The 110,272-nt window shown below is 44.4% G+C and overlaps 1 protein-coding gene across 1 annotated transcript; it reads right to left on the reverse strand.

Annotated features, from left to right (window-relative positions):
* Window positions 1–10,382: 10,382 nt before the first annotated feature.
* On the reverse strand, window positions 10,383–86,249 carry INSRR (insulin receptor related receptor). Its single transcript, XM_069951267.1, has 22 exons — window positions 86,139–86,249; window positions 78,956–79,498; window positions 36,962–37,274; window positions 36,021–36,163; window positions 35,582–35,726; window positions 35,171–35,385; window positions 34,433–34,556; window positions 32,456–32,694; window positions 31,998–32,165; window positions 30,159–30,339; window positions 29,193–29,234; window positions 27,010–27,281; window positions 22,478–22,614; window positions 22,034–22,202; window positions 21,131–21,239; window positions 17,533–17,603; window positions 15,594–15,823; window positions 15,263–15,373; window positions 15,020–15,179; window positions 11,451–11,580; window positions 11,195–11,329; window positions 10,383–10,990 (listed from the first exon to the last, which is right to left on the reverse strand). The coding sequence occupies exons 1-22, from the start codon at window positions 86,230–86,232 to the stop codon at window positions 10,636–10,638; spliced, it is 4,086 nt and encodes a 1,361-aa protein (XP_069807368.1). The 5' UTR covers window positions 86,233–86,249; the 3' UTR covers window positions 10,383–10,635.
* Between the last annotated feature and the right edge of the window lie 24,023 nt (window positions 86,250–110,272).

Consider the following 110,272-nt stretch of genomic DNA (forward strand, 5'->3'; position numbering starts at 1 on the left):
ATGCAGCTCCTGTAATATAGCCCCCTTCAGCATAGCCATCATTCTGTAGTATACCCCCTCTCTTAAGCCTCTGTAGTATAGCTTCCTGTAGCATAGCCTCTCTCTATGCAACCTCTATAGTATAGTCCCTCTGAAGTATAGACCCCTGAAGCATATTCACCCTCTGTGAATCCTCTGTAATAAAGCCTTCCTGTAGCATAGCCCCTATCTGTTCAGCCTCTATAGTATAGCCCCCCCCCCTCTATGCAGCCTTTATAGTTTTCCTCCTTTTCAGCCTCTGTAGTATAGTCCCCCTGTAGCAAACCCCCAACATTAGAGGGGACAGTGGTACAGTACATTAGAGGGGAGAGTGGTACAGTACATTAAAGAGGACAGTGGTAAAGTACATTAGAGAGGACAGTGGTACAGTTCATTAGAGGGGACAGTGGTACAGTACATTAGAGGGGACAGTGCTACATTACATTAGAGAGGACAGTGGTACAGTACATTAGAGAGGACAGTGGTACAGTACATTAGAGGGGACAGTGCTACATTACATTAGTGAGGACAGTGGTACAGTACATTAGAGAGGACAGTGGTACAGTACATTAGAGAGGACAGTGGTACAGTACATTAGAGGGGACAGTAGTACAGTACATTAGAGGGGGCAGTGGTACAGTACATTAGAGGGGACAGTAGTACAGAACATTAGAGAGGACAGTGGTACAGAACATTAGAGGACAGTGGTACAGTACATTAGAGGACAGGGGTACAGTACATTAGAGAGGACAGTGGGACAGTACATTAGAGGGGTCAGGGGTACAGTACATTGGAGGGCATAAGTAATATAGTTTATTAAGTAGGCAGTGGCAAACTACATTGTGGACACAGTATAATACGGGGACAGTGGCACTATTTAATATAAACACAGTTAATAAGAGGCACAGTTTATCCGGGGGGGGGGGGGGGGGGGGGGGCAGTAGTATAGTTCAAAGGGGTACCATTTATTTAGCACAAAGGGGGGGCCGAACTAGTGATGAGGGCAAAAAGGGGGGGCACAACTACAGATGGGGCATAAAGAAGGGGTCTTACTACAGATAAGGACACAATGATCGATCCTAACTACAGATACAGGCATAAAGTGTAGAAGGGATCTCAGTGTAGAAAGAAGCACAGAAAAGGGAAACAACTACAGATTGATCTTCAAAGAAGTCTCTGTTACTGTTTAAAGGCACTATGATGGAGAGTTTGTATAGAGGTGGTTAAAGGTGCTGTAAAAAAGTAAGGTCCTGAAGATGTTTGTCTGGCAGATACTGCTGTGATGATTTGTGGTTTGAAGAAGTCTTTATGATGGAAAAGAAAAGGAAACCTGACCGACTCTGATCAGAGAAGACGTCACCTGTGAGTCACTGGATGTGTCTGCACTGTACTTACATCTCTATTTGTTTCAGGTAATATTGGCCCCTGTGTGGTGGAGTGTAGTACCAGTATAGTAGTAATGCTTGTGGAGTGACGGTATTATTAAGTAACCATTTATAATGTAGTTACTGTGTGATTATAGTATGTGGTCATGGTGTGGGGGTATTAATGGTCCCTTTTATAGTAGTATCATTGGTTATATTAGTATACAGGGTTTGGTCAGTAATAGTATGATGTCCATGTCCATACCAGGTACAATCCAATCCAGTGCAGATTAAACTCTGGCCTTATATAAAAATCCTGGGGCGGGGGAACATAAAAAAGAATCTATACTTACCCATCCCCATGCCCCTGCAGCACAGGGTCACCAGTTCTCTCACAGCTGCCGTTATCCTGTTCCTCACGTTCCTATGACGCAGGATCACGGTGGGAAATGTGACACTGTCTCTTTAAGCATCCCGAGAAGCTGCGGCCGCGCAGCTTCTTGGGATACACGGATCACTTTCATGTTCCGCCCGCACTATGAGCGGGCGGAACATTAAAGTAAGCAGGAAGTGTCAGCATCCTGCTCCTATATTCACTCCCATAGGCCGCCGGCACTTCATGCCAGCAGCCTATGGGAGGCCGGGACATGACCTCTCCGGCAGGCGTGATGATGTGACGTCATCAAGCCTGTCGGAAGTCCTGTCCCTGCGGCTCGCAAGATGGAGCCCGAAGAGGAGGAAGAGCTGCTGCCTGCAGCCACACAGCGCGGATTAGGTGAGTAGGATGTTTATTTTTTTTAAGGGGCAAAGCAGGGGGCATTATTAGTTCATGGGGGGCACCTCTGGGGGCATTATTAGTATATGGGGGCACCATTAGTATATGGGGGCACCTCTGGGGGCATTATTAGTTCATAGGTGCACCTCTGGGGGCATTATTAGTATATGGGGGCACCTCTGGGGGCATTATTAGTATATGGGGGCACCTCTAGGGCCATTATTAGAATATGGGGGCACCTCTGGGGGCATTATTAGTTCATGGGGGCACCTCTGGGGGCATTATTAGTATATGGGGGCACGTCTGGGGGCATTATTAGTTCATGGGTGCACCTCTGGGGGCATTATTAGTATATGGGGGCACCTCTGGGGGGCATTATTAGTATATGGGGGCACCTCTGGGGGCATTATTAGTATATGGGGGCACCTCTGGGGGCATTATTAGTTCATGGGGGCACCTCTGGGGGCATTATTAGTTCATGGGGCACCTCTGGGGGCATTATTAGCTCATGGGGGCACCTCTGGGGGCATTATTAGCTCATGGGGGCATCTCTGGGGGCATTATTAGCTCATGGGGGCACCTCTGGGGGCAGGGGCGGATTAACTTTACCATGGGTCCCGGGCTGTTAACCAAGCTTAGGCCCCTCCAACCCACAGTAAGTATAGCGGCACTAGCTTTAGTCTTTTTACTCCATAATGCAGCCTGTAAAGGACCTGTGGTGACATCATTGTCACATGATAAGGTCCTTCAGTATGTTCTCTAATGTCGCCTGGTTGCAGTTTTTCCCTGATTTGTGCAAAATTGTGGTAAAAAGCAGCGATTGCTATGCAAATCATGGCAGAACTGTAGCCTGGATATAATACAACATTGAACGTATAAGTCTGTTTGGGGGGCCATGGGCCCCCCAGGAACTCAAGGCTACGGGCTACCGCCCAAAACCAACTTATTATAATCCGCTACTGTCTGGGGGCATTATTAGCTCATGGGGGCACAGCAGGGGATCCTACATACAGGGGGCATCCCACATTCCTACTCGCTTTACTGCACATAACACCAAACAGCGCAGTTATTTTGGGAGCCTACAGGGGGGAGAAAGGAAAGGAAGTTGGTAGAAATGTGCGGAGCCTAAATTGTTTGTCTCGCAGGTTCTAAGGGGATGAAACGTATCTGGAAGGAATCATCATGGCGGATGGAGAGGAAAAGGGAAAGTGACTCCTCAGATCAAAGAAGACGTCACCTGTGAGTCACTGTATGACGGTTTTCTTATTTTGTAGAACATTATTTAGTAGGGGTGCCCCGAGGAATTTTTTTTTTCCAAGGTGTGCCCCGAGGTGGAAAAGGTTGGGAAGCACTGATCTAAACAAACACCAACCCTGCTGCTGTTCCCCTAAAATTAATAATTCGTCATTTAATTTTTGTTTGAATTGATTTTCATAATTAAAATAACCTCAAATGCATACGAATTGCTGTCATGTTAACTTTATTAAAGCTGTAATATGCAAATGAAACTTTGCATCAATTGTAGAAGGGATAAAATCCATGGTGAATCTGCAATGTGTGGTGGACATCTGCAGCAGAATGGGCATGCTATGGATTTAAAGTCTGTAGCATGGTCCTCTTCCGGTGTGGAAAATGTTCTGTAACATGTGGATGAGACTAGTATAGGTCTAAGCTATTTTGTCAATACTATTCTTTCACTTACAAACCTGGGCAGAAAATTTCCATCATTACTGACTAGCGTAGACCTGGCCTGATCAAGACTGGACTCTCATTGTTATCTAGGCAACATTATATCTGCATTATGTAACTGCAAACAGGTGTCTTGAAAGTGGCGATGAATCAAGATACAATGAGGATGATTTATGTATCTAAAAGAAAGATTGTCCTCCTTGCTCATAGCAACCAATCAAGCCACCACCTTCCTATTGTAATGAACAATTGCTACAATAAAGGGAGTTATCCAGGATTAGAAAAGGAACAGCTACTTTCCTGCAAAATCAGCACCCTGTGTGTAGTATTATATATCTGCTCCATTCGCTTCACTGGAACTGAGCTGCAAAACCAACACACAAACTGAGGACAAGAGTGGTGCTGTTTTGGGAAGAAAGCAAACATGTTTTTATAAGCCCAAAAAAACCCTTTAAAAAGGGGAATTCCATAAAAAAAAAAAAAAAAAAAAAAGATTTACCCTGTTCAATCCCTTCCCTTAGTCTAAGCTTATTAGTATTAGGTTTCTATTACATGAATCCGTTTGTCTGTATCACATCCTGACTCTAAAGCAGGGCCGGGACAAGGAGTTTTGGTGCCCTAGGCAGAGAAAGCAAATGGCGCGCCCCCCCCCCCCCCCCCCCCCCCCTACGAGAGGATTTACTGGGGAGGGGGATTACAACATTGGGATTAACTGGGGAGGGGGATAACTACCATAGGATTAACTGGGGAGGGGATTACTACAAGAGGATTAACTGGGGAGGGGGATTACTACAATAGGATTAACTGGGGAGGGGGGTTACTACATTGGGATTAATTGGGGAGGGGGATTACTACGAGAGGATTTACTGAGGAGGGGGATTACTACATTGGGATTAACTGGGGAGGAGGATTACTACAGTGGGATTAACTGGGGAGGGGGGTAACTACAGTGTGTCCTAGGGGGAGGTGGGATTACTACAATAGAATTAACTGGGGAGGGGGGTAACTACAGTGTGATTAACTGGGGAGGAGGATTACTACAATAGAATTAACTGGGGAGTGGGGTAACTACAGTGTGATTAACTGGGGGAGGGGGGATTACTACAGTGGGATTAACTGGGGAGGGGGGTAACTACAGTGCGTCCTAGGGGGAGGTGGGATTACTACAATAGAATTAACTGGGGAGGGGGGTAACTACAGTGTGATTAACTGGGGAGGAGGATTACTACAATAGAATTAACTGGGGAGTGGGGTAACTACAGTGTGATTAACTGGGGGAGGGGGGATTACTACAGTGGGATTAACTGGGGAGGGGGGTAACTACAGTGCGTCCTAGGGGGAGGTGGGATTACTACAATAGGAGTAACTGGGGAGGGGGATACTACAGTGGGATTAACTGGGGAGGGGGATTACTACAATAGAATTAACTGGGGAGGGGGTAACTACAGTGTGATTAACTGGGGGAGGGGGGATTACTACAGTGGGATTAACTGGGGAGGGGGATTACTACAGTGGGATTAATTGGGGAGGGGGATACTACAGTGGGATTAACTGGGGAGGGGGATTACTACAATAGAATTAACTGGGGAGTGGGGTAACTACAGTGTGATTAACTGGGGGAGGGGGGATTACTACAGTGGGATTAACTGGGGAGGGGGATACTACAGTGTGATTAACTGGGGAGGGGATTACTACAATAGAATTAACTGGGGAGGGGGGTTACTACAGTGGGATTAACTGAGGGAGGGGGATACTACAGTGGGATTAACTGAGGGAGGGGGGTTACTACAGTGTGTCCTAGGGGGGAGGTGGGTTACTATATTGTGTTCTATGGGGAGATGGGGGTTACTACAATGAGATATGGGGGCACAGAGGGGTCTGTACCATATGGGGCACAGAGAGTTACTGTGAAGCAGATGAGGATGATACTGGAGACAGGAGCCTAAAATGTTTGTCTCGCAGATGGCCGGAGAGGTTTTCAAGATGGCCGTGCATGATGGCGAAGAAACACAAAAGTGATCTACAAGAGAAGACGTCCCCTGTGAGTCACTGAATAACTGCACTATAATCACCTGTAAGGTCTGCAGGTGTACAGCCTCATCTACCGCTATATGGTCAGTGCTGAGGGAGAGAACTGCTCTGTGTATAGTGGATGTTATGTAGTAATGGTATAAGGGGGGGATAAGTCACTATGTGGTGAAGATCTGGTGGGAATATTTGTTTCCCATATAATGGTAATAGGTAATGCGGGCATGGCTATGGGGGCGTAGCACATTGCCGTGACTGTCCCTCTTTCCTCCGAGCAAAAGTTGGGAGGTATGCCCCTGACTGTAACAGGACCATGTATGCTGTACCCCCTGACTGTAACAGGACCGTGTATACTGTACCCCCTGAATATAACAGGCCCATGTATACTGTATTCCCAGAATGTAACAGGACATGTATACTGTACCCCCTGAATGTAACAGGACCATGTATACTATACTTTCTGACTAACAGGACCATGTATACAGTACCCCCTGACTAACAGGACCATGTATACTGTACCACCCGACTGTAACAGGACCATGTATACTGTACCCCCTGAATGTAACAGGACCATGTATACTCTACCCCCTGAATGTAACAGGACCATGTATGCTGTACCCCCTGACTGTAACAGGACCATGTATACTGTACCCCCTGAATATAACAGGACCATGTATACTGTACCCCCTGACTGTAACAGGACCATGTATACTGTACCCCCTGAATATAACAGGACCATGTATACTGTACCCCCTGACTGTAACAGGACCATGTATACTGTACCCCCTGAATGTAAATCACTGGTGTCAGGGGGATTAGCCTGTACACAATAAACAGAATATAAGTGTTCACCAACCTGTGGCTCCTGAGCTGTGGCAGGACTACAACTCCTATCATGCTGTACAGGACTGTTGTAGTTTTGGAGCAGCTGGTGACCCTCAGGTTGGGGAACAATAGCCTATGGGAAGTGCTGTGTATAGAGAAGCAGTGCAGGGATATGGGGCAGTGTTATATGGGGCAGCCCTGTGACCTAGGTGACCTCCCTCTCCCAGCTCTCCAAGACTTTCTACACCTAAAGAATGATGAGAGTCAGTCAGTGAACTCACTAGACAGCAGCCCAGCAGTCGGTACAGCAAGGGTGGAGAAACAGCCTCTCTCAAGAAGTAAAGGGGAAAAGAAAAAGTTTACTGTGTAAAGCCGAAGCAGAGCAAACCAGTGGTGGGTGGATACTTCAAGACGGGCAGGTACCTAGCAGTTGAGGTGCAATGTGTGCTGGTAGATGTAATTTCCCCCTAGGCATCATGATGTAAAACTGAGATCATTTGTAAAAGTTTGAATCTGGGGCTAGAAGAAGCGTGCACAACTGGGAAAGGTGTCAAACAACCAGTGTGGGATCAGTAAGTGCACTTATGTTTTTTGTGTATTTTATTAATTTACTTTTTATGGGTTTGCTACAAAACACAGCACTTACTTGCTGAAGTTTCCCTTTAAAGTTGTGCCATGAATGGTTGCTGCGGGCATGAGGACAACTTTGTTAGCTAGACAACCGGACAATAGTAAAGCTTTAGATCAGACATGTCAAATAGGAGGCATAAGGCAGAAATATGTTTTAAAAGAGTCATTAATTTGTTTTATTAAAACAAATATTAAAAAACAGCACTAAAGAGGAACTGGTGTGAATTCTTACACAGCACAAACATTATAGGGTTACAGAACAACTGGTGAAGTTCTGGACAATGTAGAGACAGGTGGATGAAGAATGTTCACAAATGCAATCAGTGTCAGACTCAAAAGTTCCCTCACATCATCAGTCACGCTTTCTTCTTTCTGTGCAGTAAAAAAAAATATGTAAAATTGAACCTGGTGGATTGTACAACTGGATTTCAAAGGATTATCCTATGAAATTGAAAAAAATAGACCTCTGGAATAACACACATGACTACTCTAACACTGTCCATGCAAAAAAAAAAAAAAAAAAACACTCCAGTATGATTGACATTTTTTGGCCTATTTCCTTGCCTATCCGCATCTGTGGTCTCTGTGGGCGGGCACCAGTATGATCATATGATCAGAAAGCAGCTGTATTTTCCAGGGGTGCATTGCAGTCTGTCCTTTAGTATCATTCTGCATACTTTTTGACTCTCTCAACTGACCTGCATAGAATGTAGTCCCTCACACAGAGCCAAAGAGGTGATCTCCATAATAAACAGTGCTACGGGATCTAATTTCCCTGAATTTTCTTCTCCATTGTTCCCACCAATCATTATTCATATTCATCTGTACATTCTATAAGGATGTATATGTAGAGTGAAAATAATACTACACAGAGATCCATTCTCTCTCTGAGAAAGATACATTCCTATGAACTTCCTTGTAGGACTCATTCTCTCTCTTTGCATATACAGGCCTATAGAAGTGCATAAAGAAAGTATGTGATAAACAAAAGGTGTCAATGTGCCTGGTGAGAAGGCTAGCAAATGTAACCACCAAGGGAGGCTGCAGAAGGTGGACGCAATGACATCAATGTAAAATATAGCATATCACAAACGGATTTTTAATCAATTCCTAAAGAGAAAATATTTATTGTCATCCATGCTGTTGAAATACACACTATTTTACCAGGATAACCCCTTTAAGATACCTAAAGGTTGAACTTATATTGTAGTCATCAGTTGTGCAACAGGAAAAACACAAGGGGCAAACTGGTACAGTTATTGCTAAACTGGGTTCCAAAGCAGAGTGCCGTCAGGGCATGATGGGAGTTCTGCAACAGCTTCCAAATTTTGCTTCTTTACCAGTCTGTGGTGTCATTAAAGTGCATTCAAAAAATACCCAGGGGAGTTTGACACTGTAGAGTACTTAGGGCCGTATTACACGGCCTGATATCATTAAGCAAGCAAGCTTCGACCTGTCAGCACTCGCTTGCCCATGGTTCCCCGCTTGCTGCCTGTGCCGTTACATGTACAGAGAGTGGGAGGGGATGCCCGGATGAACCTTCGATCATCTAGGTAGCCCTTAGAAGATAGTGCTGTTCTGCTGTCACCGCACCTATTACATGGAGCGGCAGCCAGACAGTCACTATCATTGCCGTTTTGATAGGTCATGTGTAAAGACGGTGATCAATCTTTTAACATGGCCTATTACACCAAAAAATTATCACCCAGAATGGCAGGTAATCAGTACAGCCAACAAGTACAGCCAATAATTGTTTGGTGTAATAGGGCCCTAAGTGAAGGGATACATGACTTCCCATCTTCTGGCATCAAAAATGCGTTAGTGCATCTCAACAAGGCAAACAGGGAATGTGTTCTTTTTAAGGAAACCTCATTGTTTTATGAGATAATGTTAAAATGTAGGGGTCATGCCTAGGATTATGGAGATCTGTTGTGATGCCAGGCATCCTTCATCGCCACTTACTAGTTATGTATGCGACAGCTTCGCCACTATTGCCAGGTAGCAGTTATTGATATGTTTTGACCTAAGCCCTAAAATGGAGCCCTATGATCTGTATCAAGTACCTTAACCTATGGTAAGTGCTGGAAAACAGAATATTTATTTAGTGACCCTAACCTTAAATTAAAATCAAAATAGTGTGGAATAATGCAGCAAACATGAAGGACCTTAAAGTGGCACTATCAGCAGGTTCGGGCCAGTGATATGGGCCAGCCGCTAATTACCGTAGGACCTCAATGTCGATAATTTCCAATATACTAATTAGTGGTTCCTGGGCATTTGGGGCGTTCCCCCGTCTGCCTGGAGCACCAGCCAACTATGCATATTCATATATGTATAGTTAGGCAGCTTGTTACTGCGCATATGCAGGGAGCAGCCTGTAACAAGTGGCCTAGCTATGCATATATGAATATGCATAGTGGGCGGGCTGGGAGGAGGCAGGCTAGGCAGGCCGAGCGGGTGCTCCGGGCAGACGGGGAACGCCCCAAATGTCCAGGAACCGCTAATTAGTATATTGGAAATTATCAAAAATCTGCCCAGTACTGGACCCCACAGGATTATGAAGACAGACACAGAGGTCCTACAGTAATTAGCGGCTGGCGCATATCAGCAGGTTCACTGACCTGAACCTGCTGAAAGTGCTGCTTTAATACATCTTGGTAGGACTCAAAGTTTCCTAAAGTGCCATCTAAGAAAAGTGGCCAGCTCCTGCTTTGTCGTCTTTTTTTTTTTCAAAGCAATTGATTCAGTCAGTATAAAATCATTTGCTAAAGTAATCATGGAATCAGCCCTCAAATACTCCATCTAAATAAAGAGTACAAAACTAGGTCATAAATAAGATGTGGGACATCCCTGAGATACAATCAGAAATTAAAAGAGTGTCAAAACACTGACAGGTCAAGACCAGGTAGGCTGATCCAATGCAGTTCTTGACTACACCATTATTCTGACGATAAGCAGCTGTCATTGAAGGACTTTAGCTTTAGTCCAGCACGGTTCAAATGTCTGACATCCATGCTTACTCATCGAGAAACACCAAAACATTACAATAGCACTCCATTTTACATAAAAAAAAAAAAAAATGTTAACCACCTCCAAATCAACCCAAGTCCACACATACATTATAACAGAGTCTGCTTCTACACATGGCAGTAAGGGTCCCATGATTAAGCATTAATCAAATGTGAGTAGTCTTATCCCGTTTTTGTGCAGATCAATTACAGAAGACTGCTGCCATGATTATGTGCCAGTCTGTGGGTAGATTCTTACATGGGGTTTTAATACAGACCCTCAAAATTTGTAGACTATTCAGTGCTTTGCATTCCCATTCATGTGATAAATGTTCTTTCTGGCACTAGGACTCTTTTTGGCATATATGGCATGTAATACATGGTCCTTCTGAACTTTGTACAAAAAAGGTGAAAAATTGGTGAACGAAGATGATGATGATGGCGGTGGCGAGATTTCAAAAAGGTCCTTCTGTGTCTGATCTGAAACAAGGTCGGACCCGTCAACTGATTGTCTTTGTTTTTGGTAGGTGGTATAAAAGAAGGAGAGCTGCTGGAAGCTGGGCTGTAACTCCTCTTTAATGTTCTCCAAGATTTGAATAAAAGATGGGCGATTTTTGGGATTTTTCTGCCAGCACCAGCGCATCAATTCATGTCTGGAAACAAAATGGAGACTGTAAGAACGGATAGCACAACACCATACTATGAAGCCAACACAAGAACACATCTGAAGCACAGGCAACAGAAAAGTAAATAAAAAAATTATACATTTTCTATGCATAACCATGATAAACGAAAGGACAAGCCCATTTAGATAAGGAGAGTCTTCCAATGCAAGAGAAGATTGAAGGAACACTTACAGTCTATCAGGACAATTCTCCGGCTTTTCCAGGATTCCATTGTCCATGACGTAATGGAGGACCTGCTCATTTGCCATGCCTTGATAAGGCTGCTCTGCTAAGGTGGCAATTTCCCACAGCACCACCCCAAAAGACCTATGGGGGAAAAAAAAAAATATCAGTGAAGTTCAACTGTACTTGTTTGTACAGATTAGCCCCTGATTATTCAAATTATAATAAATGTTTAGCAAACATAGGCCCTCAACTTAGAACATACCAGACGTCTGAGTATGGGGTAAAGATTCCATCTTTAAGAGATTCTGGAGACATCCATCGCACAGGAAGAAGGGACTTCCCTCCTTTTCGGTAGTAATCGGTTTCATAAATATCTCTTGTCATGCCAAAATCTAGAATAAAAATAACAGATTACGGATTGACAGAATAAGGCTAAGTCTTCACCAAGCTGTGAAATAGCATCTAATATGTTCTGTAGCACACCAGTAATGGCTTGGTAGTAGAATCGAATCAAATATAAACAAATCTAATTAAAATAGCTAAACCATAGTAACTACAATAGTTGGAATATTACAGAGTAGCCATTTTTTTCCGATGGATGTTGTTAGAGTCAAAAATTGGAAAATTAAAAAAAAAAAAAAAATGTCAATCAGCCGGTTAATAATTTAATTTCCACCACAGTAGTGGACCAGCAGCGTAATATCAATTTTCTCCAAGGACAGCACTGGACATTGGTAAATGAGTGGCGTAAAATGACACTTTTTCCCCAGATGGACACTCATCACTTCTCCTAGTGAATTGGTATAACACACCCTTTACAGCGCCCAGTGAGTTCTTAAGATGAATACCTTCTTCATTCCCAGTTACTTGGTATAATGCAAAACTGTCCCCCAGCTACTTGGTATACTGGTCCCACACAAAAACACCCACAATCCACCTAACCTTCCTGTTCCTATATCTTGCTATTTCTTTCACTGTTCTGCTCTAAATGTCTGCTGCAACCTAATTACCATGTTTGATGTGGTACATTGGGCATGCAGGAGCAAAAAAGTCAACATGGGTCCCAGCCTTGAATGGTCCCATCTTCTATATATATTAACCTCTTAAAGACGGAGCCAATTTTCATTTTTGAGTTTTAATTTTTGCCTCCTTGTGTTTAAAAGGCCATAACCCTTGCATTTTTTTCACCTATAAACCCACATGAGCCCTTATTTTTTGCATCACTAATTGTACTTTGCAATGGCAGACTTAATTTTTGCACAAAATATGCTGCGAAACCAGAAAAAAAATTATATGCGGGGTGAAATAAAAAAAAAAAAAAAATTTCTTTGGGCTGTTTTCATTTTTACGCCATTTGTCCTGTGTCCTTTGGCAGGTATTTGCGCTTACGCCATTTACTGTGCGAGATACTGTGCAGGAATTTGATAAATTAATAGTTTGTGCGATTACGCATGCATCGATACCAAACATGTTTGTTTATTTTTATTTTTTTATAAAATGGAAAAAGGCGAATCAGTTTTTTATTAGGGGAGGGTTTTTGTTTTATTAATGAAAACACTTTTTTTTTTTTACTTAAACATTAATTAGAAGTCCCCCTGGGGTTAGGGTTATTTCCCCCTGGGGGACTTGTAATACAACTACACTGATCTCCCATAGAGATCGGCATAGCTGTATTTTACAGCACTGATCCAGGAGATCGGTGCTCTAATGCTTTGGTCTGCTGTAGACCATTGCAATAGAATACCAAGCTGGGATCAGCCTCATTCCGACGCTGAGCCCCAGCTCATCAAGACCATGGGATCCCCCCTTCGGGATCGCATGGCCGGATGGGGGGGGGGGGGGGTATATGTCCTTAAGAGGTTAAAGGGGTTTTCCCCTTAAGAGCAAAAAAAATGAAATGCCCCCAAACCTAGCTGGTCTTACTCGCCAAGTCCCCCTGAGTATTTTGAGCTGTCTCCCGTCTTTCTAGCTGCTGCTGTTCCCGAGAAAAAGTTTTTTTCTAAAAGCCGACTATATTCAATATGGTGCCAGCCAGGAAACTACATTTCCCAGCATGCAGTGCTTGTCACTGCTTGCTGGGACCTGTAACCACATCACTATATATCATGTCACACAGTTTCTGATTTGAACCGATAGCAGCTTGCTGGGACCTGCAGTTTTACACAATATATCAGGTCACAGAGCTTCTGTAGAACTATAGGTCCCAGCAAGCTGCCATCCATCCAAATCAGAAACTGTGTGACCTGATATATTGTGATTTGGACTTATAGCAGCTTGCTGGGACCTGAAGTTCTACAGAAGTAGAAGGTCCCAGCAAGCTGCTATCCATCCACATCACAATATATCAGGTCACAGATGTTGATGGATAGCAGGATCCCCAGGGTCGGCCAGGAAAAGGCAGCGGGGTTGGGGGGGTCTCAGTTGCGATCGCTGGTAAAGTATATTTATGCCCCAGGGGTGGGGAACTGGTACGAGTCAGCGGCACAGGAGGGGCCAGGAGGCGGCTGAGCGATGGGGGAGTGCAGTATATGTATGCCCCGGGAACTGGTGCGGGTGAGCAGCGTTGTGCGGCACAGCACAGGAGCAGCTAAAACATGTCTGACAGCGGGATTAGGGGGTGCAGGAGCGATCATTGGGAGTGAATCATAAGTATACCCCGGGGCGGGGTCCTAGTGCAGGAGAGTGGCGGCGGCACACGCGGGGCGAGCGGCTTCTTGTTGCGGCACAGAGCACAGGAGCGGCCAGAACGGGGCTGACAGGAGCAAGCACCGCTGGGAGACTGGTGTGGGGGGCGGTGCCGCTGGCTATGCGCTATGTGTGGAGACATGAGTCTCCGGGACTGCTGAGAGCTGTGGTGCCCCAGCAGCAGGAGGAGGGCAGTGTCATCTGCTGGGGAAGAGGTGGCTCTGCCAGGACGGGGGACGGCGGGAGGTGAGGGAGGTGATCGTGGCCCCGCTGTGATGTGCCGGGCCCGGGGATCCCCTCTCAAGCAGATCACAGCCTGGTTCTCACGGCAAGGAAGCCGTCCAATGCCGCTTCCCCCTGCGCCTGGCAGCTAGCATCGGGTGGGTTACAGGGGGGGGGGGGCAAATAGATGGATGCCACTGGCGGCCAGCATCGGGTGAGTTGCGGGGGGTCGTGAGGGGGTCTGCCACTGGCGGCCAGCATCGGGTGAGTTGCGGGGGGTTGTGAGGGGGTCTGCTTTCAGAGGATTTAACAGCAGTCTGTGTCCTCCCTCACTTCAGATTGGCTGGGTTAGAATCGCTAACCCAGCCCATTGAAGAGAAGGAGGACACGTGATGCCGTCTCGAAAGGTTGGGGCCAGGAGCAGGGAGCGTGTCGGGTTGGACTGAGAGCTGATGATTCTATGCAATCTGTGGGGGTGAATGCACCTAGATAACAGCAAAACTGTGCAGAATCCATAATAACTTTATATTGGAAAGATGGAGGGCTACGGGTGGGCAACGTATTAGTGCAAAAATAATTTTGGGGGGGAATACCCCTTTAAAGGGGTTATCTAGAAAAAGAAAACAGCGCCACACCTGTCCCCAGGTTGTGTATGGTATTACAACTAGGTTCTATTCACTTCAGTGCTGCAAAATCACACACAAACTGACAAGAGTGGTGCTGTTTTTGGAAGAAAGCAGCAATCTTTTTCTAAGCCTTGATAACCCTTTAAGCGGAGGCAGTGCAGTGATAGCAAACAAGGAGGTGATTTCCTTGACTCTGGGACAAACATTAGATCATTCAGTCCTAGGTAGAAAAGTCTAGCATCATAAAGGTCTATCAGTCTAACCTTAGCAGACTATGTATAATTATATATTATATTACCTCCAATCTTTACAGTAAGGTCCTCTGATACCATGCAGTTACGGGCTGCCAAATCTCGATGTACAAACTTTTTGGCACCTAGATATGCCATCCCGTCAGCAATTTCACCCGCCATCTGAATCATTTGCTTTAATGATGGAGGAGTCGCTTTACCCGTATTCTGTGGAACAAGAATGAATCTTTAGTGGAGGGAGGAATTGGAGGATGAGTGAACAGGTAGATAAATGGACTAAAGGCCTTTACCTCATCATCAGGTCGGAGGGAACGTAGATAACTTTTTAAATCTCCTCTGGTCATGAGCTCCATAATAACCAAAGCTGGTTGTCCTTGGGACACTACGCCTAGTAGACGGACCTGCCAATCATAACATGCAATTTATATATATATATATATATATATATATATATATATATATATAATATATATATATAATGTGTTTTACTTGACTCCCTTTGTTTATAGTATATATTTTGTGGCTTGTTTTCATTTTTATAGTAAAAGCTTAACTTGTGTTTAGAAAATCCAATGCAAGACAATTTTATTGTAAGTACACAGAGCACAGAATGTTACTCACCACATGGTGGCAGATAAAAGCTTTCATCACAGATGCTTCATTTAAAAACTCTATCCTCTCTCTCATGGTAGCCATCTCATTGACTGTCTTCAGAGCCACTCGGGTCATATGTTCTCCTTTCACAATGTCCTTGGCTTCACCTTCATACACCATGCCAAATGAACCTTGACCAAGCTCTTTGAGGATGGTAATCTTCTCTCTTGGAAACTCCCACTCATCAGGAATGTACACTGTAATATTACAAGAGTTTAACTACCCCGTTTTTCCAAAAATAAGCCCTAGCTTGATTTTGTATGGTTTTTAAAATAATTCATTCCATACATGTCTTTACCTTTTCTGTCTTCTTTCCTATTTTGAGCATGTTGCTGTTTTGCTAAAGACATAGAAAACTGTATCTGGGCTGTTCAGTCCGTCTCTACTCACAACACCCCCCCCCCACACACCCTCTTCCGAGAAGGCTTGTGTAAACAAGTCCCTATCTGCGACTTTGTAGCAACTTCGTAATCCTGGGAGGGTTAATCACGGTGAGTTCAACAGCAACTTGACCTCAGATCAACCCTCCCAGCATAACAAAGATGATACAAAGTTAAAGGGGTTATCCAGCGCTACAAAAACATGGCCACTTTTCCCCTCTCGTCTCCAGTTCCGGTGCGGTTTTCAATTAAGCTCCATTTACTTCAATGGAACAGATTTTGAAACCCCACCCAATCTGAAGACAAGAGAGGGGGGAAAGTGGCTATGTAGCCCTGGATAACCCCTTTAAAGCCAGTCAGGGACTTGTTTACATCAGCGGTCTTTGTTTATTCAGCAGAGAGCAGTAGCTCAGAACTAAGGAAAGGAGAATGAATTGAATGGAATTGTATGGAATAAATTGTTGGTCTTCAGTAGGGAGATGATATATCATATGTTTAAAAGAAGTTATCAGGTTAGTACAAATATAAGCTCAACGGAGTACAAGAAAGATATCCAGAATAATGTATGATTGTTTATTGGAAAAAAAAATAACACCTATCCCCAAAACAAGACTTTTTCTAAGGAAAAAAAAATAAAAATAAAATAATATCTCTATCTCTATGTAAATATACACCTGGTGTAAACTGCACACAGCAACCAATCCCAGCTCAGCTTTCAGCTTTGGTAAAATATAAGAGGAGCTGTGATTGGTTGCTGAGGGCAGTTTACACCAGGTGTATATTTACACCCTTTTATAAATCTCCCCCATAGTCTTCTACAGAATGGTAAAAACGCCAGAAAAAAGTCATGTCTATACGCATATTGGTTTTTTTCCCCTAGTGCTTTAATAGAAATCCAAGAATCCCAAGATTTGTGCTGACAAAAGTACAAGGGATAAAACACCAGAGATAAAAAAGAAAAGCTTATAGTATTTACCCTAAATGAGAAACTCCTAGGGGGACCTTTACTAAGGAGTCTAAAGTGTGTGCAACCAATCACAGCTCCTCTTTCCTTTCACCAGAGCTAAAAGCTGAGCTGTGATTGGTTACTGTGGGCAGTTTGCACCAATCTAAATTTTACACCCTTTGATATATCTCCCCCCATGTCTTAGTTTGGGCAAACACGGTATCTACTTCAAATAGAATTATTTGACATTTTTACAGACATTACATGTTATTAGCACAATCTTCACAAAGACACTGGTTCCCCACACACACATTGGGCATCTCAGGTATATCAGGTTGTGGCCCAAACCCAAAAGGTTGTGAATGCATTGTTTACCATTTTCCTAAATGGCTGTACTATGGCCATTTATTCTCTGAATATGAGCTTAGTTGTGGCCCACCTAGCTTCCACAAAGACTCTTTTAAGTGAAATCCTGTACATTCAAGCAAACTCTTAGAATGAGGAATGAATGTGAACCCTTGTGAATAAGTGAATGTCAGTTTCTGTCACACACATAGATTAAATCAAGTTGTATACTCACTCTCTGAGGCACTAAAATACTCCGGATTAACGGAGGCGTACAGCGCTCCACTGGGGTAGCCATCATTTTTTCTGAAAATAAAACATGTAGATTAATGTTGTTAAACTATATGGCATAAAAACTGAAGTTGATTATAACATGTGTGATCACCACAGGCCCCAGAAAGATTTTAGTTAAGGGGAGATTGAGCATGAGCTCTGTCGTACTAACTAAAGTCCAGTCGACAGATGACACCAAGTACAATGTACATTTGTGTAATTGTGCCCTATAGACATTGAATGAAGTGGCTCACATTTCATGTAGCTTAATCCAAGCTCCTCCTAAATGGATCATGCAGTAAAAAGGAACAGGGGCCCGTGGTTCTAGTGACTGTTGGGGGGGTGGGGGGGTTCCCTTATGACTCTCATGCACTTTGCAGTAGCTGCATATGTGTTGTCCCACTATGGGTGTTAGCGTTGTATACACCCTTCGCAAAAGTCTGTACTTTTTATGTATTTATTAGGGCAAAAGTAGTACTTAAAAGTTTGCCACTAGTTGCCGCTGTATTATGTATGTACATGCAAAGCTGTACAGCTGAAGGCTCGCAGAGGGTTATTGTGTTTGTGTGTTACCAGAATCTGTAGACCAGTAGGATTTCTGCTTTCTTCCTTCCTATCATCTCCCTCCTTTTTTCTTCTATTGAACTCTTTCTAACAACTCAAAGCCCTCCATACAAGCTGTAGAGGAAGTTAGTCCTATGGGTGGGGGAGGAGCAAGAGTCTTTCCTTCTGGACATTGTGGACACAAGTCAGATAGCTCTCCTATCTGGGCCCTGGCCCTCTGCCAGGTCCCCATACCCCAAAAGGGTCAGTCTTAGTCAGTACCCCGCATGGGAAGGACACAAGAGAGCACACTGTTGCCAACTTTTTTACAAGTGACTATACAAAGCACTATGCACTGCTAAAACCCTTTTAAGGGAGGACTAGCCAGAGATCTCCTCAACCCATGCCGAGGACAAGGAGAAGTCACAGTGCTGGACAGTATCCATACCAGAGCCAGGAACTGATCCGGGCAAAGCAAAGTTGCAGTATTCCTATGAACTCTGCCTCGCAGCGTGGGTGTCAGCAGGGTACCCTGAGCATTCTGCTCATCCCAGGTAACAAGTCTGGGGCCTGTGCCACCCATTAGGAAAGTTCAGTCAGAGTCAGGTGGTGTGAAGAGTGAAGTCAAAGGTCAATACGCAGGCACCGGTGTTCTTCTTCTCCTTCTTACAAGTATTCTACCTCATCCTTTAAAATCCCAGCAGAGCACATTACTACATGGGTTGAGACTCTCACGGCATCCTCCTCTCTGCTACTCTACCTATCTTATCACTCAGCACAACTCAACCAACACGACTATATCCTATACTGCACTTATACTACAGATCTGGTCGTTCTCTTAGGGTGCCTTCACACGTACTGTATCGCTGCGTTTTTATCGCTGCGTGTTTGGAGCGATTTTTACATGAGAGTTTTGATTTTCACATGAAAATCATGTGAAAATCAAAACTCGCATGTAAAAATCGCACCAAACACGCAGCGATAAAAACGCAGCAATACGGTATGTGTGAAGGCACCCTTATAAAGTGTTTATTGGAACTTTGTCAAGTATGTTTCAGAGACTTTAACTCAAGAAACTTTATACTGTCACTTCTGTATTACCTGCTGCACACTTACAAGTAGTAAACCAACTCAACTTTATTTCAAGAGTCTGTGATTATTCGCCACCACCGACACAGTACACACCGCAACCTTGGGACATTCTCCCCTTTCTTTGGGTGGCGGGTCCTACTATCTGGGAGGGTCACTATACCACTGACCACAGGGGAAAAGGGTACAGCCAACCAGATAAGATAAAAGCAGGCGTGCCATCACACCTGTGTGCCCACCAGGCACTGTCGTCACATGACAACACCCCAGGGTCTGGCTGTATCTAGCCCATCCACCACAGTAGTGGCGTCACACTTCACCATCTAGCAAGTGACTGGCCGCTCCTCCGATATAACATCACACCGGGGGTACACCACACGTTTATTAAAGTTCCATGTAGAGGAATACAGAGTAGAATTTTAATATATGTAGAGGACACGAAGCTCTGTGAGGGGACACTCTGAGGAGGATAATATGTCCAATTCGTTTGCTAGAAACACATGACCTGACATATACATAAAGCTGAAGCCGAAGCAGTATATACTGAGTAGCCAGTGAGTTTTAAAAAGTAAATTCACTCAGCTTTACTGAAACAATAAAATAGCAGCCTGATAACAGTGATACAGTTTTAGATTTTAGCCTGAAAACTATAGTTTAAAACAAAAAATAAAACCAAAAATTCTCTCTACATCTGACCTTAAAAGTGTACCTGTTGTTATGACTTTCGAAATCTAAACCAAAAGTAGATGTCATTTAAAGCAAGTTTGCAATTTACATTCATTTTTATACGTTATCATTGAAAACACGGCACTTCCTGTTTTCTGACTCAGAAGTCAGAAAACGGGAAGTCCAGTGTTTTCCAGGTCATCTGAGCACTCACAGAAAGAAGGCAGTCATGTGATTAACGGACACATTGAGCCGTGACTCAGTTCGGGCCTTAATTCCTGTGTTTAGTCTGTCAGAAAATCTGCCTTCAGGAGATTGGACCTGGATTTCGGGTAAGTATAGCTTTGTTTTTCAGCATAACAACAAAAAAATAATAAATGTATATTGCAAACTTGCTTTATCTCACATATTCTGTTGATTTAGAAAATTATAACGACAGGTACACTTTAAGGAGGGAAAAAATGGAGATACAGTAGATTAGTAAATTGATCTTTTGTACATGATGAAATTATTTACTGTATCTAACACGAGGCAGACGTGCGATCAGCAGTTTCTGCAGACATTAAAGAAACCAGATATAACAGGCTTCCACTTGTCTCTACTGAAAGCAAATAAAAAAAAAGTAGACTTTCTATCCCCTCTCTCTCTCCATCTGGCAGACTAATCCTTGGTATTTTCAGACAACTAAACCAATCCCAAAAATAAACTTTCCCTGTTTATTATTTGTGACAACCAGTCTGTACCCTCACAGTCACGTACTCTAATTTAAATTACACTGTCTGCTACACAGCACTGATTTTATTGACCCCATGACCTGCAAATGATAGCTGGACACAGACTTAGAATGCAAAGAAATCAGGACTGCAGACACTCTGCAGGTATTGTTATATGCTTCACACATCACTACACCACAAGTGATCGCTACCCCTATAAATGGAGCACAAGGTGTAATGGTAGTATGACCATGAATAAGACCACCATGAGTAGTCACAATGCATTGACTCTTGTATAGGTCAGGTGCTTTTATTCTTAAAGAAGAAATAAAGATTAAGAATTGTTTACACACTTGGGGAACTGGAAATGTTAAAACTTTGTCTTTTCTCGGAAGGTAGTGTTTATACAGGACAATTTATGGTGGAGCTGGATTGTGTGTGCACTTATTATAAGCTGCAGGTTTTCCACATACACGCCTTCCATATGATTTTCATTAGAATTGGGGGGGGGGGGTCGGTTATGGGGCCATATGGGCACAATCAACTTACCCTTTTTTACTGTAGAAGAAGATGAAAAGGCCTAGGCAAGCGATGATCAGCAACAGTAATATTGGCATCACTTTTAGGAGAAGGTAAAAGTTCTCAGAATGGGACTCTTCTGTAAAAAAAAAATCATAATATTTGAATAAAATTTTTTTGAAAATCACTAAAAAACACTACATAACTACCCTGAGCACTGCCAAGTAGGGCAAATAGTCTAACGCTCACAAGTGCTTAAACCTAAAAAAAAAAAGTATTTGCCCCCTTAATATTGTACCTTCAGGACCACAGCAGGATACGCAAAAAATTGTTCATCCTCCTCTGTTGCGGATGAAGGACAGAATTCCTGGTAGTGTACATGGCATTGTAAGTGTATTACAATGCAAACAATGGTGCTTCCAGAAGTTCCATACCCTGCTCGCGTCATAAAAGGGTCGCCCACCTGAAGGATTTTTTTCATTGTATCTTGCCATAGCCCAGAAGGGATACATACACTTTCAGAAACATTTGTTACTTCCATCTGAATCCCATATTATACTATGTTTAGTCTGTGGTTTGCCCCATCATATTTTTCTGTATGACCATCTTAAGCGGAAAATTTGTCCAATACCTCCTTTTGTCTGCCAGATATCTAACATGGAGAGACACTGATGCACCCTGAGCAGGACAGTTGCCGAAGCAACCATCTGATAACACAAGTATTGTGTTCATGTCCTATCAATTAGAATAGGACACACGCACAATATTTACTTTGAGTCAGATGGTTCCCTCAGGAATTTTCCCACTCGGCAAACAGCAAACGCAGAGAAATGGTTTACGATTCCCTTTAACATGGTCAACTTCTCTTTTTCAAATGAACGAATTTTAGAAGTAATCTTACATAAATATATATATAAAAAAGAGTCAACTAACTTGGTCCAAGCACAAAGAAGACGATGGGCTCTGTCCATGACCCATTGCCTGCCAAGGATGTGGCTCTGATGCGAGCCGAATAGTTCCCAGGTTGAACAAGAGTGAGGTGGACGCCTTTATATCTCTGGAATTTTTGACGGGAGACGCATACCACCGTTGAAGGTCCCTCCTGAAAGAGTTAGGTTGTTATTATATGTATTTCCAGGATAAAACAACCGATAGCCTATCCACAGAATAGGTTATGGATAGTTGGCACCGGACACCCCTAATTTTTGAATAGCCTAGCCACTGTTTTCTCCTGGACAACCCCCTTAAGATATTTCAGACAAAGGTACTGTGGGTGAAACAGATATAGAAATAGATGTATTAGGCTAGGTAATAAATGTTAGTTTGGGGGGGGGAGTGATCATGAAAACAGGTGTTTTCCCAGTTGCAGGCTCTTACTTCATGTTCCCGCTTGTACTTGATCTCATATTTTAAGATTAAACCATTGGGATTCTCTGGTTCTTCCCAGTGCATGAGGATGGTATTATGTCCTGTGGGTGTCCAGGTAATGTTTCCAGCAATGTTATCAGCGTGCGCTAAAGAAAAATAATATGAACATATTTTAATGTATTTCTGTTATTAATCATGATGCAATGCCTAATTATATAAACCTCTTAACATGACTGAATCAATCCGATTATTCTTCCTACAGACAGTTTTCTCCCCCAGAGTGTTCCTTTAAGTAGGTTCTGATACAACAATGTAAGGGCCCTTTCTCATGGGGCGATTATCTGCCAAATCAGTCCGATTCGGGCACATATCGCCCCATGTAATAAAGACAAATGATCAGTCGAGGGCCCGAATATCGGCTGATCATTGTCTTTCAGCAGGTTTAAATATCACTGTCTGATGATGGTACAAGGTCAGTGGCTGATGAATGTGCAAAGTAAATAATAAAGCTATACTTTACCACTCCACATTCCCCGGTGTTCTTCCAGCTTCTCCCAGCTAAATGCAGCAACTGCTGAAGCCATCTCTGAGGTGACAGGCCGTTAAGCCAATCACTGGTCGTGGGTCTGTTGCACCCTGGCCAGTGATTGGCTAAATGGCTTTTACTTCAGAGAGGCCTCAGAAGTGCCAGTGGTGGCTGAGAGAAGCTAGAAGCTCAAAAAAAAAAAGCCAGGGAGAGTGGAGAGGTAAAAGTATTGCTTTCTTATTTTCTCCAGATGAAGCCGTATTGCATCGATGCTTGTAGTACAGTACAGTCTATAGAAGATGTACAGATGTTACAAGCTGACTTAGACACATTGGGGGACATTTATGAATGTTCCGCCCGAGGCGTACACCAAGGAGAAGGTGCAGATTTGCCCCTTCTTTCTGGCATATGCCTGCCGTACACCCCGCTCGCCCAAAGGGGAAGCTGGGGGAGCTTGGGGGAAGTGACAAGGCACGGAGGAGGCATGGCCTCCTCCCACACCTCAGTTATGGTTTACACCTAAATCATGAACCAAATCTACACCTGCTGGAAGCGCCTCTTAGTGAATCCTGCTGGGGAAACGGGGGCGGGCCTTATATAAGACCGGTGTTCTTGTACGCCGGTCTTCATAAATCCCCCACATTGAGTGTACCGCCTTATAAAGTTTTGGTGCGGCCTCATCTGGAGTAGGGATGAGCGAACTTTTGAAAAGTTCGGTTCGGTTCGATCCCCTGAACTTTCCTGAAGTTCGGGTTCTGACGAACCGAACCGAAAACGTACCTTGCAATAACGGCTGAATAATTGCAGCTACAATAGTGGGAGTCTGATAGGGTATAGTTTCGTGTAGTTGCAGTTGCTATTAAAATGAAAAAAGTGGAAAAAATCAAAGTGCAAAAATAGTGAAAAAAAAACAAATAGCCGGCAAATCGGCAATAATGCCGAGCCGACTCCCCTAATGGTTAATATATTTAATTAATAGAACATATTTTCGTTGTAATAAAGTCACTTTCGTTGTTCAATTAATTAAAACGATTCCATCTTTGTGCAATTAAATATACTGTTAAAATAAATATATATATATATTTATTTATTTATTTTTTTACAGTATATTTAATTGCACAAGTATGGATTCGTTTAAATTAAATTATTCAACGAAATAAATTTTATTACAACGAAAATGTGTTTTATTAATTAAATATTAATTACAGGAAGCTCTTTTAAAGCCGTTAATTCATATACCCGGTAAAAAGAGCTCACTGTAATAATTAATACTTTACTTTAATTAAAACATCAAATGGTTCTTCTAATTATGCTATCACAATTGCATTATTAGAAGAAACATTTTGAATCATATGTGCGCTGAGCTGATCAGCTGATCGGCCCAGCGCACATATAATTAGCGGGTCCGCAGCACAGTGACTTCATTGTGCTGCGGACCAGCGAAAAGGACACATGTGGGTGAGTATACAGCTCTCCCCATCCCCTCCCCTGCACTGCACCCCTCCCAGCAAGGAAGGGGGGTCACTTAACCCCTTCCTTGCTGGGATGGGTGCAGTCTGACATCAGTCTGCCCCCCTTGCAATGCATCCTCCCTTAACCCCTTGGGGGCCTGACTGTAAGCAGCGATCTGTAAAGATGCTGAATACTGTAAGGAGCACAACACCGCTCACAATGATTGGTGTTGTGCTCCTGTTTGTGTGTTTTTTGTGTGTTTCTCCCTTTTTGTTTTTCAGATATCGGTATCCTGTGGATTACGTCGGATTTGGTGGACTACGTCGATGACCAGCGGTTGTTTGGATTTTTTTTTTTTTATAAAATGGTCAATGAGGGGTGTGGGGGTGTTTTTATTTGAATAAAAAAAAAATTCACTTGTGTATTGTCTTTATTTCTTTACTTAATAGACTTAGTAATGGATTCCGTAATTGGATTAGTAATGGATTCCGGCAGCAGGCTGGTAAGATTTAGGCTGGGGAGGGCCTAAACCAATGGCTCTTCCCACCCTAAATCTTACCAGCCTGCTGCCGCCCCAGTCCAGGAGCGCCAATTTTGACGCTCCGGGACCACTGGCACCCGGCTCTTCCCAGTACCCCTGGTGGCATTGGGTACTGGGGTAATAATGGGGGGGTTAATGTTAGCCATTTTATACCGGCTAACACTAGGCCCCGACTTAGTAATGGATTCTGTCTATTAGACGGCTCCCACTACTAAGTCTATAAAGTAAAGAACTAAAGACAAGACACAAGTAAAAAAATTTTTATTCAAATAAAAACACCCCCACACCCCTCATTGACCATTTTATTTTCAAAAATCCAAACAACCGCTGGTCATCATCGTAGTCCACGGAATCCAACGTAATCCACAGGATACCGATATCTGAAAAACAAAAAGGGAGAAACACACAAAAAACACACAAACAGGAGCACAACACCCATCATTGTGAGCGGTGTTGTGCTCCTTACAGTATGCAGCATCTTTACAGATCGCTGCTTACAGTCTGGCCCCCAAGGGGTTAAGGGAGGATGTATTGCATCCCCCTTAACCCCTTGGGGGCCAGACTGATGTCAGACTGCACCCATCCCAGCAAGGAAGGGGTTAAGTGACCCCCCCTTCCTTGCTGGGAGGGGTGCAGTGCAGGGGAGGGGGTGGGGAGAGCTGTATACTCACCCCCATGTGTCCTCTTCGCTGGTCCGCAGCACAATGAAGTCCCTGTGCTGCGGACCCGCTAATTATATGTGCGCTGAGCCGATCAGCTGATTAGCTCAGCGCACATATGTTTCAAAATGTTTCTTCTAATAATGCAATTGTGATAACATAATTAGAAGAAACATTTGATGTTTTAATTAAAGTAAAGTATTGATTATTACAGTTTGCTCTTTTTACCGGGTATATGAATTAACGGCTTTAAAAGAGCTTCCTGTAATAAATAATATTTAATTAATAAAACATTTTCGTTGTAATAAAATTAATTTCGTTGTTCAATAATTTAATTTAAATGAATACTTTTGCAATTAAATATACTGTAAAAAAATATATATTATATATATACACATTTATATATATTTATTTTAACAGTATATTTAATTGCACAATGATGGAATTGTTTTAATTAAATTATTGAACAACGAAAGGGTCTTTATTACAACGAAAATGTGTTTTATTAATTAAATATGTTAACCATTAGAGGCATCGGCATTACTGCAGAGGATCGCTAACCCCGTAATCTCGATTCCTCTAATACTGTTTCCCTGCTTTCCCAGATGCATTCCAAAGGTGTTTGCATCACCTTTTAAAGATGTCTTTGATTCTATTTGTTATTGTTATTTTAACCAGATTCGTTACGAACTTTCTCAAAGTTCGGTTCAGTGATGAACCGAACTTTTTGCAAAGTTCGTAACGAATCTGGTTCGTTACGGTTCGGTTCGCTCATCCCTAATCTGGAGTATGCTTATCAGTTTTGGAACCCGATTAATAGAAAGGATGTCCTAGAGCTGGAAAAGGTACAAAGAAGGGCAACCAAACTAATAAAGGGGAATGGAGCATCTTGGTTATGAGGAGAGATTAAAAGAATTAAATTTGTTTAGTCCTCTCAAGAAGAGAAGTTTAAGGGGAGATATTAATTTATATATTATTTAAATATATAAAAATGGCCCCTTCAAGAAATATGGGTAAAAGATGTTCCAGGTAAAACCCCCTCAAAAAACAAGGGGCACTGCCTCCGCCTGGAGAAAAAAAAAAAAAAAGTTTCAATCTCCGGAAGCGACAAGCCTTCTTTACCATGAGAACAGTGAATCTGTGGAACAGTCTACCCCAGGATTTGGTAACGGCAAAAACAGTGGAGGGCTTCAAAACAGGCTTAGATAACATTAACTCATGTGTATAGAACCTTAACTCATGTGTATAGAACCTAACAGTAACAGTAGTTTAATAATGCTAAAATTTGTAGAAAAGTATGAGTTTTTGTTGCTAGGCAATTGCATGGCACCCCTTGTCAATTGTGTTTATTGTAGGTACTTACGGTTTGGCATAGTTCTGGCGAATACAAAGGTTGCAGCACTACACCCAACTATATCTGCAGCGTGGTTACAAGCATGAATGTCAATCCTATACTCCGTGAAGTGTCTAAGGTTGGATATAACCATTCTGTCACGGAAAATCTTGTCCTTATAGGTATAGGGCTTGGATTCCAGAGCAGTGTTGTTGATGGTGTGACTCACAGAACCCTCCACTAAAGAAATATTTCCTTGAGTGTCTCCAATTATTCCAGAAAGATCCCTTCTCTTTTGAGACCTGAGAAGATTCCAAAAGATAAAAATATGTAAGTCAAAGCAGCAAATGCAGCTCACCTTGAAAACATGAATTGCCACTCACAGGACCCTCCTGGTAAAGTTGAGCATGTCAAAGAAAGCTTTTGGTCACAAAGTTGGGGACAATTTGTGGAAGTGTTTTAATATTTATGCCAATAGAGTATTAAGGTTTACAGCATATAGTGGGCCAAATGCTTTTTCTGAATGCTCATTTAGCCATAATTTCAAATAGTAGGCTGACATATTAAGAAAAAAAAATTAGAAGTAGATGTTTAAAGCAAACACAGTTCTAAGCAAGCAAAGCAAAAAAAGCTTAGCAAAGTTGTCGAGAGTTTGAAATAATTATGCCACAGCTTGGCAGGTATAATCACCCCAGAAGCAAGAGACTTGAGATGCCAATTATGAAGTTACATTGCTTTGATTAGAGTAGCTAAAATGAATCCCCCCCCTCGTCTCCTCAAGACTCAAAAAAACTCAGTTTATTTAAAGATAATTTTTAACATTGCACTGGGTCAATTGTCAGACATTCTGGCAATAGCAGTTTATGAAATTGTGGATGGAATTTCTTCAGCCTTAGGAATTCCTGAGGCTATGACAAGACGTGCTCCAACCATGTAAAGAAAGTTAATTTCTTAACTGTTCACAGAATACGTCTATGCTGAAAAAGTGGGAAATTACCAAACCCAAATGAATGTGACCAAGTCCACGAGGTGTTTAGAAAACGTAAACATTATATTCTCATTACATAATTTGTTTTTCAGATATCACTATGATGGCAGATAATATCAATAAAGATTCTAGCTATATCTGTTTAAACAAAAAGCAAATCTCAAAAGTTCTCAAAGTATTGCTGCAATACTTAGCACACACTGGAATACCCTAACCACCCTAATAAGACACATTTTTAGCTAAAAACACCCTAAAACAATAACAATCCTTAACCCAATCAATCAAGTCATTTTCCAATCCTAATTCAATAAAAAGCAAAACCTTGTGGCAGCTTATGTTGGTTATCAAACAATATCCAATCACCAAGTAAATGACGAACCCCTATGTGATCTTTACCACAATTAATTTTTTTCTCTAAAACTAGAAAAAAAAGTTGGCTATTTTTCCCCAGACAAAGTATCAAAGTATTACTATGGCAATTTCAAGTCATACATATTTAATATATGGAGCCAAAATGAAAAAAAAAAGAAAAAAAGGAAAATACTGTAAGTGGCAAATTTATTTTTACCAATCATGAAAAAAACTCTTTGAATGGAATACAAATCAAACACCTAGTCACCCATCGTACAAAAAGTCCTTTGGGGACCACTGTCAGTTATACAAAAAACTCCCATGATAAAAATCTAAACAAAGACTAATGCAGCAGTCTACCTTCATTACGGTCCTGCGGCGCTGTTCAAATCCTGCACTGCAAATCTTAACCCTTAAGAAGGGTTTTATGGGGTTGTAAGTAGCATAACCATGCAATGCCACCCACAAACACCTAAGGCCAGCAAATTAGAAAGCAGATATGTAGAGCGGAAGCCTTGCTATGGCATCTATGATAACCATTTTAGGAGTGGCCAAGTTGCAGACCAGCAAATCAGAATTTCAATTTGTGAGTCCATCAAGGGGTTGTCTCCTCCAGATAGAGCGCCTTGAATGCTCTTTGATGATACTTTTCTACACAATCCATTACATCCTAAACTTAGGGTTTATAAAAGGTTTTAATGACTATAGGCGAATTAGGGTTATAGATCTGGTTCCGCATTTCAGTGTCATCAGTTATGATCCTAAAATATAAGTAGATTCTTACAGAGCAGAGAGGCTCATCTTGTCTGCATGGACTGAACTTGCCACGACTAAAGGGGTTAAAATCATTTTAGGAGATGGCGCTCTAGCTCACCTCTGATTATTCTTGCCGATTAAAGTCACTTTCCATGGAGGCCTATAAATAAATAGAGTTATACATTACAAGCATACATTCCCATATCTTCCTCCTTTCAGAGGACTGGAGACTCAGCAACCCTGCCCGGTGCCCCCAGTGTCCCTGACCCTCTGTGACGCAGCCACACTTAATTCTTATGGAGGCACATCACAGAGGAGCAGGGATATTGGTATACCAGGGGGTGCCTCCAGTGCATAGAGCCGCCCGATTAGCATTTTAGAAGCGGTGCAGATGGCGGTTTAAAAACATTGTCCTCGCCATGAAAATCTTTTTTAGCATGAAAACTTTTTTTTTTTTTTTAAACAAACTGGCGAAAAGACAGCTAAAGTCTTCTGCTTGCTGGTGCAGCCTTTCTGAGATTCCACAACTTGGAAGTAAGCCTTCTGAGACATGGGTGGGGCCAATGGTCCATTTACACAGAAAGATTATCTGACAGATTATCTGCCAAAGATTTGAAGCCAAAACAAGGAACGGATTTGAAAAAAGGAAAAATCTCAGGCTTTCCTTTATGACCTGATCTCTGTTTATAGTCTGTTCCTGTGGCTTTGGCTTCAAATCTTTGGCAGATAATCTGTCAGATAAACTTTCTGTGTAAATGGATCATCATTTGTGGGCAAAACTACACCCGCACAATTTCAAACTGCAGAGATACCGAGCAGCTATTGGCCATTGTGGGTGAGTTGATTTACCCCCACCCCAGTCTCGGAAGGGAAGGGTAGAAAAGTTCCGATGAGCAGAAGGCTTTTGCTGGGCAACCCCTTTAAGCGGTGTTTCAGGGTATATAATAATTTTAGTAGTAACGGGAAACAGGAATGGACCCTCATAAGGGGAGAGAAACATTTTTCTCTAAAGAGACACATAATAAAGCTTCTTTTGTATTAATAATTATAAAAAGATAGAATGACAGTGCCCCCTTAAACTTACTTTGGTATGAAGATTGTATTCCGCAGAAAGTTCTCAAACTTCTTTTGAAAAGATTCTTCATGTATATCTAGAAGCTGGCCACCATTTTTCTGACATGGGCAACACTTATCTTCAGCATCTAAACTGTCTTCTTCATCATTATCAAACCTGGTATCTGCACTACTGGTAGGAAGCTTCAAACCTGCACGGGACAAGAGTTTAGGGGGGCACTTGTGACAAGAGGAATGACAGTTGTGGAAATTAGAGGATCTAACTATGGCTGAACATATCATATTATCTAGGAATCTAGGCATCCTTAATGGGATGTTGCTGCAGTTGAAACCTGTATTATGTTATTGCACCATTAAGGAGTTGGTGTCATACCTGGCACAGTGAAACATACTATTACTGTATCTGCTGGAAGAGCTGAATTATAAACATTAAATTATACACCAACTTCCTCTTGACAATGTGATACAATCTGCCAAAGAAAGTACAAGCCATGTACTGTATATATCTAGGTTTGTTGATGGTGTAAATTCTATTTTGGAAACAAACAGGGTTTACCGTTCCAATAGCTACAGGAGAAATTCGTAACAAGGATGATTTTAATAGTTGTTTTCTGTAACCAGAATCCTGGAAATCACGGAGCGCAGACAAAACAAATAGTCCTCTAAACTAAGCTGCACGCTCCCTCTAACATGAACACTCTGAAGACATATTGATAGTTTCGCAACTAAATTGACTCCATAAAACAGAAACAGAAACTCCTAAAATGTTACATTCTGAAATTATGCATTTAGTTTTAATCATCAGTTTATTATCCAAATTTTAGTTTACAGCTCAATTTGTTGTTTGTACTGGGCATGAAAGTAAGGGTGTTTGAGTCATTGCCACCCAATGGTGTTCATCTTGAAGTTTTTATGGAAACGAAGAATAAAGTCTACTAAACGTTGGTGAGTGCCATCTCATTTCTCTTACTTTTTGATGTTTACACACCTGACTTTTTAGGTGAGAAAGAGCCCCCCCCCCCTTAATAAGTCATATTTAGATAATCCTCCTTCAAAGCTATTCCCACTGAAGATAAACCCGTAGTGCCAACTGATTTGTCTTCTTTGCATATCCTAACAATATAGTTGTGATCCTACATTTCAATGCACACTGACATATTCCATTTATCATTCCACCCCTTCTTTGGTTGAACAAGTATTTTGGACAAGTATTTTTTCCAACCAACAATTTAACTACATTGATCTTTGGAATAACTATCTTTCTCAACAAGCATGAAAACAGAGTATGCATGTTTTAGGATGAGCAAGCAAGGAGTAGAAGGTAGCGATACAAGCTCAGAATGGGACTAGAAAAAGAAAGTGGAACTCAATATATCACACACACTTTTAAATCATGACTAAACAGATAAAATTTTGATGGTTAGCCGTACATTTTGCCAACCTATACAATATTGAGGTCAATACTAGAGATGAGCAAACCTCGAGCATGCTCGAGTTCATCTGAACCCGAACATTCGACATTTGATTAGCGGGGGCTGCTGAAGTTGGATAAAGCCCTAGGGCTATGTGGATATAGTCATTGGCTGTATCCATGTTTTCCAGACAACCTTAGAGCTTTATCCAACTTTAGCAGCCCCCCGCTAATCAAATGCCGATCTTTCGGGTTCGAATGGGCTTGAGCATGCTCGAGGTTCGCTCATCTCTAGTCAATACATGTGGTGGTAAATACTTTTGATCAAAGTATTTTAAGAGTGATACCTTTATTGGCCAACAAAAAATTGTTATAATTCCAAGGCAAACACATAAAACAAGGAAAAAAACTTTGTTTGCTAACAGGTCACATACAAACCTTTAGTACAGTAATCGTTGGTATACAGCTCCTGATCTTCCACCATCTGCTGCCAGAGCACCAGGTAGTAACTAAGGTTCCCATTGCGTTGCGTTGGTGGTTTCCATCGGACAATTAGATGTGATGAAGAGTTGGACATTATCATAACATCTTGAGGAACAGTTGGTGCTGCAGACATGAGGAGAAGCCCATCAAAGAAGTTAATCTGGTTATATAACCCTAATTTATTATTTTTCCCCCCTAATGTGGCTCATTATATAAAGACAGATTGTGTCCCACTGAAAACAATGGGATGCATCTATTTCAGTTATCCTGGTGCCGCAATGCACCAGATTAATAGTAAACATAAACGCAGATGTTAACCAACCCAAAGAGATTTTGGTTAAACATTCAACTTCATTAGCAAAGGTTCCTAAATGAAATTATGACCGATCAAATAAGACTTCAAAAGATCTAACCTGCTGGTTTAGTCCGTATATAAACAACATCGCTCTGAGCACCAAAGCCCTGTCCTTCTTCTGCTGTAGTCAAAGAGATGGCCCGGACATATATTGCATACTGTGTCCACGGCTTTAGGTTCAGTAATGTGATACTCGGTTCTTGCTCAGTGTTCAAAGGTAGTTCTACATCTTTAACATTCCAGCTGTTGGCACCGCAGGCATCTTGTCCAAGGTACTCTGTTATATTCTGGAAAGGCCTAAAGACCAGACAAGGGAGAACATTTCAGAAAACATTAAAACATTATGAGATTACATGGGTTCAAAAGGGTAGTCTTTACCAGTGTCTGTTGTCTGTGGTATTGTAACTCAACCGCACTTACTTCAGTGGAGCTGCACTGAAGTTCAAGCCAAAACCTGTGGATGGGTGCGGTGCTGAATTTGGTAGACATCAGCCATGTTTTTTCTGATCCTGGATAACCCCTTCCATACATTAAGTAGATGCACAATGACCACAAATGATCAATGCCTATTAAGTTCTTCATATGAAAAAGATTTAATTCTTCTTCTTCATGGAATATGATAAAATGGTACCATTCATGTTTGTGCAAGCAGGTACACAAGGTCTATCAGTATATGGATTTATTAAAACAGGTCTCTAAGAAGCTTTTGAGTGATCAGCATTCACAAAAATTAGCTACAGCCACATTGGAGCCAACATGGCCAACAAACAGTTACTCCCTATCCAATTTGGTAAAGAGGGGAGAAGGCTGGATTGTACAAGAATGGTGTTTCAAAGAAAAGTAGATGTATGCAACTTTATCAACTGTATGCAACTTTATAAGGGAAGGAAGATTAACCCCTTAATGACGGAGCCAATTTTCGCTTTAGCGTTTTTGTTTTTTCCTCCTCATGTCTAAAAGGCCATAGAACTTGTATTTTCCCCCCCATTTTTTTGCCCTTATTTTTTGCTCCACTAATTTTACTTTCCAATGGCAGACTTAATTTTTGCATAAAATACGCTTCGTTTTTAAATCGTTCGTCCTATGGTACAACTGAAATGTTATATATGTTCCTGAAGTTGGTACGATTAAACGATATGCAACTTGCATAACTTTTAGATTTGATGGCTTTTTAAAAATAAAACTTTTTAAAGAAAATAAACGTTCCTTAAAATTGCTCTTTGACCATGATTATAACGCCTTTATCCTTTGGTCTATAGGGCTGTGTGAGGTCATTTTTTGCACCATGATCTCTACTTTCTATTGGTACCTTGATTGCATATATGCAACTTTTTGATTGCTTTTATTTACATTTTTTCTGGATTTGATGCAACCAAAAATGTGCAATTGAGCACTTTGACGAGTTTTTGCAATTACACTGTTTACAGAGCGAGATCAGGAATGGGATTATGCATGCGGCGATTCCAAATATGTCTTTTTATTTATAAAATGTGAAAAGGGGGTGATTCTGACTTTTATTAAGGGAGGGGATTTTTTTTATTAATAAAAACACTTAGAAAAAAAAAAACTCACTCTGAGTCCCAGGCCGGTAAGATGAAGGGGTTCCCCCCCCCCCTCTTCGATCGCAGCGCACGCGGTGGGGGGGGGGCCCAGACACCAGGGAAAGGCACACAGAAGACTTTTAAATGCAGCTGTCATGTTTGACAGCTGCATTTAATGGTGTTAGTTTGTAAGAGCGGCGATCAGCTGCGCCCGCTAATAGCCATGGTCCGTCTGAACCCCCCATGCGACAAGATGGGGTAAATGTTACATCAATCGTTAAGAGGTTAAGGGCCCATTTACATTGAGCAAAAAAGTGTATTTCCTCTGCGCCTCCGCTGTTTTGAGGGTAAAACTGCTTAGGAGGAATAATGGTAACTACTTATCCATTGATCCCAAACTGAATAGAATTTCGAGAGACTTTTTTTTTTGCAGAGTATGGTACATTTTCTCAAACATACAAAGTAGACCATCTTACTTTTATATGTCCACTTACGATTCTTTGTAGAGGACAACGAAGCTCATAAGATCGCTGTTATCTGGCTTATATCGCTGCCATTTTAGGAAGATGCGGTCAGATTCAGTCATATTTGTTACAAATCTTAACGTTTCAGTCTTGCCTGTGTTGAAAGAACATTATGTGAGATGAGTGAAACCAAAGAAGGATATTTTACAGTAAATATCAACAGCTGAAGATGCACAAGAAGAGCCTGTAAAGAGTCTCGAAACACAGGACTAGCCAGATATCCCTCCGGGAAGGACCCAGCCAAAGGGGTGGCTCCTGTAGGCAAACCACCAAAACCACCATATGAAGTGGCCCAATAAGTTAATGTAATGACAAGGGGAAAAAAAGGCCAGGTATCCATCCACATACAGCTGTTTCGGGGTGTTGCCCCTCATCAGCGTTGAGCAGGATTCTGGCTAGGAGGGATATCTGGTTAGTCCTGGGTTTATAGACTCTTTTTAATGAGGCTCCACGGGCTGCACCTAGGAATTCACTGCATTGAGCACTTTCACTAGCAGCCGGCAGTGTTATCGTTGGGCTGATCTCCCTGAGAACAGATGAAGATAATAGATCAAATACACTAAAAAGGTGACGACACCATTAAAAAAGTCCAACATTTTTACATAAACATAATGTGTGCGCCAATGAATTAGGGCACACCCTTTAGAATCTCACTAGATGGTCAATACATTTTCTGGCAAATGGGTTTATGTAAAATAAATATCTCACATGAGGCCCGATCTCCATTAGTGCGGGGATTGATGTCAGCTTTGTTTTGCCTCCCCTTTGTTCCAGTTAAGTCTTCTGTGTGGTAGATCTCTGACAAGCAAAGCTTCGGGTTGAAGGCAAAGTACAATTTTCCAGAGGGGATAGAAAGGTTCTCGTGGTTTGGATCCCATAGTTGTTGTAGGTTTTGATTGTCCAAGACGTACAATGTGTAATTCCTTGAAGACATAAAAACAAAACCAGATGTAACCAAGTCCATTCCTAGTGTTTCCTGGGGCCATATATCAAATAGAGATTGGATAACCTGAAATTGTGAATTACAAATTTCCTACTAAAGCCCCACACCAAATATTTTTTTAGATTTTTAGATCAGATGGTTTTGGTTATTTTGTAAAATTGCATTTATTTGCTCACCCGTCCACCATGGCATCTCCTCTGATCAGTTTTAAATTTTTAAAAAATGACAATGACACCAGAGCGAAGGAATGCTTAATCTTCAGGAAGCCTGTGATGGTCTCAATGTGACCCAAACTTTTCTGGAGCTCGGAAGCCAGATTATCTGAAAGAAAAATCAGCAGGAATTCGTGCAGGGTTCTATTACAGATGTTATTCGGGCACAGGGTCCGCAAGCTGTACCTCTGGCATGGGCAACTATTCAGTGGAAAGGAACCTGCCATGACTGCTAACAATTGGTAAGAGTAGTAAGCATAGCAGCTGCCATGGAGACCAGAAGTTAGAGAAGCCCAACCATTTGCACATCCTAAAATGTTAGCACACTAACCTGTATTGTGACAGATTCAGCACTGGTCCAATTACTGCAACTGGTCTATTAATTTAAAGCAGAGATACGTACTTCCCCGACGGATGTTGAAAATCAGACTTCCTTCAATGTAGGTGCAGCCAGACAGCTCTTTTGCAGTCTGAATGGTGTCGATTGCTTTGGTCCCAACTTTGCAAACTTTTGGGCAGTGGCCTTCACACTTGTGGCAAAAAATACTGTAATAGAATAAGAGACTTGGATATAAAATACTGAATATTTTAGGATTATTGAATCCTCTGTTTTTTTTAACCATATTTTAGGCATCTGCATAGATCTGGAGATGGCTGCTCTACTAAAATTAGCAGAGCCCCATTTTGAAATTACAGGCTGCCTATTGCCAAAGTAGATAATTTGATCAGGGGCAGCCTTAGCGGCAGAAGCTAATTAAGGTCAGCCTAATTTTTCCAGAATCAGTGCCACGTTAGAATATGGTTTCTGGTATTGCATTTCAGGCCCAATAACTGAGATTTACTTCAGCTGGAATTTCAGACACAGGCCATAAACATGAGCGGTGCTGCTTCTGGAGGGGGGGGGGGGGGCAATAGAACAACCAGTGTCCAATAAAATCTAGGGCTCTCTTCTTTTTAAGTATTGTTGATCATTTAGAGCAAAGAACAATGGCGTAAAAAAATCATGTGTGTTGGCAATGTTTTTGCAATAAGCTTAATGCTCTGCACTCCTGTGGGATGGAAGTGTAGAGACATTGGCATAGTTCATACAATGGGGTTAGATGGGTAGAGCTTTACAGGAGTTACCAGTAATGCACAACCACCAGGGTCAGACTACCTAACTGGCAATACTTGAAAGATGTCAGAATGGCTAGCATTGACTGTGGGCCACTCAAGGGTCAGAAATTTTAAACTGTATGTTGTGGAATTGAAATGGTAGCCATTTTAGGTTTTACCAAGTTCTTCCAGCAAAAAATGTGGAGAAATAGGATTTCAATTGCTTTTATTTTACAGACAGACACAAACCTGCTCTCATTCCTGGTGTATCCAGATGGACACTCAGAGAGACAGCGGTTTTTATAGATGACAAACTTGGAAGACTCCCTGGAGTTCTCTGAGACTTTGACCAAGCTGGCACAGTACTCTGCTGTGATACATCTCCAGCCCTCATATTCATAGGTGTTGGCTGGGCAGGTTGGCATGCACTTGCCATTGAAGAAGAAGTTACGACATGCCACACAGGTCTGGCTGTCTCCAGGGGAACTGCAGCCTCCCAGGCACTCTGGGTGACAGCAATCTCCACTGCTTGTACAGGCTTTGTCTTTACCACATTTACACACTGGGAAAAGAAAGTAAGAAGGATCAACAAAGAAAGTTTTACACACACACAAAAAAAAAGGAAAAATAAATAAAATTATATATATAAAAAACAAACAACTCCTGAATTCCCATCTGTGCCCCCCTCCCCCCGCAGCAACCAGAATTCTGCCCCAACCCTTCCCCCACCAAATTTTTCTGAAAACCATATTCAACCTGAAGAACACACCCTTTTAGTTGTGCTATATCGGGGTCACTACTTTTCTATGATGGCTGCTGTTCATGGCTCAAGTTAATTAAGAGGCCACTAGATAGCACCACCTTAATGTATCCCTTAAAGGGGTACTACATCACCAATCTTTTTTCCAAATCTAGCATCACATGATATAGTTATAAAAAAGTTATGTTATGTGGTGCTATAACATAATCAGGCTGCCTCCATCATTTTTCAAGCAATGTTCTCTCAGTTCAGTCATCCCGCAAACATTTTCTGACAATGCGCCACATAATGTATGCAAAGCAGGAGGCTGGCCTAGCGGCCGTACCTGGTTAGGCCAGCGCCCAGCTCTACATCTCTAGTAGATGTAGTTTGCTCAGCTCCGATTGGCCAAGCAAGGGACAAACTACTTAGCACAGGAGAGTAGGGCTAGATAAAGGAGGGGCGGTTATAAGCTGAAGTGGGCGAGTAGATAGACAGTGAGGCCCGTTGTACTATGGAATTGGCATAATTTTTGAAAAAGGAGGTACAGAGTAGAGATGATCAAACACCGGAAAAAGTTAGGTTCTATCGAACTCGAACCTTGCGCATTTGAACGGAACGGGAAGGCATCGGGAATCAAATGAAGGTTCGACATGGTTCGAGTTTGATAGAACCTAACTTTTTCCGGTGTTCGATCATCTCTAGTAGAGAGGATTTGGAGACCGTGGCAAACTGAGACACTGACCGCGCAGCTACATTGGCGGGATTAGGCTTCCAGTCTTGTCGAGGAGTGATGGTAAAAAAAAATAAAAAAAAAATTTCTCCCCCCAGGCGTGGACAACTCCTTTAACCTTACAAATAAGGCAAGCCCAACAGGTGCATTAGCAAACACATCGGGGAAAATCTATCCTTGAGTCTAATAGCTGTGATTTTTTTCTATCTAGTTTTAGCCATTTGTATTTCTTCTATTTCTTGGTAAATTTAAAGGGAACCTGTCACTCCCCATGCCGGGGTGACAGGCTCCCGACCCCCCGTTAGAGCCCCCTATACTCACGTGATCCCGCCGGGTCTCGCTTCTGGAGATGTTCGGGTCACGGAGATATCAGCCGCTGCAGCCCGGCTCGCTTCTCAGATGAGTCCAACGCTCCTGTCATTCTCTATGAGCGTTGGACTCATCTGAGGAGTGCGCGCGCCAGGCTTCGGGCGCCGATATCTCCATGACCCGACCATCTCTATCTATGTCAGACAGTTGCACACAACATTTTTTGTCTAACAAGTGAAATGTATTCACACGGTCCAGACCAGACGTAGGCCTGCTCCAGTAGGTGCAAATTTTACATTTTGTGCACATGAAAAAGGATGAAAATCCTAGGTTAATCAAATATTTAGGTGAGCATACAAAACACACACACACACAAAAACCGCATCTAATAATTATTCGCATGTCAAATACTGGTTCATAAATACTACTTAGGACAAAAAATGGGCGCAACCAGCATTCATTCACAGAAAAATTGACCCAAAGCCCTTGATAAACGTCCTCCATTGTCTGTAATATTCCATATTAAAATATTTACCTCCAGAACCCAAACTATTCAGGAATAAGGGGGGCCATAAAAGGGTAAAAGAGGGAATCAAATCAAGCTCCCCAATTACTTGGGGTTTAAAGGGATCTTTAGGCATTATCAACTAGTTATGCCTGCTAAGCTTGGATTATCCTTCCCCTATATGCTAGACATAATCACTTTTTCAACCAGAGTAATGATTTATATTTTGCAGTTAAACATTGTATTGATTCCTCTGTAGAGGCACTTCTATTAAAAATATTAAATGGCTCTTACTGGCACACTCTCTGGACCAGCCACATTTCATGTGTTTCATTATGAAAGAATTAGATTTAGGTGTTTAAACATTGACACAAGGTGAACAAACGAAATGCGCAGTGCAGCAAGACTGTAGTATTAAGCACATTCCTTGGTCTCCTTGGTGGAAGTACCAGTCTAGATACCTAGAAAAAGCCTCAGAAAACTGGGCACAGTTGGCAGTGGTTCCTCACTGTGCCCCCAGGTGCTTACTGTCCTTATTAGTGTTTGTAAGCCAAACACATGCAATAAACCAGTTTCATTGTACAGGATTATGACTGCCAAAAGTAGATTGTTGCATTTGTATCCAAAGAATGAGGCCTATTGCAAAAGTCTTGTTGTAGATTTAAACTTTGCTGGGTACAGTCTTGTATACATTAGTGTGCCAGCTAAGGACCACACCAAACGTCTGGATACCTTTGCTCCGCTTTTTGCAAGGTGCTTTCAAAACTTAAAGGGAACCAGTCACCAAAACAAAGCTACCTAATTTATCATTATGTTATACAGCAGGAAGAACTGAGCAGATTGAGATGGATATCTTAAGTATTTAGATGCAGCTGTCAAAGTTGCTTCTGGATGGAGTCTGCGCCGGAATAGCACTGATCCTGGCTCGGCACTCTATTGCTTTTGGCTGCAGCAGACAAAAGCAATACAACACTGATCTCATTGATCTATGTAGCATATCTATGCTGCATAGATCTCAATGAGAGAGCAATCATACTAGAAGACTTCTAGTATGTGTGTAAAAAAAAAAAATATATATATATATATATTAAATCCCCTCCCCTAATAAAAGTCAGAATCACCCTCCTTTCCCCCCCATTTTATAAATAAAAAACAAACAAACAAACAAATATACATGTTTGGTATCGCTGTGAACTATTAAATTATCACATTCCTGATCTCGCACGGTAAACAACGTAAGCGCAAAAAAATTCAAAGTGCAAAATTGCTAATTTTTTGGTCGCATCAAATCTAGAAAAATTTTAATAAAAAGCGATCAAAAAGTCGCATATGCGCAGTCAAGGTACAGACAGAAAATACAGATCATATCGCAAAAAAATGACACCTCACACAGGTTTTAATTTTTTTTAAAGCCATCACATAAAAGTTATCAAGTTACATATTGTTGTAATCTTTCTAACTTGAGGAACATGTATAACAAGTCCGTTTTAACCTAGGGTGAACACACACAATTTTTTTCTGGTTTCGCGGCATATTTTAGGCAAAATTACATCTGCCATTGCAAGGTACAATTAGTGGCGCAAAAAATAAGGGCTCATCTGGGTCTCTAGGTGCAAAAATGCATGCGCTATGGTCTTATATACACAAGGAGTTAAAAACAAAAGCGCAAAAATGAAAAATGGCTGTGTCCCCTAGGGGTTAATTGAAATCCATAATCATTCTGTGTTAAGGAAAGGAGTCCAGTGCAGTGTGTCACTCAATGGACTGGACTCCTTAGCATGGAAACATCAGAAATTTCAATCAATAAATTACAGTACAAGTTATTGTGAATCTTTTCCCATAAAGATACATATCAATCTGCTCAGCTCTTTCTTCTCTATAACATGATGCTGATAGCTTAGGTAACATTTTCACAGTGCGGTGACAGGTTCCCTTTAAAGTGAACTTATCACCTATTTTTCTTTACAGATTAGATACTAATGTTAAAATATTTTATTATAATCTGTTTGTATTGTATGATCGAAAGCACACAGTGAGGGAAGGCTAAAGGCCCTATTCCACTGAACTTTTTCGAACGATTATCGTTCATAAAATCGTTCAAACGACCGCTCGTTAACCATATTCGTTCTGTGGAATAGCTGTAAACGAGCGAACGACAACAGCAAAATCGTCGTCTAGTCGTTCACTATTTTTTTTCAACATGTCGAAAAAAAATCGTTGGTCTTTCAACAATAATTCGCTAATCTTTTCGTTGAGTAAAAAAAATCTTTCAGTCGTTCTTGAAATGTCTACCTACACTTCCCCACGTTTTAAAACGACCATGTAACGACCGCAAAAAAACGTTACACTACAGATATCTTTCACATTCCCACACGTATTATGCGTTATCGTTCGCTTAAAAAAATCGTTAAGTGCTCGTTAACGAGCGGTCGTTGGAGCGAGTCTATGAACGATAATCGTTCCGTGAAATAGGGCTATAAGCTTTGAACATCAGCTACTGGTGGTAGATCCTGTTATTGACAGTCTAGTGTCACCTTTCAATGTTAAAGCTAGGTTCACATCTGCATTGTTTTTTTCATTGATCTGTTCCGAAGAAGGAAAAAGGGAACTTGCAAATCCACTGCACGCTAAGACACCACCAATGCTTGATGGACCCTATTGACTTTAATTAGGACCATTGACCATCTGGTAGAGAGACATTTGATCATATAAATGGGTAAACAAAAACCTGCAACAGAGGCCATGGTTAGCTTCCATAGTCATGGGACATTGAATACATGACATGTGCGGTCAGAAACATTTCACCAAATATACTGCACAGACAAATAATGCTATCATACAGAGATACAACAGTAATGCTTTTGTGTATCTACCAAAATACAATGTCAAAATGATCTTTTGCACCTGAATGTCCTTATATACAGGTGCCCAAAGCAGTCCAGAATATTCCATGTGTGGTATGACCAGTGATTTATAAATACCCCAGGTCATTTTCACTGTACTTATTTCCACAGCCCAAGTGCATAACCTTAGATTTATCCACATTGAACGTTATTTGCCATTTCTCTGCCCAAGCCTCCAGCTTCCTAAAATTCCTTTAGTATCATCAAAAATATGGAAGTTCTACTCTTTATCCCCTCTACACATATTAATAATTCTATTTAATAAACATATTAAATAGAAGTGGACCCAATATTGACCCCTGCGGTACCCCACTAATAACAAAGACCCAATCAGAGTATGTTCCATCAGTGACCACTCTGTTTTCTATCACTCAGCCAGTTACCTAGCTATTTAAATATATTTTCCCCCCATTCCCAGCACTCTGAATTTATAGACCAACCTTACATGTGGCACAGTATCACATGCCTTAAAAAGTCCAGATACACAACATCCACAGCTTCCCCCCAGGTCCAGTATATAACTGATCTCCTCATAGAAGCAAGTCAGATTAGTTTGACTGGATTGATCCCTCATAAACCCCTGCTGGTGCTGCGTTATAAGATTATTTTCCATTAAGACACGCCAGTATAGAAACCTTTAACTACTTTACCCACAATAGATGTTTGACAAAGGGTCCTATTAGACAAAGTTATTTTTCGTTTTCTCCAATAAATCAGTGCAAATGACCTGAAATTGTTCACCATAATACACGAAATGATAGTGGTGAGTTACTATTGTAATTGCAAATGAGTACACGAACAGTGTTGGACTGGGGTACCTGGGGCCCACCAGAGGAAATGATCCTCGGGGCCCACCAAAGAAGAAATCGGTAAAAAGTGACATACTGGCCCGGCCCTATCCTGGTTTCATCTGGATCTGCGACAACTCCCTTGTGAATGACATGTTTTCAGTCGAACTATACCTCTCAGAATAACCTACACTTGTGAAGCGTTAATGAAGGGTATGTTGGGAGTTCTAGTTTCAGACAGAACAAACCTTTAATAATTGATTGTTGTGCAGAAGCTTCTGGTGGCTGTAATCTGTTACAACCATCAGCCCTCAAGGTCCAGCACTATATGTCTCTACAGTGGCAGCTCATATGTACTACAACTCCCAGCATATCCTGAGGGATGTAGCATCAGTAAATGCTGGGAGTTGTAGTGCTTGCAGCTGTTGTACCTGGAGGATTCTTGGTATATTGTACACTGAATGCTTTGTGGGAGATCAGAATACATAGTTATGTGGGGGCTCAGTGTGTGGAAGTGACCCCAGAACAGCACTAATATATATATATTATCACCATACTGTACCTCTCAACATACAATCACACTGTTACTGACCATATCATCCATCATCATACTACTACTCCTTCATCCTCCCACACCTCCATCATCATACTACCTCCTTCATCCTCCTGCTCCTCCATCATCATACTACTACCCCTCTCATCCTTCTGCTCCTCCATCATACTACTGCCTCCTTCATCATCCTCCTGCACCTCCATCATACTACTACCCCATCATCATAATCATCCTACTACCCATTCATCTTTCTGCCCCTCCTTAATCATAATACTACGCCCTTTATCATCATACTACTACCCCCTCCATCCTCCTGCCCCTCCATCATATTACTACCCCTCCATCATCCTCCTACCCCATCATACTACTACCCCCTTCATCCTCCTGCCCCTCCATCATCCTCCTTCCCCCTTTATCCTCCTGTCCTTCCATTATCATAGTAGTACCCCTCTCATCCTTTTGCCCCTCATCAGCATACCAGTACCTCCCTTATTCTCCTGCCCCTCCATCTGTATTTAAAACAAAAACAGATATACTTACCTCACCTGTAAGGTTCCTCTAGTGCCCCAGGGACTCCTCTCCCTGCTTTGCTTGAGTGAGATCGCCATGCCGGAAGGGGGTGGGGCTTCCCGTACAGGGGCAGAGCTTCCCGGGACTACCCAGGACATGGTTTTGCCAGGGCGGTCTCCTTTGAGTCAGGCAGACCTGGCAAAACCATGTATTTATCCTGCTGCAGCTGGGGACAGGCAGTGGGAGTGGGGGAGGGGCCTCCGGTGGCCCAGTCCGACACTGTACACGAACACTTGTAATAACGAACAAACTGTGTGAATACACCAATAGATTTGCGAATGAATAATGATGATTTTATGGTCAGCTTAAAAAGAGGCAAACACCACATGAACAAATTTTCGTTAGTAGTTTGATGGTTGCCTGCATACACACAGAAAATGTATCACTTAAATTCAAATACAACAATTTTTCACACAATAATCTGTGTAATAGGGCCCTTACAGGCCTATAGTTTCCAGCTTTTTGATCTTTTCTTCAATATTGGTACCAAGGGCGTAACTTACACCGTAGCAGCTTCAACGGGGCCCACCACATTAGGGGGCCAATCCCTGAAATACACTGGGCAATCTGAGTTATCAGCATAACACCAAGGGGGATGCCTACCATGGGGGACACTATGTACTGTGCGGGGTAGAATACTAAGGAAGATTCCTATTTTGGGGGACACTATCTACTGGGGGGGGGGGGGGGGGGGAAATACCATGCCTAACAAATGCTATGACATAGTAGTCAGACTAGTATTATGGTGGTTATCCTTTAATATTTGGCTAAAAGCTACATGTGAAGGGATCCAGAAATGTAAATGTGGATTATCTGTCCTGACAGCAGTTTGTGACATTCAGGACTATGGTACCCAAGCCGGATCAAGTGGGAGTTCCATGCCGTTAGCATCTATGCAACTTGGTCTAGGATTAACCACAAGGTTTTTGTGGAATTCCTTAGTGCTGTCAATATGGGGCCCTTATGCAGCCGCATGGCAGGATTGGAGGAACTTCTGTATTATGGCTGGAGGAGTAAGTAGCTTTAACTTACGTTAAGTCTTTGATAGTTAAGGACTTTTCGTACATGGCCATTTAAAAAAATTTAGCGTGGTTGTCAGTGCCTTCTTGGCTTTTTTTCCTCAGTCAGTTTCTCAAAGATTATGAGAAGGACATGTTGCCAAGAGTTTTACAGAGGCCTATCACAGTTGACCTTAATTCAGGGTGCGTTTACACGTACTGATTGACAGCAGATCTGATGGCACAGACTTGCAGATTCAAAGCAAATCAAATCTGCGCCATCAAATCTGCTGCGGATCCTGTATGTGTGAACGTACCCTCAAACAACTTTTTCACTGACATTTTGTTGCTGCTCTACAGATCAGTGAATTTGTCCAAAAACAAAACTTCCCCGATCAGGTTTGTTTATGCTTAACGTTTATCTTCATTATCTGAATAATTTGTCAATTCTAAATAGTTTTTCCATAGTTTATTTAATAGTTAATAGTTTATTAATTCATATTAATAGTTTTCTGGGTTCTCTAGTTTGTTCTACGACCGATAATTGTCCCGTGGAATAGAAGGCAACGATCAGCAGACATCGTTCATGTCGGCTAATTGTTGCAGTCATTGGTCTTTCAACCATGTTGAAAAAACAAACAACTGTGATAGCAGCGATCTGCTGTCGTAGCTCCGTGGAATAGGAGTGGTGGCAGCAGACCGCCACTATCCTTTATGGGCTGCCCCCGCACTCATCCGCTTGCTGCCGCCACGTGTAGTAGCATTGGTAGCGAGCAGGGAACGAGGAGCAAACGAGTGCTAACAGCGCTCGTTTGCTCCTCACAGTCGGCCCGGGGAATAGGGCCTTTAGAGAAATCCATTCCTAGCACTGGTGGTCTGTCCTTCCACCATAGAGAGTTTGAGAGTTTTCTCCAAGGCCCCAAAAGGTCAAATGAGGTGCATCTGTCCAAAATGGGTTTGGATATCTTGAAATTGACCCCTGGGGGCCAGACTGTCACTTTCAGGTTAACCAGGGGGTGCCTGGTTAAATACTCACGTCTCCGACTATTTTTAATGGGGCTCATTACTAGAGTATTAAGAAAAAAAAATACTCAAATCTAGTAACTAGCATTTGAGCATTTTGATGCTTGCTCCTCTCTGATTGTCAGTCACTGCCAAATCATTGGAGCCCTCCTATATTTTATGATGCAGATTACCTTGTCACAGTCTGTAATAGTGGAGTTTATTCATCCAGATGATGGGGAGGACATGGGCCAACTGCACTTTGGCTGAGGTTTTTGAATGGTTCAGGAACTTTTAGGGTATATTCACACGGGCGGGCTCGCAGCGAGATTCTCGCTGCGAGCCCGGCAGGTCCTGTCAGTTCCCATAAACTACATACTTGCTGCGGTCTAAACGACCGCAGCGAGTATGTAATTATACCGCGCTTAACCCCTTCTACTCCCGCCGGCTCCCCCGCTGTAAGCAGCATACATTACCTGTCCTTGCTGCACGGGTCCGGCGTCCTGCTCTCCCGCCCGGCCAATCAGTGGCTGCGGCTGGGCAACACACTAATTGGCCGGACGGGAGAGCGGGACGCCGGACCCGTGTAGCAAGGACAGGTAATGTATGCTGCTTACAGCGGGGGAGCCGGCGGGAGTAGAAGGGGTTAAGGGCGGTATAATTACATACTCGCTGCGGTCGTTTAGACCGCAGCAAGTATGTAGTTTATGGGAACTGACAGGACCTGCCGGGCTCGCAGCGAGAATCTCGCTGCGAGCCCCCCCGTGTGAATATACCCTTAATGCGGTTTTATGTTTCTTTTATTGCCAGCTGCCTGTATAATTTCAGAATGCCATATTAAACAAACCGCAGCCGGTTTTAACCACATCTCGTCTGTTGTTATTTATTGGGGAATGGATGCTTGTTGTTATTTATTGGGGAATGGATTCTGCATTTTCTAACACAGTCTGGCACTATCACAGTGTGGCAATGCATGAGACAAGCCCTGGTAGGGAATGGCACCATTTTGCACTAATCAGTCATTTAAGTAACCAATTGATAAGCATCAATGTTTTATGTGGAAAGTCCCAGAGGACTGGAATACATTTTATGATATTAAAGGGAGAAAGATGTTGTGATACTCCGGTCACCACATAGTGCTCCTGGTCCTTCTGAAAATGGGACCGGACCCATAATATCTAGTACCATACCTGAAAAACAGAGGCAAGTCCTGAATGGACATAAAGCACAACCATGCAGGTAAAGCAAGGTGTCCTTCTATGGCTGGATTAAATTTTAATTCACCTTTTTGCTAGGCTGAGTACTGAAGGTCAGCTATAAGAGGAATGCTTCAAGCCACCAATATTACGTGCTTAACACTGAAAAAAAAAAAACACAAGCAGCACCAGGCCAGGGAACCATTCCTGGAGACATTGAAATTTACCTGCACGTCTCAGCTCCCACGGTATACAGTTAAATGTTTATATGGAAAAATAAGAAATGTGAGCTCCTAAACAGGCAGGGTGAAGCCCAGATATGTTATATGTCTACGAAATATAGAGATAAAACATATGTGTTTCCATTCTGAGATGCAATACCTGATAATGCAAGCCCAGCATCATTACAACATGATGACTTTATACCTGCATCAAATTTACAGAAATTCATCAATTCCCGACAATTTTTGACAAAAGTTTGACAGTAATGTAACGACAAATATTATACACTCATATTACCAACAAGACATCATGCATAGATGGCAATTGACATCATATTCAGACTAAACCTTTTATCTTAAAGGGGTATTTCAGAGAAACTTTTTTTTGTTCCAAATAAACTAATGTCAGAAAGTAAAATGACCTCTGTTTACCCTTTCACAATCACCCACTGCCTTAATGGGCTGTGTTGGGGGCGGGGGAAGAGGTCAGAAAGGGTCCTTGGTTTGCAGGGAACTCCAGTCTGGTGTTGCCTAGAGCATCTGTGCCCGAGGTCCACGGCGCCTCTCTCCCCACCTCTTTCCGTCCCAGGGGTGTGCTGAAAGTGAGAGGAGGTGTTCCTAAAAATAGCTTCATTCCCAGGCTCATAGCGCTTTTATCCTTTGGTCTATGGGGCTGTGTAAGGTGTCTTTTTTTTGCCATGATATGTTCTTTCTATCTGTACCTGGATTGCGCATATACGACTTTTTGATCTCTTTTTATTACAATTTTTCTGGATTTGATGCGACCAAAAATGCGCAATTTTGCACTTTGGGATTTTTTTGCGCTTACGCCATTTACCGTGTGAGATCAAGAATGTGATTAATTAATAGTTCGGGCGATTATGCACGGGGCAATAGCAAACATGTTTATTTATTTATTTATTCCGGGGCGCTGACCCCGGAAGGGGTAAGACGTGTGGATCGCTCCTCCGGGACGATCCTCCCCACTAAACACCAGGGAACGGCTGCATTCGGTAATCGGATGTAGCTTTCAACTTTGACAGCTGCATCCGATTACTGTATTAGCGGGCACGGCGATCGGACCATGCCCGCTAATACCTGTGGTCCCGGGCTACGAGCGGCACCCGGGACCGCGGTGGTTCAGAGCGGGGCGCCGCTCTGAACGTGGTGAGGCGGCCCTGGACGTACGGGTACGTCTAGGGTCGCCTAAGGGTTAAGGCCCTATTACACTAAACGATTATCTGCCGTATTCGGCCAATATACGTGCCATGTAAAAAAAGGCAACAATCAGTCAACATGAACGATGTCGGCTGATCGTTGCTGTCATTTGTCTTTCAATATGTTAAAAGACAAAACGATAGCAGCGAAAGGCTGCCATCGCTCCTTGGAATAGAAGCGGCGGCAGCGATCACCCGGGCAACCCCCCCTCTGTACTCACCCACTCGCTGCCACGCATGTATTAGTGCCGGCAGCAAGCGGGGAACGAGGAGCAAATGAGCGCCTAAAAAAGGGATTATCCAAATCAGATACACACATAAAATATATCAGCTCCATTTACTTCAATGGAACCTAGATGCAAAAACCACACCTAAACCATGGACAGTAGTGGTCCTGTTTTTGGAAGAAAGGGGACGTATTTTTCTAAGCCTGAACAACCCCTTTAAAATGTGGAACCCTCAAAAAAGATTATATTGTTTTAGTAGGGGATGCCCTTTTCCAGTCTGTCACTTAAAGGGGTAGTGCGGCGCTAACAAATTACTCACAAAACACACATTACAAAGTTATACAACTTTCTAATGTATGTTATGTATGTGAATGGCCCCCTTCCTCATGGTCCCCGCCCCCCGCCCATGGACCCGGAAGTGTAGTGCATTATAGATACCCGATTCGTGTCGACCTCCGTCCGCCGTCTTCTGACAGTGATGTAATCTTCGGGAGGCCGGCTGACCAGCTCCTGCTGTCCCTCATGCCGGCCCCCCCTCTGCCACGTCATAACTGCTCAGCCGCGATTGGCTGAGCATAACTGTGCTCAGCCAATCACGGCTGAGCATAACTGTGCTCAGCCAATCGCGGCTGAGCATAGTTATGACGCGGCAGAGGGGGGCCGCCATGAGAGGCGGCAGGAGCGGGGCGGCTGGCCTCCCGAAGATGACGTCTTTGACGAGGTCGGTCGACACGGATCAGGTATGTATAATGCACTACACTTCCGGGTCTACGGGCGGGCGTCAGGGAACACAGGGAAGGGGGCCATTCACATACATAACATACATTAGAAAGTTGTATAACTTTGTAATGTGTGTTATTTTGTGAATAATATCAACTATAAAATATAAATATAACTTTAATATCAAACACTCAATTTAATGCTCAGCCTACCGCTTCTCTATGACCATAGTAAAACTTGGCATGGTTTGGCAATATTTGGTATGTAAATAAAAAATCTAGACCAGGACGTGCAGGGGCAGGGTGCCAACCTGTTACCTCAGCAAAATAACAGATAACGTCAGAACAGTAACTTGTTTTGGTGAGGGGGGGGCATCAGTGAAAACAGTGGAGATAAACATGATGCCAACTAAAAAAAAACAAAAAACAAAACATATATTCTCACTTCTGCTAGTAAAAAAAATAATCTGATTTGTTGTCATAGAAAGCATTTATCACCAGGCAGCACATCCCTAGCAACTAGCTAGACAAGGAAATGGGGTGGAGGTGGGAGTGAGGTGAGGCCTCCTGAGCTGACATTTAGGTGGATCAGTGCTATTCTGTGTAAGGCCTTTTCCCCATTCATTCCAACTATTTTCCATTCAGACTTCATGTGATGGTTAGTGAATTGGTAATAAACAGTCTGACAAAGCGGCGTCTGCCGCAAAACTGCGGTCACCCGATTCCAGCCTCCCCCGCTCCTCACATGCCTCAATAAAGCAGATAATCCACTCTGATATCACCTGGTGAGTGCCATCCATCATTCTATTTTTTGTTCTATATGATTGACTGTTTCGTGGATTGAGCAACACAAGAGGTGTATACCGCAGGCTGTATCAGCTAAGTCTGAATAGTGCCCATAGGAGTGAGCAGTGCCGCCCTCTTTATCTAACGAGTGAATTGGTAAGTATATGCTTAAAAGGGGTACTCCAGCAAAAACATTTCTTTCAAATCAACTGGTGTCAAAAAGTTATATAGATTTGTAATTTACTTCTATTTAATAATCTCGAGTGATGAGCGAATACTGTTCGATCGAATAGATATTCGATCGAGTAGTGAGATATTCGAATATTCGATATTCGTATGTATATCCCGCGAATGTTCGATATATATTTGATAAGCGTTCAAATCCCCCAGCTTCCGGTTTCACCCTCCAAGTGGTCGAATAGATGTTTTTTCACTAATCAAATACTTGTTCCCATAGACTTAAATGGGATCAAATATTCGAATATTCGCGGGATATTCGTACGAATATCGAATATCTCACTATTCGCTCATCACTAATAATCTCTAGTATTTCCATAATTGTTAGCTGCTGTATGTCCTGCAGTAAATGTTTTATTTTCAGTCTGACACTGTTCTCCGCTGACATTTCTGGCAGAGACAGGAACTGTCCAGAGCAGGAGAGGTTTTCTATGGGGATTTGCTACTGCTCTAGACAGTTCCTGACATGGTCAGAAGTGTCAGCAGTGAGCACTGTTTCTAAATGTAAATAAAACAACATTTCCTGCAGGACATAAAGTAGCTTATAAGTATGGGAAGACTTGAGATTTTTAAATAAAAGTAAATTTAATAAATAAATTAAAGTTACTGGAACATGTTCTTTTTTTCTAATCTGCTCTGATTGTAAGTTTAATTTTATTTGTAGTACGTAACTATGGGGGGGGATGCCATCTTGTCTGAGACGTTTTTAACAGCATATAGTGACATGCTTTACAGCAAGCCTCATGGACAAAGAACATAATCGGCATCCCAAGACCCTAAATTTTGTATGGGGAACAAATTTATGAGCATGCTCTGTGGGCTCACTCCACAGGAAAGGGGTGCTGTGTTGTAATAAATAGGAATAATTTTCAAACCTACCTTATATAACTTTCTGACGCCAATGGATTTAAAAACTATGTGACTGTGGCTTACCTCTCTAAAAACAGAGTTGGGCAGTGATTTTTTTTTTAATCAAGCCTGGACCTTATGTATATACTGGTATCACCTGTCACTGAACTCCTGTCTGTGTTGATAAGGAGAATGCAGAGAGGCTGAAAACACAAAAGATAGGCGCTCCCTGGGTGAATCGATTTCGTCACATATGCATGAAAGTGATGAGGAATGTGCTCACCTGGTAGGGTTGTACTGAGAGCACAACACCTGTATACGTATGAAATGGAAAGAAGACCTCAATGCTGCCACTCCAGGAGCCCAGGACGGGGTGCCTCACGTCAGGGGTATCAGGATGCAGTAAGCCGTGCAGAGAAAGGAGTGTGACGCCGAGGGTACACACTTCCACAATGGAGTATTCGTGGCGCAGGGAGGTCTCAGGACACGTAGATATTAAAAGATATTTAATCGCATAGTAGGTAACGCGTTTCAAGGCTTCGGAGCCTCTTTTTCAAGCTTTCATGCATAATTCTCTCGGCTTGAAAAAGAGGCTCCGAAGCCTTGAAACACGTTGCCTACTATGCGATTAAATATCTTTTAATATCTACGTGTCCTGAGACCTCCCTGCGCCACGAATACTCCATTGTGGAAGTGTGTACCCTCGGCGTCACACTCCTTTCTCTGCACGGCTTACTGCGTGTTGATAAGGAGGACATTGCTGGCATATGGTCTGCATAGATTAGGGTATCTCAGTTTAGGCTGGGTTTACACACACACACACACACACACACATAATTGACCAATTTATGACAGATTTTTTTAAGCCAAAGCCAGGAATGGATTTGAAAAGGAGAAATCTCAGTCTTTTTTTTTTTTTTTTTTTTAATAATACTGATATTACAAATTATCATCTTAAACAGCCGAAGGCGGTAAAACACACAACCTTTTGGATCACATTGCAAATTGGAATCATACAAAAGATGTATAAGAATCGACAGAGTAAAGTGCTATAAACATAAACCCCCCCCCCCCCCCGCCTCCTCAGTCTGAGGAATATGAAACAGAATTGACAGAGGATCTAGTGAGATCATAAGATTCAGCTTGGTAGCAATGGGCTCCTTTATTTTTATCCAATAAAGTCTTGTGATGGGACAGAGAACCAGACCATGTACTAGATCTGTGCCCCGTGTATTACAATTAGGACAGGCCTCGACGCGATCTGGCTTTTCTGGAGTTCTAGGGAGAGTGAAGCCATATGTGGCATTGTGTATAATTTTAAATTGGGTTTCTCTCCACGTTTCGTTAATAATGGCCTTACGTACCGAGGCCATACCATCTAGTATGGGCTTAGTAAGGTTGTCTCGTTGGAAATAGGTCTCCCAGTGCCGAAACACTGTGAGAGCTTGTTGCTGCGAAGCCTGTCTCCTCAATGTCCATGACAAATAGGAGAGAGAATGAATCGGGATCTCCACCTGTATCAAGTCATCGAGAAAGGAAGGCTGGCATAACTGTTTTGGGTCGTTCAGTCGAGACCTTAGGAATGTCATCACTTGGTTATACCGCTGACCATGAACTGACCAAGAACTGACCATGGTGCAAACCATGAGTAGATTGTAATTCACTGAATGTGATATACCGATGCTCGGTGTTATGTAAAACATGGTGCACTGATACAATCCCTTTATCCTTCCATTTATGGTACAGTCTACCCCGTTTCAGGTTGTAACTCGGGATGGGACCATAATGGCATTCCCCTCCCGATGGTAAATGGAAGCCCTACATCCCTCAGGCTGGATTTCCAGGCTATTATCGTGTCTCGAAGCAGCACGCTCCTCTTAATTGTAGAAGAAATGACTGGCAATTTAGTGTAAAGTAGCGCCTTTAAGGGCCATGGGGCTGCCAGTGCCGCTTCAAGGCTTATATTTGAATAAGGTTCCCCCCCCTCATCCAGTCCACTCCATGGCGAAGAAGACACACCAAATTATATCTACGGGTATCCGGGAAATTCATTCCACCCTGGTCACGAATAACTGCAATTTCCGCATGGCGATACGGGGGCATTTGCCATTCCAAATAAATCTTAGAAAGGCAGTGTTTAGTCTACGCACATCATCATGCTTCAGTAATACCGGGATGGTTTGCATAGGATACAGTAAACGTGAGAATGCCATCATTTTCATTAGGTGGCATCTCGCCAATAATGGTAAAGAAAGTTTGTGCCATTTATCTAAAGATTGTATTATAGACTGGATGAGTGGAGGGAAATTGAGTCCGTAAAGGGTGCCCGGGCTAAAGCCTACTTGTACCCCTAGATACCGTAAATTTGTGCACGATATGGTCACAGGAGTACTGAGTGTGTGTTGAAACATTCTTGAGGAGCCACCCCGCAGATCCAATAGTGTGCTTTTAGAGATATTTACCCAGAAACCCGATTTAATACCGAAGTCTAGCAAGCAGTCAAATACTTTAGATAAATCCCTATCTGGCCTCTCCAGAAAAAACAGCAGATCATCCGCAAATAATGCGGTTCTGAAAGGGATGCCCCCCACCAACACCCCCTCCACTGTGTCAGGACGGTCTAAAACCCGGGAGAGGGGTTCAATAGCTAGATTGAAAAGTAGAGGCGATAGTGGGCATCCCTGCCTAGTGCCCTTCCCTGGGGAGAAAGGGGAGGACAAAAATCCTGGCGTTCCTATCCTTGGTTGAGGGGCAGAGTATATTGAGTGAAGGTAGGACATGATAGGTCCCTCAAAGCCCATCTCTCCCATCACTTCCCGCACCCACTCCCACTGCACATTATCGAACGATTTCTCTGCATCAATTGATAATATGGCGGGGGAGAGGTGCAGGTCTGGGCGTAGCTGTACCTCGTCCAGCACTCCTATGACTTTTCTGAGGTTGGTCAGGGCCGATCGTCCCTGGACGAAACCCACTAGGGAAGGTGAAATAAGACGTGGAAGGATCTGAGCTTACCTCTCAGCCATAATTTTGGACGCAATTTTAAGATCTATGTTAATCAGTGATATCGGTCTGTACCCACCTGGGGACGACAGGTCTTTCCCAGGTTTGGGGAGGACTTTGATAATGGCGGTGTTCATGTCCCTGGAGACAACAGAACCCGACAGGTAAGAATTATACAAGGAAAGAAGGGCCGGACCAACCTCGTCTATTATAAGTTTATAAAAGTCTCCAGTGTATCTGTCCAGGCCCGGAGATTTGTTTGGTTTTAGATTCTTAACCGTGCCTCTTATTTCTTCTAGTGTGATGGGTGCATTAAGAAGGTCCCTTTCTTCGTCAGTGAGGGAGGGGAGAGCAGAGTCCCTAAACCAGTCTCTCTGTTGCTCACTAGTTGGGGGCGAGTCAGAGTAGAGTTGCGCGTAAAAGTCTCTAAGAATGGTATTAACTTTGCAGGGTGACGATGCAACTCGCCTTTATTATCCTTAAGGGCTTGAATGTGGTGTAGTGAATGTGGACCCTTTGCTAGTTTTGCTAGGAGACGCCCTGGTTTGTTTCCAAACCTAAAAAAAAAGAGTCGCCTCGAATTGGGAGCGGTATATGTTTTCTCTCTGCTCTAGCCAGTGTTCATAGGCTGCCTTCGCTGACTGCCAACTAGCCTTGTTTTCCAGCGCCGGTGATGAAATAAAAGACGTATAGGCTGCGCGTAGGTGGTTGCTGTGTTGAGTTGTGTTGCAATTTTCAGTATGCCATGATCCTCCCTCTTAGCACTGATTTCGCCGCATCCTAGCTGGGGAGCAGGTGCATGGATGGAGTTATCTGCGGCATACTCCAGCCACTACCCCTTCAGGAAGGCTTTAAAGTTTTCATCCCTGGCTTGTCCATTAGGGAACCTCCACAAGAAATCTGTTCCCCTAGGGAACTTGTCGTGTAATTGTAGGACTACCGGGGTATGATCTGAGATAAGTCCTCAATTGTCGCTTGATCTATGCGGGAAAGTAGAGAGGAAGAAACAAATAAATGGTCTATCCTGGACAAGTACGTGTGGGGATGTGAATAGTGCGTGTATTCCCATGCGTCAGGATTAGCACTCCTGCACGCATCTGTCAACCCCAACAGTGAGGCCCAGTCAGGTAATTTCTGATCTCTACTTCTAGGGGCGGATGACTCACCCTTACTCGTTTTCCTATCCTCTGAATGGTGCATTACCGCGTTGAAGTGGCCTCACACTCAGGGGCGTAACTAGCAGGGGCGGGCTGGGCCGGGGGGCAGGGGGGCATATGCCCCCTGGGCCGGGCTTCCCCCAGCTGTCAGGGCCGCATGGCTGCTGACAGCTGGCTGGAGTCCTCAGTGCCTCCCCTGCTTACAGCCCCGGCCCTCTTCAGTCATATTTACCTGTGGCTGTGGTGGATCCGGACTGTGATGGAAGCGGCCGCCGAAGCCCCGCCCCCATGCCGGTAAGCCCCGCCCCCTGTATGGCCACTATGCTTTCCTATAAGCCTAAGAGGCTTATGGTAAAAAGCAAACTGCTGTACGCAGTATCTTCCTCCGGCCACCAGAGGCCGCTCTCTCCTCCCAGCTGGTTCTCCTGCAACTGGGCTAGAAGAGCCTGAAGACGGAGAAGATGGTGTCTGCAGCAAGCAAGGTACCTACACAGGAGGAGATCTACACAGCAGGCCATAGGGCAGGGGGAGGGAACCAAGGCCCTCCAGCTGCTGCAAAACTACAACTCCCATCATAGCTGGAGAGTGATAGGCTGTCCATGGATGATGGGAGTTGTAGTTTTGCAACAGCTGAAGAGCCAAGGTTCCCCCTCCCTGACATAGAGGATACATATATACAGGAGACCTACACAGGAGGATACATATATACAGGAGACCTACACAGGAGGATACATATATACAGGAGGAGACATACAAAGGGGTACATAGAGCATACATATATACAGGAGGAAGCATATATACAGGGGTACATAGAGGATACATATATACAGGAGGAGGCATATATACAGGGGTACATATAGGATACATATATACAGGAGGAGGCATATATACAGGGGTACATAGAGGATACATATATACAGGAGGAGGCATATATACAGGGGTACATAGAGGATACATATATACAAGAGGAGACATACTGAGGAGTATATAGAGGATACATATATACAGGAGGAGACATACAGAGGGGTACATAGAGGATACATATATACAGGAGGAGACATATATACAGGGGTACATAGAGGATACATATATACAGGAGGATACATCTATACAGGGGTACATATAGGATACATATATACAGGAGGAGACATATACAGGGGTACATAGAGAAAAAGAAATGGTGTGGAGACAGCATCCATCCAGTGAAAAAATATTTTTACTTTATTTTAAGCCATTGCATATAAAAAGATTACCGACGTTTCGGCTCTAACACTTAAGAAAGGCTCAGGAGTGTTAGAGCCGAAACGTCGGTAATCTTTTTATATGCAATGGCTTAAAATAAAGTAAAAATATTTTTTCACTGGATGGATGCTGTCTCCACACCATTTCTTTTTCGCTATTGAGTATCAGGTGTGGGCCCACCTGACGGAGACTGTGCATCCCTGGGAGGTTCCGCTGTTCCAACCTTGGACTTTACCAGGGGTACATAGAGGATACATATATACAGGAGGAGACATATATACAGGAGGAGACATACAGAGGATACATATATACAGGAGGAGACATATATACAGGGGTACATATAGGATATGTATATACAGGAGGAGACATACAGAGGGGTACATAGAGGATACATATATACAGGAGGAGACATACAGAGGGGTACATAGAGGATACATATATACAGGAGGAGACATATATACAGGAGGAGACATACAGAGGATACATATATACAGGAGGAGACATATATACAGGGGTACATAGAGGATACATATATACAGGAGGAGACATACAGAGGATACATATATACAGGAGGAGACATATATACAGGGGTACATAGAGGATACATATATACAGGAGGAGACTTATATACAGGAGGAGACATACAGAGGATACATATATACAGGAGGAGACATATATACAGGGGTACATAGAGGATACATACATACAGGAGGAGACATATATACAGGAGGAGACATACAGAGGATACATATATACAGGAGGAGACATATATACAGGGGTGCATAGAGGATACATACATACAGAGGAGTTAGGGCTGGGCGATTAATCAAATTAATTTGCCCAGAAGGTTAGAATCAATTTCGATTAAAACCGTAAATTCAATTTTCACAAAAAATCATTGCAGGTGGAGCAGCGTAGAGTGACGGGTTGGCGGCCGGGCAAGAGGTGCAGGTCAAGCAGTCGGCGCGGAGGTGAGGTGCATGGCGGGCGGCGGTGCGTGGAGTGTCGGGCCGGAGGTGAGGTGCAGGGCGGTCGGCAGTCCGCCTAACAGAGCCGCGACTGACCTACCCCAGCTATACATATCACGTCCTGCTCCCCTCCCGGCCACACGTGCAGGTCCCCGGTCTCTGGAGGAGGCTGCAGGGACTGTAGTGGTGATAACGTTGCTTCGGGTCCTGGAGCTGAACAGCGGGATCTGCATCCCCCGATCCCGCAGTACAGCTCCAGTAATGGCAGTGACGCTATCACCTCTACAGTCCATGTGGCCTGCTTCAGAGACCAGGGACCTGCACGTGTGGCCGGGAGGGGAACCTGTGTGCCGGGGTGAGAGGAGGAGGGATATGTGCACTCCTGCCCCAATCACCCCCAGCTGCCCAATCCCTCTAGAGTCACCCCCAGTCTGCCTTAGTCCCCCTCTGTCACCCCCAGCTGCCCCAGTCCCCCTAGAGTCACCCCCAGTCCCCCTCAGTCATCCACAGTCTGCCCAGTCCCCCTCAGTCACCCCAGTCTGCCCCAGTCCCTCTCAGTCATCCACAGTCTGCCCAGTCCCCCCTCAGTCGCCCAAGTCTGCCCCAGTCCCTCTCAGTCACCCCCAGTCTGCCCTAGTCCTCATTCAGTCAACTCCAACTGCCCCAGTCCCGCTTAAGTCAACCCCAGTTTGCCCCAGTCCCCCTCAGTCACCCCCAGCTGCCCCACTCACCCCCCAGTTTGCCCCGTACACCCTCAGCTCTCCCAGTCATCCCCAGCTGCCCCAGTTTCCCCCAGTATGCCCCTATCACCTCTCATCTATACCTTTATTCCTACTACACCCCTCATCTTTACCTGTACTACTACAGCCCACATCTATACCTGTACTACTAATCCCCCTCATCAGTATTACTAATACCCCCCATATCTATACCTGTACTACCTCACCCCTCATCTTTACCTGTACTACTACACCCATTATCCACTATACCTCCACTACTACACTCTACCTAGATGGAGGCACCATGTGTCCCGCTACCCCCCCCCTCGCTTATCCCGGAAATGCCCCTGCCTGCATGTGTCCCTGCTACATAGAGGATACATATATACAGGAGGGCATAGAGGATACATATATACAGGAGTACATAGTGGATACATATATACAGCAGTAAATAGAGGATACATGTATACAGCAGTACATAGAGGATACATATATACAGGGGGAGGCATATATACAGCAGTACATAGAGGATACATATATACAGGGGGAGGCATATATACAGTAGTACATAGAGGATACATATATATATACACAAGAGTACATAGAGTATACATATATATACAGGAGTACATAGAGGAGGCATATATACAGGAGGACATAGAGGATACATATATACAGCAGTACATAGAGGAGACGTATATACAGAAGTATATAGATGATACATATATACAAGAGGAGACCTACACAGGAGTACATAGAGGAGACATATATACAGAAGTACATCGAGTGATATAAACTATTGTAAAAATACAGTAACCCCAGCTTTCCCAGCATCTTGCGTAGTAGTCAGTATAATGAGGGTCAGGCAGCTTTCCCAGCATCTTGTATTTGTAGTCAGTATAATGGAGGTCACCCAGCTTTCCCACCATCTTATCCTCAGTATAATGGAGGTCACCCAGCTTTCCCACCATCTTATACTCAGTATGATGGAGGTCACCCAGCTTTCCCACCATCTTATACTCAGTATGATGGAGGTCACCCAGCCTTCCAGCATCTTGTACACAGTTTTATGGGGGTCACCAGCTTTTCCACCATCTTATACTTAGTATGATGGAGGTCACCCAGCTTTCCCAGCATCTTATACTAAATATGATGGAGGTCACACAGCTTTCCCAGTATCTTGTAGTCAGTATGATGGAGGTTACCCAGCTTTCCCACCATCTTATACTCAGTATGACGGGGGTCACCCAGCTTTCCCACCATCCTATACTCAGTATAATGGAGGTCACCCAGCTTTCACAGCATCTTATACTTAGTATCATGGAGGTCACCCAGCTTTCCCAGCATCTTATAATCAGTATGATGGAGGTCACCCAGCTTTCCAGCATCTTATACTCAGTATGATAGAGGTCACCCAGCTTTCCCACCATCCTATACTCAGTATAATGGAGGTCACCCAGCTTTCACAGCATCTTATACTTAGTATCATGGAGTTCACCCAGCTTTCCCAGCATCTTATACTCAGTATGATGGAGGACACCCAGCTTTCCAGCATCTTGTACTCAGTATGATGGAGGTCACCCAGCTTTCAAGCATCAAGTTTAATTTTATTTGTAGTACGTAACTATGGGGGGGGATGCCATCTTGTCTGAGACGTTTTTAACAGCATATAGTGACATGCTTTACAGCAAGCCTCATGGACAAAGAACATAATCGGCATCCCAAGACCCTAAATTTTGTATGGGGAACAAATTTATGAGCATGCTCTGTGGGCTCACTCCACAGGAAAGGGGTGCTGTGTTGTAATAAATAGGAATAATTTTCAAACCTACCTTATATAACTTTCTGACGCCAATGGATTTAAAAACTATGTGACTGTGGCTTACCTCTCTAAAAACAGAGTTGGGCAGTGATTTTTTTTTAATCAAGCCTGGACCTTATGTATATACTGGTATCACCTGTCACTGAACTCCTGTCTGTGTTGATAAGGAGAATGCAGAGAGGCTGAAAACACAAAAGATAGGCGCTCCCTGGGTGAATCGATTTCGTCACATATGCATGAAAGTGATGAGGAATGTGCTCACCTGGTAGGGTTGTACTGAGAGCACAACACCTGTATACGTATGAAATGGAAAGAAGACCTCAATGCTGCCACTCCAGGAGCCCAGGACGGGGTGCCTCACGTCAGGGGTATCAGGATGCAGTAAGCCGTGCAGAGAAAGGAGTGTGACGCCGAGGGTACACACTTCCACAATGGAGTATTCGTGGCGCAGGGAGGTCTCAGGACACGTAGATATTAAAAGATATTTAATCGCATAGTAGGTAACGCGTTTCAAGGCTTCGGAGCCTCTTTTTCAAGCTTTCATGCATAATTCTCTCGGCTTGAAAAAGAGGCTCCGAAGCCTTGAAACACGTTGCCTACTATGCGATTAAATATCTTTTAATATCTACGTGTCCTGAGACCTCCCTGCGCCACGAATACTCCATTGTGGAAGTGTGTACCCTCGGCGTCACACTCCTTTCTCTGCACGGCTTACTGCGTGTTGATAAGGAGGACATTGCTGGCATATGGTCTGCATAGATTAGGGTATCTCAGTTTAGGCTGGGTTTACACACACACACACACACACACACACACACATAATTGACCAATTTATGACAGATTTTTTTAAGCCAAAGCCAGGAATGGATTTGAAAAGGAGAAATCTCAGTCTTTTTTTTTTTTTTTTTTTTTAATAATACTGATATTACAAATTATCATCTTAAACAGCCGAAGGCGGTAAAACACACAACCTTTTGGATCACATTGCAAATTGGAATCATACAAAAGATGTATAAGAATCGACAGAGTAAAGTGCTATAAACATAAACTCCCCCCCCCCCCCTCCTCCTCAGTCTGAGGAATATGAAACAGAATTGACAGAGGATCTAGTGAGATCATAAGATTCAGCTTGGTAGCAATGGGCTCCTTTATTTTTATCCAATAAAGTCTTGTGATGGGACAGAGAACCAGACCATGTACTAGATCTGTGCCCCGTGTATTACAATTAGGACAGGCCTCGACGCGATCTGGCTTTTCTGGAGTTCTAGGGAGAGTGAAGCCATATGTGGCATTGTGTATAATTTTAAATTGGGTTTCTCTCCACGTTTCGTTAATAATGGCCTTACGTACCGAGGCCATACCATCTAGTATGGGCTTAGTAAGGTTGTCTCGTTGGAAATAGGTCTCCCAGTGCCGAAACACTGTGAGAGCTTGTTGCTGCGAAGCCTGTCTCCTCAATGTCCATGACAAATAGGAGAGAGAATGAATCGGGATCTCCACCTGTATCAAGTCATCGAGAAAGGAAGGCTGGCATAACTGTTTTGGGTCGTTCAGTCGAGACCTTAGGAATGTCATCACTTGGTTATACCGCTGACCATGAACTGACCAAGAACTGACCATGGTGCAAACCATGAGTAGATTGTAATTCACTGAATGTGATATACCGATGCTCGGTGTTATGTAAAACATGGTGCACTGATACAATCCCTTTATCCTTCCATTTATGGTACAGTCTACCCCGTTTCAGGTTGTAACTCGGGATGGGACCATAATGGCATTCCCCTCCCGATGGTAAATGGAAGCCCTACATCCCTCAGGCTGGATTTCCAGGCTATTATCGTGTCTCGAAGCAGCACGCTCCTCTTAATTGTAGAAGAAATGACTGGCAATTTAGTGTAAAGTAGCGCCTTTAAGGGCCATGGGGCTGCCAGTGCCGCTTCAAGGCTTATATTTGAATAAGGTTCCCCCCCCTCATCCAGTCCACTCCATGGCGAAGAAGACACACCAAATTATATCTACGGGTATCCGGGAAATTCATTCCACCCTGGTCACGAATAACTGCAATTTCCGCATGGCGATACGGGGGCATTTGCCATTCCAAATAAATCTTAGAAAGGCAGTGTTTAGTCTACGCACATCATCATGCTTCAGTAATACCGGGATGGTTTGCATAGGATACAGTAAACGTGAGAATGCCATCATTTTCATTAGGTGGCATCTCGCCAATAATGGTAAAGAAAGTTTGTGCCATTTATCTAAAGATTGTATTATAGACTGGATGAGTGGAGGGAAATTGAGTCCGTAAAGGGTGCCCGGGCTAAAGCCTACTTGTACCCCTAGATACCGTAAATTTGTGCACGATATGGTCACAGGAGTACTGAGTGTGTGTTGAAACATTCTTGAGGAGCCACCCCGCAGATCCAATAGTGTGCTTTTAGAGATATTTACCCAGAAACCCGATTTAATACCGAAGTCTAGCAAGCAGTCAAATACTTTAGATAAATCCCTATCTGGCCTCTCCAGAAAAAACAGCAGATCATCCGCAAATAATGCGGTTCTGAAAGGGATGCCCCCCACCAACACCCCCTCCACTGTGTCAGGACGGTCTAAAACCCGGGAGAGGGGTTCAATAGCTAGATTGAAAAGTAGAGGCGATAGTGGGCATCCCTGCCTAGTGCCCTTCCCTGGGGAGAAAGGGGAGGACAAAAATCCTGGCGTTCCTATCCTTGGTTGAGGGGCAGAGTATATTGAGTGAAGGTAGGACATGATAGGTCCCTCAAAGCCCATCTCTCCCATCACTTCCCGCACCCACTCCCACTGCACATTATCGAACGATTTCTCTGCATCAATTGATAATATGGCGGGGGAGAGGTGCAGGTCTGGGCGTAGCTGTACCTCGTCCAGCACTCCTATGACTTTTCTGAGGTTGGTCAGGGCCGATCGTCCCTGGACGAAACCCACTAGGGAAGGTGAAATAAGACGTGGAAGGATCTGAGCTTACCTCTCAGCCATAATTTTGGACGCAATTTTAAGATCTATGTTAATCAGTGATATCGGTCTGTACCCACCTGGGGACGACAGGTCTTTCCCAGGTTTGGGGAGGACTTTGATAATGGCGGTGTTCATGTCCCTGGAGACAACAGAACCCGACAGGTAAGAATTATACAAGGAAAGAAGGGCCGGACCAACCTCGTCTATTATAAGTTTATAAAAGTCTCCAGTGTATCTGTCCAGGCCCGGAGATTTGTTTGGTTTTAGATTCTTAACCGTGCCTCTTATTTCTTCTAGTGTGATGGGTGCATTAAGAAGGTCCCTTTCTTCGTCAGTGAGGGAGGGGAGAGCAGAGTCCCTAAACCAGTCTCTCTGTTGCTCACTAGTTGGGGGCGAGTCAGAGTAGAGTTGCGCGTAAAAGTCTCTAAGAATGGTATTAACTTTGCAGGGTGACGATGCAACTCGCCTTTATTATCCTTAAGGGCTTGAATGTGGTGTAGTGAATGTGGACCCTTTGCTAGTTTTGCTAGGAGACGCCCTGGTTTGTTTCCAAACCTAAAAAAAAAGAGTCGCCTCGAATTGGGAGCGGTATATGTTTTCTCTCTGCTCTAGCCAGTGTTCATAGGCTGCCTTCGCTGACTGCCAACTAGCCTTGTTTTCCAGCGCCGGTGATGAAATAAAAGACGTATAGGCTGCGCGTAGGTGGTTGCTGTGTTGAGTTGTGTTGCAATTTTCAGTATGCCATGATCCTCCCTCTTAGCACTGATTTCGCCGCATCCTAGCTGGGGAGCAGGTGCATGGATGGAGTTATCTGCGGCATACTCCAGCCACTACCCCTTCAGGAAGGCTTTAAAGTTTTCATCCCTGGCTTGTCCATTAGGGAACCTCCACAAGAAATCTGTTCCCCTAGGGAACTTGTCGTGTAATTGTAGGACTACCGGGGTATGATCTGAGATAAGTCCTCAATTGTCGCTTGATCTATGCGGGAAAGTAGAGAGGAAGAAACAAATAAATGGTCTATCCTGGACAAGTACGTGTGGGGATGTGAATAGTGCGTGTATTCCCATGCGTCAGGATTAGCACTCCTGCACGCATCTGTCAACCCCAACAGTGAGGCCCAGTCAGGTAATTTCTGATCTCTACTTCTAGGGGCGGATGACTCACCCTTACTCGTTTTCCTATCCTCTGAATGGTGCATTACCGCGTTGAAGTGGCCTCACACTCAGGGGCGTAACTAGCAGGGGCGGGCTGGGCCGGGGGGCAGGGGGGCATATGCCCCCTGGGCCGGGCTTCCCCCAGCTGTCAGGGCCGCATGGCTGCTGACAGCTGGCTGGAGTCCTCAGTGCCTCCCCTGCTTACAGCCCCGGCCCTCTTCAGTCATATTTACCTGTGGCTGTGGTGGATCCGGACTGTGATGGAAGCGGCCGCCGAAGCCCCGCCCCCATGCCGGTAAGCCCCGCCCCCTGTATGGCCACTATGCTTTCCTATAAGCCTAAGAGGCTTATGGTAAAAAGCAAACTGCTGTACGCAGTATCTTCCTCCGGCCACCAGAGGCCGCTCTCTCCTCCCAGCTGGTTCTCCTGCAACTGGGCTAGAAGAGCCTGAAGACGGAGAAGATGGTGTCTGCAGCAAGCAAGGTACCTACACAGGAGGAGATCTACACAGCAGGCCATAGGGCAGGGGGAGGGAACCAAGGCCCTCCAGCTGCTGCAAAACTACAACTCCCATCATAGCTGGAGAGTGATAGGCTGTCCATGGATGATGGGAGTTGTAGTTTTGCAACAGCTGAAGAGCCAAGGTTCCCCCTCCCTGACATAGAGGATACATATATACAGGAGACCTACACAGGAGGATACATATATACAGGAGACCTACACAGGAGGATACATATATACAGGAGGAGACATACAAAGGGGTACATAGAGCATACATATATACAGGAGGAAGCATATATACAGGGGTACATAGAGGATACATATATACAGGAGGAGGCATATATACAGGGGTACATATAGGATACATATATACAGGAGGAGGCATATATACAGGGGTACATAGAGGATACATATATACAGGAGGAGGCATATATACAGGGGTACATAGAGGATACATATATACAAGAGGAGACATACTGAGGAGTATATAGAGGATACATATATACAGGAGGAGACATACAGAGGGGTACATAGAGGATACATATATACAGGAGGAGACATATATACAGGGGTACATAGAGGATACATATATACAGGAGGATACATCTATACAGGGGTACATATAGGATACATATATACAGGAGGAGACATATACAGGGGTACATAGAGAAAAAGAAATGGTGTGGAGACAGCATCCATCCAGTGAAAAAATATTTTTACTTTATTTTAAGCCATTGCATATAAAAAGATTACCGACGTTTCGGCTCTAACACTTAAGAAAGGCTCAGGAGTGTTAGAGCCGAAACGTCGGTAATCTTTTTATATGCAATGGCTTAAAATAAAGTAAAAATATTTTTTCACTGGATGGATGCTGTCTCCACACCATTTCTTTTTCGCTATTGAGTATCAGGTGTGGGCCCACCTGACGGAGACTGTGCATCCCTGGGAGGTTCCGCTGTTCCAACCTTGGACTTTACCAGGGGTACATAGAGGATACATATATACAGGAGGAGACATATATACAGGAGGAGACATACAGAGGATACATATATACAGGAGGAGACATATATACAGGGGTACATATAGGATATGTATATACAGGAGGAGACATACAGAGGGGTACATAGAGGATACATATATACAGGAGGAGACATACAGAGGGGTACATAGAGGATACATATATACAGGAGGAGACATATATACAGGAGGAGACATACAGAGGATACATATATACAGGAGGAGACATATATACAGGGGTACATAGAGGATACATATATACAGGAGGAGACATACAGAGGATACATATATACAGGAGGAGACATATATACAGGGGTACATAGAGGATACATATATACAGGAGGAGACTTATATACAGGAGGAGACATACAGAGGATACATATATACAGGAGGAGACATATATACAGGGGTACATAGAGGATACATACATACAGGAGGAGACATATATACAGGAGGAGACATACAGAGGATACATATATACAGGAGGAGACATATATACAGGGGTGCATAGAGGATACATACATACAGAGGAGTTAGGGCTGGGCGATTAATCAAATTAATTTGCCCAGAAGGTTAGAATCAATTTCGATTAAAACCGTAAATTCAATTTTCACAAAAAATCATTGCAGGTGGAGCAGCGTAGAGTGACGGGTTGGCGGCCGGGCAAGAGGTGCAGGTCAAGCAGTCGGCGCGGAGGTGAGGTGCATGGCGGGCGGCGGTGCGTGGAGTGTCGGGCCGGAGGTGAGGTGCAGGGCGGTCGGCAGTCCGCCTAACAGAGCCGCGACTGACCTACCCCAGCTATACATATCACGTCCTGCTCCCCTCCCGGCCACACGTGCAGGTCCCCGGTCTCTGGAGGAGGCTGCAGGGACTGTAGTGGTGATAACGTTGCTTCGGGTCCTGGAGCTGAACAGCGGGATCTGCATCCCCCGATCCCGCAGTACAGCTCCAGTAATGGCAGTGACGCTATCACCTCTACAGTCCATGTGGCCTGCTTCAGAGACCAGGGACCTGCACGTGTGGCCGGGAGGGGAACCTGTGTGCCGGGGTGAGAGGAGGAGGGATATGTGCACTCCTGCCCCAATCACCCCCAGCTGCCCAATCCCTCTAGAGTCACCCCCAGTCTGCCTTAGTCCCCCTCTGTCACCCCCAGCTGCCCCAGTCCCCCTAGAGTCACCCCCAGTCCCCCTCAGTCATCCACAGTCTGCCCAGTCCCCCTCAGTCACCCCAGTCTGCCCCAGTCCCTCTCAGTCATCCACAGTCTGCCCAGTCCCCCCTCAGTCGCCCAAGTCTGCCCCAGTCCCTCTCAGTCACCCCCAGTCTGCCCTAGTCCTCATTCAGTCAACTCCAACTGCCCCAGTCCCGCTTAAGTCAACCCCAGTTTGCCCCAGTCCCCCTCAGTCACCCCCAGCTGCCCCACTCACCCCCCAGTTTGCCCCGTACACCCTCAGCTCTCCCAGTCATCCCCAGCTGCCCCAGTTTCCCCCAGTATGCCCCTATCACCTCTCATCTATACCTTTATTCCTACTACACCCCTCATCTTTACCTGTACTACTACAGCCCACATCTATACCTGTACTACTAATCCCCCTCATCAGTATTACTAATACCCCCCATATCTATACCTGTACTACCTCACCCCTCATCTTTACCTGTACTACTACACCCATTATCCACTATACCTCCACTACTACACTCTACCTAGATGGAGGCACCATGTGTCCCGCTACCCCCCCCCCTCGCTTATCCCGGAAATGCCCCTGCCTGCATGTGTCCCTGCTACATAGAGGATACATATATACAGGAGGGCATAGAGGATACATATATACAGGAGTACATAGTGGATACATATATACAGCAGTAAATAGAGGATACATGTATACAGCAGTACATAGAGGATACATATATACAGGGGGAGGCATATATACAGCAGTACATAGAGGATACATATATACAGGGGGAGGCATATATACAGTAGTACATAGAGGATACATATATATATACACAAGAGTACATAGAGTATACATATATATACAGGAGTACATAGAGGAGGCATATATACAGGAGGACATAGAGGATACATATATACAGCAGTACATAGAGGAGACGTATATACAGAAGTATATAGATGATACATATATACAAGAGGAGACCTACACAGGAGTACATAGAGGAGACATATATACAGAAGTACATCGAGTGATATAAACTATTGTAAAAATACAGTAACCCCAGCTTTCCCAGCATCTTGCGTAGTAGTCAGTATAATGAGGGTCAGGCAGCTTTCCCAGCATCTTGTATTTGTAGTCAGTATAATGGAGGTCACCCAGCTTTCCCACCATCTTATCCTCAGTATAATGGAGGTCACCCAGCTTTCCCACCATCTTATACTCAGTATGATGGAGGTCACCCAGCTTTCCCACCATCTTATACTCAGTATGATGGAGGTCACCCAGCCTTCCAGCATCTTGTACACAGTTTTATGGGGGTCACCAGCTTTTCCACCATCTTATACTTAGTATGATGGAGGTCACCCAGCTTTCCCAGCATCTTATACTAAATATGATGGAGGTCACACAGCTTTCCCAGTATCTTGTAGTCAGTATGATGGAGGTTACCCAGCTTTCCCACCATCTTATACTCAGTATGACGGGGGTCACCCAGCTTTCCCACCATCCTATACTCAGTATAATGGAGGTCACCCAGCTTTCACAGCATCTTATACTTAGTATCATGGAGGTCACCCAGCTTTCCCAGCATCTTATAATCAGTATGATGGAGGTCACCCAGCTTTCCAGCATCTTATACTCAGTATGATAGAGGTCACCCAGCTTTCCCACCATCCTATACTCAGTATAATGGAGGTCACCCAGCTTTCACAGCATCTTATACTTAGTATCATGGAGTTCACCCAGCTTTCCCAGCATCTTATACTCAGTATGATGGAGGACACCCAGCTTTCCAGCATCTTGTACTCAGTATGATGGAGGTCACCCAGCTTTCAAGCATCTTATACTCAGTATGATGGAGGTCACCCAGCTTTCCAGCATCTTATACTCAGTATGATAGAGGTCACCCAGCTTTCCCACCATCCTATACTCAGTATAATGGAGGTCACCCAGCTTTCACAGCATCTTATACTTAGTATCATGGAGTTCACCCAGCTTTCCCAGCATCTTATACTCAGTATGATGGAGGACACCCAGCTTTCCAGCATCTTGTACTCAGTATGATAGAGGTCACCCAGCTTTCCTAGCATCTGTCTATGGGACCGTTCTGTGTCATCACTGAGCCGCCCCATAGACTTATACAGGAAAGTGAGTTCTGACCCTTTCACAGGGCACAGTAGGATATTTGGTCACAAATGACTGGAAGGACCGAAGATGTTATAGGTAAGAGGTAAGAGGCCAGAGTGGTCCTTTAAGGATGGGCCGCCAGCCTGCTACTCATGGGCCAGTGTTGTGTACTTGCCCCCCGGGCTAAAATTTGCCAGCCAGCCCCTGGTAACTAGAACTGGCTGGGCCCCATAGCAAGCTTTTGATTGGCCTCCCACTCAGGGGCGTAACTAGAACTGGCTGGGCCCCATAGCAAACTTTTGATTGGCCCGTTCCCTCATACAGGCTTCCACCTGCAAGCTACCCCCCCCCCCCCATGTGGGCAATTTCATGTAAGTAACCCCCAACCCATGCATGCTAATTCCCCCCCCCCCCTTCCAATGTAGGCAATCCCATGTAAATTAATCTCTGCTCTCCCATGTAGGCAATCCTGTTAGTCAACACCCCCCCCCCCCATGCAAGCAATCCCATGTAAGTTAACCCCCTCTCTCCTGTGTAGGCAATCCTGCTAGTTAACCGCCCCATGTAGGCAATCCCATGTAAATCCCCCCCCCCCCCCATGTAGGCAATCTCATGTAAATTACCCCCCCCATGAAGGCAGTCCCATGTCAGTTACCAAATTACCCCCCCCCCCATGTAGGCAATTCCATGTAAATCCCCCCTTCCTATGTAGGCAATCCCATTTAAGTCCCCCTTCCTATGTAGGCAATCCCATGTAAATCCCGCCCTTCCTATGTAGGCAAACGCATGTAAATCCCCCCTTCCTATCTAGGCAATCCCATGTAAATTTCACCCCTGCCCCCCATGCAGACAATCCGATGTAATTAACCCGCTCCCAATGACGCTATCCTCCTGCTCCTCCTCCCCTTCCCCATGTCGGCATTCTCATGTTTGAAAAAAAAAAAAAAAAGTTTACTCACCTAACTGCAGCAGCAGCAGCGTCTCCTTCGTCCTGCTCTCAGAGTATGAGTGACGTCACTCAGGCTCCGGAGCGCTGGGGAGGAAGAGAGGCCTCTTGTGACCGGAGGCAGAATGCTGCTTCCGGACATAAGAGTGATTGGCAGGGTCGGGAGCCAATGGCTCCTGACCTTGTCAATCACGGGTCGGCATTTAACTGCGAGCGTTCACCTGGAGTGCACGCAGTTAAAGTGACAGGTCCGGGACACCATTTGCAGCACCCGGCAGGCTCGGGAGGCCGCCGGATGCTACAAATGATGAGATCTCAGCGATGCAGCGGGCCCCGTAGCGACGGCTACGGCGGTAGTTCCGCCTTTGCTCCCACTATTACATTCACCACCGTACCACTAAGCAGTCTGGAAGCTAGTGAGGAAAAGAAAGTTTTGTTAGCATCATTAGGACCGTATACATTTACCAGTAACACCTCCTCAGCTGGAGTTTTGATGTGAACCGAGCAGCATCTCCCCGCCTCATCCGCTCAAGTATCCACTGTTTCATGGTTATAAGATTTGTGGAATAAGGTGATTATGGTCTTGAGCTGGGGACCCCATTACCTCTCCCACCCAATGCTTACTTAACCTACAGAAGTCAGCTTGATCTAGACGAGTCTCCTGAAGAAACACTATGTCTGGGGATAGCTTTTTTAAATGTCTCAACACCATGTTACGTTTGTGCGGGGACCTAAGCCCTTACACATTCCAAGATATAATGCGTACCATTAATGTGTACTAGAGAAAGATAAGAAAAAAAAAAGAGATTCCATACCCATTTCTGAAGGCCGTGAGCAAGTCCCTCCCACCCCCCAACAAACATGAAACTAAACAAAACTGAGCATAACTGAACCAATGGCCACAACCAAGAAAAACGGGCAGTACCCAGTCTCTCAGTTTCCTTAGGCCTACGGACTTCAACTTTTTTCCATATGAAGATTCCCCCTAACACAATTAGACAACCGCGACCCCCTGAGCCGCAGAGAGCCCCATATAACTTGCAGCGAGCCGGGGTTGCGTGGGAAGAGAGTGAGGGGAGTGAGGAGAGGATGATGGTGATGGTAGTCTCTCCTGAGCATGGCGCTGAGCTCCTCTGTGAGGAGATGCACTGAGGGCTGCAGGGGGAGAGTGTGCTATACCTGCAGGATGGCTGGAACTTGTCACGGTCACAGGTGGGCACGAGGGCTTCTGCAGGTACAGGGGGACTCTCTGGCACTTCCCGGGTATCACTCTCTCTTCTGTGGCTGCTGCAGCGGTTTCTGTAGGGGGGCTGCACCCGTGTGTAAGGTGGTCGGTGGTGTGGACCTGTAGTTCCCCCGGGGCCAACCCCAAAATACTGCTGCCTGGTAATATGGCCCTTGATGGTGGTGTGGTGCAGGTGGACCAGACAACAGGGAGACAAGGAGGGAGGCAGTGTAACAACAACTCCTTTACTGTTAGTCTTGCAGATGTTATACAGTCCTTTGGTACACAGCGGTGACTACTGGCGGCTTTGACTGGGTTACTGTACTGATGGAGAGCCTGGTGGTGTGTAGAGGGACGACCTGCCTTAGGTCCTGGTCTGCCAGTACGTGTGGGATGCTGGTGAGCACGGTGATCCTGTGGACTTTTCCCCAATGGCGCTTGAGTCTGCTTTTCCCTTCCTGTCTGCTAGGGAGCTTCCTGCTTAGGTTACTGGGCCAGGCCTTAGGCCACAACTTTCGGGTCCCAGAGGTATCCAGGGGTCCTAGTCAATTCTACCCCCCGAATGTCAGGAAGATGGGTGCCGAGGCCTTCGTTAACTCGGCTCCCTCCTACAGCCAAGTCTCTCCACTTAGGGTGTCTGTCTTTAGGATTCCCACTGACTGTATATGTGAGGGCCCTTTCCTGAGGGGGCACCTGACAAACTGTCTCTCAAGGTCTCTCTTTCTCTCACCTCCAGCTGTTTGTTCTCTTGCTGCTCTGTGTAAGATCTTTCTCCTTGTTCCCCTCAGCAGCTTTTCTCTCTGTGGTGATCTCCTGAGGTGATGTTATACCCTCTACAGCTGGTCACTTGTCTCACTGGTCTCTTGTCTCCTGTCTCACTTGTCTCATGTCTCCTGTCTCAGCTAAGCTCTGCAACAGCCAGCCTTATTTAGGGGGCCTATCTGCATAACCACACCCCCTTCTAGCAACTTCCTAAGCTTATCACACTACCTAAGCAGTTCCCACTACGGTCAGTAGATGTCGCTGTTGTGTAGTGTGCAGTGTAAGCATGTAACCCATCTCTGCCTGCCAGTTACTGGTACAGAGAAATACACAGAATAGTTGCACATAAAACATGTTAAATATATAATAACACTTGTTGACAGGTGCCATCCTCAGCCCAGCCACAGGAACCATGCTCTGGTATACTACAAACTGATAGGAGGTGTGCCAGATAAAGAAGGGTGGTGAATTGGAGAGGGAGAGGAGGGGAGGAGGTACAAAGAGGCGAGAGGAAGGGGAAGGTAGGTGGGAGTAGAGTTATGGTAGAAAAGGAGATTTGGGGGGGGGGGGGGGGGGAGGTTAGAATCAAGGGCGCAGGGGTTGGGGAGAAGGTGCCAACGATGGCAATGGGTTGCAGGAGCAGGGTTAGTAAATGTAGCAGAGTAGATGATGTTAGGCAAGTCTCAGTCGGCATGACCAGCGTGACCCGCAGTATACTGCTGCACTAGAGAGTGAAAGTCCTCTTTGATAGTAAGGCAGCAGGTAAGTTCTCATGAAGGTACACCCACTCCGGGATCAACGTCTCTGATGCACACAAATCAGTAACTGCACTGGATGTGCCACTCAGGCTGTTGTCTCCGAGGACCTGCGGACACGTTGTTCCTTAGGCAGCGTGTCCCCCGGCCGTAGGTCTGCAGATCTGGAGGATGAAGCCTTTCCATCACACAACGATGACTGTCTTATCCTGGCCGGCGAGAGGAGACTTCTGCTGGATGAATCCGACCAAGATCAGGGCGAGTGATCAGTACTCCGACCCAGGTACTCCTTAAGAGAATCTTCCGCGTTTGTGTATGTGGACATAGAGCCGTCCTGATGAAATACTTTGCGGATGGCAGGGTAGATCAATGCGAAGCGAATTTGGTGTTGAAAAAGTGCTGTGCATATGGGAGAGAGTAGCTTCCTGCGTCTCGTGACCTCCACCGAGAAGTCCCCAAACACTAGGATTCAGTGCCCCTCTAACTCCAGGGGCTCGCTCCTGGCTCCGAAAGCCCTCTGCAGTGCCACTTTATCGGTCAAGGTACTTGACAATAGTTTGTCTTGGTCTGTCCCTCTTTGCTAAGCCTGCAGGTATCCCCTTGTCCTGGGCAGAGATCAGGGCCGATCCTATGGGCTCTTTCAACTTTACAGGGGTGAGGCAGCTCCAGCAGAGAAGGCAGTGTGACTTCACACAATTTCATCAGGTCTTTCTGCTTGTACGATTCGGGGACACCTATGAATCGGAGATTGTTTCTTCTCGACCTGTTTTCAAGGTCTTCTACTTTGTCCCATAGACGCCTATTCTCTGATTCTAGATCTTGCATGCGGACAGGCATGTTAGAATCTCTGTCTTCCAGCACTGACACGCGCTCCTCCACAGTGCCCAGCCTCGCTCCTTGTGCTGCGACTTGCTTTTGCACTTGTCTGAAGGTGGATTTCACTGCCGCCGATACGGTGTCTTGTAGCCCCGGCGCTATGCGTTTAGCTACTTCGAGGGCTAGCATGGCATAATCAAAGCCGCAATCCTCTGTCTCCTCCTCCCCTCCCGAGGACCTGTGGTCTGACCTTTCATAGGAGATTGCCCGGGCTACGGGGAGAGGCGCCGCCATATTGTTCTCCCCACTGACCGCCCTCTTCATCCTGCCGCGGTTCCCAGACTTGCCTGGCTTGGCCTTTTTTTGTATATATCGGTCCATGGCACTGCCCGGGACTCCGGTGGCAAGTCCCGTGGCAGTGGACAAATTTGCGAGTGAGCGGGCAGCAGATCAGGGGACTCTCTCAGCGGAGCAAAGTGTCGGCGCGTCCTCCTCACATGGCGCCGGAACCTGAAAGTCTCCTCAGTCTTTCCTTTGTGGCCTATTCTCTTTTTAAAGTCTGTTTCTAGTTTTGGCTTCAAAAATCTGTCAGATAAATTGGTCAATTATCTAGGTGTGTTAACACAGCCTTAAGCCCATATTACACGTAACGATTATCGTTAAAAGATTTGCTATAACGATTGATCGCTAGTGAAAACTAGTGATTTTGTTGCAAACAATTACATTCACCAATTAAGGTTATAAACGATAATTTTTACAGCATTATATGGTCGCTAATCGTTACCCAGGACAACCTATACAACATGTTTTATCGGCGAACGACTTATTGATATGCAAACGATCGTCAATCAACAATAATTGTTCAACAAGTTGAAAGGCAAAAATTTACGATTTTTATTCGTTGTTTTGTTATTACAAGGACAGATAATTGATCATTATAGCGAATTTTTAAACGATAAACCACTTAAGATTTTACAATTTAAATAAAATGGAAATTTATGGAGAAAATTTAAGTCACAAAAAATTTACTTAAGGGTGCATTCACACCTATAGCAGATCTGCAGCAGATTTGATATTGTGTTCAGTTATTTAAATGAAATCTGCTGCGGATCCGCAGCAGAAAAATCAGCTGCGGATCCGGTAAGTGTGAACGTACCCTAAATATGTTTACCATAAAAACTTTAAACAATAGGTCAACTTCTCATGACACATTTTCATTAAAAAAAAGCTTTCAGTGCTTACATTTCCCTGTTCGCTACAAGTGTGCGCAACAGTTATATGTAGGGCTTCATCATTCGTTGGGAGAAAGAAAGGTCACAAATTTTTGACCAATGGCGCAATTTTCAATAATTTGACAAACACAGCCATCCGTGTGTGCTTAGTAAATTCTCCACTACAACATTAGGTAAGTTTGAAATTGGTAAAGCTAATGATGGCTAAACTCCTGTCCTCCGCCCTATCCCTATGTGCAGGAAAGTTTAACACGGCCAAGTGTTCCTGTTTTTTCTTTCTTTAGTGAGGGTGAAGGTTAATGGCTAACTGGTGTCAGAAAGTTATACAGATTTGTTAATTATGTCTGTTTAAAAATCCCAAGTCTTCTAGTTAGAGATGAGCGAATTTACAGTAATAACGCAGCAAATTGCTTCCTTATTTCTGAAATCTGCTCATCAGCCTGCTGCCTTCTAACTGACTGCTGCTCCTCCTCGGGGGCTAGGAAAAGAAAATTCGCTCATCTCTACTCCCAGTACTTATCAGTTGCTTTATAACCTGCAGAAGTGGTGTATTCTTTCCAGTTTGACATCGTGCTCTCTGCTTCCACCTCTTTCCTTGACAGGAATTGTTCAGAGCAGTAGCAAACTGCTCTGGACAGTTCCTGACAGACAGTGGTGGCAGCAGAGAGCACTTTGTCACACTGGAAATACACCACTTCTGGCAGGACATACAGCAGGTGATAAGCCCTGGAAGGCTTGAGATTTTTTAAAAAGGAGGAATTCACAAATCTATATAAAACTTTCTGACACTAGTTTATTTAAAGTGAACCTGTCACCCCAGGAATTTCCCCCCTTTAAATACGTACCCGCTCCTGTGTGTCACACTGCCGATGCCGGTCCGGTCGTGGACATCTGGTCGCACATTCACCTGCAAATGAGCAGAGATGAGTCCAACGGTCATAGCAAATCACTGGAGTAGTTATTTCCTATGGCCATCGGACTCGGTGCGTAGATGAGCTGGCGGCCAGATCTCCACAGCAGGACTGGCACAAAGAGCAAGACACGCAGAAGCAGGTACGCATGCAGGGCCCTGTCCAGGGGTGGGATGGCTGCCCGGGGAGACAAGTTCCCTTTAAAAACTATGACTGTGGCTTCTCAAAACAAAAAGTCGGGCAGTGATTTTCTATCACCTTATCTCCACTGACATATGTAAGTGGACGTTTGGGAGAAACCCATACGCTATATATTCATGTGGAGCTTAAGACCATTTCCTTTTGTTCCCTGAATGTAACCTGCAGCCAGTAGTGGATTCTAATAGGGGCGTTTCGGGCGGCAGCCCGGGGCCCTGAGCTCCTAGGGGGCCCAGGACCACCCAAAAAGACTTGTACTTTCAGTGGTGTACTGTCTCCTGGCTACACTTCCGCCATGATTTGCAAAAAAAATCACAGTTTTTTTTTTTAATGGCAATTTTGCACAAATCAGGACATCATGACATTATCTGTCTTGTACTATGAACGCCAGGCTAGTGCTGCCATAGTTACAGTGGGGTGGGGTGGGGGGCCCAGGCTTGGTGAACAGCCCGGGGCCTATGGTAAAGTTAATCCGCCCCTGCCTGCAGCCCAGCAGGCATTGCAGCCACAGAGTCAGATCAGTAGCCTATTGCTTTAGCATATCTTTAGCCTACAATGGTCAGCTTCTAGCCACATAAGTTTACACCCCATTACACTCACACAAACAAATGCTTATTGAAAAACCATCAATAAATAATCAATAATGAAATAGTGGAAAAGTCCTTTAAGCAAACATGAGATGAGATCCATAGACTGATATTGGGGGTTTGTGCAGCAAGATGGGGAGTGGCTTTCTTCCCCCTACTTCTAACAACCTTTGGAGTTCCAAATACTCAGACCACAACCAATCATAACCTTTGACTAACTAATGACAACAAGAACACATTAAGCGTCGATACAGCAGTATATTTATTACATATTGTTTCTCTCAGTGACTAATCTATACCCGGAGATAGAGCTATACATAAACATACTGTAAATGGTTAACAGTCTCTGACTTGAGACATGATTCATTCACTAGATTAACAGGTAGTAAAAGGTCTGATAACCTGGCATGAGAAATGTGCGTTTTCTCCCCAGATGTCACCCTATGTTTACTGTAAACTGACAAGCCTACCCGCAGCACGTGTACTGGAGGTATACCTGCACCCACAGGGCAAAAAAGAGCTCAGGTTACACCAACGTTCACTTCTGTCCTCATTGCAGCAGCTATGAAGGCGTTCATCCTTCCCTTCCAACCTCTAAGGGTCCTATTAGATGAAGCGATTGTTAACAATTACCAATTAACGATAAACGATGGCAACCGAGATTGTTTATCGTTAACCTGAAATTGTTCACCATATTACACGGAACGATAGTAGTTTACTCCATCCAATCCCAGCAAAAAAACTATATGGAACTACACTGAATGATAAAGTGAATGACTGCGTAACTACAGCAAAGGATTACGATGGTTTTAGGGCCGTATTACACCAGACAATTATTAGAAAAAACGTTAAAGCGTTCGGATTTAAACAGTAATTGTTATGTGTATTAGCAATTAAACGACTGTTTGATAGAATCTGGACCTATTTTCACGATTATTCACAAAACATTCGAACATCGTTTAGGGTAAAAACACGTTTGGTCGTTCCCTGGTGTATCAGCCAGGAAAGGACGAGCACAAGAACAACCGTAAGTAAACAATCATCGTCATTTGTAATAGGGTGAACGATTTAAGACTGTTTATCATAGTGGTCTGTACCCAAAACCTGCCCTCATTGTACCTTCAGATAGATGCTTTTAATCCAATATCTGTCCTTGGGTCCGTTCGGCAGGTGATGCAGTTATTATCCTAAAAAACAACTTTTAAACTTGCAGCCCTGTGTTAAATTGCTGTGGCCTAGAGGGTCTATGCCCTAACATTGCACCACCTCTCCGTCCCTCCTCCCCACCCTCTTCAACGTTAGGAATAGCCCTGGCAGAATTTCTTCTATTCCTCACCTCACTGAACACGTGCCCAAACGATCCAACTCATGTGAAGTGTACACACAGAATACCTGACTGGAGGATTCCTGATGATGAGGGCGTGGAGGAGGGACGGAGAAGTGATACCAGTCTAATGCATAGACACTCTAGGCCACGTCAATTTAACACAGGGCTGCAAGTTTAAAAGTTGTTCTTTAACACAATAACTGCATCTCTTGCCGAACAGACCCCAAGACAAATCTTGGATTAAAAGCAGCTATACGAAGGTACAAGTGGTTTGGGGGGGGGGGGGGGGTGTCAGATTGTGTGTACAGAGTCGCTTTAATTTCGAAAGATATAATGATTTTCACACGATAATTGCCCCAACTAATAGGGCCCTAAGCCAAGTAAATGTTCCTCATGTAAAGGACTAGTGATATGTCCCCTTTAAAGTGAATGTACCATCAGGCCCGGGCTGAAGCACTGGAAGTGGGCCAACCCACCCCCCAGTGGGAGGAACCCCCCCGTCCCTCTATGACACAGCTCCATTAGAATCAATGGAGCCGCATCATAGAGGGGTGGGGCTTTCCTCCCACTGGGGCTGGGTCAGCCCACCTCCAGTGCTTCAGCCAGGGCCTGATGGTACATTCACTTAAAAGGAGCATTTCCACCTTGACACTTATGGCATATCTATAAACGTCTAACTGATGAGGTTCCCATCTCGAGGTGGAGGACCTCCTAACCTCTGTATAATTCCCTAATATTACTGGGAGTTATGTAAAATGCTTATCAATCTATGGGGAAAACAAAAGAAAAAAAAAAACCTTGGCCATTCTCAGTTTCAGCTGATCAACTTAAGTGTATTATGGAGGCCAGAGGGGAGACCCTTAATCTCAAGATGGATGTGGATTGGCACCATCACTGGAACCAGTAGAAATTCTGTGGATATGCCATATCAATGTATGATGAGTCATTCTATCTAAATCTGGCGTGTAAAGAACCCCACAACTCTACATTTCCCATCATTAAATAATCTAAAAAAACAATTCAACTTTATCGAGGTAACATTTGAAACAAAAGGATTCTGACCTTTCTGGCAGTGACGAGACGTCCAGCACCGAGGTTCATGTACTCCACTTAGTACTGTCTTCACACATGAGGATTTTAGGACACCAGGACATACATCCGTACATTCTTCTACGGGTTTGTTCCCAACAATGTAGTGGTTATCTACTGTGTCCAACAACAGTGACCAGTCTATAGTGGAGATGTGACAGAGCTCCTGGTTACGCTCAATGCGGACTGCACCTCGTAGTATGTTGGTGAGACTGTGAAGTCCTATGTCCCGCAAGTGAGGCATCTCAAAGATAACCAGGGAGTAGTGGAAGAACAAATCAGTACCACGGATCACAGAGAGGTTAGGAAAGAGTTCCTGAAGACTTTCTAAGCCATATACACGAAATAGGAGAAGATACTCTGTGATCATGGTCAAACGAGGGAAACTCAGGCCTCGGAAATCTTCAGGCTTGGTGCCAAACATAAGCAATATCTGTAAGTTACCTTGGATGACCGTACAGTTCTCCAACTTATGGAGCTGGCTCACATCACTCCGGATATCCATGCTGCCACAAACTAGAGGACAAAGGAAAATCAGTTAGGAAATAAACATATCAGGCATAATCCCATATTAGTTGTATAGCGCCACAATAATGAATTTAAAATATTTAAGTTCATTTATACAATACCAACGAATTCTGCAGCACTTTACAAATTTTGGGGGTATGTATATAGACATAACAGAATGGGGGCCCTGCTAGCAAGAACATAAAAGTCTATGGGGCCCTACCATCTTTGGACTCCTGTGGTTTCCTAAGGAGATATTTGTTAATGGGTATTACATGCTCCACCAGATGCCATAATAGCTTGCCTCGCTTAAGACATAACATTGAGACAGTGAGGCAGACTGATTCCAAATGGAGTTGGCAGCACGAGTTCCGCTTGGAATTTGCCTGTTTTGCTTAGTGTGAATGGGCACTAATTTGGCAAAGCATGATGACTGGAGAAGATAGACCAAACTGAATGTTTCTCACGGAGGAGAGCATCATATCATGATATATGAAGACTTATAGACCTTTTATGCTCCACTTGGATTTCTGGAAACACTTTTTTTTTTCTCTTAAGACAGATAAACACATAAGTATGGCAATGTTCATACAGGCCAAGAAATGTCTGTGTAAAGCGCCTCCACTCAGGGGACTGGCCCTGTAGCTCCCATTGACTTTAGCACTGTACTTTTCAGCATGTCTCCTCCACTACCATTGAAGTCAATTTTTAGTAGCGATACATGTTTTGGACACAAAAAATAGTGAGTTTTCCGTGTTTAAGGGAATGTTATTGGTGAATAGGTTGCCTACAATAGCTTCTACAATACAGATCAACAATGAAGGAAAATGTTGCACTGCAGTTCTGTGCCATAGGTTTGAATCCTTCTGTGGAGTTTTGGGTCACATATAGTGTTGAGCGGACTTGCTGAACCAGCCGGGTTTGTCAACTCCATCCAAACACCCATCATTTGACTACTGGCAGCTGGAGAAGTTGGATTCCACTCTAGGGAGTCCTGGAAAACATGGATACAGCCATAGGCCACATAATAATCAAAAGATCTTCGCATAAAGTCCTGGCTAGTGGGCCTACAAGGGCCTGAAAGCCTACTTATGCAGATAGTGAACAGGTTAATTTACGAAGGGAGATGGGAAGGGAAGCCAAGCGACGTCAGGATGAGAGAAGAAAGGAGGAGGAAAAGAGATCATGCTGTAGATATTGCCAGTAGGGAAGATGCTAAGCCAAAGAAGTGAAAAGTTGTAGAGGAAGCAAATTCCTCCCAGGGAAGCCATAGAAGTGCGTTAGGTAACCGAGTGGAATGCAATTTTGCCTTCAGTTCTTCTATATGGTGTATATGCAACACCTTTTTAAGCTTATCAGGGACCCTTGGAGGAGTAGGCGATTTCCATCTCCTGGTTATGACCATATGGGCTGCTATAAGAAGGCGGAGTACTCTCATTTTATGATAGCGTATGTCACCTGGTAACATTAGTAACAAAAGCACTGCCGGATCATCTGGAAATTTAACGCCTATAATGGTCTGAGATAATTAAATCACCTTCTTCCAAAAGCCTCTGATTCACTTATATATAAGCAAGACCTCGTCTTGGAGCAGGTCTAAAGTTACACAAAGCTCAAAAGGCAGGTACAAAGCACAAAGGTGAGGATCTGTGAAGATTTCCGTATCTTGGAAGCATCATAGACATTTTTTCGCTGTTGGTACTGCAGGGTAGCACCTGGGGTGCAGGTAGGCTCAGGTACCAATGAGGTAGATGACATGGTGGAATCTTAGGGGCCTGGATGAAAGCTATTGTAATAAACCATTAACTGATAGGTCCAGGGTAAAACCTGGTTTAGACGTAATGGGCATCATTGGTTAAGTAACAAAAAAGAAAAAAAAAAAAAGCTACTTCTAAACACCACACCTGTCCTCATGCTGTGTGTGGTATTGCATTGTTTCTGGGCAATGTTTCTACATGTTGGGCTTTTTTCTAAGTGGCATGTGACTGTATCCTACAGTAACTTACAATATTTATGTTATAAAAATGATCAATGGGCCCTACCACGCCTGAGAACGAGGAGTCATGTCAGAAGATCACACTGGTGGAGTCTGTGAGCTCAGACATCCACTGTCGCAGTATTATAAGTAACAGAAAAACCTCAAAGCAGCGTACAAATTAAAAAAAAAAAAAAATTGGTTGCCCTAACAAACAGCCCTTCAACCTGAAGTGGTGGCTGCCCGTGTTCCGTTGAGACATTATTAAAATACCATTTTTGACTGGCTTGAGTGCAAGTAAGAAAAATAATGAACATTGTCTAATATTCTAGGCTCTTAATAATATGAAGTTAAGGATTTTTGCTTATGTAGACTGAATTAAACGGCAACACACAGAGCAGCACGTCTGCATTCCCCGTAAGCATCTACTGTATGTCTCTAGCATTCCCCCTGTAGATGAGGGGTTAACAATGGCATGACGACTCCTGGAAAGGCAGGTTGTGCAGCTTCTTGACCAGCAAACATAGCCACCTGTGTTTTGGGCAAAATATTGAAACAACAAAAATAACATCTTTTGGCACGGGCTCCATTGTAGCGTATACAGTATGTACAGTAAACACATGGGCTACATAAGAAGTAATCAGTCAACATAATATACTGCAAATTGCTTCTCAAGCTGAGACGTGAGCAGAGCACGTGGACCGTTTCATTGCACCAAACACCCACTATGAAATGAGCTCCTCTGAATAATATCACATTACTTCCTGGCATTCCAAAGCTATTAGCAGAATTCTAAGTAGCCTTAAAAAAAACAATTTAAGAAAAAAAAAAAAAAAGTACTCCCCCTACCTTAAAAGGATGCCTTCTTTTTGTTCTGAACCACTCAATAATTTATAGGCAGCTTTGCCAGGCTCCTGACTGGAAGCCTGATGAGATAGTTATAACTATAGGAATGTGGGGTCCCCATCATGAATATGGTCAGGGCTATACTGAGACTTTTTGTGGCATTACCAGATGGATTCTAAAGTGTATTGGTCAGCTGGAATTCCCATTCCAAATTGCTGACACTGTTAAATAGCTGTTGGGTCAAGCAAACACATGGAGGGACATTTATCCCAGGGGCGTATACCTGGGAGAAGGTGCAGATCGTCCTCTTCTCCCTGGCGTATGCCTGCTGTATTTGGCTAGGGAAAAGGGCGAGGGGCCTAATTTAAGACCGGCGTACTTGATAAATTTACAGCTTGCTGCACTCAGCTTGGGAAAGCCTCTTTGACACTTTGCGCAGGAGAATAAAAGCATTTTCTCCTTTCTGGAAGTACAGACAGATATATGTAAGGTACCATGTGTCCTCGACCTTACAGCTTACAGTGTCAGGCTAGGTTCACACTGCATTTTTGCAATCCATTTAACGTATACATTTTATGCAAAAAACGGATGCAATTGTGTGTCATCTGTTTGGATCAGTTTTCCATTGACTTCCATTATAATTTAAAAAAAAAAAAATCGAAACGGATGTGTTTTTTTTAACATACAGAAAAGTAGTGTTGACACTACTTTTCTGCACGTTAAAAAAAAAACGCATCCGCTTTGATCCGTTTTTTTTTATAATGGAAGTGAATGGAAAACAGATGACACACAATTGCATCAGTTTTTTCCATAAAATGTATACGTTAAACGGATTGCAAAAACACAGTGTGAACCTAGCCTAAGCTGTGAAACATGAATTACAGCTGACCGATTTACCTTAAAATCAATCTTTTAGTGCTACAAAAAGTAACTTATTTGGTGTTTTAGCACCTGGAAAAGATAGATGACAACCTTGTGCCGAAGTTATACTAGTGTCAGTGCTGCCCAAACTATCTAATGACACACATTTCTTCTTTCAGCATTGCACCAACATGTACATGAAAGCTCTCCTCACGTTAAAGTGAGCCAGTCGGCATGATATAGCTATAAGATGCAGCAAACAGAGCTCCGACACAGCTCCCTTCTGCATCGGGGAAGTGTTCAACCATAAGTGTAGTTAGAGAGAAAACATCTTTTATTCTGCATGCGAGTCAGGTGGAGAGCTGTAAACTGGTCATCTGGTAGGTGCCAGGGCCATTACTAGTCACAGTTTTCTGTATCAGGTCTCTCTTTGCTGCATTTAGGAGCTATTTTAGCACAATTATGCTGATTGGTTCCCTTTAACATCTATCGGCAGGTTAGATCAGTGTCACCAGCTAAAAAATTCCCATTAAAGGGGTACTCCAGCGTGGGAGCTATTTTTAGATCTGGCCAGGGAGGAGGTGGCTGAAAGAAAAGACGTCCACTAACCTCCCCGGTTTCAGCGGCGGGTCCCGCATCGTGGCGTTCCGGTCCCCGGCCGCTTCCGGGTGTCTGACGAGGGCCCGAGACGTGACGTCTCAGGTCCACTCAGCCACTCAATGAAGGAGGTGGGATCTGAGCGGACTTGAAACGGATCCCACCTCCTTCACTGAGTGGCTGAGCGGACCTGACATGTCACGTCTCGGGCCCGCGTCAAGACACCTGAAAGCGGCCGGGAACCGTGCACCGGAGCACCGATGCAGGACCCGCCGCTGGAACCGGGGAGGTGAGTGGACGTCTTTTCTTTCAGCCACCTCCTCCCTGGCCAGATCTAAAAATAGCCCCCATGCTGGAGTACCCCTTTAAAGCCAATAAAAATACATAAAATCTACCCCACTTGATAAGTAGAGGTCAGGAAACCACCATATATGTATTACAACACACAAAATGAATATACATATACCAACCCAAAACAAATAGTAAAGTACAGGTGCCAAACCTAAATAGTTAGTATGCCCATATGATTTGTTAGTGTAGAACCATTTCCCCCATAGTCTACAAAACTGCATTAACAAGTACTGCTGGTGGTTGAGGGAACCTTACCTCCAACCCTCTTTGGAATGGAGACCATGTAATACCACATATTTCCTGCATGTGTAAAAAAAAAAAAAAATGCCTGACCAGCCACAGCATTCCTTGGCAATGCCCATGATAAGCATATAGCCCAAAAGGCATATTGACTGTTTTATCTCAGAGTTTGTCTAGACTTGCTACTGTTCTTCCTACCTTAAGGCCCTATTCCACAGAACTTTTTCGAACGATCATTCATAAAATCGTTCAAACGACCGCTCGTTAACCATATTCGTTCTGTGGAATAGCTGTAAACGAGCGAACGACAACAGCGAAATCGTCGTTGAGTCGTTCACTATTTTTTTTCAACATGTCGAAAAAAAATCGTTGGTCTTTCAACAATAATTCGCTAATCTTTTCGTTGAATAAAAAATCTTTCAGTCGTTCTTGAAATGGCTACCTACATTTCCCCACGTTTTAAACGACCATGTAACGATCGCAAAAAAATCGTTACACTACAGATATCGCTCACGTTCCCACACGTATTAGGTGTTATCATTCGCTTAAAAAAATCGTTAAGTGCTCGTTAACGAGCGGTCGTTGGAGCGAGTCTGTGAACGATAATCGTTCCGTTAAATAGGGCTATTAGAGACCCTTCATGTGGCTCTTTACAGAAATGTTAGGAGTGTCACCCTTTTTTATTATTATGCATTCATCAATTGTCAGTTTTCTGGGATCCCAAGTAAAATTTATAGGTTCATGTTTTGTGATTTTTTTTTTTTTAGTGCATTAAAAGTACAACAAAACGCAGAATCTTGGATAAACGGCTAAATATATTAGGTAACCAGAGAAACATGGTGAGATAATAGGATTAAGCAAGAAGTAATATATGTGGCATGAAGATATAGTGTATTATAACAGGAGCATTAGCAAGCCGGATTAACACATGTCATGATGGATAGTCTATTATGAAGACCAGGAACTATGTATGGTGCTGGGTTAAGAGTCAAGAATAGCTACAAAAGGATTAAACAAGTAGAGATCTTATTGAATAACATTAGAACTTATTTATAGCCTATTAAGTAAATATATACAGCTTTTCTTGTTTTTTTGCTTGTAAAACTGGGTGTGTTCTCATGATCAAATTATTTTATGCAGTTTTTAAAGCCAAAGCCAGGAATGGATCATAAATGGAGGACATGCACAAAGAAACAGAGGTGTCCTTGCAATTTGCATACCTCCCATTAATTTTAATGGGAGCTGGACAGAGTAGCCCCACAAGCTATGCAAACAGGCTAGAGGGGGCTGGGGAGCCCTCAGTCTGAAGATAGGTGTGGGTCGGACCTGCGGCTAGGGGAACACCATGTGGACATGCCATAAGGGTCCCAGATTACAACATTGAACCAGTTAGTATAGTAACTATCAGGATCAGACACACATTTTAGCTGCATTGATATACCGCTATGGTACAGTCACAGTTTTGCTGTGATTTTCCAAAAAGTATAAGCCATATTTGCTTTAGAAATTCACCCAATATTCTAATAGTTCATTCAATTGAGCAAGCCTGTTTTTAGACATGAAAAAAACAAAAAAACTGGTACAATCACAAAATGCAATGTGAGAACACAGCACCTATAAAGTACCAATAACATTATAATACCCTAGTTTATGCCAGGGTGACACCATTCTTCGAAAGGTTCCCCACTAACTGATACATAAGTAAGCTACAGTCATATACATTATCTACCACAATATAACAATCCACAACAAATCACATAATAAAAAATAGAAACTTACAATCTGTCGTCTCCCCGCTGGCAACAAACACAAGACTGATGAGCACCAGTGTATTGAAGAATATAACAGACACTTGGGGGTCTGACTTCTCCATGTCACCAATTTAGAAAGTCTAGTAAAATACTAAAACGATGTTAAAACTAATAACTCTTAAAAACAAAGTTGATCAGACGTCCATGCATGCTGCAGGTACTTGTCAGTAGTTCAAGTGCTGGAGCAACACAGTGTTAGAGGTGTCTCCACATTGCATTGTGTAGTTGAGTCTTGCAGTGTGAGCACCTGTGTATTGTGGGAGGTGTGACTTAGTGAAATGTGCCTAATAGTATAACAGCAGATGTATGGGAAGCATGCCACAATGACAGGCCCACTCTGCTGCCTATTGGCCTGCCCAGGACACCTACACCCCCTAGTGCTAATTGCATGTAGTGAGCTCCACCTCCACCTGCTGCAAAGAAAACCTCTAGAGATATATACTCTGTAAATACCAGACAGGCAATCTCATATATAGTATCTGTACACACAAACATTGTCCATCTATTTGGACTGGAAGATTTTACACCTATGGTCAGTACAGTACAGTACAGTACAGTAATAAATTCATTACAGACAAAGCATTACTGGTAAAAAAAAAAAAATCTGTATGACCTCCTTCACATGCACTTTTTATTGATTTTTGTTTAGCCAAATGTCATGTTTATGTGCTACATGTGTTCTTTATTGTGTTTTGTAGTCTTTTTTTTATTTGTGTGCATGTGTACATATGTGTTGCATTTTTATGCCAGTTATGTGGCATTTTTTCACATTCTTCAAGAGAAATCCTTAAATGACATTATGAATGGAACACATGACTGGTAATAGGAAAAATCCAACCATGCATGTACTAGAACAGATCTCCAGACAATGGCCTCTTCTCTAAAATGTAGAATGCCCCTGTTCACTTTCATAGTGAATCATGTGTACCTGCCCGGGGATCCTCCCCCTGTGGTTCTCAGGCTGCAATCCAGAAGAGAGAGACAGCAGCTTCATACATTGTGGGAGCCTGGACTAGGGGGAGTATAATTTTTTTTCAATATATCAGGGGTGGGGGGGTCATTATTATGTGGAAGCACATTACTATATAGGGGTCACAGGAGGCATAATTACTATACAGGGCTCAGAGGGCATATGAGGGTACTATATGAGGGTACAGGGGACATTTTTACTATATAGAGGCACACGGGGCATAATTATTATATGAGGGACACAGGGACAGCTATTCATTTAAGGAGACATTATTATTATATAGGGGTACAGGGGTCACTATGTACGAAAACACAAGGGAGTATTATTATTGCTGTATGGGGGCATATGAGGCATTATGACTGTATGGAGGCAAGGGGGGGCATTATTTATGGATAGGGCACCATTAGGGCCCTGTTAAACGGGAGAATAATCTGCCAAATGAGACCGATTCGGCAGATCATCGCTTCGTGTAATAAAGACAGCGATGATTATCGGTTGATTGTGTCTTTGGGTCTGTCAGGCACGTGTAATAGCGATGCGCGGCTGATGGCTGATGAATCTGTAAAGAAAATAATAAAGTACAGTGGTGCCTTGGATTACAAGCATAATTATTTCCGGAACCGTGCTTGTAATCCAAATCCGCTCTTTAACCAAAGCAAATTTCCCCATAAGAAATCACTGATACAGTATGACAATCAGCATGTGGTGTATAATGTATAATAAGTGCATAAACCTGAAAAACAGCAGCAGTTTGTAGATACAGGATGGAAATGCAGATCCCCACAATGCAGTAGTGTAGTACAACAGGCTAGAATAGAGAAGAAGGGCTGCTGTCAGAGGTCTGTGTGGTCACATGACAGCAATGGGGAAGGTGTGTGTGCTCAGTATGGACCAATCAGAAAGTGAGAATTACAGCAGTTTGAATGGCTGAGTGTAAGTGCAGGCACATTATAGCAGCAGTGTGTATAGCTGAGTGTAAGTGCAGGCATATTATAGCAGCAGTGTGTATAGCTGAGTGTAAGTGCAGGCATATTATAGCAGCAGTGTGTATAGCTGAGTGTGAATGCAGGCACATTATAGCAGGAATGCAGAGAATGGGAAACACGAGGGCTGACAGATCTGCCATGATTTGGAAGGTGAGGGAGACTTCCAGGGCCAAAGTACAGTGCTGTAGACCACCCTGTGCAAGCCATGCCCCTCCCCCACTCCCCATCCCACTCAGTACAGGGAGCTCTTAAACCAAAGCAATGCTCTTATACCAAGTTACAATTAAAAAAAAACAAAAAAAAACGTGAGCTCTTCGTGCAAAACGCTCTCAATTCAAGTTATTCTTAAACCAAGGTCCACTGTATATATATTACCTCTCCAAGCTTCCCAGTGTCTTCCTGTCTTCTCACTGTTCCCCACAGCTGCCAAGGCAACTTCAGAGCTGCTTTCTGAAGTGATAAGCTGCTTAGCCAATCACTGGCTGGGACTGGATGGGACTGCCATAGTCAGTGATTGGCTGAGCGGCCTGGCAGCTCTGAAGTTTCACCAGTGGCTGTGGGGAGCGGGGAGAAAACAGGAAGACACCAGTGAGCATAGAGAGATAATGTATACATTTTAGTATTAGGCAGAGTTCACACTGCATTTTTGCAATCTATTTTTTTCATCTGTTTTTATAAAAAAAAAAAAAAAAACTGATGAAAAAAACGGATGCATTTGTGTGCATCTGTTTTGATCCATTTTTTCATTATAAAAAATGGATGAAAACGCATCTATTTTTAGTGTACACAAAAGCGTGGTTGACCACATTTTTGGGTACGCTACAAAAACATATGTGCAAAAATCAAGCTATGTAATAGGCTCTGCACTTGTTTACTATTGTGATAGGGCTATCTAATACGGGGCTGGGGCTCAGGAACATTTTTACTGCATGGGAGTACAAGGGGCATTATTACTGTAGGGGGCATTACATGAGGGCACAGAAGATATTAATAATTTATGGAGGTACTGTTGGGATATTATTTGTGAATGGGATCAAAGTAGGGGCATTAGTTGTGAGTGTGGGGCACTCACTCATGGAGTCAAATGGAGAAGAAAACGGAAAAAAGACAGCCCAGGGAAGATTTTACCTGTGAGTCACTGGATGTAATTGTAATAATTTATAAGGGCTACACACCTCCTATATAATACTAGTATGAACCACTGTAGGGGAAAAATATAGGTTAGGGTAGCTTCACACGTAACGGATCCGCAGCGGATTTCACGCTGCGAATTTGCGGATCCTGGTATAGTAAAGGTCTATGGGGTCACATACCCGCAGCAGAATTTTCATTCTGCTGCGGATGTGACCCGGCCCCTTTAACCCATTGCATCCCGTTGCCCGCAGCCCCTGCCCGGAGCATACATTACCTGCTCTGCGCCACGGCTGTGTGAGGCTCCCGACTCCCCATCAGCCAATCAGTGCTGTCATGCACTGATTGGCTGATGGGGACAGAGGGGAGCCTCACACAGCCGCGGCGCCGAGCAGGTAATGTATGCTGCGGGCGGCGGGATGCGCTGGGTTAAAGGGGCCGGGTCACATATATCCGCAGCGAAGGCACACAGGGGGACTATATACTACTGGTGGAGCACACAGGGAGGATGTATACTACTGAGGGAGCACAGAGGGGGACAACATACTACTGGGGGAGCGCACAGGGGGACTATATACTGCTGTGGGAGAGCACAGGGGTCTATATACTACTGGGGGGGCGCACAGGGATATATACTACTGGGGGAGCAACAGGGGTCTATACATACCTCCCAACCGTCCCGGATTCCGCGGGACAGTCCCGTTTTCGGGGTGCTGTCCTGCAGTCCCGGAACGGCCCCCCGTGTCCCGCATTACATGTGGCCCCAGCGAAAAAAACAATAAAGCAGTAACTCACCTGTCCGCCAGTCCCAGCAGCTCCTCTCCCGGCAGAGCGCGCACTCCCGTCATCCTCCGGGGCAGGCAGCGGGGTACAGAGACACTGACTGTGCCGGAAGTGACCTGCAGCCTCTCATGAATTACTTCCGGCACAGTCAGTGTCTGTATACCCCGCTGCCCGTCCCGGAGGATGACGGGAGTGCGCGCTGTGCCGGGAGAGGAGCTGCTGGGACCGGCGGACAGGTGAGTTACTGCTTTATTGTTTTTTTCACTGGGACCACACTAATGGGGGGTATTGGCTACTATATGTGGGGCACTATATGGAGGATTGGCTACTATATGGGGGATTGGCTACTATGTGGGGCACTATATGGGGGGATTGGCTACTATGTGGGGCATATTTGGGGGCATTGGCTACTATATGGGGGGATTGGCTACTATGTGGGGCATATTTGGGGGCATTGGCTACTATGTGGGGCATATATGGGGGATTGGCTACTATGTGGGGCACTATATGGGGAATTGGCTACTATGTGGGGCATATATTGGGGCATTGGCTACTATATGGGGCATATATGGGGGCATTGGCTACTATGTGGGCACTCTATGGGGGATTAGCTACTATATGGGGCACTATATGGAGGGATTGGCTACTATGTGGGGCACTATATGGGGATTGGCTACTATGTGGGGCATATATGGGGGCATTGGCTACTATGTGGGGCATATATGGGGATTGGCTACTATGTGGGGCACTATATGGGGGATTGGCTACTATGTGGGCATATATGGGGGATTGGCTACTATGTGGGGCACTATATGGGGGCATTGGCTACTATGTGGGCATATATGGGGCATTGGCTACTATGTGGGGCATATATTGTGGATTGGATAATATGTGGGGCACTATATGGGGGCATTGGCTACTATGTGGGGCACTATATAAGGATTGGCTACTATGTGGGGCACTATATGGGGGCATAGGCTACTATGTGGGGCTCTATATGGGGGCATTGGCTACTATGTGGGGCACTATGTGGGGGATTGGACACTATGGGGGGGATTGGATACTATGTTGGTCACTATATGGGGGCATTGGATACTATGTGGGGCACTATAATGGGGGATTGGATACTATATAGGGCATTTTTGGCAGGATTGGATAATGTATAGGGCACTATTCAGTCAGCAGCATGTGGTGACTGTAGGGGCGTGGCTATGGAGGGTTGCTATGGGGGCGTGGCTATGGAGGGTTGCTATGGGGGCGTGGCTATGGAGGGTCGCTATGGGGGCCGCGGAGCACATGTCCCTCTTTGCTCTTTGCAAAAGTTGGGAGGTATGGTCTATATACTACTGGGGGAGCGCAACATGTTTACTAATGATGTTCAGCTCGGACCTTCACCTTATAATAGACGCCAGTAAGTAAGTTGAGTACCCCTGGTGTAGAAGCTTCAGCGGTGGACCTGATCAAGAAGATTGGCGCTTACCGATCCGGCCGTCTGATACCCCTGTAAGATATCATTCAAAGTAAAGTCTGGCAAGAACTCTAGCTGATTCCAAGACTTCCAAGGGGTTAAAGGCTGTTAAACTCAAGTGCTGGGTAGTTCATGGCACATGTATTACATGAAACCATAGACCCCCATATACCCGATAGAAGCTAAAAGTGTGTTCAGGCAAGGGTGTATATAGCAAGTTATGCTGGATGGAATAGCACCTGTGCATTATATCACTGAACTGGATCACATAACAAAATATATACCACATTATATATATATATATATATTTATTTTTTTATTTATTTTTTACCATGGAACCCTAAGTGACATCCGTCATAGGTATGCGGTGGATGTATAGCTCAGGGACTAAATCCCTAAGGTCAGAAAAACCCTTTTAATTCAGGAGGACCAATGTGCTTTGACGCAGACCTCCAGATTAATTACTTTATAGGGTCTTCCATTGCTGTTGTTCATTTTCCCTTTTTACCCCCTGGACTGTTGCCCATCGAGACCCATAGTGCAATGTGCCTTACGTTCAGACAATCAGATAAACAGATCTAGAACATTCCCTTTCTTGGAATATGTACTCTCCACTCTCCTCTGCCTGGGATATTTTTGTTACATTTTTGTCTCTTTCCATTGTTTTGGGTCGTCCAGCACAAAATATTTACCCTGAAAACTGTGACTGCAACAACTGCTGCAAAGCATCAAGATACCGGCTGTTTGTCAAATAACAGGAAAAATGAGACTCCACTTGTCAGAGGCAAAGTTAACTCTCTCATGCCTGGATACAGTCAAAGGCTATGTTCACACTAAGTATAAAAAACGGCCGTATTTCATAACAAAGGCCGTATTTGCTCAAACAACGGACGTTATTTGCAAAATGAAAGAGGAGCTGAGATTGGTTGCTGTGGGCAGTTTACAACAGTGTGTATATTACACCCTTTGATAAATCATTGTGTGAGTCATTGTCATTATATTCAAAGAACAACAGAGATACATATATTTCTCTTGTACTATAGTGCACAATAATTTATATGTATAAAATGTACTTAATACATAGGAAATAATATATATATATATATATATATATATATATATATATGTATATATATATATATATATATATATATACATATATATATATATATATATATATATATATATATATATATTATATACCACATTGTACACTATGTGTATGTACTGTATTGTATTTTATATGTATGTATTTAGTAGGTATGAAATTTTAAATATACATATTGGGGAAGATTTATCAAACATGGTGTAAATTTTAAACTGGCTCATGTGCTCCTATCAATCAATCAGATTGGATTGGTTGCCAGGGGCAACTGAGCCAGTTTCACTTTACACCATGTTTGATAAATCTCCCCCATTGACTATATTCACATGTCTTTTCTTGGCCACTTTGCGGCCGTTCTTTGGACGGCTGTCATTTTGGTGCCGAAAAGTGGCCTGTTTATGTACCAGTCTGTCATTTACCTTATTCGTGTGAATGTGTTTCTAGATTTTGTAATGCCCTGTATGTTAAACCCTATCACTTTTACACTGCTCTGGAATTAAGGGTGCTTAAAGTATTAATCACATGTATACTGAAGATATACTGTATGTGTAATGTATACTGTATATGTGTTAACATAGTTACATATTACAGTTTAAAAACAACACCATCAGGTTTAACCAAAGGAGGGAAAAAGATGTGGCAGAAGAGGAGCAGTATGGTGGATGAAGGGGAGGGGTGTGAGTAACCTTACACAAGAACTCTATACCTCTACATACTCATTCATGTTATTTTATTCTAAGAATTTGTTTAAGCCTGTTTTGAAGCCCCCAACTGTTTTTGCTGTGACGGCTCCTGAGGTGACTGTTTTACAGATTCACTGTTCCTATTATAAGGAAGGCTTGTCGTCTTTGGAGACTGAACCTAGACGGCAGTGCCAACCGGTCTTCTCCAGACAGGTGTAATTATTTTAATCTTTCCTCATAACTTTCTATTAAACAGGGTCCAAAACTGAACGGCATATTCTAGATGAGGCCACACCAAAGCTTTATAAAGCTTCTTTGCATACATGACAATATCCTGCTGGGCTTAAAGGGATAGTGCGGCGTTTAACATTTATTCACTAAATAACACACATTACAAAGTTATACAACTTTGGAAGGTGTGTTATTTAAGTGAATGGCCCCCTTCCCCATGTTCCCCCCCCCCCACACCGGAAGTGTGGTGCGGTATACTTACTCAATTGCTGTCGACCCCGGCCGCTATCTTGGGTCGACGACGTCATCTTTGGGAGGCTGGCCTGACCGCTCCAGCCGTCCCTCATGACAGCCCCCCTCTACCGCGTTATCAGCTGCTCAGCCGCGATTGGCTGAGCATAACTATGGCCGACCCCCCGAAGATGATGTTGTCGACCCAAGATGGCGGCCGGGGTCGACAGCAATTAAGTAAGTACTGTATACTGCACCACACTGCCGAGGTGGGGGGAACACGGGGAAGAGGGCCATTCACTTAAAGGGGTGCTCCAGCGTGGGGGCACTTTTTTGGGGGGACTGGGGAGGAGGTGGCTGAAATAAAAGATGTCCACTTACCTCCCTGGTTCCAGCGGCGGGTCCCGCATAACTCTGCTATATCTTGTGCATATCAGCTCTGCTACATCATGGACCAATCAGGCATAAGCATTGCATGATGGGAGATGTAGTTTTCTGGCCGGAACATGTTGGATATAGCTCAGCTTTTAAAAACAACTTGTAACTATGGAACAGAAGCAGCTAGAAATACGGGAGACGACTCAAAATTTTCAGGGGGACTTGGTGAGTAAGACCAGCTAGGTTTGGGAGCATTTCATCTTTTTTAGCTCTTGGGGAAGAATACCCCTTTAACACAGACTCTTAGTGCTTAAACTCGTTGTGCTTAAAGTGACTCTGTACCCACAATCTGCCCCCTCAAAACCACTTGTACCGTCGGATAGCGGCTTTTAGTCCAAGATCTGTCCTGGGGTCCGTTCGGCAGATGATGTAGTTATTGTCCTAAAAAACAACTTTTAAACTTGCAGCCCTGTGTCAAATTGGCGTGACCTAGAGTGTCTATGCCTTAGGCTTGCAACGCCTATCCAACCCTTCCTCCCCGCCCTCTTCACCATGAGGAATGCCCCAGGCAGGATTTCTCCTATTGACCTGTGTGAACTGTGCAGTGTTCAGACAGGTGAAGAATAAGAGAAATGCTGCCCAGGGCCGTTCCTAATGGTGAAGAGGGTGGGGAGGAGTGACAGAGAGGCGGTGCAAGCTTAGGGCATAGATACTCTAGGCCACACCAATTTGACACAGGGCTGCAAGTTTAAAAGTTGTTTTCTAGGACAATAACTGCACCACCTGCCAAACAGACCCCAGGAAAGATCTTGGATTAAAAGCAGCTATACGAAGGCACAAGTGGCTTCAGGGGGCGGGGGGCAGATTGTGGGTACAGGGTGGGGGGGAGGAGAGGGGGGGATTTGGGTCTGCCCGATATGGAGAGGAGGGTTTTTTTATCTTTGTTTTTTTCGTTGCTTTTTGGTTCTCTTTTTTCTTTATGATTGGTAAAAATTTTTGTTGGAACATTAGGGGTTTAAAGCAAAAAGAAAAAAGGTGTGCAATTTTTAATTACATAAAGAAGTTTCTGCCAGCGGTGATATGTCTGCAGGAGACGCATGTTACAGAGGATACTAAACACCTCCTGACGAAGAGGTGTGTTGACCTCGGGTTTCACTCTGTCTATTCTGAATATGCCCCTGGGGTTTCAGTGTTAATACATAGGGGAGTGGACCTAGAGATCAAACGAGTAAAAACTGACCCGAAGGGAAGATAAGTCTTTTTTTCTTTATTATGGGCTCAAATTAGGGTGGTCTTGGCTTTTATCTATATTCCTCCACCAGCTAACCTAGATGTTTTGCTAGCAGTTGTGGGCTTTTTGGAGGAGGTGGATTATGATTTGTTTTATGTTTGCGGTGATTACAATATGATTATGAATCCTGAGTTGGACAGACAAGGGGGAGCGGGAACTTCGTTGGTGGGAGCAACGACTTTAAAAAAGTTCGTAGATTCACTGGGGTGGCATGATCTCTGGAGAGAATTATTTCCTGATAAGAAGGTTTTTTCCTGTTTTAGTGCTACCCATTCCACGGCCTCCAGATAGATCTGGTGGTTACTAACGCTGCTGGCGTTTGGGCAACGAAGAGGTTGAAATATCTACCTAGAACTGTATCTGAGCATGACCCTGTTTTGGTGGAGGTCGCTCTGGGGCCCGTGGAATGTGGAAGAACGAGATCTATTAAGATAAACCCACTGTTAGGACTCGGGCCGGGCGTTCGGCTCGGCGTCCATAGCAGCCATATGTTTTTCACTAACTCTGCTGTGCTGTTCTGTGTTGTAGCAGAGGCCAGGGTTTCACTCCCCTGGCTGATCAGCTTAGGTGTTGTGTGTGTTCACTAATTATTGACTGACAGCTGACTCACCAGTTAGATATCTGTATCTGGGCAGGACCTGGAGCCTCAGCCCCAATCAAGTCTGGGGCTGGGACTCCAGGCTCCATAAGTATCAGCCCTGAGCTCTCATTCCTCACCTGCGATAGTACCTGGTTCACCCTAGAGTTACTTGACCTAGCCTTTAGTCTGTATTTGATTCTTGGTTACCTGACTTCTGCTATTAAACCTTTGACTACCCCTTTGGACACGATTTTGCACTGTGCTGCCCGTTTGGTATTTGACTTGGACTTCTGACTTCTCCTTGTTGTGTTTTGTCTGTCTTGTATTGTTCTGTGTTTCACTCAGCCAGCCTAGGGATTGCCGTCTAGTTGTCCGTTTGCTATTTTAGAGCATCTGAGGCAAGAAGGTAGGGACAGCGGGGTGGGTGCCAGCTTCAGGGCTCACCTGTCCTTGTGTCTCCCTGTCCCAATCCTAACACCCACATTGGTTTAAGATACTCAGTAACGAGGATAAAATAATGAATTATATAACGGCTTACTGGGAGATAAATAATACTGCTCCCTTGAATATAGTTTGGGATTCATTAAAAGCCTATCTCGGGGGTCTCCTATGCAGTGAAATTGCTTACTTCCGTAAAGAGGTTAGAAAGAGAAAGAAAGAGTGTACGGAGAAAGTTGAAGCTATGACTTTAACTTATGCACAGGACTGCTCCCCAGAGAATTTGACCAAATTAAATCAAGCTCAGGAAGAACTAAAGCATATAGTGTGGGAAAGAGCTCAACACGCCTCATTTTTTAGGGGGCAAAAGGCCTTTGTTGGGGAGGGTAAACCCAGGAAATTTGTAATGGATCTGATTAATTCTCAAATGCGAGAAAGAAAGGAAATAACTCAGATACAGAATGAAAGGGGGGAAGTGGTTACAGGTAAACCAGAGATCCTAGAGGAGTTCAGGAAGTTTTATACTCACCTCTATAGGGAAGAGCAAGTAGTAAGTAGTAGTGAAGCAAAACAGTAATGTCACGGCCGCAGCGGCGTCCCGTGCTCCGGGCCGCCGCCGTGACCTCTCTCTTCCCCATGCAGCCGCCGGGGTCCATGTGCAGGGACCCGGCGCTGCTGCCTGTTCGGCCCCGGGGGGCGCCTTACCTCTCCCCACTCCTGTCTCCGCCGATGCCGGCCGGCGCACGCGACCCCGCGTCCTAGGGCGCGCGCGCGCTGGCTGTCTCAGATTTAAAGGGCCAGTCCGCCCCTAATTGGTGTATGCACACAATCACTCCCTATAAATCCCAGCATGCCCTGTCCCTCGTGTTGGAGCCTCTACATGCTTCCCATAGCGTTTGGCTCAGCTCCCTATTGTTCCTGACCTCAGTCCCTGTTCCTAGTCCCTGTCCGCTGCTTACCCATTGTTCCTCAGCACTGCCTGCCACCTGCGGTTAAGCCTACAGACCTCTGCCTGCACTATCTTCTGCCTACTGCTCCTGCCACGCCTCGCCTGCTGTCACTAGCAACCAAGCCAGGGGTAGCGACCTGGGGGTCGCCTGCTGCAGCAAGTCCATCCCGCCTTGCGGCGGGCTCTGGTAAAAACCAGCGGCCCCTTAGACTCCGCTCCCTGGTGCGGTTAATACCATCGCTAGTGACGGTTCAGTGGATCCACGACTCCAGGCGTTACAAGTATTGAGAAAAGATTCAGCTCCCCAAACTGTCTGTTGAACAAAAAAGTAGACTGAGCTCACCGCTAACATTAAATGAATTGAAGAGAGCATTAGCCTCAGTGAGAAATGAATCTGTGCCCAGATCGGATGGTCTCCCCTATGAGATATACAAAAAGTATGGATCGGTCCTGCTTCCACGCCTCCTTGAAGTATTCAATGGGGCTTAGGAAACAGGGGAGTTGCCTCAATCTATGACTGAGGCGACAATTGTGGTTATATTAAAAAAGGGGAAAGACCACCTAGAGCCTGAGGCATATTGCCCAATCTCGCTACTGAACGCGGATTTTAAAATCTTAGCAAAAGCTTTAGCTACTAGACTGTCTGAGGTTATGACTAGTATAGTGGGGCAGGAACAAAATGGTTTTATCCCGGGGCGGTCTACCTTTAATAACTTAGCCGCGGGAGACCAAGTAAGAGCAGTGCTGAGTTTAGACGCAACCAAAGCCTTTGATAGAGTGACGTGGACATTTTTGTTTGAAACTATTTAATCTGGGGGATTACTTCTTAAGATGGGTGCGTATCTGCTATAGTAACCCTACTGCAAGGGTGTCGGTAAATGGACAGACCTTCAGAGTTGTCGCGTTGAGTAGGGGAACGAGACAAGGTTGCCCCCCGTCTCCCCTCCTCTTCGCCCTGGCAATGGAGCCGCTGGTGGCTAAAATTAAAGGCAGCATTGATTTTGAGGGTTTTGGTTTGGGGGGTGGGGCAGACCGTCTTCTTTTGTATGCAGATAATGTGCTCTTTTTTAATGATCCACATAACGCTGTTCCAAAGATAATAGAGATGATTGAACAATATGGAAAGATCACCGGTTTATCTATAAACTGGAGAATGTCCTTCTTATTAAAACTGGATGATCCATCTGCAGTTTGGCAATGAATCGCAGGTCGTAGAAAGGAATGAGTATATAGAATACCTGGGGGTAAAAGAATCAGGAGATGTACGAGACTTTGTTAAGTTAAATATCAAACCCCTAATAAATAAATTAGAACGGTTAATCGCAGTTTGACCGGTAGCAATGGCGGATAAGGTAATGCTGATTAAAAGTGTGGTCCTCCCCCAATTTTTATATCTGTTTTGTGCTGCCCCAATGGCCATTAAAGAGAACCAATCATCAATGAAAATAAAAAATTTTTTTTTCCCTAATTAGATGTATTTACTTATTTTATTAATATTTGTAAATATAATTTATTACTTTTTTTGCTGTGTTTTTAAAATATTTACTTTTTACTTTCCTATCTCGCGCCGGCTCTTTTCAAAAGAGCCGGCGCGAGACAGGAAGCTCCCGTCATGCAAAGCGGCAAGGCCGGGCGCCGCCATCTTGATGACGTCACTTGCGTTCCACCGCTGGAACGCAAAATACTAAATCAAGATGGCGGCGCCGGTCTTGCTGTAGCGGACCAGAGGATCAGGTAAAGTATAAGATACAGACTGCAAAGGCAGTCTGTATCTTCATTTTGTCTATTTATTAAGATACAGACTGCCTTTGCAGTCTGTATCTTATACTTTACCTGATCCTCTTGTTCGGTGCAGGAAGGCCGCGCGCCGCCATCTTGAATACGTCACTTTGCGTTCCAGCGGTGGAACGCAAGTAGCAAAATCAAGATGGCGGCGCCGGCCTTGCTGTAGCGGACCAGAGGATCAGGTAAAGTATAAGATACAGACTGTAAAGGCAGTCTGTATCTTTCTGAAGTCTATTTATGAAGATACAGACTGCATTTGCAGTCTGTATCTTATACTTTACCTGCTCCTTTGTTCCGGTGCAGTAATGGCGGCCGCCGCCATCTTGATGACGTCACGCTGGAACGCACCGCTGGAACGCACGTGACGTCATCAAGATGGCGGCGGCCGGCATTACTGCACCGGAACAAAGGAGCAGGTAAAGTATAAGATACAGACTGCAAATGTAGTCTGTATCTTCATAAATAGACTTCAGAAAGATACAGACTGCCTTTACAGTCTGTATCTTATACTTTACCTGCTCCTTTGTTCCGGTGCATTAATGCCGGCCGCCGCCATCTTGATGACGTCACGTGCGTTCCAGCGGTGCGTTCCAGCGTGACGTCATCAAGATGGCGGCGCCCAGCATTACTGCACGGACGAAGAAGAATTAGGTAAAGAATAAGATACAGACTGCAAAGGCAGTCTGTATCTTCATAGATAGACTTAGGGAGAGAGAATCTTTGATAATAGGGATAGTAAATTTTAGGTGATTGGTTCTCTTTAAGGATAAATATTTCAAACAGATCAAAGCAGTAATTAATTTTTTGATTTAGGGAAGGAAACGCGCGTGGATCAAGCAACACTATCTTTGTCTTTCATGTGACAAAGGTGGCTTGGCACTACCTAATTTTCAGTTATACTATTTAGCAGCTCAAATAGCAAGGATTAAAAGACTGGCTACACTAGATATGAGGAAGCCCTTTATCTTACAATGGGAGAAGAGTAATTTTAATTTATTATCATGTTTAGAGAAACGTTTATAGCTTTTCAGAAAAGTTGGAAGGTATTTAAGAAAATCTTGGGGATCACGGGTGCTCTAGCCGACACACCTTTATGGAGAAATGTGGGATTAAAAGAGTTGGTGAAGATACAAGATCATGCGATCTGGGAAAAAAAGGGATCACTGTAGTGCCACAGTTGTTTGTAAATGGATCACTGAAATCATTCCAGACTCTTAAAAATCAGTTTGATTTGACTGAGAATTACATTTTTTATTATTTTCAAATACACGATGCTTGGGTGAAGTCACAAGATAAGGCTGGGTTCACACTATGTATATTTCAGTCATTATTGTGATCCTCATATTGCAACCAAAACCAGAAGTGGATTAAAAACAAAGAAAAGCTCTGTCCACACAATGTTGAAATTGAGTGGACTGCCATTATTTCAATATAATAGCCGTTGTTTTAAAATAACAGGAAATATTTGGCATTAAAGGGCGGCCATCCACTTAATTTCAACATTGTGTGAACAGAGCCTTTCTGTGTTTTCAATCCACTCTTGGTTTTGGTTGCAATATGAGGACCACAATACTGACTGAAATATATGTAGTGTGATTTGTGTTAATTGTACCTTTTTTTTTTTTTTGTTGATGATGGGCTGTGTCCCAGGTAATTTTATGGAATGTATTTTTGGGTTTGGAAAAATAAAAAAAATTTTAAATAAAAAATTTGAGGGGACTGTATGTTATAAAGCCCCACAAAGCACCCAATTTCAGAAACTTCACCCCCCAAACTCTGCAAAAGCACATCCAGAAAGTTTTTTAACCCTTTAGTGGAGTCACAGAAATAAAAGCTAAGTGTGTAAGAAATTTGAAAATTTAAATTTTCTGTGCAGAGATTTTATTGTAATCCAATATCTTTCATAATTATAAACCTATTACCAGAGAAATGCACCCCAATATTGATTGCCCTGTTTCTGCAGTTTATAGAAATACCCCATATGTGGCCCTATTGCGCTATTTGACGCAACCACAAGCCTCAGATATAAAGGAGCGCCTAGTGAATTTCAACGCCTCCGTTATATTTGGTCATTTTTGACTGTACCACTTAAGGTTGGCAGAGGCTCTGGGGTGCCAAAACATAAAAAACACCCCTAAAGGAACACCATTTATAAAACTACACCACTCGAGGAATGTAACAAGGGGTGCGGTGAGCATCTGGACCCCACAGGTACTTCACAGATTTTCAGAACAATGTGGCGTGAAAAAAGAAAAAAATTATTTTTTACACTAAAACGTTGTTCTAGCCTTCAATTTTTCATTTTCACAAAAGGATAAAAGGAATAACAACCCAAAAAACTTGTAGCGCAGTTTCTCCTGAGTACGGGAATACCCCACATGTGGACATAAAGTGCCAAGCGGGCGCAGCACAAGCCTCCAAAGGGAAGGAGCTTTTGGAAGCTGGATTTCACTGGAATATATTTCAAGGGCCATGTCGCATTTACAGAGCCCTTGTGCTGCCAAGACACTGGAAACCCCCCACAAGTGACCCCATTCTGAAAACTACACCCCTCAAGGAATCTAACAAGGGGTGCAGTGAGCATATGGACCCCACTGGTGACGGGCACAAACGTGGAACAATGTGACTTGAAAGTAAAAAATTTCATTTTTTCACTTTCACGGCACAAATGTGCTTGTCATCAAGGGGTCCATATCCTCACTGCACCCCTTGTTAGGTTCCCTGAGGGGTGTAGTTTCCAGAATGGGGTCACTTGTGGGGGATTTCCAGTGTTTTGGCAGCACGAGGGCTCTGTAAATGCGACATGGTGTTCATCATCCATTCTGGCCAAATCCAGCCTCCAAAATCCAATTGGCACTCCTTCCCTTCGGAGGCTTGCCCTTCGCCCACATGGCGCTTTATGTCCACATGTGGGGTATTTACGGACTCGGGGGAAATTGCTCTACACATTTTGTGTGTTGTTTTATCTTTTAACCCCTTGTAAAAATGAAAAAAATCAAGGCTAGACCAACATTATAGTGTAAAAAAATGTATATTTCATTTTCACGCCACATTGTTCCACATTTGTGCCCGTTACCAATGGGGTCCATATGCTCACTACACCACTTGTTACATTCCTTGAGGGGTGTAGTTTCCATAATGGGGTCACTTGTGGGGGGTTTCAACTGTCTTGGCAACACAGGGGCCTTTTACATGCAACATGGCCCTCGAAATCCATTCCAGCCTCCAAAAGCAAAATGGCGCTCCTTCCCTTTGGAGGCTTACCCTGCACCCGCATGCCATTTTATGTCCACATGTGGGGTATTTCTGAACTCAGGGGAAATTGCTCTACACATTGTGTTTTTTTTTTTATCTTTTAACCCCTTGTGAAAATGAAAAAATCAAGACAAGATCAATCATTGTGTAAAATTGTTAAAAAATGTTTACATTAAATGTTGGTCTAGCCTTGATTTTTTCCATTTCCACAGGGGTTAAAAAAAGAATGAAAGCAAAACGTGCAGGGTAATTTCCCATGAGTACGAAAACCCCCCTCATGTGGACATAATGTGCCATATGGGCAGAGGGCAAGCCTTCAAATGGACAGAGCACCAAGCTACTGTGCCGCCAGGACAGTAGAAACCCCCCACAAGTGACCCCATTCTGGAAACTACACTACACCCCATATGGAATCTAACAAGGGGTGCAGTGAGGATATGGACCCCACTGGTGACAGGCACATATGTAGAACATGTGGTGTGAAAATAAAAAATACAATTTTTTCATTTTCACGGCACAAATGTGCCCGTCACCAGGGGGCCATATCCCCGCTGCCCCCCTTGTTACATTCCTTATGGGCAGTGGCGGATTAAATGTACCCTGGGTCCCGGGCTGTCCACCCAACCTGGGCCCCCACCCCAGTCAATTCGCCCACATTATAATCTGCTACTGCGCCCCCCCCCACCACCACCACCACTGTCCCCAATAAACACTGCCTGCCTCCCCTCTCTGCTGGCCCCAATAAACATAATGTTTGGTCCCTTGCTGCTACCCCCAGTAAGCATTGCCCACCCCACCTCCACTGCCCCCAATAAACATATTGCCACCTCACCTGGTCCCCTGATGTTGCCCCCCCAAGGTCACAGCAGCACAGAGGATGTCAGGAGAGGAGGGTGCTGATCTTATAGGAGAGGTCCGAGCAGCACAGAGGATGTCAGGAGAAGAGGGTGCTGATCTATAGGAGAGGTCCGAGCAGCACAGAGGATGTCGGGAGAAGAGGGTGCTGGTCTTATAGGGGAGGTCGCAGCGCCCAGCAGCACAGAGGATGTCAGGAGAGGAGGGTGCTGATCTATAGGGGAGGTCCCAGCAGCACAGAGGATGTCAGGAGAGGAGGGTGCTAATCCTATAGGAGATAGTCCCCCTTTATAGATGGTCTCCCTCTTTCCCCTCTATAGATTGTCCCCCTCTTTCCCCCTCTATAGATGGTCCCCCTCTTTCCCCCCTTATAGATGGTCCCCCTCTTTCCCCCCTTATAGATGGTCCCCCTCTTTCCCCCCTTATAGATGGTCCCCCTCTTTCCCCCCTTATAGATGGTCCCCCTCTTTCCCCCTCTATAGATGGTCCCCCTTTTCCCCCCCTTATAGATGGTCCCCCTCTCCCCCCTCCCTTATAGATGGTCCCCCTCTCCCCCCTCCCTTATAGATGGTCCCCCTCTCCCCCTCCCTTTATAGATGGTCCCCCTCTTTCCCCCTTTATAGATGGTCCCCCTCTTTACCCCCTTATAGATGGTCCCCCTCTCCCCCCTCCCTTATAGATGGTCCCCCTCTTTCCCCTCTTTATAGATGGTCCCCCTCTCCCCCCTCCCTAATAGATGGTCCCCCTCTCCCCCCTCCCTTATAGACGGTCCTCCTCTCCCCCCTCCCTTATAGATGGTCCCCCTCTCCCCCCTCCCTTATAGATGGTCCCCCTCTCCCCCCTCCCTTTATAGATGGTCCCCCTCTCCCCCCTCCCTTATAGATGGTCCCCCTCTCCCCCCTCCCTTATAGATGGCCCCCCTCTCCCCCCTCCCTTATAGATGGCCCCCCTCTCCCCCCTCCCTTATAGATGGCCCCCCTCTCCCCCTCCCTTTATAGATGGTCCCCCTCTTTACCCCCTTATAGATGGTCCCCCTCTCCCCCCTCCCTTATAGATGGTCCCCCTCTTTATAGATGGTCCCCCTCTCCCCCCTCCCTTATAGATGGTCCCCCTCTCCCCCCTCCCTTATAGATAGTCCCCCTCTTTATAGATGGTCCCCCTCTCCCCCCTCCCCCCTCCCTTATAGATGTTCCCCCCCTCCCCCTCCCTTTATAGATGGTCCCCCTCTCCCCCCTCTCTTTATAGATGGGCCCCCTCTCCCCCCCTCCCTTTATAGATGGTCCCCCCTCTTTCCCCCCTCCCTTATAGATGGTCCCCCTCTCCCCCCTCCCTTTATAGATGGTCCCCCTCTCCCCCCTCCCTTTATAGATGGTCCCCCTCTCCCCCCTCCCTTATAGATGGTCCCCCTCTCCCCCCTCCCTTTATAGATGGTCCCCCTCTCCCCCCTCCCTTTATAGATGGTCCCCCTCTCCCCCCTCCCTTATAGATGGTCCCCCTCTCCCCCCTCCCTTTATAGATGGTCCCCCCTCTTTCCCCCCTCCCTTTATAGATGGTCCCCCTCTCCCCCCTCCCTTACAGATGGTCCCCCCAGTCAGTAAATAACACAAAAACAACAAAATACAACTCACCTACCCTGCGTTCCCCCGTCGATTCTCTCTCCTTCTGCAGTCTCCGGCTGATGCGCGGCTGCCGGGGGTGTCCCGTCCTCTCCCCGGCAGCGCGCGCATCACACAGCTCCTAGTGCCGCCTGGGCCCTGACTTCCGGTATGTGCGCTCCCAGTACCGGAAGTCAGGGCCCCAGTCGGCACTAGGAGCTGTGTGATGCGCGCGCTGCCGGGGAGAGGACGGGACACCCCCGGCAGCCGCGCATCAACCGGAGTGCAGTGGCGGGGGAAGGGGGCCTCCCGGGCGGCATTATAATGTGGGCGGCGTGGCATGGGCCCCCCGGGAGCCTCGGGCCCCGGGCAGCCGCCCAAACCGCCCACATTATAATCCGACACTGCTTATGGGCTGTAGTTTCCAGAATGTGGTCACTTGTGGGGGGTTTCTACTGTCCTGGCAGTACAGAGGCTTTGTAATTGCATCATGGCAAGTCACTAATGGGAATGGCGGCCATACCTATTTAGCTGGGGAAAAGGGACAATTTTAATTTATTTGGGGGTATTAGGCCAATTATTGGTTTATAAGGTTGAAAATGACAGGTGTCCTGTCCAAATTCAACCTGTGTTGATCCAGAGGAAGGCAAAAAACCCTCGGGAGGCAGACGACAGTAGCCTCATCACAGGGGAAAAATTCCTTCCCGACTCCATAATGGCAATCAGAATAATCCCCAGATCAACGTGACCCCTGAAATAGGAATAAGAGACAGAATTTAGAAAATGTAGAACTCCAATGACGTGTGGTACACCTTGAAGCAATCCTGTATGCAGAGGACGGGGGGATCAGATCAGGTGTCACACTGGAAAATGGCGTCCTTCCTGATCCCCCTGTTACGCCACACTCTGCACTTCTTCTGGGGTCTCCTGTTTTCCAGTGTGGGGGACGTCACCTGGAAAATGTTGCCCTGGTGCGATACAGGGTCCTTCATATCCAGAAGCGCTGGGTCCGCTCCATGGCTGCTAAATATTAGGGCCCTAATTACTGCTTCTGATATTTTCGGATTGTGCCGCAAGCTACAGTAGCTCGGGCAGCGAATGACCGGAAGAGGGGGTGCTGGTATAAAAGTTATCCCCGGACAGGTGGTAACCTTTATCCAGCAGTGGGAAGATCAGTTCCCAAACTATTTCCCCACTAACTCAGAGGATTGGGGGGGGGGGGGGGGGGGGTTGCATCTGGGGGCTGGATTCGGGTGTCCCTTCCTTTCATACACTCTAAGGGTACGTGCACACTGTGGAATGGAGAAGGATAACCCTTTGTGCATTCCGCAGCTGGCACCTGCCGGGGGACTGATGGTGTCACACTCCATTCTATGCACGGGCGGATTCCGCCCTCTGTCCAAAGAATGAACGTGTTCATTCTTTGGACGGACGACGGAATCCGCTCGTGCATAGGATGGAGTCTATGACACGGGTGGAGACCCGCATCAGTCCGCCGGCGGGTGCCAGCTGCGGAATGTACAAAGGGTTATCCTTCGCCATTCCGCAGTGTGTGCAACGTCCGCACGGTGGACTGGAGGCTCTATTAGGACCAGATAGGGTGCCGGTGGTGTTGTCAGGGGCAATAGTGTCACGGTGCTTTACTCCTACCTTAGCGGTCCTGGCTCTCCTAAGGCCCCGGGCGGTCGTCACAGCAATGAGGTGGTTGGTTTCCAGTGTTTGGAGACAATGAATAGACGTTGATATAACTGAGGGACTTTACTTTCTGGTTTACACAGTAATACAGCACATTGGAATGGTGTTCAGTCACTCTCCAGTCAGGCTGCATGAAGTGAGCATTGGGTTCCCTCTGCCTTAGTGGTTATAGCCTTTATCTGGCTGGTTAGAATCTCTCCTCTCTCTCTCTTCTTGCTTTGCCTGCTCTGCACTCAGCAGGTTACTTCACTTACTTGAAGTTTTTAGTCAGCACACAACTGCTTATATCTGACTATGATGGAGAGCACGTGTCTGCTCCTCCTCACCGACTACATCTACTCAACTCCTCTCAGGACCTGTAAGACCTCCTACTGTTGCCTAGGCAACACACTTGAGGTGGAAGGCTGCTGGGTCCCAATGCTCACTGTCAACATGTTGGCAATGCACTGCCACCTGCTGGACACCAATGATAAAGCATTATACAGTTACTTTCTACAAAGCACATGTCATATTGCAGATAAAACTTTGTAGTGCCTTGTGGGTCACTACATACCCCCTTAAAGAAGACCCAACATGCTGATCAATACATGTTTACAAAAATATAAATGAGACGTCTCTAACTACACAGGAAGTAAAAACCAGTTACACTTAATAAACACAGTTATACTTGTTCTTTACTTGGAGCAGCTGGATCGTCTTTCAGACACTAGGCAATGGATCGTCTGGACCAATGGGTGAGGACTGCTCGGGGTACCTGCAAATCCTGACTAAACTAAGTAAAGGCAATGCAAAACATTAGTGAAGAGTCCATTTTACCATGAGAAGTCCAACGAAAAATTATAAAAATATGCAAAACTAATGTTTCAACGTATCACTTTTCAGTGCAAAAATGGACACAGAGAGCTCAAGTATAGGTCTGAGTCTCTTCTCTGGGCGGTCAACTTGAACGTTGCATCAACAAGAACATCCTGGGAATAGCATAGTTCTCAAAAATAAGTTATTCCATAGGAAAAACACAAAAATAGAAATAATTGTAATCCAAAAGGCGATGACTGCGATCCATAGAGTAAGTTCCTTTCAGGGATAATGAACAGTTCATCTGAACATGAGAAGGGGAAAAGCAAGGGACTTTGGCGCAAACATGGCGCAACTGGGGTGATATCCTGAGCAGACTTGTTATTAGCTTAAATCAAGAAAGTCTTTGTTGCACAAGATAACTTCCTTGGCGGTGGTAACAGTTCATAATCTCTCAGACGAGCGGGAAGCTTTCCTTGATTCTCCCTTCGAGATCTTCGCAAAGTGTTTTGGGTACTTCCTTCTGGTCCTGTACCTTCTTCTTCCAAGCCATGAAGCAAAGTAGAGAAGTTCTCTGGAGTGTCAATATTTTCAGTTGGTAAAGGAGGCATAGGCAGAGGACTCTGTTGGGTCTCCACTGAAGTAGGGTTTGCAGGCCCTGGAACCAGTATGTTGATATGAGGTTGGAGGAACCACTGGAACGGATCTAATCCAGGGAGTACTTCAGTAGTGGTACTTTGCTGAGGTGTTGATGCTTGTGCAAAAGGTTCAGGCCTTTTACTTGAATGCGGTTGAGGATCAGGTTCCCTCAAACATTTCTTTAGCCTGTTGCGATGTACTCGCTGAGTACCGTGATTTTCACGATAAATTTCGTACACTTCTGGAGAAAGAATATTTTGCACAATGTACGGTTCACGCTCCCAATGGCTATCTAGCTTACTAGTAGGATGATTGTTTTTCAACCATACGGAATCTCCTGTTTGAAAGGGTTCAGCACAGGCATGTAGATCATAATCCTGCTTCTGTTTTTGTTGAGATTTCTCAATTCTAGAGTCAACAATTTCTTTGGCATCTTCTAGACGTCTCTGATGTTCTTTAACCCAATCTGATTGAGGAAGAAGAGATTCTGAATCTGGCATGGAGATGTCCTGAGCAACGTCTACAGGTAGTTTTCCATGTCTTCCAAACATTAGATAGTAAGGAGTGTATCCTGTAGAACAATGCGAAATATTGTTGTAAAGGAACACTAGTTCTGGAAGAAACTTTGGCCAATCTGCCTTCTTCTCTGTGGAGAGGGTTTTGACTCTGTTAATCAGGATTTGGTTCACTTTCTCACATAATCCATTTCCTTGAGGGTGGTATGCTGTTGTCCTCAGTTTTTTGCAACTGTACAGAGCACACAACTCCTGGAACAGCTCAGATTCAAAAGCAGATCCTTTGTCAGTGAGAATCTTGTCAGGGCTGCCATAGGGTAGGATGAAGCTTTTCCACAATGTGGCAGCTGTAGTTTTGGCAGTGAGATCTTTTACAGGAACAGCTACAACAAATTTGGTGTAATGATCAACCATGGTTAAGACATGGCTGTGTCCAGATCGGCTTGGTCCAATTTTCACATGGTCAATGGCTAAAATTTCAAGGGGACTTTTACTCACAATTGGATGGAGTGGTGCACGCTGATCCTGTCTATCACTCTTGTTCACTACACAAGTGGGGCACTTACGACACCAATCCTCAATGTCAGCTCTCATATTGACCCAAAAGAATCTTTTTCGGATGGTAGTTTCTGTCTTTTGAACTCCAAAGTGGCCAGATTGGTCATGATACATGTCCAGGACGATTTTGGCATCTCTTCTGGGTATCACCACTTGGAAGACTCGTTCATAAGTGACTGGGTCTAGAATTCTGCGATAAAGCAAACCTCTCAACAGGAAGAGGGATTTTCTCAGTCGCCAAAGCCGTGTCAGTTCTGTGTCGGCTCTGTGTTTTCGGATTCTCTCTGGAACTCGCCCACTGGAGAAGTAATCCAATAGTTCACCGATTACTCTGCTTTCCGCCTGAAGCTTTAGCCAGCATTCTTTTTCAACTGGAGGAACAAGATCACTCTGCTGAGGGCTACTGAAAGCGTTATGCTTTATCTGCTGAGCCTCTTGCCGTGCAAATCGAGCGTAGAAAGCGGGCATTTCCACATCTTCCCACTGCTCATCAATAGATTTAAGTTCCTTCTCTGCGGGTAATCTGGACAAAGCACGGCATTGTCATTGGCCTTACCAGACCGGTATTTGATGGTAAAGTTAAAACTAGCTAGTCGAGAAGCCCACCTTTGTTCTAGGGCTCCCAAGCGAGCTGAGTTCAAGTGCGCCAATGGGTTATTGTCCGTGTAGGCAGTGAATGTAGAAGCTGCTAGATAGTCTTTGAATTTTTCAGTCACTGCCCATACCAAAGCAAGAAGCTCTAACTTAAAGGAGCTATAGTTTTGATCATTTTGCTCAGGTTCTCTCAATGATCGACTTGCGTAAGCGATTACTCTTTCGGTTCCATTCTGTGTCTGTGAGAGCACTGCTCCAAGGCCTTTCTTACTGGCATCAGTGTATAGACAGAAGGGCAGGCTATAGTCCGGATATCCCAGTATCGGTGGTTCAGTAAGCTTGCCTTTTAATTGCTGGAATGCAGCTTCTCTCTCACTAGTCCATTCCACAGGGATTCGTGAATTCTGACGATCTTTAGGATTCCCTTTGAGGAGCTCTTGGAGAGGACTAGCTATCTGGGAAAATTTTGGAATAAATCTTCTGTAATAGCTAGCGAACCCAAGGAAACTCTTAACTTCCTTGACTGTTCTAGGTGCAGGCCAATTCTTCACAGGAGCTATCTTGTCTGGGTCAGGTTGCACGCCAGCGGCAC

This window comes from Dendropsophus ebraccatus, chromosome 13, assembly GCF_027789765.1.
Source record: "Dendropsophus ebraccatus isolate aDenEbr1 chromosome 13, aDenEbr1.pat, whole genome shotgun sequence".
In the NCBI taxonomy this organism is placed as follows: domain Eukaryota; kingdom Metazoa; phylum Chordata; class Amphibia; order Anura; family Hylidae; genus Dendropsophus; species Dendropsophus ebraccatus.

Coding starts and splice junctions, on each gene's coding strand:
- INSRR (XM_069951267.1), bottom strand. CDS start 86,232: ATGGAGAAGTCAGACCCCCAAGTGTCTGTTATATTCTTCAATACACTG. Junction 30,340..31,997: donor CAACGATTACTGTACTAAAG/GTTTGTATGTGA, acceptor TGTCCCGTGCAG/GTTTGAAGCTTCCTACCAGT. Junction 17,604..21,130: donor TTCTTCTACAGTAAAAAAGG/GTAAGTTGATTG, acceptor TTTTATTTTCAG/AAAAAATGATGGCTACCCCA.